Genomic DNA, 144,179 nt, shown 5'->3' with positions numbered 1-144,179 from the left:
GCATTTATCATTCAAACATGCAACTTTTCATGAAAATTCTATAATCCAAGATGGCCGCCACCATATGACGTCATAATATGCAAATTAGATATAAACATTTAATCTCTACATACACTTTGGGTCATCCTTAATATTTCTCTAATTTACAGAAAGTCTCTATCTCTTATCACTTTTAAGATATAGCCTTTTGAAATGAAGATGTCAAAATTGATCGTTTCGGAAAAAAACCTCTGGCGCCTAAAGGGTTAACACACATTTAGCCTTAAAGGCCGTGTTGCAGGGTTCATTTTCCAACGAATTTGCACAATTTGCTTGTTGATAATAAACATTTAAACTGTTATCCATTGTATTTGATGTTGTTGGGTATCACAAAACGGAATATAATACGAAAAAGCAGGTAATATTTCACAGCATTTGAAGTGATTCTCCTTTCCCCCACAATGCATTGCATTACGTCACCTTGGGGAGACTACAGACCAAAGCCCACCTTGAGACCCTTGAGAATAACGAGAGAGGAGTAAAGAGAGACGAGTAAGGTATTGTTCAGCAGTAGATAGCGCAGATTATAGATAAATATATAGGCTATAGATAGCCTAGATATGTATATAGACAGATAGATAGCTAGATAGATCATGTCATTATGCTGGTCACAGGGGAGCTCCTCGACCAGCGGCCAAAATGCACTCGCTTCCCTAGTTACTGCAGCTCTCCACCACAGTTTCCATCGGGACGGCACAGCCCACACAAGCACCTGCAAAACTGCGACTTGCCCATATTATCTCCCTCTTTGGTAAGCCGTACCCTGACGATGTCAATGGCAATCAATCACGAGCAGTAGTTATCGAAAATATTCATGCTGAAGACACGACCAGCCTAATTGGCGGCGGCTAGAAGCTAAGTAACTGGGGTGGCTCACAGGTGGGACTAAAAAGTTAGCCCAGCTAGCTATCATGATGCTTCATATTCTGATCTTCTGACTAAGTTTGCCCAGTAGCCTACTTATCTGAACTAACGACATGATCACTATCACTAGATATAAAGAACATGTTGACTTTCATTCGGTGCTGTTCACTGACAGTAACAAAAAAAGTGTCGTAATGTTATAAGCATAATACATTGAACTGAATAGGTGCATTATAGCCTCATAACGAGGCCTCTCAAATTCAGAAAATTGCATTAAACTAAAATCGGAAGACATTGTTATCTTTGTTAGACCATAGGGTCGTTGTCATATAAATGCTGTAACGAAATTCGAAGTGTAAATATACAAACTTTATGTTGAAAGTGTAACCGCGACCGTTTCCCATAGGAATGAATGTAAAACATATACCCTCCAAAACGAGACCTCCCGAAATTCTGAAAAAATACTAAATTGATATCAGGCACCGTTATTACCATTGGTAGATCATAGGGTAGCTGTGATATAAATGCTGTGACGAAATTCGAAGTGTAAATATACAAACTTTATGTTGAAAGTGTAACCGCGATGTCCATTGAAATGCATTAAAATGAATGAAGCACAGATCAAGTAGTCCCCAAAGTGACGTCATCACCGAATTGCGTACAAAAAACCCGCTAATGCTAAAAACAACAAAAACTGGCATTTAACACCATTTGGAGACATTTTTAAAATGATATACATATATTGAGTGCTTTATGTACCCATTAATCAACAGTGGTGTTTAACCTGCAACACAGGCTTTAACTCAGTTTTTAGGCTTATGTCATTCTGATTTGTAGAAATGTCACATGCAGCCATGCCTAAAATGTATTACACATTTATTAGAGGCCACATTAATTATAGGCTAATATTATACATATTCAGTATTCATTATTGAATGCTTAGCTTGAATGATGTTTTCCCCATCATCCTATTTTTAAAACAGGCATACCTGTGAGCATGTAATTGGGCTACAGGTTTTCAGGAAACAGGCATGTTTGAATGGGAACTGCATTAGTTACCCGAAATACACAATTAAAAACGTGACTTAAATGTTTCCAACTTTCTTTTGCAGGGTTTTGGAAAAGAGCTCTTCAAATATCTACACAACTTCCAAGAAACTAGGCTACTCACCTGACCTTAAGTAGTCACATTAGGAATATGACTCAATTCTGATAAAAATGACAATGGAATGTTAAGTCATAGTGCTTGTCAGTGTAACACAAAGTGTCATTTTGTGGTCATAGACAGTGTCATTTCATGGTGATTGAGAAACCACTACTCACTACACTGGCAGAAGAAAGGCAGACTGCTTTGATTAATTGTTGAAAATGAACCTTGTTAGTGAACTACACATAAGAGGTTAACACTTAATTACGCAATGCTTTAAGGGTCTTGTGAAATGAAAAAGCTGAAATCCAGGATTGTATGACTGCTTTTTATTTATTTAACATACTTGTGTACGTTATGCATGTACATATTTATGTCCAGTACATTTTGTATATTTTTTTTTTACCAAAGTATTAGTTGTACAGGTTTAAGGAAAAAACACCACATATATTTCAAGAGCTAATTGCAGGTGGTGAAGCAGTCTGGTTAAAGATGTCACATTGAAAAGACATCTCCAAATGAATGAATATGAAAATGAAAAGAAAAAAAATCGAAAGAAAAAAACACCACAAAATCACCATAGCACAATGACGTACAAATTCACAGGTTTAGTTCTGTGACCTTTAAATTGATTGTGTATGTTATGGCAAGTTCAACTGACAAGAGGTATTCTTCAATTTGTTGTGAATCATTGAAATCAGTCAGTCCATTTTCCTGTAGAAATTTTTGGAGTGTTGAGTTTGCTATTGTCAGTGTGACCTCACCCTCTCTTTCTATTGTGAGCAGTCCCTTTAATCTGGTGGTGTAATTTGATTTTTTTCTCAGAATCTGGCATCCTTCACATCGGTGAAAGAGTGCCAGATTCTGAGAAAAAATGTCTTGAGTTTTGCCACACTTTGGGCACTGTTTGTTTATTTCTATTTTTGCACCAGTTAGTTCAGATTGAATTGTTATACCCTTTCTTTCTACTGGTTCTTCTTCATCTTGTATGTCAATATTAAAGTTTTGTGTTGGGCGTATGATGGTGTTTCTTGTGGTTGTTAGGGTCTTTGCGGAGTTGAATGTGCGTGTGCTTAATTCGGTGAAAGTGTATGTTTGGCCCAACTCTACTTTACTGGTGCTAGTGTTCCACAGTGCTAATGTAATAGTCCCCGTGTTGTCTGCTAGTTTAACATTTTTCACGTCGCAGTCGAACCCATGGATGGTTACTGTGCTCTCTAGATGAATGACTTTCGCCTCCAGCTGTCTGACCTGTAAGAGAAAATAAAGTTGGAAAAAAGTGGAATTAAACTCATGGCAATTGAAATAAATGGATTCATGGATTTTATCAGGTCCCTTTTGACAGGTGTATTCAATCAAGTACCTAGATTATGAATATGTGTTGAATGTTACATATTGGGCAGGTTAGTTTGAACAAATAACTGGCTGCTATGAATTAATTATACATTTGTTATGGATTACTTCATCAATGCAATGTAATTTGAATAACTCAATTTGATTAGTAACTTAAATGTTGCTTATCTTTTGTCTTTATATTATTAGTAACAAATACAAGTTATGCTAACATTTCTTAGGCAACCTTAGGTGTTGTATTAGAAGCCCTTAAAATGTTAAAGCCTTCTGATGAATAAAGTTAATGTCTTACCATTTGTTTGTTTGGCAAATCTTTAACAGCTGCAATGTGTATGGGCATGGCCTCTGAATGGAGTCTTTTGCTGAAAATCCAGGGTTGTGTCTTCCATGATCGTGGACTTTGAACACTGAACTGTGAAGGTGTTGTCATCCAAGTCTGAGAAGCCAGAAATAGGTTATATTTGTATGGGAGTAAAGTTTGAAAGTTTTCCTATAGAATTGTTGTTTTTACATTGTACTGTGAAATGTATATGTAATTCATGGGTTTCATGAGGTCTTTCCACAGGTGTATAAAATTGAGCATCTAGATTATGAATGCAGACTGCATGGTTTACATTACATTACATTACATTTAGCAGACACTTCTTGACCGAAGTGACTTACATATGTCAGCTATATTACAAGGGATCACATTGTCCCCGGAGCAACTTGGGGTTAAGTGCCTTGCTCAAGGGCACAACGGTGGAAGCCGGGAATTGAACCGACACTTTCAGGCTACTGCACGCTAGCCCAGCTCCTTAACCACTACACTACCACCGCCCCTACACAAACACCGCATGGTGTTTGATTAATACACCTGTGGAAAGGGATGCGAGTGAAAACCATGAATTCAATGGTATTTTCAATAGATTCAAGTCTGGGACCCCGTTTACACGAGCATGTGTATTTTTATAAACGAAGACATTTCCCTACGTTTGAGCCTTTCATTTAGACGCAAACGCAGAAATTGCCCTGTAAAACGGTTATCCAAAAAACTCCGGCCAAAGTGATTTTTTTGGAAAACTTTGTTTATGTGTTTGGTTGTAAACTGTGGTAAACGGAGTTTTGGCCAGCCAACGTCACAGTATGCGACAGAAGTACACCAAATGTGTGACCAATGTTTACATTTACATGTTCTCACGTGCGACTTTTCAGGGTTCTGATTCGTTAATGTGAGCTTGAGCTTATTGTTAGACTGCCACTGTGGTTTGGCGTGCTCATGACAGCATGTACACGGGTTTGTGTAAACACATTTAAAAAAAAAGAAAAATGGTCTTGTGTAAATGCAGTTTTTATTTGCAAACGTAGATGGCCAGATATTCGTTTAGGAAAATACCCTGCTTTGTGTAAACATAGTCTGGATAGGCTTATTACCACAGTGTACAGACTACAAAAATCACTGAAAAGAATAAACATGATTCCTGAAGTAGTGTGTTTGAACTGAAAAAGAAAGCGTATAGTAGAATATAGTATTTACTCAAAACCTCAGTAGCATGCTGTAGATGTACAGCTGTAGAGTTCTTTTCCACAAAGCAAAATTTGTCATATTTTTCAGCATCGAACACCACATCATGATATTCAGTATCCTTAGTTTGTATCATTGCATTGAAATATCTCGTGTTTCCTTTTGAGGTCTTTAGTGGGGTCACCCCGTGGATATACCCTGTGACTGTTTGTTCTGCTTTGAATCTCTTGTTTGCCATTTCTCTTGTGGGCTTGAGAGTGTGTTGAGAACCTTTTTATTCATGGGTTTCATCAGGTGTCTTTCCACAGGTGTATTAATCAAGCACCATGGAGTCTGCATTCCTAATTGAAGTGCTTGACTTTATACACCTGTGGAAAGGGACCTGATGAAACCCATTAATTGTTTTGATTACAATGTGCTTCTTCTAATGTTGTTAACTTTGATGTCATACACAAATAAAGCACTAAGGTTGTGTTTAATGTTATAACAGAAGACTGTTGAGAAGTTATACAATTGTGCAAGTGGCCATCTTACACCAAACAAATCTGATAAGATTTGGGAAAGATTCTTGAAAGATTGTAGTCTTTGAACTATGCCCCCCATTCAAGCTTTACTCAAAAGATTATTTTAAGAATCTTTCCCAAATCTTGTCAAAGTTGGTTGGTGTAAGGACGCTGTAAGACTTAATGAGACCATTGGGGTATACTACAAAGCACGTTAGACATATGTAGGCTATGTAGACCAGGTAGTTTTACCTAATTTACTGCAGATGTGACTCTGATTCAAAGAAATGGTAACATTAATCACACTAACTGTGTTGAGCCAATTGAACCAACTTCTGTGCAATGAAGAAATATGTGTTAGTATGAAAATGCCCCCTTAATTTGTGTCTATGACAAATAAAACTACATAGGCCTAACTAAACCTTTTTTGACTGTCCAAAAAGAACAGACAACATTAGCTTTTGCCAGAAAATACCCCTTTGGATTTGAACTTGTGCTTCACTGACAAATATATGATATTTAGACTGATGTGCTAACCATCTGTGGATCAACTGGTTCTGTGGTTTTCAACTAATTGCAGAAATAAGGTTATTTTTGTAAACTTATTATGGACACCTTAACACTATAAACGTTTGCACAGAACTGTATTCCATAGAAGTAGGCTTAGTATTATGATTGTCAAATCAGAGTGACATCTGCAGTAAATAAGGTAAAATAACTGCTTGTGATGATGTGCTAATTGTTTATCCCCAATTAACATGCATCCCATTGAGATCTGTAACACCTGAATGCCCTTTTGGAACTTTGTTTAGTTAGCATTTACGTAGTCTTGAGTCATTTAAGGACTACACTTCCCTGGATGTTTTGCAACACTGATTGTTGTGCACAGGTGTTCTGTATGAACTGAGTACTGTGGCCATAATTATTGATAGTGATACCTGTGTGAAATTCACAACCTAAGGTACAGCTAACACAATGGGAGATTTTGAGGAATTCACCAACAATAATACAATGCTACCATTGTTACTGCATTTGTATTCCATATTGAGATTTGTTAGATGTTAAGCATCATTCCATTGTTAGGCTAAGAGGTTGTTTCTGGAAGTTTATAGTAAACTAAATTAATTGAAACTTGTCTTCTGAAGTTAGGTTAGGGTTCTTGAACATTTCATTTGTATAAACAAAATCCTTTTTAGTTATTTATAATTTGTCTAAATTATTTCTAAAGATGCCACGAAGGTCAAAACGATCGCAAGCAGCTAGGAAAAGATTTGCTTTTTGCCAAAAGGTTATGCCACCTCTAAAAAGGCTAAGTAATGAGGTTGGGCTTCCTCAAACAAATACAGCTTGTGATGAGGGTTTGTGTCCTCCTGAAAGGCTAGAAAATGAGATTAGGAGCCATGTCACCCAAAGTTCTTTAAGCTTGTTAAACTTATTGCCAAAATTGCCAAAATTGCCCCAACTTGATGTTACTGCTGAAACTGTTGAACCCATTGAATTTGCTGAAAACCCTGAAGATATCCCTAGTGAGCCTGTTGTCAAAACTTTAAGTGGATCTTTTCATCAAGGTAATGCTAAATTTGGGCCTCATGCTGGTAAGCAGTGTGGTGCAATAAGTTTAACTGCTATTACTAAAAGTGCATTTTCTAATATATTTCTTTGGTCAAGGTCTAATTTAGATGATGTTTTGGTTGAAGGAAATGAGTTGTACAGGAAATTAGAGATTGAAGGCAAAATTTCTGATAAACATGGCTATATTGCAGTGCATGAATTACCAAGAAGCCTAAAACAGTGGGATGTTGAATTGTCTGTTGAGTATTCGGATTCCTACATGGGAAATATAGGTGTAGAAACGTATGTATCTGGGCTACAGGGATTCTTTGTTGATATTGATGAAGCACTGAATAAAACTTTTGAAAATTATGATGCTTGTCTCCTGACTATGAAGGAGGCTATTTGTGCTGTTGTTAGACGAAGAGGTTGGTATGCTGTGATTGACTCCCATGCCAGAAGTGTTGATGGCCGCCAATGTCCAGGGAGTAAAAGTGTTGTGGTGTTTTGTTGTGGTTTACATGTGGTCCATGATTAGACATGTGAAGAGACTTGCAAGGTCATTGAATGCATACAATGCCCAATTTGAAGTAACTGGAGTAAAGGTGTTTAAGAAATCATCTGCTTTGAAGCAATCTTCCCCAAGAGCAGGCTGCAGTACTGATGGCCAAATGACTAAGCATGATAAATGTGAGGTGAAGGAAAATGACATACAGGTAACTGAGGTTGCACAGGTTCAAGACAGTCAAGTAAGTGATGATTGTGAAGTTGTTTTGATCAGTGAAATGCAAAACCATTTTACATTTCAGCCTTTGGCAACACACCAGAAAAATAGGCTGTGTTTCATGCTTAACATTGTTCAAGGTTTAGGTGAAAATGTTGAGATGCCTGAGAAATTATTGATGGGCCAGCCATGTCGAATGAAAAGTATTGTGGGAGATGGCAATTGCTTTTTTCCAGCTTTGTCTGAGGTGATGAGTGGGACTGAGATGAATCACCGAAAGATCAGGGTTGCTGTTGTTAAACATATGATATCACATTCTTGTAGGTTTGAGGCATGTCTTAGGTCTGAGTACACTTCTGTTGACCAGTATGTGAAAGGATCACGCATGAGATATGTTGGAACCTGGGCAACAGAACTTGAGATACAGGCAGCAGCTGATCTATGTGGGACACCTGTTTACTTACCTTAGGAATAATTGGTTGAAATATTCACCTACCAAGATAGAGACAAATGAACAAGCAATTTATTTGAATAATAGGAATGAATTTCATTTCGAAGTTGTTACTTGTGTCAGAATAAGAGGTACTGAGGATTGTGCTAGCATTTGCAATAAATTGAGTTGTCATGAAGATGATTGTTCAAAACGCCAAACACGTGGAATGAAAAGAAAAGCATCCAGCAACAATGAGGAATTTTGCACAAAGTGTGCTACCACAAAAAGATATGCTAGTGATAATGAGTTTGAATTTTGCACTAGGCCAAAGTGTGCTGCCACAAAAAGATATGCTAGTGATAATGAGTTTGAATTTGGCACTAGGCCAAAGTGTGCTACCACAAAAAGATATGCTAGTGATAATGAGTTTGAATTTGGCACAAGGCCAAAGTGTGCTACCACAAAAACATATGCTAGTGATAATGAGTTTGCACAAAGTGTGCTACCACAAAAACATATGCTAGTGATAATGAGTTTGCACAAAGTGTGCTACCACAAAAATATATGCTAGTGATAATGAGTTTGAATTTGGCACAAGGCCAAAGTGTGCTACCACAAAAACATATGCTAGTGATAATGAGTTTGAATTTTGCACAAGGCCAAAGTGTGCTACCACAAAAACATATGCTAGTGATAATGAGTTTGAATTTGGCACTAGGCCAAAGTGTGCTACCACACAAACATATGCTAGTGATAATGTTTGAATTTTGCACTAAGTGTGCTACCACAAAAACATATGCTAGTGATAATGTTTGAATTTTGCACTAGGCCAAAGTGTGCTACCACAAAAACATATGCTAGTGATAATGTTTGAATTTGGCTAGCAAAGAGAAGGGTCCAAATGAATCTGTTTTTCAATCTCAGGTTGAAAGTCAAAGCATGGAGAGAAGGGAAAGAAGAAGTAACATGTGTGACTTTAACAATGTGGTTGTTGTCTTTCAAGAAAAAACAAGAACAGGACCTGAATATGTGTGTGCTGTTTGTCATAGGCTTCTTTTCAGAAATCAAGTGGTTCACTGTAAGAAAGATGATTATTTAAAAAAAACATCAGTGGCTGCTTCACTTGCTGTGACTTGCATAATTAAACACTTTTCTTCATGAATGTATTGAAGCATGCACTTTGGATTGTGGTATCAAGAAAGGACCTAAAGGTACCCTTTGGATTTGTCATACTTGTCACAGAAAAAATTCTGTTGGTAAATTACCTGAAGAAAGTGTTGCAAATAATTTACATCTGGAAAGGATTCCACCAGAGCTGAATGTCCTAAACTCACTTGAACAACACTTAATTGCTAGACACATTCCATTCATGAAGTTGCTTGCTTTGCCAAAAGGCTCACAAAATGGTGTGCATGGCCCTGTAGTGTGTGTTGCTTCAAAGTTTGCAGAAAATTCTGACATTCTGCCAAGAACCCATGATCAACTGATCCATGTGAAATTGAAAAGAAACTTAACTTATGAAGGTCATTATGAATATCAATATGTAGACACAAATAAAATCCACAGTGCATTAGCATATTTACAAGTGCATAACAGGTTTTATGAGGATATTTCAATTAATCCAGATTGGTCTAATCCCCTTAGCAGAACTGAAGGAGTACATAGTTGTGAAGCTGAGAACATGTCTACAGATGAGTCATCTGATGTAGTAAGGGATGATGTGGACCAGTCTTTGTATGATCAACAGCAACATGGTATGTTGTTGGATACATGTTTGCAACCTGTTGATGTGGCTCAAGAAGTTCTTGATCAGCATTTCAATGGTGTGTTTTCTATTGCTCCAGCTGAGGGAAACAGTCCTATCAGGGTATTACAGGATGAGACGAATGAAGCTAAGTGTTTTCCAACATTATTTCCAAATGGCAGGGGTACTTTCCATGAAATCAGGAAAGAGAAATTGACATTGTGCAAGTATTTTAATGCACGTATTTTGAATGCAAATGGCAGGTTTGCAAAAAACTTGGACTACATCTTTTATGCACAGTATTTGTCTGAGGTTAACCAAGTTATATCTAATGTGTCCATTGCTTTGCGAAAGGGTTATAATGCAAAACACTGTGCTAATATTGCTCCAGAGATGCTAACTAATCATGATTCTCTTCAGAGGATTCTAAAAGTTGATGAGGGATATAAGTTTTTGAAACCAATTAGAGGAACACCAGCTTTTTGGCAAGGGGTTCAAAAAGATTTGTTTGCAATGGTTAGACAATTGGGAATTCCAACTTGGTTCTGTTCTTTCTCTTCAGCTGATCTAAGATGGAGAGAAGTGATTGAAAGTCTTATGAGACAAGAAGGTATGTGCAGAACTTTTGATGATTTGGATTGGTCTGAGAGATGTGGTCTGTTAAGGAGGAATCCAGTTACAGCTGCTCGGATGTTTGATCGTCGTTTTCATGTATTTCTGAAAGATGTCATAATGTCACCAGCTCAACCTATTGGTAAGGTTATTGATTACTTTTATAGAGTGGAATTTCAGGCTCGTGGTTCTCCTCATACACATGCTCTTTTCTGGGTTGATAATGCTCCTCAGGTTGATAAATGTGAGGATAGCATTGTAGCAGACTTTGTTGATCAATATGTGACTTGTGAAATGCCACCTGTTACTGATGAGATGCATGCTATTGTTTCCAGTGTGCAGCAGCATAGCCGAAAGCATTCTGTCAGTTGCAGAAAGAAGGGGACTGTTTGTCGTTTTAATTTTCCTCGTCCTCCTAGTGGCAGAACTTTTATCACACGAAGCAAGCTGTCCCAAAATCAAGCACTGGTTGGAGTTGAAGTGAATGAAAAAGTTGAGAGAGACAAAAATTATGCTTTGGATGAAATAAAGGAACCGGTCCACTCTATGAAAAAGGAGGAAGCTGAGGCTATTCTTGAAAAGGTAAAGAAAGTACTAAATGATGAATGTCAAACATTTCAATCAGTTGATGGTTTGTTTGATGCAGTAGGTATCACTCAGGAGTTGTTTGAAGAGGCATATAGAAGGATAACTAAGAAAACAAGTGTTATGCTGAAGAGAAGACCTTCTGATATATGGGTGAATCAGTATAATAAGCATCTTCTGATGTGCTGGAATGGAAACATGGACATTCAGTTTGTTGTTGATGCTTACTCATGTATTGTTTATATTGTTTCTTACATTTCAAAATCTGAACGTGAAATGGGTATGTTGCTTCAGCATGCCCAAAAAGAGGCCTCTAATAAGAACATGGAAGCCAAACAGGTGTTAAAGAAGCTTGGGTCAGTGTACTTGTTTAACCGTGAAGTTTCTGCTCAGGAAAGCATTTATCGTCTAACAAATATGAGATTGAGAGAAGGTTCAAGGAAAGTCCAATTTATACCAACAGGTGATGATGTGGTTCGTATGAGTTTTCCTTTACATGTCATTCAGAGGAAAGCTGAATGTGGTGACTCTGGGAGCATTTGGATGACGAGCCTTACAGAGAAATACAGAGATAGGCCTAAAACTGATGAGTTTTATGATATGTGCTTGGCAAGGTTTAGTTCTGAATATCGCATTGTGTCTGCAAGTGATGCATTAAATGCCATAAAGCTAGATACTGATTTGGGCTTTGGGAAGAAAAGGACACGCACAGGTTTTGCTGTTGTAAGGTATGCAAGATTTTCTCCTACTAAAAATCCAGAGAAATATTATCTGAGTATTTTACAACTGTTTTTGCCACATTACTTGGACAGTGAATTAAAGCCATCAATGTTCCCCTCATTTGAGGAATTTTACAGAACAGGATTTGTGACATTGTTTGATAATGAATTAATAGCTGCTAAGCGTGTAGTGGATGTGTTTGAAAAAGATGCAGAAGATTTACAGACTGCTCAACAGCATCTTGAAATACATGGTCCTATGGAAGATGCATGGGCTGAGATTTGCCCTGAAACTGAACGGGAACGGCTTGAGTGTGTTGAGGAAAATGGACTGAGAAATGATTATAGGGTATGTGAAGAGGCTCTTCCAGATTTGCTCTCACCTATAGAGGTTGTGTGCACATTTGAGCCGTTGTCTAATATGATGTCAAAAGAGAATGGTTTCACTTTGTTAAGGTCATTAAATGAGACACAGTGTAACGTGTTGCATAGGATTTCTCAGTGGTGTCTACAGAAAGTACATCGCAAAAACCCAGAGCCATTTCATGTGTTTGTAACAGGAGGAGCTGGAACTGGAAAGTCTCACTTGATAAAGGCAATACAGTATGAAGCTAGTCGTATATTGTCAAAGTTGTCTGACAATCCTGATGAATTGCATGTGCTACTTACTGCCCCAACTGGTGTTGCTGCTTATAATATAAATGCTGCAACAATTCACAACACTTTGTCAATTGGCACAGATATATCCCTACCATATCAGCCACTTGGAGAGAATGAAGTGAACTGTTTAAGAGCTAAATTGGGAAATCTGCAGTTATTAATAATTGACGAGATTTCTATGGTAGACCATAAACTTTTGGCATATATACATGGCAGATTACGTCAAATTAAACAAATTGGTGACTATTCTCTATTTGGTAAAGTGCCTATTATTGCAGTTGGAGATTTTTATCAGCTGCCTCCTGTGAGGGGAACAGCATTATATAAAGATTTTACTTGCATAAACTTATGGGCTCACTTTTCTGTGGTTGAGCTAACAGATATTGTTCGTCAGAAGGATGTCCAATTTGCACAGTTGCTCAACCGTTTAAGGAAGCGCAGAAAAACAGATCCCATGTTAGATGAAGACATTTGTTTGCTGAAAAAGCAAGAGACTGGAGAAGAGCTAAGTGATTATCTTCACATCTATGCAAGAAATAAGGAAGTGGATGATCATAATTTTATGATATTGCATCGGTTGTGTTCTGATGTTGTTGAAATTGGAGCCCAGGACTTTGACAGAATTGCACGATCTGGTCGATTGGAGAGAAAGAGTGGTCATCATGCAACAGTTTTGAAAACTTCCCTTGAGAGAGTTCTTCATCTTGGTCTACATGCTCGTGTCATGCTTTTAAAGAATATTGACGTTTGTGATGGGCTTGTGAATGGGGCTTTTGGCACAGTCTCTAAAATTTGTTATGGAAATGATGACACTTTTCCTTCACTGATATATGTCACATTTGATGATTCCCGAATTGGAAGAACTGCAAGAATGAAGAGGCCTTGTTCAGACCATACCTGTTTAAATGGTACACCAATTAAGCCAGAGGAAGAGAGGGTGACGAATAGTGGTGGTGTGAGGCGTCAGTACCCTTTGAGATTAGCTTGGGCTTCTACTGTTCACAAAGTTCAAGGTTTAACTGTTGATAAGGCTACTGTCTCACTCAAAAAGATATTTGCTCCTGGACAGGCATATGTTGCTCTAAGTCGTCTGACGTCACTTGAGGGACTCATCATTGAAGACTTTGATGAGAAGGTAATTTATGCCAATAAAGACATTGAGAGTTCGATACAAGACATGCCTTTATTCCTTGAACCAGATCTGCATCCTGCTTGTTTTAAGGTTGTTTTACATAATGTGGAAGGGCTAATTTCTCACATTGAAGATTTCAAATGTGATAACAGGTTTATGGGAGCAGATGTAATTTGTGTGACTGAAACACAATACCGTATGAATGTTGTTTAGAGAATTGTGATGTTGAAGGATTCAAATTTTATAGTAAGTGTAGAAATATTGCTTACAATGGAAATGAGAAGTATTTTGCAGATTTGAAAAGGCAAAAACATGGTGGGGTTGGTATGTACCACCAAATACATGTTGAATGTTATGTGATTGATTTGCCAATTCCTAATATTGAATGTTTAACTTTCATGGTACCATTTCTTGATGCAGTTGTTGCTGTTCTATACAGACCACCATCTTACAGCCTTGCCAATTTTAGCTGCAAGTTGATTGAGTTGACTGAATTCTTAGATACTTTTACTGGAGGTAAAATTGTCATGGGTGATTTTAATGAAAATCTTTTTGTTTCCAGTTCAATCCAGCTAGTAATGGAGGAATTGAATTTTATTCAGATTGTTGAAGAAGCAACAACTGAATATGGTACATTGATAGATCATGTTTATGTCAAGAATATGGAAATGTATGATATGGATGTTACAATTCTGCCAACTTATTTTAGCTGCCATCAGGCTTTGTCAATTAATCTATATCCTAAAATTAATCCAAAATAGACATGTGAAGGCACTTTGTAACATTTGTGATGTCAGGCCCAGATTGTTTCCCCCTGTTGAGTGTTGAGAGTCTTTGTGAATCAATTGTCAATTCTGTATATGTCCATTTTTAATGACTCACTAGCTCAGTCAGTGGCCCTTACTTTAAAAAATATGTTATTGTGAACTGTTGTTCATTACCAGAGTAAAGTGCAAGACAATTTGCTGAAAGTATCTGGATCTCCAAGGGCCGAGTTTGTTAAAAAAAAGGCAGGTTAGATCCAGATGAAATGTAATCCCACTATTACTTTTGAGAAACTGGGCTCAGTAACATTTTACTATTGAACAATGTAAATCTTTTAATACAAATGTTTTAAAGGGACACCAGGCAACGTTTTCGTGTTAATTACTCATCTTCGTAAGTCGGTATATGGTTAAATGACTCATTACAGGGTGAATGAAGACTCTTTTGCCCGCCCCTACTGCCTGTAGGAAGAATATCGCGCTTGCAAGTTCAGTGTATCGTACCCGCCGACCGAAGCAGGATCAGTTTATATCCTGCATCCACAGCACAGAGGCAGGCTAACAAAACATAGTTGCAAACGTGTGTATAATGGCAGAGCCAGTGAAGAAGCAGCGAAAACCCTTGACGGAAGATGCAAAGAAAAGGAAAAGAGCTTCAGACTGAGCGAGGGGGGCATCAGGCTTGCTTGGTGTCCCTTTAACTGCAAGGAAATGGTACTGATTATTATGTTTATTAATAGAGTTTGGATTGTTGCTGAAACTTAAAAAATGCAATGCTGAGACTTTGGCAAATGGCTGAGTTCCAAGGGTTAATGTGGAAATTATTTTTTGTAATTTTTGATCTTTTATAAAATGTGTTTAAGTTTAACAGTTGGTTGGAAATGGAGTTACGTGGAGCCATATTGCATTTATAAGTAAGGCAACACCCTTGGAGCATGGACAAGACAGATCAAATTAGTTAACCCTTTAGGAGCCAGAGGTTTTTTTCCGAAACGATCAATTTTAACATCTTCATTTCAAAAGGCTATATCTTAACCCTTTAGGCGCCAGAGTTTTTTTTTCAAAACGTTCGATTTTGACATCTTCATTTCAAAAGGCTATATCTTAAAAGTGATAAGAGATAGAGACTTTCTGTAAATTAGAGAAATATTAAGGATGACCCAAAGTTTATGTAGGGATTAAATGTTTATATCTAATTTGCATATTATGACGTCATATGGTGGCGGCCATCTTGGATTATAGAATTTTCATGAAAAGTCGCATGTTTGAATAATAAAATGCACCACTTCTTTCCCCCCAAAATGTCCCTCACCTTCTGTATGCTATATTGCACAATACTGAATGCTCAGGTAAATACTAAGTAGTAAACAAACTATGTAAATCATTACTAATAAATGGCAGAAACAAACCAAATGCATGTAGCGGTAGGCGCCTTTTGCTGTAGAGATTTTCCATTTACTACATACAGTAGGCACTCTGATTCCATGTATGGGGCACATATATATTATTCAGATGACACACAAACACAAGTAGACAAGACCTGTTTAGTTCAAAAGCTCACTTGCCACGGCAAGGCACAGATCAGGAGTGAGATGACGAGACAAGACAAGAGACAATGTTAGTATTTGATTTCTTTTTGTTGTTTTTGTTGATGTTTTTTGTTGTTGTTTTTTTCTTAGCTGACAAAGACAAACACATCACAAGGACATGAACACACAAAAAAGAACACATATATGTCCTAAATGGTCAGGGAAATAGATAATCAACAGTGTAAATCATTACTAATAAATGGCTGACATTTTTTTTTTATGTAGCAGGCCTTTTGCTGTAGAGATAATGACTATCCATATCCATATCCTATCCATACAGGGCCGGCATTCCCATCATCTTGTGATAGACTATGCATGGCCTAATGGCTCTCCTGCCCCGTGTCACCACCTCTGCTTCTGTTGCGAGCAGCATGGCCAGATCTGCCTCGCACTCGCGTCGAGTGGAGAGAATTTGCACAGCTCGGACTAGGCCTACTGTCATTCTCATTGCGACTCCCCACACTGCCTCTACGTTCCCCCCTAACTGTCCTATGAGCACTTCGACCTCGTCTAACATACCCAGTGGCATTAGACAAAGGCTCCACCACGTTACTGTCGCCGCGACTGCGGAGAGGCACACGTTCAAAAGACAGAAGCTAGCGCTATGGACACTAGGCTACCTCCAGCCTCGTTCGCCACACCACTAACACCCTGCTAACTTCCCGATGAACACTCCGAACCCGTGAAACATTATTCCCACCAGTGACATTGGGCAAACGATTCAACGTTTGTGCTTGGTGTAAGCTAAACTATGGAGTAAACTCTCACTTTGTCCAGCTGCATCATTGCAAGGCAGGGACGCATCTGAAGCCTCACTAAACAAATCACCGTAATTTTCTGAAGGCAGATATTCCCCTTCAGAATCAGGGTCCGCGAATAGAAGACCCAACACTTCATTTCGGGTAAACTTTTTTGATGCCATTAGACGATAATCTAATGCAAATACTCGCTGACGTTGACAATAGCGCTCTGACAAAGTGGCTCACACGCACACTAGCTCCGGTATTTCACGCACTGATTCAATGCGCTGTAGCTAGAAAGTTTTGTTTAAAGCCTGCCTATTTTTCGACTCGGGGATGACGTATGACATGTCTGCCATCTAGTGGAGTGGAGGTCGAACGAAATATGACACCCTATTTGACTAAATCGGCCGTTTTATTCAGTACCGCATCTTGTCGACTAAAGTCGACAGTGGCGCCTAGAGGGTTAAAAGTGATAAGAGTTAGAGACTTTCTGTAAATTAGAGAAATATTAAGGATGACCCATCCTTTATGTAGAGATTAAATGTTTATATCTAATTTGCATATTATGACGTCATATGGTGGCGGCCATCTTGGATTATAGAATTTTCATGAAAAGTCGCACGTTTGAATGTTAAAATGCACCACTTCTTTCCCCCCAAAATGTCCCTCACCTTCTGTATGCTATATTGCACAATACTGAATGCTCAGGTAAATAGTAAGTAGTGAACAAACTGTGTAAATCATTACTAATAAATGGCAGAAACAAACCAAATGCATGTAGCGGTAGACTGGCCTTTTGCTGTAGAGATTTTCCATTTACTACATACAGTAGGCACTCTGATTCCATGTATGGGGCACATATATATTATTCAGATGACACACAAACACAAGTAGACGAGGACCTGTTTAGTTCAAAAGCTCATTTGCCACGGCAAGGCACAGATCAGGAGTGAGATGACGAGACAAGACAAGAGACAATGTTAGTATTTTTTTTCTTTTTGTTGTTTTTGTTGATGTTTTTTTTCTTAGCTGACAAAGACACACACATCACAAGGACATGAACACACAAAAAGGAACACATAGTGTATGTCCTAAATGATCAGGGAAATAGATAGCAAATCAACAGTGTAAATCATTACTAATAAATGGCTGACATTTTTTTTTTTTATGTAGCATTATGCTACATGCTTATATAGCCTTTTGCTGTAGAGATAATGACTCCCTATCCCTATACATACAGGGCCGGCATTCCCATCATCTTGTGATAGACTATGCATGACCTAATGTGTGTGTGTGTGAGAGAGGGAGAGAGCGTGTCACCACCTCCACCATGCGAGCAGCATGGCCAGATCTGCCTCACGCGCGCCGAGTGGAGAGAATTTGCGCAGCTCGGACTAGGCCTACTGTCATTCTCATTGCGACTCCCCACACTGCCACTACGTTCCCCCCTAACTGTCCTATGAGCACTTCGACCTCGTCTAACATACCCAGTGGCATTAGACAAAGGCTCCACCACGTTACTGTCGCCGCGATTGTGGAGAGGCACAAGACAGAAGCTAGCGCTATGGACATTAGGCTACCTCCAGCCTCGTTCGCCACACCACTAACACCCTGCTAACTTCCCGATGAACACTCCGAACCCGTGAAACATTATTCCCACCAGTGACATTGGGCAAACGATTCAACGTTTGTGCTTGGTGTACGCTAAACTACGGAGTAAACTCACTTTGTCCAGCTGCATCATTGCAAGGCAGGGACGCATCTGAAGCCTCACTAAACGAATCACCGTCATTTCCTGAAGGCATATATTCCCCTTCAGAATCAGGGTCCGCGAATAGAAGACCCAACACTTCATTTCAGGTAAACTTTTTTGATGCCATTAGACGATAATCTAATGCAAATACTTGCTGACGTTGACAATATCGCTCTGACAAAGTGGCTCACACGCACACTAGCTCCGGTATTGCACACACTGATTCAATGCGCTGTAGCTCAAAAGTTTTGTTTAAACCATGACCTTTTTCGGACTCGGGGATGACGTATGACATGTCTGCCATCTAGTGGAGTGGATGTCGAACGAAATATGACACCCTATTTGACTAAATCGGCCGTTTTATTCAGTACCGCATCTTGTCGAGTAAACTCGACAGTGGCGCCTAGAGGGTTAATGTACATATGTTTATTGTTATTCAAGTGTTTTTGTCATCAAGGCTGTAAACTTCACTTGCCGGATCTCCAGAGTATTATGAGTCTGTCATGGCTAGCAGCATGTACCATCATCAGAACATGATGCTTTGATTGATATTTGAATCCACAATCTCATGATCATCCGACCATGGCATTAACCCACTGCCTCTAAAATGTTTTCAGGCTGTCCTGACATTGACACATGGTCAATCATATGTAATTCAAAATATATATATATATATAGTGGTTTTGGCTTTTCTGTGAAATTGTGGATAAATGAAACATTTGCAGACAACACAAATAATGTACAAAATATTCATGTGACATCAGTGTCTAATATGATGGAAGAATGGATAATGGCAAAGTTCCCCTTAATAACATGTACTACAATGGTTGCTTTTGCATTCAGACTTTGGTAAAATGATGACATGTTTTACAATACTTAGAATTTCCTAAATGTGAAGTGCAGAGCAATGCCAGAATGTCATCAGTAGCATGGAGGATGTTGATAATGGCATGTTTGGGTTGGCAAGGCAAGTACAAGGCATTATTACACTGAGCCACTGTCTTTCCTTCCTTTTGCAATGTTACATTCACATAATCAAAAGCCTACTGATATTTTCTCATTCCTGTAAGCACATTTCATAATGTGATCAAAATATTTGTCAGAAGAGTACACCTGAAAAGAACCTAATGTGCAGGTTGATTTCTATGCTGTAATTGGGATTTGAGCCCACAACCTAAAGATCACCAGCACAAGTCATTATCCCATTGAGCCACTGACAATTGTGTAATCCATTATGTCACATTCACATTGTGAAAATATCTATTGATAAGCAAACAACATTAATGTTTCAAGCATACATTTCACAATAGAAAACTGTTTTAAATTCTGGGGCAATTAGACATTTGAAGAACACTAATGGAAGAAATATAAATATGACAGTTCATAATGCATGTGCAGCTTGATCATAATGCTCTGGATGGGATTTGAACTATCAACCTAAGAAACAGCAACACAAGGCATTATCCCACTGAGCCACTGACAATCCTACAAGATAGCCAGTCACATTCACATGGTGAAAATGTGTTTTGGTAAACACACAACAAAGAAAAACTCCAAGCATACATTTGACAATAAAAAGAAGGGCTTTCCTAAAAGATTACACCTGAAAACTGTTTTAAATTCTGGGGCAATTAGACATTTGAAGAACACTAATGGAAGAAATATAAATATGACAGTTCATAATGCATGTGCAGCTTGATCATAATGCTCTTGATGGGATTTGAACTCTCAACCTAAGAAACAGCAACACAAGGCATTATCCCACTGAGCCACTGACAATCCTACAAGTTAGCCAGTCACATTCACATGGTGAAAATGTGTTTTGGTAAACACACAACATCAAGAAAAACTCCAAGCATACATTTGACAATAAAATGAAGGGCTTTCCTAAAAGAGTGCACCTGAAAACTTTTTGCAAGTCTGGGGCAATTAGACATTTGTAAAGAACAACACTAATGGATGACATATAAAAGAGTTAATGATGAAGGGAAAAAAGTAAACAAAGAAGTTCCCCTTTATGCCATAGAGTGTCTTGCCATTCTGATTCTTGGAAACTGATGAGTGTGAATGTTGATTGCCTGATGTCATTCAGGTGCTGTTCAATGTGAATCTTAAATGACCAATAGTATGTGCAGCTTAATCCTAAAACTCCAGCGGGGATTTGAACTCTCAACCTATGAAACTGCAGTACAAGGCATTACCCCACTGAGCCACTGACAATCCTACATATTGGGCAGTCACAGTCACATTGTAAAAATATGTGTTGGCAAACATGCAACATCAAGAAAACTTCTAGTATACATTTGACAATAGAATTAAGGGCTTTATAAAAAGAGTACAGATCTGAAAATGTGCACTGTTAATGGTATCCACCTAATAATGGTTGTATGGTTGTTATCCAAGAAAAAGAAATTACTCATATAGGAATATAGGTGATATAGGAGAAATGGGCTGAGTGGTGGAACTTTATTGGCCTATATCTTTGAAATGGAACAACATATCCAAATTATTTTAATAACTTGTGTGAGGCTTGGTCTAAACATTGTCTGTGAGAATTTTGGTGAAGATTTGATAATTTTTGAAGCCTGTGAAACTTTTTATGATGTTTGGCTTTTCTCTGAAATTGTGGCAAAAGTAAACATTTTTAGAGCATAAGACCAGGGTGAAAAAGATGCATCTGAATGTAGAGATTAATATGATGAAAGAATTTTGAGTCTAGGTCAATCTGGTAAGGAGAAATAAGCATTTTTGACAAGAGCGCCACCTTTAGGTGCAGTACCCCAAATTTTGGGTTATGGGTAGTGGGGGGTACTGGTAACAATACTTGAAAATGTGAAGTTTCTAGGACTTACGGTTTATAGGAATATATGTGATCTAGGAAAAATGGCCTAAGTGGTCTAACTTTATTGGCCTATATCTCTGAAATGGAACAAAATATCAAAATTCTGATCAATAACTTTTGTGAGGCTTGGTCTAAACATTGTCTGTGAGAATTTTGGTGAAGATTTGATTATTTTTGAAGTATGTGAAACTTTTTATGATGTTTGGCTTTTCTCTGAAATTGTGGCAAAAGTAAACATTTTTAGAGCATAAGACCAGGGTGAAAAAGATGCATCTGAATGTAGAGATTAATATTATGAAAGAATTTTGAGTCTAGGTCAATCTGGTAAGGAGAAATTAGCATAATTAACTTTTTTTTCCAACAGCGCCACCTTTGGGTGCAGTACCCCAAATTTTGGGTTATTGGCAGAGGGGGGTACTGGTAACCATACCTGAAAATTTGAAGAGTTTTGGAGTTACGGTTTAGGCTGCAGTATGACTTTTACAGAATTTTGGCCAAAAATTAACGGTACAGAAACAATAGGGGTCCTGCAGCTACGCTGCTCGGACCCCTAATAAATAATAATAAAACTTAAGAAGAACAATAAGTGTGCTGCTTTGCAGCAAGCACACTTAATAACATTTGGGGTTGCTCACAGTATACCCACCACTACAACTAACTAACTAGACTACACCACTGGTTAAATGGCGCATTGCAATTTACAATTTGTAAATGAGTTCAGGGGCATACAGAAAGTTGAAGTTTGGGTGACATCAATAAAGAAAATAGAAACAAAGGGATGTGTACAGCCTCAAGTATGAATGATGTCACATTAAACAGAAGGTTCAGAGCAGCGGCAGACCTTTCTTGGTGCCACGCAAGTTATTGAAAGTCATGTATTTTCAGAACGTAGTGGTTCTGTGCCATGTCCCATGTATAAGGGGCTTCAGGTTGATCCAGTGACGGTGGGTGATGGTCAGGGAGATGGATGTCAGAGGACTTGGAGAAAGGGGGAGGACATGCCACCTCAGACCACCCCAGCCAAACCACTTCACGTAGGCATTCCCTTGCTTGCAGACTAATGTAGACCATGGAGACCACCTTGCTGCCACCTCCTCAAAAAGGAAAGCCTTACCTGCAAAAAGGAAAGTTACAATAAAGTTAGTCAGACAATTTTACAACATTACAAAGCATCTAATAAGGCACTCAACACCACTAGTAATACCAATTAATTAAATATATGTGTGCAATAAACTTCACAGCCTACCTAATGTTAACTACACATATATACGGTGTGAATGTTATTAACTTGCGTCAGCTTGAAAAATAACGTTATCAGTATGACTGATCATGGACGTTAGATGACAAACTAAGGTCTTTCTCAAATGTTCACCGATATCCCTGGGAAGTGACTGGTTCTTGGCGTAGTGTTTAATGCAGGCGTTTCATTTATCGATCATTCACTTATGCGGTCTACAACTACCGACCTATTTTTTACAGTCTATGCTACCGACCTACCATCACAGAAGTAGCTCTAACAGAGGTGTCTGTCATTAACGTTAGAAAAAATGCAACGCTGGCAAACTGGCTAGTAGTTAACGTTACATTAACATGACGGGTTGATGAGGTCCATGCTTCACATTACGTTAACGTTAACTTGCGTTGCTTTATCACATCATACCGTTGCTTTATCACATCATATACTGTACTGACTGTCTAGTGTTATTAATCCCCATGTACAGTCAATGGTTACTCCATGTTGAGATGGCATACATTAAGATTGAGATATTTGAAAACAGCAACAACTAATAAAAGTATATCATGCATCGACTGTTATGGGAGCTGTGTGCTAATCTTCACTTCAACGACTAACTTAGCCTCCCGTTGACGGTAACGTTAATGTAGCTGCTAACGTTAGCATGTAATTCGCTGTCCGTATTTCTGTTGTTAGCTCATTAGTATTCACCATACTAAATTGTCACAGTCTATAATCAACATAATACGCTCTCTTAGACGTATTTAAGAACAGCAATAGACAAAAAAAACTTTTCAGTTGATACGTAACACTTACCAGACAAGAACAAACCGATTGTTGTTTGTACTGTTTAGCTAGCTAAAATTCATCCAGCCAGCTAGCCTTCGGCGCCGAGTCGACCTGTGTTGTGGAAAGGAGAAGGGGGCGGGTTTCACTTGACAAGGGGCGTGTTTAACTCGCTGAGTGGCAACTGAGTGGGTGTGCCTGACCGCGACTCCTCTTCACTGCGCATGCTTCAACTTCTGCTGCGCAGCCGCACTTCAAATTGGTTGCAAATTTTCCAAGATGGCGTCGCCTCGGCGGCTTCAATTCCATAGAACACTGCAGAATGCAGCCACACTGTCGAGTTCTATATTATACAGTCTATGGGACAGAGAAATGTGCAATAATGACATCACAAATGGGGAAATTGAATGTGCTTTGGGGGGTATGAAAAATGACAAGAGCCCTGGCCTTGATGGCTTACCGTGTGAATTTTATAAGGCTTTTAAAACAGTCTTAATCCCTGTTTTAAATATTATTTATCAAGAAGTATGGTCAAAGAGAATCTTAAGTCCATCAATGACGAAGGGGGTTAATAAAATAATTTATAAGAGAAAAGGTGATAGGGAGAAACTGGAAAATTTTAGACCTATCAGTCTTTTAAACTAAAAGATTTTAGCAAAGGTATTGGCAAATAGACTGAAGCAGGTTTTGCCCAGTCATTCAGACCAACCAAGCGTATGCTGTACTGGGTAGGGACATCTCAGACACAATTAATAGCATAAGAGATAAGGTATGGTACATGGATAAAGAAAATAAGAAGGGTTTCATTGTAAATACAGATTTGGAAAAGGCGTTTGACAGGGTGGAACATGATTTTCTTTTTGGTGTTTTAAATAAGTTTAATTTTGGAAACAATTTTATTGGGTGTCTGAGGTGTCTCTACTCAGATGCCAAGAGTTGTGTTAAGGTAAATGGCTTTTTAACTGATTTTATCTATTTAACTAGATCGATCAGGCAGGGATGTCCACTGTCTGCATTACTTTACACTCTGGTTGCTGAGCCTCTTGGCTTAGCAATTAATGCGGACAGTGGAATCAAAGGTGTCCCAGTTGGAAATTTTAGTGGTTTTAATTCTGAGACGAAAATCTACCAGTATGCCGATGACACAACTCTTGTGCAGATGAAAAAAGTATAGACATTAGCATGAAAATTCTAGACATTTATTGTAAAGGTTCTGGGGCCAGAATGAATGTGGGCAAAACCGATTTCATGAGGTTAGGTAGAGGAGGAGCTTTGTCAAGGGCGCTACCCTTCAAGGAAGTTCAAAATTGCATGAAAATTCTGGGGGTTAGCGTAGGGCCTGATGAGATTTTGACAACTAAGGAAATGTGGGAGGAGACAATAGGCAAAGCAAAACAAAGATTGGCATTCTGGGGGAGGAGGAGTCTCACGCTCAGGGGCAAAATTTTTTGTGTTGAATTCACTGTTTTTGTCTAAAATATGGTACGTCCTTGGTTCAGTCTGTATGCCAAAACCTGTCGCAAATGTTTTTAAACGTTTAGTGATGGATTTTATCTGGCACGGTAAGCCATCTAAGATAAAATATGACACTCTGATCGGGGCAGTGGAGGAGGGAGGCCTGGGACTGCTGGACCCCATCCTAAGGCTGAGGATGAGAGTGAAAATGGTAAAGAGCTTTCTAGGTGATGAAAATAAAGAATGGAAATCAACAATGAAATACTTTTTAAATAAAGTTTGTGGTAGGGGCTCTTCAGCCTTATGGATGGGGTTGAAGGACAACATGACTGTTGGCATCCCAGAGTTTTATAGGGAAGTTTTAAGGGCGTGGGTAAAATTTAGGGAGAGTTTAAAAATAACTCCAATTGGGAGGGAAGCGATTTTAAATCAGCCACTGTTTTTAAATCCAAATTTAAATATTGGATGGGGATTTTATTGGAAGATTTGGTATGAAGCTGGTTTTAAAACGATCAGAGATCTCTTTTATGAGATAAGGCCAGGGCTCTTGCCATTCCAAGCTTTTGTGGATGATCTGAAACAAATAAAGGAGGACTATGAGGAAGATAAAATTAAAAAGGATCTAGGAAAAATCATAAGTGCAATACCAAAAGAATGGATAGAACAAATAGAAATGAATGAGGAAAAACAGGAAGAGAAATTTGAAATTGTTTTTAAAGAAGGTAACGGTGTGTTTGAGCTTTGTGTTTTAAAACAGTTTTATTTATTTTTTAGAAGCCTTGCTTTTGTGGAGCCAGTTTCAAATTCATATTGGGGAAGAGTGCTTGAAAACATAAAGGAAGATATATGGCGAAACATGAGACACGGTTTAAAATGTCCAATTTTAGAAAACTTTGATTTTATGCTGGGCCACAATTGTGTTTTTAATGAAATGAGATTATTTAAGATGGGGTTTGTGAACAGTGATGTATGTAAAATATGTGGAAAAGAAAAAGAAGGAGTGAAGCTAGTTGCTGCTACTGGAAGAAACTGGAATTTCCACTTAATTATTTTGTATGATGTTTTTCCTTTGTGAGAAACTAAAGTGTTTTGTGAGAAAACTGAAAGAAATAGTGATTGGTTTTAGTGAAGAAACAGAATACGTAAATAATAACTGGGAAAAACTGTTTATGTTTGGGGTTTTTGAAACATATAAGAAAAACAGACAAGCAATCCAGGTGACGTTGGCAGTTGCAAGGCATACAGTGTGGGTAAGGAGAGCTATGGTGAGACAAAAGGGGGTTGAAATTGATATATGCATCCTCTTCAAAGCTAAATTGTTGAGATTATTGGAAACGCTGGATGTCTACTTCAGTGAAAAGGGGGATTTGGAAGTATTTAATAAAATATTTGTTTATACTAATCCTTTTATTCAAGTGACATGGAAAGGTATAGAGCTAAATTTACCAACTTGTTCTTAAATCATGTTGCTGGTTTGTTTATTCTGTTTTTATGAAGCTTGCAAATTTACGGGTTTATTTATTTATTGCTTTTATTTATTTGTTGAAAGCATAAAGTCCAACATTTCTGTAACATTTTGCACATGTTTTTTATGGCCTTCTGGAAGTGTTACATATGTGGGCCCTTGCGTATTTTGCACATATGCGATTTTTGCACAACTGCATTTTTTCACAGATGTTGTCTATAGATAATTTGTTGTATTTTATGTATGGGTCTAATTTATGCTTAAGCACATGCACTTTGAACTGTATGCTCTTCTGCACTGTTTGCATATGTGGAAAAGAATTGATATGGATTTATGGATATTTTGTTGGAAGTGAAATAGAAGTCGATCAGTAAATGATTTCTTGTGAAATGTAATATTTTGAATGTTGTATCAATAAAAGAGACAAAAAAAAACCTCTCGTCTGATCTCGGAAGCTAAGCAGCGTCGGGCCTGGTTAGTACTTGGATGGGAGACCGCCTGGGAATACCAGGTGCTGTAAGCGTTTTGCTTGTGCAGGCAGAGCGGTTGAGGTTGATGAACGTGTCCGAGTGGTTGCGTAATCGCTTACGGCCATACCACGCTGAGCACGCCCGCTCTCGTCTGATCTCGTAAGCTAAGCAGCGTCGGGACTGGTTAGTACTTGGATGGGAGCCCAGCAGTGTTTTTCCTACTGCTGGGCGGGCAAGTTTGCGTAGGTCCACATGGACCAAACATTTCAACACCGGTGTTTGACGCCACAAAAAGGATTATTGGAAATGAATGAAACAAAGGACATTGCAGGAAATAATTCAAGAAAAATCACTAACGATATACATAAAATTATAAAAATTCGAGCAAGGAAACAATGACTGAACGAAACGGAATGACTAAGACTGGAACAATAGAACATGTGAGTAAAGAGAAACAATGACTGAACAAAATGGAATGACTAAGACTGGAACAATAGAACATGTGAGTAAAGAGAAACATACAGAAGCTACAAACAACATGAATAATGAAATAGATAGATAGATACTTTATTGATCCCCAGGGGAAATTCAAATGGTTGATGGACTAATGAGAGGTGATGGATTTACAATGGTGGAAAGAGGAAAAAAGAAGTCTAAGCAAGAGATGAAAATGAACCAGTTTTGAATGATAATGAAGATAAACAGATGGATAATATGGTGGAAAGTGAAAGCAGTTTTACAAAGGCTAAAACTGTTGTTGGAAAGAAGGTGAATGAAATGAGAGAAAGACATAAAGTGGAATACAAACGTGAATGGACTGTTTTAATGGACTGCTGAACGTCAGCAAGACCAAAGAGATTGTTGTTGACTTCCGGAGAGGTCACACCCAACACCTGCCACTGACCATCGACGGTGCTGTGGTGGAGAGAGCGAGCAGCACCAAATTGCTGGGGGTGCACATCAGTGAAGACCTCTCCTGGACCACCAACACTGCATCACTGGCGAAGAGAGCTCGGCGCCGCCTGTACTTCCTGCGGAAACTCAGGCGAGCAAGTGCTCCACCAGCCATCATGACCACATTCTACCGAGGCACCATCGAGAGCATCCTCTCCAGCTGTATCGCTGTGTGGGGCGGAAGCTGCACTGAATACAACAGGAAAGCCCTGCAGCGCATAGTGAACACAGCTGGAAGGATCATTGGTGCTTCACTCCCCTCCCTGAAGGACATTTACACCACCCACCTCACCCGCAAGGCGACCAAAATTGTGAGTGATGCAAGTCACCCCGCTCACAATCTGTTTGATCTACTGCCCTCTGGGAAGAGGTACAGAAGCCTGCGCTCCCGCACTACCAGACTCACCGACAGCTTCATACACCAAGCTGTAAGGATGCTGAACTCTCTCCCTCCTCTCCCCCCTCCACCCTCAGCTACATAACATCCTGGACATTGGACCCACAATGGCCGCCTGCACTACTCCACTTGCACACTTGCACACTTGTACACTTTACAACTTGGTGTTGTTGTCCTGAAAACACAACACTTCTGCTGCTCTTACATAACTTGCACCACTATGCCACTTTCTTTATTACTTAGGTCAAACAGAACTACCCAAGCCTTTTATTGGCCTGACTTTGCACTAGTATTTTATTGACTGTCTATGCACAATTTCAACCAAATTTTGCTGCTCTTATTTTGTTCATTATTATATGTGCCCTCTTATTTACTTATTTACTTACTTTTTTGTTTACTTGAATGTTATGTTTGTCTGTGGACTTAAATTGGAAAAATATGTCTTGTCTTAACCGTGGGATAGTGAGAAACGTAATTTCGATCTCTTTGTATGTCTGGAACATGTGAAGAAATTGACAATAAAGCTGACTTTGACTTTGACTATAATGATATAGAGAGCAGATATACCCAGTATGATATAGAGATCAGATATAATGATATAGAGATCAGACATACCCAGTATAATGATATAGAGAGCAGATATACCCAGTATGATATAGAGATCAGATATAATGGTATAGAGATCAGACATACCCAGTATAATGTAGAGATCAGATATAATGATATAGAGATCAGACATACCCAGTATAATGTAGACATCAGATATAATGATATAGAGATGAGATATACCCAGTATAATGATGACGGTCACCAAGTGTTTTCCATTCCTCTCCACTGAGGATAATGATGTTTGGCCTGTAAAAATAGATAACCTGTATACCTATAGTAGAATTAATGTGCACATTTTACTCTCTGTCCACCATGACACAGGGAGCAGGCCGGGTCAGGTACAGGTCCCCCTGCTGTAAAAATATAAACTTTGGCCTACAGTTTTTCTCAGTCGCTTTAGTGCATTTCTCAAATCATCATTAACATTTGCATAACAGTTAGTGCATTTCTCAATACAATTAGTGCAAAACACCTGCAAAAGTGTGTATCTTGCTCAAAATGCTTAGTCTATGTTTCAAAGGCAAGTATTTAAACCAATTAAACTGTCAGTGTAATCAAAATGACAAGCCCTTATGCCATTGTTTATGTCAAAATAGTCAAACTGCTTTGTCTTGTTGTCAATATGACAGTTTACTCTGCAAGTATTTTCTAATGAACAATGCAGCACTAATTATATGTGGCATAGCTATTTCAAAACTAGTTACACATTCTTGTGTGTGGAGGGGATTGATTGCAAGAGGGCGGATATGATAACCCTATTGACAGACATTATACTGTGACTTTACTGTGAAGAAAACAAAGGCTTTTACATACAGCCTTATGACCAGTATGACCAGTGAAACCTCATTATGACCAGTATGACCAAATGACCAGTAAAACCATAGACTACAGTCTATGAGTAATCACCCCTAAATCACAGAGTTTCCGCATGGGAAAGCATTTATTCTCTTCATTCTGATGAAAGCATGATCTGAACCTGATTTGGTAATACATAGGTGCAGTCAATACATGTTTCTTTTCATGCATACAGCAGTGACATGTGGTTTATAAACTACACGGTTAATAGCCAGGAATATAACTGTGCTCATTCCACTCTGGCCTGTGTGTCTAAGATGTGTTCAATTATGACCACTTTAGCCTGTGTGTCTGAGATGTGTTTCTGAATGACCACTCTAGCCATTAAACAAAAGCAGTTGTCTTTATTTCTGGGTGATGGGGAAAGAGTTTTGGTCCATCAGTTCTCCGACCCGTTCTTGTAAAATCTGCACTACTTCAGCCAAGATGAAGACATGGGTGTCGTCCAGATCTTGAATAATGAACTTTTTCCCAAGCGCTGATGTTTCATCTAGATACAGGAGAAACTGCTTCATGGCTGGGTCACTGTTGGAGAAAGAAACATAAGTGAACAATACTATAAAAAAAACAGACCGAAACCCCCCAACAGCTAGGCCAGTCAGTGCATTTCTTGATTAGAATTGCAGTTAGTGTGAGGTGCTAGCCTGGGAAATCCAGATTAACCTGTTAGCGAATTTGAATTCACAATAGCGATAGATAGATAGATAGATAGATAGATAGATAATTGATCCCCAAGGGGAAATTCAAGAAGCTAGGGTTAGGTTAGGGAGCTAATCCAGTATGGGGCGGGCTTAACATGATGAGACAGAGCAGTGCATCCAATGGCTGCGCTGATGGCGACAGGGTTAAACAGATATGGACGTGCATTTTCTTTGGAATTGAGTAAACAACTGCATTTAGAACCTTTGTTTACAAGATGTGATTGCTGCACTTCTGAAAAAACGATTTGGAAAAAGTTTGCGTTTATTAAAGTTTCATTTTACTGCTTTAGTTACACCCCAGTACATTTTATGTTAATAAAGCCTTTCCAGACCCTCTCAATCCCACCTGTGATGTGGTCTGGGGGTCAACAAGGCTCAAAATTTCACGTGGGGCAATGCCTCGAACGTTGCCTATTTACATCTCCTTATTTGGCCATGTGGCTAGTTAGCAGTATTTCCTTTAACGATGTATCTTAATGACGTATGGACACTTTATAATAACTACACACAATTCATCATTTATTAAGCATTTGTAAACTATTAGTTAATGGTTTGTTCATCATTTGTAAATTGTGTTCATCATTTGTTAAACCCATCTCAATAAATATGTTTGCATATAGATGTTTTATACTTAATAAATAATGCAACAACCATTTAGACATGAAATAAATTTCCCATTAGGCATCCTCCTTCATATGACACCACCCGTGAAAAAATCCGTCAAAAAAAATATTCAATTTAAAAGTCTGTAGCCTATAATGCAGAATATGCATTAACAATTCCATGGGAGAAAATGGGCCAAAGTAGTCATTCACTTTAGGCCTATTTTCAGCACTGAAATTGTTCCCTCTCGCTCAAACCTACTTTGGCATGGGATCAATAAAGTATCTATCTATCTATCTATCTATCTATCTATCTATCTATCTATCTATCTATCTAAACTAATTTGGCATGGGATCAATAAAGTATCTATCTATCTATCTATACTAATTTGGCATGGTATCAATAAACTAATTTGGCATGGGATCAATAAAGTATCTATCTATCTATCTATCTATCTATCTATCTATCTAAACTAATTTGGCATGGGATCAATAAAGTATCTATCTATCTATCTATCTATCTATCTATACTAATTTGGCATGGGATCAATAAAGTATCTATCTATCCATCTAAACTAATTTGGCATGGGATCAATAAAGTATCTATCTATCTATCTATCTATCTATCTATCTATACTAATTTGGCATGGTATCAATAAACTAATTTGGCATGGGGTCAATAAAGTATCTATCTATCTATCTATCTAAACTAATTTGGCATGGGATCAACAAAGTATCTATCTATACTAATTTGGCATGGGATCAATAAAGTATCTATCTATCTATCTATCTATCTATCTATCTATCTATCTATACTAATTTGGCATGGGATCAATAAAGTATCTATCTATCCATCTAAACTAATTTGGCATGGGATCAATAAAGTATCGATCTATCTAAACTAATTTGGCATGGGATCAATAATCTATCTATCTATCCTAATTTGGCATGGGATCAATAATCTATCTATCTATCTATCTATCTAAATTAATTTGGGACGTTTCACCACCAATTTCCAGGACCAATCTCAGTGCTGAAAGGCGGCCTAATCTGCAATAGAGTATTAAGTGTATTTTTTGGGCTTTTTTTTATGCCTTTAATCAGATAGGATAGTGGAGATTGACAGGAAGTGAGTGGGAGAGAGAGTCGGGGTGGGACGGTGCGGGAATCGAACCCGGGTCGCCGGCGTACGGTGCAGGTGCCCCAGCCAGTCGCGCCACTGCTGGGACCAAGAGTATTAAGACTTTTGTATGGTATTAAGACTATGGACTTTTGTATGGTATAAGACTATGGACTTTTAAATTGAAATGTTTGCCCATTTTCTCCAATGAATCCATGGGTGGCGTCATATGAAAGACGAGTCTCTAATATGTGAAATTTCCCACGCCAAATTAGTTTTGAGCCATCGGATGCAGTTTGAAATCATGCGTCAAAGACAAGTTGCCAGCCCCCCTCAAACAAGTGCAATATCTACTGATTTATTTCATAAAAGGCATCATTTATCAAAGGATTCAACAATGGAGTCACTAGAAAAAAAATATCTAAAGGTATAAGTGTCTGCTACTGCTTGGCTGGCGAATGACACAGCCCCCTGGTGGTAAATAATTGCAATATTTAAGGTGGAATCTAAACTTAAAGCAACACCAAAAGAACTTTTCCTCTGTCGCACGCACGCTATTTGTTTATCCAACAGCTTTGTAAATAACGATGTCCATAGACAAGGTAGAATATGTTGCATGATATTATGAAAGTAGGCTACGATGTATTGCGACATCATGCAAGTCAAATTTGTAGTTTCTCATGTCTCATTCTCATTCGAACTACTGATCCGCTACCCGATCTGGCAAACTTACATAGTGCGGTTATAGCCGATAGAGGGCCGCGAAGTGAATGCAGAAGTGCCGTTCACCCTGTTACGAGTTGATGAACCACGGAAACAATTTTGGAAACATTATTTTAAGGTACAAAAAAACTCTTTGGTGTTGCTTTAAAGGGGTGGTTCAGGATTTTGGACATAGGACCTCATATCCAAGTTAGCAAGTCTGATATTTATCAGTGGAGACCGTTTTTAACAAGTTTCCTCCCGTCCTTCAAGTTGCTGAGTTCGCAGGTGCTAGGCTAGCACAAGTCATCAGTATGTGTTACCCTGCCACTAAAAACAGTCTTACCCACTCCACAGTACACACGAGGCAAATAAATTATAACTCCACTGCACACAAGGCCCTTTCAGAAAACCGCCATTTACCGATGTATGGCTCTAATTGACTTCCATTCAACACATGTAAACAAAACGTCAATTATGTGCTCAAACTAATGCCGCGGACTTATGCCAGTAACCATTTCACTTTGATAATAAACTACATTTTGGTACAACATATACAGCAAGAATAACAAAATTTGGCTCAAGCTACGTGGAGAAGTCTTGAGAGTAAGAAAATGGCCACTGCGCCATTCCCCCTTGTCCATGTGTCACGTATAACAGGTCACCTTGGCGGCCGTTATCCTTTACATGTCAGAGTAATTACATTCAAAAATGTACCTTCATATTACACCACAATTTATAAAGGAACGGATTTATCAGATGGATTACACAAATAATTAGTAAGAAAAAACAAGATTTCTACCATAATTTCTTGTAAAATTAAACATTCCATGGCGCTATTGCGCTGCACAGCCACCAGATGACGCCATTTCACTGCTTACTTTTACATCCAAAAAAGGCCCGAAGTGCAGTATGCCGTAGTGATGGGACATTTGACACTGAGGCACTGAAGCTTGTATCAATCCCGTGAAGCAAATTGTTTGGACACAGTGTGTTGAAGCTTGTATCAAACTGGCATAAGCACGTGACTGGTGACGTCCGAAGCTTCAAACGTCACTGAAGGGTTTTGCTGGATTCGAATGTTTGCTGCTGCCCTGACACCCAACAGGAGCAACACTGCGGTGTTCTCTATAGCCTACTGCTCTAATTTAACAAAACCTGTGTCTTAGTTACTCAGCAATCATTGTTGCTAAAGAACTTTTCAAAGTTTTTAAGTAAAATTTCAAATATGTTTTGTTGTTGCATAAGCCTAATAAAAATCCCTCATAAAGTGCCATATGCATGTGTCCATTCTGTCTTTCATGTTCATGTTGTAAGCTTCGTTCGGCTGTGTCGAATTCATAGCCGCTGTCATTTCTGCTGACCACCAGATGTCCCTGTGTTGTCTTTGATGCTTTGGATCATTTTGCAATACAATCAGGAAGAAGCTTCAAAAGAGTCACAAGGCTTTGTTCGACCATCACTAGTGGGCAGCCGTGGCCTACTGGTTAGCGCTTCGGACTTGTAACCGGAGGATTGCCGGTTCGAACCCCGACCAGTAGGCACGGCTGAAGTGCCCTTGAGCAAGGCACCTAACCCCTCACTGCTCCCCGAGCGCCGCTGTTGATGCAGGCAGCTCACTGCGCCGGGATTAGTGTGTGCTTCACCTCACTGTGTGCTGAGTGTGTTTCACTAATTCACAGATTCACTTATACTTATACACTACCAGGCTGTACTAAGCGATTGTATATGCTCATATAGACGCCAAGAGTTCATGGGGCACTAACCTTGTTTTGAGATAAATGCCTTTTATTCGCGATCTCTTGGATAAGTACTTCATTACCAACAATCCTGAACAATCCCACAGTGATGCCTCTGATTGGTGGAAAGGCCATTATGGTCATAGCAGAGAATGGTCATAGTTTGAAACTTTCTCAGCGAAAATTATTGACAAAGATGGCGGAGTATTTTACTGCCTATGGCGAAAATCTTAATGTGATTAAAAACTTTCTTGACGAATATTGGTACTTGTATCAACAAGGATTGTGGTTTATACATCACACGAACTTAGTCAGGGCCAATACACTATCAAATAGACCACTGTAAATGTTAGTTCAAACACTCAAACTTTTCAGGTAGCCGACAGGCTAACCTTTAGCATTTCCAACATTGTATGTCATTACATAATGCAGCTAACATTAGCCTACATGGTGCAACACAGGTATGAAATATATTATGTTTTAGTCAGTGTCCAAAGGGGTGAAAGCCACTTTAAATCAGGTCACATTATTGACTGTTGTGTGTCCGAGCATGTGGGTTCAGCTTGTGGGTTTTGTAAGGGCCAGCATGAGGGACAAGACCTACAAAGTTGTAGTGAGTTAAGCAGGGAGGTTGGCAACGTTAATGCTGCTAGTTAACATTAGCTAGGCTACTGTAGCCTTCATACTGTATGATTCATATCAATCATTAACCTAGGAATACTTCTTTGTGCATTTAATGAACATTTTGTGTAATAATTCACAGCAAATTAATAAACTGAATAGTAGTCCAAGAGCAGACCATGCACCGGTCCATGCATCAGCCCGACTGAGCAGTGGGGACAGCATAGGATGACAGTCAGGTACGAAGCACTGCACCATGTTTCTAACGTTAACCGCTTCACACACACACACGATTCTCTTCGTTTTTTCACTCGAGATGATATGTTGTATGCTTATGAGTTATGCCGTAGCTGGTTAGCCTAAGACATGCTGTAAAACTCTTTAAATACGGATTTTTCCAAATGTCAATGGGACAAATGAATGGGAATCTTACATCCGGCACCTAACCGCATTCTGGCTGTGAGCGGGACTGTGCAGCTCTATTCACCCGGTGGCCAGAACGAGGCTACAGGGTACACTTGCCATTACACCTCAGTCCAGCAGATGGTGGTAATGGACTCAGTGTTCTTCTTCAGTGAGTTTTTTGGCAGTTTGCAAACAGAGTGCATTACCACCATCTGCTGGACTGAGGTGTAATGGCAAGTGTACCCTGTAGCCTCGTTCTGGCCGCTGGGTGAATAAGGCAAATTATTTGTGTAATCCATCTGATATTGTTTTTCTTTTAAAACTTTATAAATTGTGGTGTATCATTACTTTGGCCAGCAGCCTTGTCTTAGCTGAATTACTGAAGCTAAGCAGTGGGGTATACTACGGATACCTTGTCTTATACTACGAAGCATGTTAGACATATCTAGGCTATGTAGACATATTGTGGCTTCACAAAGCCTTGACTCAGGAGTATACATTAAGTGATACTACGATAGCAGTTATGTGATATATTTGTCAAACTAGGCTTTCAGCTCAGATCTGTGTGTGTTCTCGGTGTTGGGATGACGTTGGCCAATCGTGAAACGTGGAGACGCACAAGACCGCCTCTTTTTAAAAACAATTACTTCCGCATTCATGAACGATAGCTTAATCTACACTGCGGTCATTTTTTGTGTCTAACCTATAACATCAAATAAATCAATTGTCATCAGTTGTTGTATGGTATGCACGTCCATAGTGGGATATTTGCACGCACAGCGCGATTAAAGCGCATTCGAGATCCAAAATGTTACTAGATGCGGAGCTCCACCTGTAAGATATATGACAGAATCCTACACGTGAGATAACTTCGTTTTTAAGACAATTGATTGGTCAGTGGGCGGTAGATTACACGATTTGAGCTATAACTTAGCACATAACCTCCTCCCGACCAGGTTTGGTTGACAGCATAAGATACCATGGTGATATAGCGACACTAAAACAGATCCACTTTCGTGTCACAGCATACCCTGGCTTTGAGCGCAACATACCTCGCTAAGAAGTAGATTAGTTTTGGAATGTAATTACTCTGACATTTGACATTGAACAAAAAATTGTGTCATTATTCTTACTGTACTCTACCGTTTTTTAAATTGTCCTGAAATTGTTGAGAATTCCTTTAAAAAAACTGTTGTTAGTCGCTTTGGCTAAAAATGCTAACCTGACCCTAGCCAGATGAATTTCGCTCCGCCTAGCTCCACTCATCCATCTGGAACCGATCCATTGAAGTGTTGCTTCAGAAGGCTGGGCCTAATCAAAAAATGCTTGCATATGATTGAATAAGCCACTTGTCCGTCATCTATTGACGTGCTACTTCAACCACTCACATCGAAGCCAACCCATGACGCTAATAACAGTGTCACAGTCGCTTCTACGCTATGTCACATCTATGAAACTCCCACCCTGCGTCCTGATTGACTGAACCATAAAGTCGGTTGCAGAAATCACTCTCAATGGAAGAGGTCCCAGATGGATGTGAGTGAAGCTAGGCAGAGCTAAGCGGAACGAAATTCATCTGGCTAGGGTCAGGTTATAAAAATGCGTCAGCCAAATGTAATGTAATGTAATAAATTTAAACAATGGGCAGTCTTAGGGGCTGACACTTTGCATACAATTTCAACCTTCAAAGTGAAATGGTTGCTGGCATAACTCAGCGGCTAGTTTAAGTACATAATTGACGTTTTGTTTACATGTGTTGAATGGAAGTCAATGTGAGCCGTAAATCGGTAAATACCGGTGACCAAATAATATTTTGCCAGATAGCGAGACGGCACTTAATTCTGAACGATGCACTAACATTTTTACTCAGATTTTATCACTTAATGCCACGGATATATTATTAAATGTATGGCTGGTTGTAATAACGTTAACGTTGATGTGAAACCACGTAAAATCGCCATTAGAAAGGATTTCATACGCAACCTTGCATCTCAAAAAACCCAGCAATGTCTCCTACAGTTCTTAATGAGGTAACGTTACCATTCCACAAGAACTCCTTTCAACACATTGACCATTTTCACCACGATGTTCTCTCTGAAAAGTGTGGTTACCTGAAGGGAAAAATGTTTTAAAAAATTAGGAAATGCTATCTCGTAATATTCAAGAGAATCCGGGTGCGTAATGTGGCTAAAGCAATTGCAATAACGTCAGCTAAATCACCATACGAACACCGAATTTCATGGTGCGTAGATAATTCGTAGCAAAAATATTTTAAAAACATCATGATCGTGACCTTTTTTCCATACACAGTTTTTCATTGGCAGTGTAACATTTTTGATGATTAGATGACCAACTCACAGTGCAGGCGAAACAGTCGAGTAGAGGCAGAGACGCTCTGGTAGAGTAGTGCAGTACCGGGGTAAACAGCAGGGTGTTCAGAGAAAGGGTCGTGTAAAACATACGACCGAATAGCATTGGTTCCTACAAGAGTGAGCAAGCTCCCGACGAAAGCAAGGGCGTAGGTTTGCATAATATATCCATCCATACCAATAGCTCATTCATATTATGTTGAACCAGAAGTGTTTAGTACCCAAAAGTTTTATTGCAGAAATTTAATTTATAGGCCTAGTGAATGGAATTCAACTTGGTTGCTAAAAGTTGCACTTTGGGCAATTTGCATAGTTTGCATGATAAGATCATTAAGACGAAACACTACAGGTGAATAGTGTAAATATTTTAAATTATAGCTATCACCATGAAACTTTCTCAGTTGATTACTTTGTATTGCATGTTTTTCTATTTTAATGTTTAAATATGCAAATTAGGCCCTCTCATTAAATATGCACTCATTTGCAAATATTTTAAAAACAAAAATCAGATCATGTCACTTTTAAATATTAGTTTAAAAGTGACATGGTCTTATAGGCCTGGGCGATATGGCTGAGAAGTAGATCACGATATTACTTGATCATATTGATTGATATCGATAACTATTGATAATTTGATGACATAAAAAAAATAAGAAAAAACATGCTGAATTAAAACATTTCTGTTAATCACTTAATATAACATTCCACTGTTCTTCAATTATCTATAAAGGAGAAAACTCCAGTGTCGACACAACAATGAAAAACACACAAATACTGCAAATAAGTACAGAGCCGCGTTTGTCCAAATCCCGTTGCTAGATTCGGTGGTGCAGTCTCTTATCAATATACATGTTTATATATATATATATAAAGTTATTGTTTGATTGACCAGGCTATGGTATTAGATATTTAGCTTTTACTTTGCATTTCACTGTCACTTGCTATACTCTCCACTTGATCACTTTACTTTTCCACTGTGAAGTACAATACAATTACATGTTGGCCAGACTATATTAAGGAGAATAGCAATAATAAATAATAAACAACAATGTCAATTCAATCAATAATATAAAAACAATCCCTGCTGAAAAAAACAGCCTGACCAGCTAAAGGTGGTTTGCTGGTTGACCAGCTTGTTTGACCACCCTATGATGGTTGACCTGCTAGACCAGCAAAACTCTTGCATACCTTCAGCTGGTTTTCCCAGCTTATGATGGTAATTCAACTGGTTTTGCTTGTCGTACCACCTCAAGCTGGTCATTTTAGCTGGTGTTGCTGGTCTATAGTGCTGGTTTAACTGGCCATGCCAGCTTATGTTGGTCATTCTAGCAAACCAGCATGACCATCTTACACCAACAATGTCAAGCTTGACAGACTGGTCACCAGCATGACCAGCTTCCTCAGATGGTCACGCCAGCATATCCAGCTGGTGGCCTAACCAGCTACACCAGCAAAGACCAGCTAAAACCAGCTAGCTAGCTAGTTATTTCAGCAGGGATGGTAAGATGTTGCATGTTGAACAGATATGCCTTTAGACCAGTGTTTCCCAAAGACTGGGTCGCGACCAGTGTTGTATAAAGTACTAGAAAGCAATACTTGAGTAAAAGTACAAGTATCGTACTAGAAAAAGACTTTGGTAGAAGTGAAAGTTACCTTTTAGAATATTATGTTAGTAAAAGTCTTAAAGTATCTGATATATACTGTACTTAAGTATCAAAAGTAATTTTCTGATATTTAATGTACTTAAGTATTTGAAGTAAAAGTAAAAAGTAAAAAGCAAGCGGTTTTATTTTGAACTTTTATTGTGAACTTTATTTTGGCTTTCTTATAGTAAAGCATAAAGTATATTCATATTCCCATATCTTCTTAATCTCACTCATCAAACCAAAATCACATTCTTTTCTAGGAATTTTCAGGCACAATTCTCTTAAGTTCAAAGAACAAACAGCATATTTTTAGAGCTGACATCAAAGAAAAAAACTAACAGAAATTTCACTTTCGTATGAACTAACTAGTTTCAAGTAAAAATGAAAAATAAATAACTTATTTCTTTAAAAAAAAAAGACCTGCTGGTAGGGAGACCATTTTGGTCATGTGGTATGAGCATTTCTAGGGCTTACTCCCCAGGTCACCATCTCACTCTCACACACACACACACACAGGCCACCTATGTCCAGCAGCTACTAATATGCCAGTCATTAGTTGAAACTGAAAAGATGTCTGTTCATCTTCAAAAGAAGCTGGTTTTCAAAGTTGCCAGAATTCAGTGCCCGGGAGTTTCAGGCCCAAGACCGGCCCACCTTTTCCATAGTGGTGGAAATTGGATAAATGAAGCAACATTTCAGCTCTTACTATCCTGTAGTTTTTATTAGTACCATGGTTCAACAAATGTGTAAAGGTTAATAATTCACTTCAACTGAGAAGTTAACAAAAAATGTCCCACTATTCCACAAGTTAACAAAAACAGAAAGAAAGAAAGAAAGAAAGCCTTTGAAATGTAGCCTATCCCACTTCCACAAAGGGGCATATTGAACTAATGTTTAGGCTACATGTTTTTTGCATGGGTAGGCTATACTGTATACTATATTATTGTTGTTTGGTGATTTAGCCTACTCCTTTACTACACCCTCTTCTGAGCAAACAAGGCATATAGGTTTATCATGTAGGCTCTTTCTTACATTAAATAACTTTAATTTATCCTCTCTACTTGTCCCCGTATTTGAGAAAACTTTTTGGAAAAGACGGGCTATATGGACCCAACCAACTCTTTTTGGGAGGGGAGAACTCCCTCACGTAGGCTACAACCCATGCAGAGGCATTGCATTGGTGTCATGCACAGAATGCGGAACGTGTCCTACTTACTAAGATAGACTAATGTGACCAATGTCAATATTTTTTTCCTTGACGGGCCCAAAAGTGAAGCGGCCCACCGGGAACTCTCCCGATTACTCCCCGATTACTTACAGGCCTGATTCAGTCTTACTCTTCTTGGACTGAAGACAAGTCCTGCGATGCACTATTATTTATAGTTATTTTTATTTGCACTATCACCATGACCACTATCACCATGACACTCACTCACAGAGCACCTTACCTTACCTTTCTATGCACAGAGGCTCAGTCCCTGCCTCAGTCATGGCAAGCACCTCTTGATTAATCACCACTATGTGGATACTGCTTTTTAGAATTGATTTAGATCAAGTGTTAGTTAGTATAATTTGTATTTTAGTATATTTAGTATATTCTTTATCGTATACTGTCCTTATTGCTTAGTTGTGTTTTTATATTATATACTTTTAATTACTTTTTCTGCTGTTAGTAAATGTGTGTGTGTTGTCTGTATGCTACTGAGACCTTGAATTTCCCCTGGGGATCAATAAAGTATCTATCTATCTATCGATGCTAAATAGCCTTTCACAGGCCGCTGAGGCAGGTAGCGGGGTGTTCAGCTTCACAGAAGCTGCCAATGTACAGAAACATTTCTTGCAAATAGGTCACGGGTGTATGACGTTATCTTCACCACTACCCTGTTCACCTCTATCGTCGGGGTGGTCGTCTATGATAACGGGAGGTCCTCCAGTAGATGCTTGTTGTGCTCATGGCGGTTTCAGTTGTGCGTCCTCCTCATTTAGCAACAAACACGCGCTGAAATAGAGCGCGCAGCGTGCGGATCATGCCTAATGCAATCTACTGTAGGAGCAGTGATTCGCCAAACCTCTCTTATTGCAGTCGCACACATTTCTTCTAATTTTATGTTTTAGTAACGAGTAACGAAGATGCTTAGTGGAAATATAACGGAGTAAAAGTATCAAAGTCAAAGTCAAAGTCAAAGTCAGCTTTATTGTCAATTTCTTCACATGTTCCAGACATACAAAGAGATCGAAATTACGTTTCTCACTATCCCACGGTGAAGACAAGACATATTTTACCAATTTAGGTCCACAGACAAACATAACATTCAAGTAAACAAAAAAGTAAGTAAATAAGTAAATAAGAGGGCACATATAATAATGAAAAAATAAGAGCAGCAAAATGTGGTTGAAATTGTGCATAGACAGTCAATAAAAATACTAGTGCAAATTCAGGCCAATAAAAGGCTTGGGTAGTTCTGTTTGACCTAAGTAAGAAGAAAGTGGCATAGTGGTGCAAGTTATGTAAGAGCAGCAGAAGTGTTGTGTTTTCAGGACAACAACACCAGTTGTAAAGTGTACAAGTGTGCAAGTGTGCAAGTGTGCAAGTGGAGTAGTGCAGGCGGCCATTTTGGGTCCAATGTCCAGGATGTTATGTAGCTGAGGGTGGAGGGGGGAGAGGAGGGAGAGAGTTCAGCATCCTTACGGCTTGGTGTATGAAGCTGTTGGTGAGTCTGGTAGTGCGGGAGTGCAGGCTTCTGTACCTCTTCCCAGAGGGCAGTAGATCAAACAGATTGTGAGCGGGGTGACTTGCATCACTCACAATTTTGGTCGCCTTGCGGGTGAGGTGGGTGGTGTAAATGTCCTTCAGGGAGGGGAGTGAAGCACCAATAATCCTTCCAGCTGTGTTCACTATGCGCTGCAGGGCTTTCCTGTTGTATTCAGTGCAGCTTCCGCCCCACACAGCGATACAGCTGGAGAGGATGCTCTCGATGGTGCCTCGGTAGAATGTGGTCATGATGGCTGGTGGAGCACTTGCTCGCCTGAGTTTCCGCAGGAAGTACAGGCGGCGCTGAGCTCTCTTCGCCAGTGATGCAGTGTTGGTGGTCCAGGAGAGGTCTTCACTGATGTGCACCCCCAGGAATTTGGTGCTGCTCGCTCTCTCCACCACAGCACCGTCGATGGTCAGTGGCAGGTGTTGGGTGTGACCTCTCCGGAAGTCAACAACAATCTCTTTGGTCTTGCTGACGTTCAGCAGGAGGTTGTTGTCCCTGCACCACGTGGTCAGATGGTCGACCTCCAACCTGTATTGAGTCTCGTCGCCCTTGGTGATGAGACCCACCAGAGTTGTGTCGTCAGCAAATTTCACTATGTGATTGTTGCTGTAGGTTGCAGTGCAGTCATGCGTCAGCAGGGTGAAGAGCAGCGGACTGAGCACGCAGCCTTGGGGGGCCCCTGTGCTCAGTGTGATGCTGCTTGAGGTATTGTTGCCAACACGTACTACTTGGGGCCTCTGACAGAGGAAGTCCAGTAGCCAGTTGCAGAGGTAGGTACTGAGTCCCAGTTTGTCAAGTTTGCAGATGAGTTGTTGTGGTATTATGGTGTTGAATGCAGAACTGAAGTCTATAAAGTATACATTTTATCTAAACTTGTTTAAACTTGTGATATCCATAACTAGTGAATTAGCCCAACATTGTGTGCTGATAACCATATATAGATAGCCGAGTAAAAGAAAACAAGTAGCCTAGTTGTGCCTGCGTGCGTATTCTGTCTTTAAAGTTTAATAATGTTCTGCACCTTTTACTAAAGAATAAAGAAAATTAAGAAGACATCTGAGCTGCACCGGCGTCTCTCCTTCTCACTTTTTGGCTTTGGCTAAATATTTCTAAAATCATTTGAGTTTCACTAGTCACGTTTTAACAAGCAACACTTCTTATTGAACTAATAACAGACGTGTGTCGAAAATTGACTTTATTTTCCCTACGGAGAAATAACATATGCAGAGTCTACCAACGTCAATCTTGCCAAAAAAGCCCTCAAACCTGAAAACACATGAGGCAAAAGTACAAAACATCACAAAACTAACTAAACTAACACGCGCATATTTTTGTATTGCAATCATTGTAGCCTACAGTTGTAACAGCGCGTAACAGTCGTTTTACTCCCCGTATGCGCTCATTATAAAGAACGTTAACATGTCCCAAAAACAGCTATCAATTAATCACCAAATGTCTTATAAACAAGTATTGCCAGGAGCAACACCTTGCAAAAAATGATAACAATAGGCCTTTATATGGCTCTGCTCCTGCCTAGATTCGAACTCAGAACTGCCTGAAAGTTGCAGACCTGTTCTGGATATACGTGCATTAACCCACTCGACCGTCAGACAACGCTATCTGCTTCGAGTAGGCCTATTGGGTAGGACTGTAGCCTACACTGGTTGATGTGGCACAGTCTTGAGTGACCGAATTCGTTTTCCTTTGTCATATGAATGCTGTCATTTTGTTAACATTACTGTTAAGGAGATGCTGTAGGCAAAGGCTATATTTCAACCTCGTTAGTGTAGTAAAAAAAAATCAGAACTATTCACAAGGTTTCTGGGCAGCATATTTATGTTCTGTTAGCAAGCAAACTTCTCATGACTACCGACAAAGTAGCCTACTGCCAGCTGACGAAGCTCTCATTTTAAAACATTACTGAGAGACAGGCACTGTACAATCAAGAAATCTTGCCACTGCAAAACTATGTTAAACATTATGTACAAAGCTTAGGCTACAGTGGACTAGCATGTTGCAGGGGCTGCTAAAAACACAGAGAAACGCACTGAAAACTCGGCCAATCACAGCCCTTGCTGTCGAATGCGCCGTCCGGTTCGACTGTGGAACGCCACAGCAGACTATGCTGCCCCCAAGCGGCTGCAGTTGTACTTACATTTCACCCAGCTGCGTGAATCACCTTGATCGTGAATGAAGTGTCAATTTTTAACTGGGACCCACTGTAGGAGCAGTGATTCGCCAAACCTCTCTTATTGCAGTCGCACACATTTCTTCTAATTTTATGTTTTAGTAACGAGTAACGAAGATGCTTAGTGGAAATATAACGGAGTAAAAGTATACATTTTATCTAGGAAATGTAGTAGAGTAAAAGTGAAAGTTGCCATAAATTGAAATAGCGAAGTAAAGTACAGATACGTGAAATTTCTACTTAAGTACAGTAACAAAGTATTTGTACTCCGTTACATTACAACACTGGTCGCAACCCACGGGTGGGTCGCAGGAGATTTTATTTGGGTCGTCAGCAAAATGTATGTTGTCTAATAGGCCTAACTTATACCATTTAGCCAGGAAAGCTATCAGTTTTCTAGTAGGATATAGTTTGTTTACCACAGTCACGTCCCTCTGTGCAATTTTGCATTTAAAATAGCTCTGAAACTGGGGGGCGAACGCGTTGCAGAGGGGACAGTGTGGACATCTCACTCGCAAAATTAAACATTTCTGTGGGGCGCCTGCCATGGACAATGCAGTTGCAAAATGCAAGGGACATGAATCAGCCTATTTGCACGAACATTAACGGACTCCAGCTCTTCAACTTGACCAATTTAAATCTAGTCAACTTAAGCAGACATCCGTATACCAGACATGGCTATTCAATTTGCGTCATAGGTTGTAGATACACTGTAGTTTCAATTGTAGATGCACTCTTTAAAGTTAATAGCAACCTCCTCACATTCCTTATTATAAAACGCTCAACAGTGCATTATATTAGCCTACTATTTAAATGGACATTTTAAACACTTTCCTCTCGTTTTCCACCTCTCAAACTCTACTAGGCTACAATAAAGGCACATTATCTTTTGACTATTGCGCAAAAGCCTCTTGTTCTGATATTTATTCATTTCACATTTTTACAACAAAGCTGGTCACAGCCTTGGTATACGGCCTACAAACGCTTAACTCCAGAGGAAAATGTGCATTCAACTTTCCAAAATAAAGAAACCTCCACGAATAGGCTACAATATAACGACTTGATGTTTACATAGGAATTGACAGTGTTATGGATCCGTTTGTCTGCAACGTAGCCTACAACATCTCTCTTTAGAAATATAGGATAAGCTTACTATGCTGAAGAGTGACGACTGCGTAGCATGCAAGAATACCCCCAAGAAAAGTTTAAGAACCTGTGGCCTTAAACAATATGATTACATGCAGGTTGCATGTTAGATCTGAAGTGAGATGGGTCGCGATGGTCTGTCCTCTTAAACGACCCAAAACTATCACAGGAACGGAGAGCACTGGCCAACTCATTCCACCAACATGGAACCACTGAGGAAAAGAGCCATGAATTAGACCTAGCGTTTATGACTGGTCGACACAACAGACGCTCAGTTCTTGTATATATAGGTCTTGCATATACAGTAGTTATTTTTTCTCATCTTAACATAAGTAATCAACTGAGAAAGTTTCAAGGTGGTATCTATTATTCAACATTTTTACACTATTCACCTTTAGTGTCTCACCTTAATTATCTTACAGTATTATGCTAATTATGCAAATTGCCCAAAGTGCAACTTTTAGCAACCAAGTTGAATTCCATCCACTAGGCCTATAGATGACATTTCTAACAACATTTCAACTAGACTGAGACCAAACATACACCCTTGATTGACAGCAAGAGCCAGAGTTTTCTAGGAACAGTAGTTAGAGTGTTTACTTACTGAGATTACACATATGGGATAGAATAAAGCCACTTTATTAAAATAGGCCATACTTATTTTTCAAGATAAAGGGCATTGAATATGTGACAATAAGTTTTGACAGTACTGACGTCATATCTTGTAGGGACTAAGCCATACGTCAATTCATTTAAGCATGATCTTGCAGGCTCTATCATGACAAAAAATACCATAAAACAATAAAATAATCAAATAAATAGCTGTAAATGCATTGAGGTGTGCCTGAGGTAGAGGGGAGAGGCTGCTGGCAACATTTCAAAAGGCAGTTTCAAGTCTGGTATTGATGCTTTTAACAGTGGAAACAAGTATTTAAAAGTCTGAATAAACAGCTCTGCATAAGAATCTCTGGACAAGGAAAGTGCGAATGATCAACAATATAAAAGTGCTCAGAGGGAGATGGAACACAGAGGAAGAAGTATGTGTGATGCAGAAAGGTCCGCACATTTAAAAGGGCTCCATGTCCTGGAGTTACACACACGTTAAAAGGGCTCTCTATATGTTCTTGAGTTACACACACGTGTGATCCACACATTTAAAAGGGCTCTCTATATGTCCTGGAGAGTTTTATGTTTCTGTAAAAATGAGGGGGAAACTAAACTCTGGAAAATGATACGATTCTGTCTCAAGACAACCAGGAGCACATGATCAGAGTGCTAGTAAAGGGATCCCACAGCAGCTGCAGGCTTGGAGTTGTGATCAACACTAGGGTTAGGGTCAAGGGTCAATATTAGGGTTAGGGTCAATACTAGTTAGGAAATTAGAATTAAAATTTGTTTTGGTGAGTGGTTGTTTGGACCATTATGCACTGGCCAGTTGTCCCCGCCCCACTAATCCCATCTAAAAGTCAATGCGCATCTCACTCGGTCACGCTAAGCAACACAGCACTGATCTTATACGGTCATTAGGCTGTTACTACAGGGAGCACTGATTTTATACGGTCATTAGGCTGTTACTACAGGGAGCACTGATCTTATACGGTCATTAGGCTGTTACTACAGGGAGCACTGATCTTATACGGTCATTAGGCTGTTACTACAGGGAGCTCGCAGCATCCAACCACTGCAGTCTCATATATCACCACTGCAGTGTCACATCGACACATCACTGGTGTGTCATATCACCACATCACTGCAGTCTCATATCACCACATCACTGCAGTCTCATATCACCCCTGCTGCAGTGTTATTGCATCTGAAATGTGTTGTCTAGTGGGCAGTGTGACTCCACTGTGGAGTTTCCATTCAGTCCTGGAGCGTCCTTATTGTGTGATGGGTCCTGTCCTTATTGTGTGATGTGTCCTATGGAGTGTCCTTATTGTGTGATGTGCCCTATGGAGTGTCCTTATTGTGTGATGTGCCCTCTTATTGATCCTTATTGGGTATTGTGTATTGCAAGTGCATCCTGGATGAACTGTAAACTCCGCTTGTAGAGAAAAGAATCCCTCTTGTCTGGTTTGCAGATGTTCAGGTGATCCACATCCACTTGGATAATTTCTCCAATGCCGAGATCTGCCAGGAGAGGAGCACAAAGCCCAGTGTCACTTAGGGATGGGAATTAACAGGCATTCAGGGGATTATCAAACTAGACTGCTGACAAGGTGACAAGGTAGTCATAGCTGTCAGGTTAGTTCCCTCATATTAATTTGGAGCATATTCTGTGGATATTAATCTACAAGGGCAACATAAAACACAGAAATCACATATGAAACACACATAAATATCAAAGAGTTTGGGAAGTGGAAAATAACATAAAATGATACACTGGACTACATACACTGGACACTGGATAGTGGCATAGTGGCAGTAGTAGTGACAAAGTGGCTGTAGTAGTGACATAGTAGCTGTAGTAGTGGCTGTAGTAGTGACATAGTGGCTGTAGTAGTGACATAGTGGCTGTGGTAGTGGCTGTAGTAGTGACATAGTGGCTGTAGTAGTGGCTGTAGTAGTGGCATAGTGGCTGTAGTAGTGGCTGTAGTAGTGACATAGTGGCTGTAGTAGTGACATACTGGCTGTAGTAGTGACTGTGGTAGTGACATAGTGGCTGTAGTAGTGACATAGTGGCTGTAGTAGTGACATAGTGGCTGTAGTAGTGACTGTAGTAGTGACATAGTGGCTGTAGTAGTGGCTGTAGTAGTGACATAGTGGCTGTAGTAGTGACATAGTGGCTGTAGTAGTGGCTGTAGTAGTGACATAGTGGCTGTAGTAGTGACTGTGGTAGTGACATAGTGGCTGTAGTAGTGACATAGTGGCTGTAGTAGTGGCTGTAGTAGTGACATAGTGGCTGTAGTAGTGACATAGTGGCTGTAGTAGTGGCTGTAGTAGTGACATAGTGGCTGTAGTAGTGACATAGTGGCTGTAGTAGTGACTGTGGTAGTGACATAGTGGCTGTAGTAGTGACATAGTGGCTGTAGTAGTGGCTGTAGTAGTGACATAGTGGCTGTAGTAGTGACATAGTGGCTGTAGTAGTGACTGTGGTAGTGGCATAGTGGCTGTAGTAGTGGCATAGTGGCTGTAGTAGTGGCTGTAGTAGTGACATAGTGGCTGTAGTAGTGACATAGTGGCTGTAGTAGTGACTGTGGTAGTGACATAGTGGCTGTAGTAGTGACATAGTGGCTGTAGTAGTGACATAGTGGCTGTAGTAGTGACTGTGGTAGTGACATAGTGGCTGTAGTAGTGACATAGTGGCTGTAGTAGTGACATAGTGGCTGTAGTAGTGGCTGTAGTAGTGACATAGTGGCTGTAGTAGTGACATAGTGGCTGTAGTAGTGGCATAGTGGCTGTAGTAGTGGCTGTAGTAGTGGCTGTAGTAGTGACATAGTGGCTGTAGTAGTGACATAGTGGCTGTAGTAGTGGCATAGTGGCTGTAGTAGTGGCTGTAGTAGTGGCATAGTGGCTGTAGTCGTGGCTGTAGTAGTGACATAGTGGCTGTAGTAGTGGCATAGTGGCTGTAGTAGTGGCTGTAGTAGTGACGTAGTGGCTGTAGTAGTGACATAGTGGCTGTAGTAGTGGCTGTAGTAGTGACATAGTGGCTGTAGTAGTGACATAGTGGCTGTAGTAGTGACTGTGGTAGTGACATAGTGGCTGTAGTAGTGACATAGTGGCTGTAGTAGTGACATAGTGGCTGTAGTAGTGACTGTGGTAGTGACATAGTGGCTGTAGTAGTGACATAGTGGCTGTAGTAGTGACATAGTGGCTGTAGTAGTGGCTGTAGTAGTGACATAGTGGCTGTAGTAGTGACATAGTGGCTGTAGTAGTGGCTGTAGTAGTGGCTGTAGTAGTGACATAGTGGCTGTAGTAGTGACATAGTGGCTGTAGTAGTGGCATAGTGGCTGTAGTAGTGGCTGTAGTAGTGGCATAGTGGCTGTAGTCGTGGCTGTAGTAGTGACATAGTGGCTGTAGTAGTGGCTGTAGTAGTGACGTAGTGGCTGTAGTAGTGACATAGTGGCTGTAGTAGTGGCTGTAGTAGTGGCTGTAGTAGTGGCATAGTGGCTGTAGTAGTGGCTGTAGTAGTGACATAGTGGCTGTAGTAGTGGCATAGTGGCTGTAGTAGTGACATAGTGGCTGTAGTAGTGGCTGTAGTAGTGACATAGTGGCTGTAGTACTGACATAGTTGTCTTAGAGAGTTTGCTAAACGTCCATTTAATGAGATGACCACCATAGGTCGTAGATCAGTGGTTTTAGAAGAGATCTCGCACACTGTCCATTCCGTGTGCAAATATTTATTAGAATATAACATAACGTTTCAGTCTCAGACCTTCATCAGATAAATAATGGAATTGCTGAAACTGGAATGTACCTGATGAAGGTGTAAAACCGAAACGTTGTGTTATATTCTATTAAATATTTGCATGTGGAATAGACAGTGTGCTGGATCTCTTCTAAAACCACTGATCTACGACATATGGTCATCTCCGAAGCACCTATCCCCAAAAAAGAGGTGTGCTTTGCCACTTTGAACATTTAAAGAGTTAAAAATGTGTGAAACCCGGTGATAACAGGGACAGAGTTTAAAACGTGTGAAACCCGGTGATAACTGGGACAGACCTGCAGTCTGCTCTGGCACCACCAGTATCTTGATCATAGGGCCGATGGTTGTGGGGAGAGTTTCTGCGAAGCTCAGCACTTTGATCTCTCGCTCTTTGGCAATGTTCAAGAAATTGTCATTCAATTCTTTAAGTGCAGGCGAATCTGTGGGAAACACAAAGCCTTAAACAGACTGCCATGTGACAGAAACATCAAAACAAACCATTAATTAAGTGGCTTCATGGTATTTAAGGTGCTTTCAGACCTGCCAACCTTGAATTTTTTTTTTGGTTAGCACCTCGAGCCAAGAAACAAGAATTGCTCATGTCGGCCTTCATGCATGCAGCCAAAATCAGACATAGCCATACACGCAAGATACATTTTGGATAGCGACTAGGGGTGTAACGGTTCATGTATTCATATTGAACCGAAACGGTACAGGCGTCACGGTTCGGTGCATGAATTTACACGGAGAATACACGGTATAAAAATACATAAAACGAAGTGTGCGGATTAATTAATGTCATGCGCAATTACTGTTAAGTAGCCTACCGTACGAGAGTTACGGGAGTTCTTTAACGACACCTAACGCTAATATGGAGGAGCATCTCGCTGCAGCCTGCGGGAAGACGGGGCTTGACATCAAGCCCAGCCCACATCCAAGTCAGCCATGTTTTTTTGTATTATGTCACGCAATTTAAAATTGCTGGCGGCGAGAGGGAGGCAGTCAGCAGAGAGAGCCAGGACTCGCAACGAGACTGAGCGAGCTGCTAGTGCTACATTCTACAAACCAGCAACTTACTGCAAAACACGTTTTATGGTGCAATTCAACACGTAAACTGTGGATTCAAACCAGTGCAACAACTCGCAACAGCACCAACATTTCCATAAGAACGCCGTTGTCACTAGTGCTGGGCGGTATGACCAAAAATGTATATCACGGTATTTTTCAAAATTCTTACGGTTTCACGGTATATGACGGTATTTTTTTTTCATGCATAATCAGATGTTCACAGCATTTTCTACAGGTTGAGAGAGGAATTGCTGCAGTACATTGACTAAGGATGGTCTATTTTACTGTCATGATGTAGAATAACTCCACACTAGTGGTAATGCAGTTTTGCATGGCCCCAGAAAATGATGCTGTTTACAAAGAGCCACTCATGATTCATGAATGAAGAATCTAATCAGAATGCAAAGACAATAGCAGTCAAAATACAGAACTTTTACTGTGCAAATTTCACAAACATCTTGTATAAAACCAATACAAAAAGTAGTGCAACTTGCAATAATTATACTTTTTTGAAAATTATACAATTTAAAATAAAACCTCTCTGCTAATATGTTTACTCTGTCAAATAGGCCTATCAGAAACATGCCTTAATGTTATTGTGTGGTTTACATGACGTTAGTGGTAGGCTAACGTTAACTTCATGTGGATGTGGATGTGGATGTCTTGTTAGCCTGCCATGAGCTTCGGTTCGGTTTGCTAGGCAAAACATTAACAAAAAAAGTTCGTGTTGGTGCACTGATGACAGTCAGGATCATTTCTAACTAGCCAGCTAGTATTGCTCAGTGCATGTCTATAACATGCTTTACTTGCTATCTGGATAATTTCAGCGAATATTCTTAAGGTGAGATGAATGATAAGAACATTAAACTTCACTGTGTTCGGTGGGTTGCTAACTAACGACATCACCTCCTACTAGCCAGCTAGTTACAGCTGTTGAACAATCTCAATAGAATTTTCATGACGGTAAATCCCTTTCAATGCAGTATCCCTTAACGTTTTTCCTTAACTAAAGAAACAATTTAAACACCCTTAAATAAACCCCCTACCTAAAGAGAAATTAAGCCTTAAGGGTCATACTTCAGGGGAAAAATGTAGATGTTTTGTGTTTACCCTCACTATGCCTCGCAGTGGCACCATGCGGTGCGTGTGAAAAAAGTCCCGTCTGAAACACTGTCGCGCGGCGCAGCGTTCCAAACGTTGTGTAATAACATACACCGGTATGGCGGTATATTAAAAATTAATATCATAACGAAAATATACACCGGTATACGGTGTGAACCGGTATACCGCCCAGCACTAGTTGTCACATTACTCGTTCGTCAGATAGGAACTAGCTAGCTGGCTAGCTAGCCAGCAAAGTTAACCACCCAGATGGGAAGAGGCTGGCGGAGGCCCACCGGTTTCGCTGCCGCTGGCGGACCGCTGAGTTTTTCCACATCGGTTCTACCGCGGTCTGCTGGGCTAACGAGCCGCAGCTTTGACCACCTTTTCTTTATTCATTTATACAGCGGACTGCCGGTGGCCTAACGTTACCATCGCGGGTAGCTGACAAGTAGCCTATCTACCGGTGGTCCAATAGCTGCTTGCATGTCTAGCTTGATCTAACCGGTTAACGTTACACAATGCATGCTTCTGGATCACCTGTTGTTAATAAAGCAAAATCGCCCCATTTGTAGGCTACATTTGGTTGTAATGGAGAATTCTTGCTGTTAAACTGATAGTCCGTGATAATGAAACAACACACCGTTCTACTTTTGAGGGCTAAATTAAATGAAATATGGCTCGTTTTCCATTTGAACACATTGTCATCAATATTTAAAATTACCATTTTTTTGAAAGTGCATGTTATCGTTTCAAAACCGGAAATCAAATGAACGAAAAAGTACACGAACCCAATTACAATAACTAGCCTAGGCCTACATGAAAAATTCACTGTGGTTGCGTGAAATGTCATTTGTGTTTAGCCTACATCATCAGTTTCTATCATCTAATATGAAACAATATACTATATAATTTGCTACCGGGCTGTCGGTAGTAAAGCCAAAGCGTATGGGGAGTGACGTAGGCAAATAAAACATGGCTGAGTTGGAGGTGGGCGGGGCTTGATGTCAAGCCTCGTCTTCCCGCAGGCTGCAGCGAGCAAGGGGGCAGGCGAATTCCCGGAAGTAGAAGAATCGACGTAGGCTGGAGGGACCACCTCTCTGCTAACTCCCATAGAAGTCCATTCATTCTAGGATTTTTTTGAAATACCATAACTTCATATAACATATATCCTGTGCTGATATTGTAGCTTTTGTGTAATCAACATAAACACTACAAAGGCAAAACAGACTCCACTACCTCGTCCGTAATGTTGGTTACCCGTAAGAAGAATGGTTAGCTTGTTAGGTTGGAGGGAAGCTAGCTTTGACGTAATCTCTCTTTCGCGCCGTAGGGAGATCACCGTATTGTTTGGATAAGAAGCTCTGTCCACCTTACTGTCTATGACGGTAACTCGTAAGCAAAACCTAGCATACACGACCGTATGTTAAGGTAAAGCATTACACAGAGGCAACCTAATTTAAAAAAAAAAAAAAAACCGGCAGTAATCATTTCAGAGGTTTTCGATGGATTGACCGTAGGTCGGAAAAGTGGAAAGAAAATAGCTTCAAGGCTATAACTTTTTTGTTTTGTTTTAGCATGACTGTTTTTGAAGATGATCATGTATGGTAGCTTCAACATTAACACGACTTGGTGAGGATGATATTAATAATAATACATAAATAAATGTTTAACTTTGATGACTTTGAAGGCGAAGGAAATGTGAGAAGAATTTCTGTGTGTCTATCATATGAGTTACAAGATTCAGTTCTATGGCTATCGTCACGAAGTTAAGTGTGAGGCTGCGCAGTACTGGGGGGACCAACTGAAAAATCGTTCTATTTGACTCAGTGCCCTCCCATTGAAAACGACGGAGTCTGTTCGTCCATTTCTTTTACTGTCTATGGCAGCGAGGTGTACTTGCTAATCTGTAGCCTCGCCTTAGCTCTGAAGCTCTGATTTGCGCCTATGTTTTTTTTTTTTGTCAGGTAGTCGGTCGAGTCAGTCAGTCAGAGATCAGGCAGCACTAAGGTGGCGACCCACAAGAGTTAGAGGATCCGCTGGTCTCTTTAAGATCGCAAGTTTGAGAACTTCAGTTACAGTTACAGGCGAGCGAGAGAGTGGTGGATAAGATGAAACTGTGTGTCGGCGTTGTTCAGCAGTTGTTGGGTATGTGAGTGGAAATATAACATGCTACACATATTCAAAGCCAACACCCAGATGATAGGCTACCAATCACTGAAATGAGAAAAAAAAAAACTTCCCCTGCGCTTCACAAGCCTTTGTATACACATACAAATAGGGCCAAAACCTATGGCTTAAATTAAATGATTTCGTAATGACAGAAAGTTATGTAAATCGCTTGGTAATTACCTTTATGTTGGGGTAACTTGTAACTTCTCACATGAGGAGCTGGTAGTGTTAAGTGCATTGACAGTAACAGAAAGTGTCAACGCTAACCAGGCTAATAAACAAACCATGCTACTGTGAGTTAACGTCGAAGGGCAAAGTCACGTGACTTCTAGTTGTAGTCTGTTTATGAAATGAAATAAGCAATTTCGTTTTTTACAAGAAGGCAAAATAGTGTGATATTTTCACAGTTAGTAGATTATTACTGTACACACACTGAAAAATATTGAGGCAAATTTTAGACCCTTCCATATACAACTAAACACGGATGTTGAAGCTCTTGCTTAAGTGGATTTTTAAAAATCATTATTCTATTCTATCTAATTTGCACTTTCAGAAATAAGAGATGCTGTTGGCCTATTTTCAGTTTTATAGCTGATTGTCTTATTTTGTTTACAAGTTACACGAGTCTGGGTACTTATTGTACTGTTTAGCCTACATCTTACACACTTCAGGCTGTTGCAGATAGCTCAGGGAAGAGACTGTATGACACTAGGTGGTACAGCCTGAGACATGTACAATAAAAAAAAATTGCTTTCTGCATTTTTGTTTTGCTTTTCCCTCCATTGTACCGAACTCGTACCGAACCGTGATGTCTGAACTGAGGTATGAACCCAACCGTGACTTCTGTGTACCGTTACACCCCTAATAGCGACCCATCTTTAATGTCGGATATCTAAATTTGATACAATGTGTTCCTGAAAGTGCACACTGAATCTTTTACAGTAGCTCTATAATGTTGACAATCTGTTTTAGAGCCTAATAATCCTAACTTATGAAAAACACTTGTGGTGATAGGGACTGATGTGGATATTCTTATATGTGGTTTCTATTCAATCATGTCTGGCCTATTATTACCTCTTTCCAATCCATTATTACTTTTGTAAATAAATACATCAATCCCTCATGTTATGCATATTTAATTCATCTGAACATAGGCTACAGTAGAGTACAGTAGTTTTTTTTTTAAATACATTCAATGTATAATTAGTACCTGCTGACTAATGCAAACCTCATTGAAATAATATGCATTTTCCACATGGGGTTTTAGAAGCCATCTGTCTCCTTCTAGCCACAGTGTTTTTGTTGCAAACATAATCAACCTAAGCATGCTCAGATGACGTGATAAACGAGGCGCTGTTGCTCACCTGTCCATCATCGTAAAGCCTGATTTGATTGGTCTGCACAGCTCTGGTACGAGCATAGTTGCTCCACAACGGAGCAATGCCAGACCGAGCTTCCCGACCTCAAATGTTGTGGGCGGGACTAAGTTCGGCTGGCACCCTAGGCTAGGCCTAGTTGAAGATTTGAAAACCTGCACTGATTATAGGCTAGGCCTACTACACACACACACTGCACTGATTATAGGCTAGGCCTACTACACACACACACACACACAAACTGCACTGATTATAGGCTAGGCCTAGTTGAAGATGGAGGATCATACCTATTCTCGAGCACATGAGAAGGAGTCGTCAAAGAAGCGAAAATGACAAAAAGAGAATGTGATAAGAAAAACAACAAAATGAGACGCTATAAGAAAAACAACAAAATGAGACGCTATAAGAAAAACAACAAAACGAGACGCTATAAGACAACAAAACGAGAATTAAAAAGAGAACGCGATAACAAAAACAACAACGAGGGTGAACATTGGAGTGGCTTTTCCCAGAAGTTTTATAGTTGATTGGCAAACTATAGCATGGTTATGCATAACGCTAGAATGAGCTGAACAAAGTCCAGAATATTTTTTTCCTTGCATCAAAGATGAAAAAGACAGCCTAGATGTAAGGATTGTCTACCTAGTAAAATCAATCCGTGTGCTGCCACGGATGACAGGAGAGGAATATTTTGTATATCGAAGGGCACTGTAAGTTATAGTTATTTTTCATTACTTTGCACACAAAGTATCCTAAACTGACTAAATAACTAAATGTAATTTGTAATTGTTTTCTAAAGTAACCTCATCACTAGAAGGAACGCTGGAAGAAGTCGTACTGGAAGCCATGTTAATCCTGGCTACCATAGGAGTAACATCGCACTCGGAATGGGAGTGGCTAGAAAGTAATATTCAATTGGTTGTCATCTACAATTTCACCGCTTGATGGGAGAAAATTCTTATACAATGTAGCTGTAAGCTCACCTCATCAAGTCCTTCATTTAACCCACCGTTGGCTGAATAAAAAATAGCATAAAGAGTGGCCACTATACTTTGCCTGTCACTCTCACTCGTGCTATATTGCTTAAGCATAAAGAGTGGCCACTATGCTTTGCCTGTCACTCTCACTCGTGCTATATTGCTTAAGCATAAAGAGTGGCCACTATGCTTTGCCTGTCACTCTCACTCGTGCTATATTGCTTAAGCATAAAGAGTGGCCACTATGCTTTGCCTGTCATGTGAGTGGCCACTATGCTTCGTCTGTCATTCTCACTCGTCACTTTCTCTCTGTATCTCACCCTCGCATGACATTTATTTGAGGATGATTTCCGGAGTAGTTGGATGTCTGCTCGTTTTTGTGTAGTTGGATGTCTGCTTGTTTTTGCGTAGTTGGATGTCTGCTAATTTTTGCGTAGTTGGATGTCTGCTAATTTTTGCGTAGTTGGATGTCTGCTCGTTTTTGCGTAGTTGGATCTGCTCGTTTTAAGTATAAGTATAAGTATATATACTCTTTTGATCCTGTGAGGGAAATTGGTCTCTGCATTTATCCCAATCCGTGAATTAGTGAAACACACACAGCACACAGTGTACACACAGTGAGGTGAAGCACACACTAATCCCGGCGCAGTGAGCTGCCTGCATCAACAGCGTCGCTCGGGGAGCAGTGAGGGGTTAGGTGCCTTGCTCAAGGGCATTTCAGCCGTGCCTACTGGTCGGGGTTCGATCCTGCAACCCTCCTGTTACAGGTCCGAAGTGCTAACCAGTAGGCCACGGCGTAGTTTTAATTTAAAAATCGTACCCGCATACTTTGATGTGAAAATGCATGGTTGCTACGCAAAGTGCGTACAGGTTGGCAGGTCTGGGCTTTATGGAAATTAAGGTTTCAGGCTTCGGGTTTGAGATTCAGGAACTTTGGTGGGTGTGACCAACAGGCACTTAAAAAGCTTAATTAATTCAATAAAACAATCTCCATTCTGAAGGTCAGCAACGTTCAGGAGTACCTCTACAGAGTTCTCTCACTTCTATGGAGGGGAAGAGCAGGAACCGCACGTTGACCGAGTACTCAGCCATGAAGGTGCCGTGGTGGGGAACGCTGTAGAACAGGATTCCCTTGGTGTTCTTCAGAAGCGGCTGCAGATCGGGGTCCCTTGAGGCATCTAAGAGCATCTTCTTCACCAACAAACCTGAAGAAAAAACAAAAGAATGTTGCACAACTTTTAGCTTTTTAATCAGTCACAATCTCATGAAAACACCATCAAGCTCTTGGTAAATGGACTGCATGTATATAGCGCTGTTCTACTCCTCACACATTCATAGACCAGTGACAAAGGCTTGCCATGCAAGGCCCCAGCCACCACAACTGGAGCAGTTTGGGGTTCAGTGCCTTCCTGTATCAAGGAATTCTTGAATGAAAAGACAATTAAATTCTCGATACATATGGCAGACTGGAACACGACAACCTTTTAGAAAATCAGCTTATTGGCTATTTACCCCAGAGTTAGATAAGAGGATATATACAGGTTGGTGTATTCCTTTCATACTAAATACATTCATATGATTGTCTTCAATAAAAAAGGTGAGGTGTGTACCTCCCATGCTGTGTGCCACCCAGACCACCGGTCTGTCTCCAATACCCGCTGCCTTCAGCTTCTTCAGCAGCTCACCGCTCCGATACGCCAGAGACTTCCTGCACAGCACAAGCACTCTGGATCACACACAACCCAGTCATTGGGTGTGTAAGTGTGTGTGTGTGTGCGCTGTCTTCACGGAGAAAGTATCTCGAGGGAGAAAAGTATCTCACACAACTCAGTCTTAAAGGAGAAAGTATCTCGAGGGAGAAAAGCGCACCGTTCCCTAGGTGCACAGTGGAGTGGGAGAAAAGAAGGGCTTCAGGATGCATTGTTACGTTGCCCTGCAAATATAAAAGTAATGACTGGCCTATGTAGATTAGCCCATGTTATACAGAAGTAGATGTTCTATAGATCTAACAGGTCAGCTAACGCAAGGACGTCCAGCCAGCTGCTGCAACTTCTAGTGAGATTAGCCACACACATACACAACCCACACACACACACACACAACCCACACACTCACCGCTCCGATACACCTACTGCCAGAGTAGCAACGAGGCCAGAGGTATGACATGACACAGAAACTTTCACCTGTATTAATTTCTGGCAAGCATCGTTCAACATCACATTGGAGAAAGGAAAGTACCACTTAATTCACAAGCAAAGCAAATGCACTGCTCAGAGCTCATTCTGGCTATGACAAGACACAGTATAGAAGTGTGTCAAATAATATTGAAGTATATTAAATATTTGAATTGGGCTGTTAAAATATTGTTGCATGTATGAGTAGCCAACTGAGGAGGAAAAAAGCAAACAGGGTTCTGTATCCCTTTAAAGGGCCATCAAAAATTTAGTAATTTATTAACAAGACATTTTTACTTTTACTTCTTTACTACTTAGATGGGAATATTTACTTTTACTTTTACTTAATTATACTTGAGTATGGATTTTCAGTACTCTACCCACCACTGTGCCACCCACCCTGTCTTACACCACCCCGTCTTGGTGTGTTGGGGTGAGTGTTGGGGTTAGTGTTGGTGTTGGTGTGTTGGGGTTAGTGTTGGTGTGTTGGGGTTAGTGCTGGTGTGTTGGGGTTGGAGCTGGGGTTAGTGCTGGTGTGTTGGGGTTAGTGCTGGTGTGTTGGGGTTGGTGTTGGTGTGTTGGGGTTAGTGCTGGTGTGTTGGGGTTGGTGTTCGTGTTGGTGTGTTGGGGTTAGTGCTGGTGTGTTGGGGTTGGTGTTGGTGTGTTGGGGTTGGTGTGTTCCTGATAGTGTTGGTGTGTTCCTGATAGTGTTGGCGTGTTCCTGATAGTGTTGGCGTGTTCCTGATAGTGTTGGTGTGTTGGGGTTAGTGCTGGTGTTGGTATGTTGGGGTTAGTGCTGGTGTGTTGGGGTTGGTGCTGGTGTGTTGGGGTTGGTGTTGGTGTGTTCCTGATAGTGTTGGTGTGTTGGGGTTAGTGTTGGGGTTAGTGCTGGTGTGTTGGGGTTGGTGCTGGTGTGTTGGTGTTCGTGTTGGTGTGTTGGGATTGGTGTTGGTGTGCTCCTGACAGTGTTGGGCTTGGTGTTGGTGTGTTCCTGATAGTGTTGGTGTGTTCCTGATAGTGTTGGTGTGTTGGTGTTGGTGTGTTCCTGATAGTGTTGGGCCTGGTGTTGGTGTGTTCCTGATAGTGTTGGTGTGTTCCTGATAGTGTTGGTGTTGGTGTGTTCCTGATAGTGTTGGGCTTGGTGCTACTGTGCTGGTGATAAGTGCCAGTGTGTTGGGGTTAGTGTTGGTGTGTTGGGGTTAGTGCTGGTGTTGGTGTGTTCCTGATAGTGTTGGGCTTGGTGCTACTGTGCTGGTGATAGTGTTGGTGTTGGTGTGTTGGGGTTGGTGTGTTCCTGATAGTGTTGGGCTTGGTGCTACTGTGCTACTGTGCGGGGTCCTGATAGTGTTGGGCTTGGTGCTACTGTGCTGGTGATAGTGTTGGGCTTGGTGCTACTGTGCTGGGGCACCTCTGGTTTTCAGCAGGACATTTGGCTCTCCAGTCACTCAGGTGCGTGTCGTACTCGACCGAGAGAATACGCAGGGAGGGGCAGTCGCTGGCCAGCCATGACTGTAGGAGAGTAAACAACCAATCAGATGGACAGTGCCTGGAAATTGCATAATAATGAACCAGTCAGAAAGCAGAGGGGGCGGGAGATACAGCACCTTTGGCCAACACTCGGTGTAGTCCTCCCGCCCTCTTGGGCCAGTGCCGTCTTCTGATTGGTCCAGGTCCTTCTGCCTCCAGGTCTTAAAGGCCGCCCCCAGGAGGCCATGCACGAAGAGCACGTCTGCTTTCACTGGCTGACTGGGGCTGCCATGGCAACACAGGAAACAAAAATGACAAATGTGTACAGTGTTAAGCACCTGACATGGACCTCCGTCTGCGTCCTGCGCACACGGCACTGGTGATCGCGTGACAAGAATTGCGTCATCTAGGGATGTAACGATTACCGGTATAATGGTAAACCGCGATAAAAATGTTGACGATAACAATTGATGGTTTTAACTACGATTCGGATTAGGCTACACCTGATTTTAAAAGGCGGAACATTTCCCCCGCAAAACGTGCACTGTATCATGTAGCCGCTCTGCGTCTTTTTATGTTTTTAACGCTTACTTTGGTCTCACTCATTGGATCCAAACAACAGAAATAAACATGAAGACAGGACACTATTTCAGCTTGTGTAGGCCTATCAGTGCTTTCTGAACATATTGAACACACTTTTAGAAATAACGTGATAATTTTGGTCACTATAACCGTGAGGTTAAATTTTCATACTTACATCCCTAGCGTCATCTTTGCGGCATGCGTGAGGTGTTTTAAGTCTCGAGAAATTTGTGACTGCGTGTCAAAACGGCGCGTAGACTGCGCATGAGCAAAACTGAACTGCTGTACACATGCCCCTCCAGTAGGTGGAGCACACAGAAGAACACTTAAACTGCAGCAAACCAATGAAGAAGACTTGTTTTTACGGTTACCATAGCGACGATATTCACATGGATGCGAAGCAGAAAGACTTGTGGAGGCAATTCCCTACGCAGACTAAACAATTTCAGCCTGATTTTGCCACGATTTTGTCGCTCAGGTAGCATCTTATTTAATAGGCTAATTTATGGCTAATTAGGGTCAGGGTTAGGTTCTGATGGGCTCACCTGGTGCGGCCCTGCGGATGCAGCACGTACACCCCGTCCTGGTACTTCTCCTCCACGGCGTCCCGGTCCAGGTTGGCCAGCGCACGGGCAGCATGTGACGCCTGCATGATGTGGGGGGACTGGGCCATCTCAGCCAGAACAGTCAACCAACCTGGGTTTACAACAAAACAACAACAACAACAACAACAACAACAACCTGGGTTTACAACACAACAACAACAACCTGGGTTTACAACACAACAACAACAACAACAACAACCTGGATTTACAACACAACAACAACCTAAATTTACAACACAACAACAACAACAACATCCTGCATGATGTGGGGGGACTGGACATTGAATCAGATTAGACCGTTAGCATTTCTGCTATAAGCTAACGGTCTAATCTGATTCAATGAGCTGGAGCTAAAAGTGTTACTGTCAGACTCAGAGAACGGCTGGATGAACTGGGGAAAGGTACAACTCAACAGTTTAACTCAAGGGGAGGTGGAAAATGAGTAATTCCCCAAATGGTGGAATATCCCTTTAAGGTTCAAAATCACTGCTGACAGCAAAGTGTGCATAGCTGTACAGAGCTTGTGGTGGGCTCAGGGGGGCATGGTTTCACAGGGTCTGGAGTGGGCTCAGGCCTAGAGTTAGAAATACAGGGTCTGGGGTGGGCTCAGGCCTAGAGTTAGACATACAGGGTCTGGGGTGGGCTCAGGCCTAGAGTTAGATATACAGGGTCTGGGGTGGGCTCAGGGAGTCATGGTTTCAGGCCTAGAGTTCACGCCATTGTACAGTAATGGAGCAGTTTTAATTTATGTTGAATACAATGGCACTGGCACTGTTTATGAAATGTGTATTATTGTTATTATTATTATTATTTATGTTGAATACAATGGCACTGGCACTGTTTATGAAATGTGTATTATTGTCCTGCTCCTTTGTGAACATTCTGAACAGGAGAAATAAACCACCTTTGCAAGAACGGCTAAGCCATCCACTTGCTGGGAATGGTGGATTGAATTTGACCGGCATGCATCCCGGAAAATATATTAACAGCTGAACTGTTTTAAATATTAACAGCTGAACTGTTTTAGTAGAGGGAGAGAGACAGTATGCGATATTAACAGCTGAACTGTTTTAGTAGAGGGAGAGAGACAGTATGCGATGCGATATTAACAGCTGAACTGTTTTAGTAGAGGGAGAGAGACAGTATGCGATGCGATATTAACAGCTGAACTGTTTTAGTAGAGGTAGAGAGACAGTATGCGATATTAACAGCTGAACTGTTTTAGTAGAGGGAGAGAGACAGTATGCGATATTAACAGCTGAACTGTTTTAGTAGAGTGGATTGAATTTGACCGGCATGCATCCCGGAAAATATATTAACAGCTGAACTGTTTTAAATATTAACAGCTGAACTGTTTTAGTAGAGGGAGAGAGACAGTATGCGATATTAACAGCTGAACTGTTTTAGTAGTGGGAGAGAGACAGTATGCGATATTAACAGCTGAACTGTTTTAGTAGAGGGAGAGAGACAGTATGCGATGCGATATTAACAGCTGAACTGTTTTAGTAGAGGGAGAGAGACAGTATGCGATGCGATATTAACAGCTGAACTGTTTTAGTAGAGGTAGAGAGACAGTATGCGATATTAACAGCTGAACTGTTTTAGTAGAGGGAGAGAGACAGTATGCGATATTAACAGCTGAACTGTTTTAGTAGAGTGGATTGAATTTGACCGGCATGCATCCCGGAAAATATATTAACAGCTGAACTGTTTTAAATATTAACAGCTGAACTGTTTTAAATATTAACAGCTTAACTGTTTTAGTAGAGGGAGAGAGACAGTATGCGATTGGCATCAGCGTTTTGCCAATAATAAACATGCGCACACACACACGCAAATACAGACACACACGCGCACGCAAATAAAGACACACCCACACGCACGCACACACGCACGCAAATACAGACACACCCACACGCACGCAAATACAGACACACCCACACGCACGCACACCTGACTGCACTATATCAGCATGGTTGTTGTTGTTGAAGGGCCAGATACACACACACACACACACACACACACACACACACACACACACACACACACCTGACTGCACTATGGCGGCATGGTTGTTGTTGTTGAGCGCCAGGTTCCCGATGATGCGTACGATGTTCCTCTGGATCTTCTGGGAGTCGGAGCGGAACTGGAACACTCTCTGCAGCAGCTGGAGCCCCCCATTGGCCACAATGTGCTCACAGTGACTGGGGACCTGCAGGGAACACACACACACACACACACACTCTCACTATAGTGTGTTAGCATGAGTATGTTAGTGTAGGTGTAATCCTGATGGTGTGTGTGTTAGCATGAGTATGTTAGTGTAGGTGTAATCCTGATGGTGTGAGTGTTAGCATGAGTGTGTTAGTTTAAGTGTAATCCTGATGGTGTGCGTGTTAGCATGAGTATGTTAGTGTAGGTGTAATCCTGATGGTGTGAGTGTGTTAGCATGAGTATGCTAGTGTAGGCGTTCCTGATGGTGTGAGTGTGTTAGTGTAGGTGTTCCTGATGGTGTGAGTGCGTTAGCATGAGTATGTTAGTGTAGGTGTAATCCTGATGGTGTGAGTGTGTTAGTGTAGGCGTTCCTGATGGTGTGTGTGTTAGCATGAGTATGCTAGTGTAGAGGTGTTCCTGATGGTGTGAATATGTTAGTGTAGGTGTAATCCTGATGGTGTGAGTGTTAGCATGAGTATGTTAGTGTAGGCGTTCCTGATGGTGTGTGTGTTAGCATGAGTATGTTAGCATGAGTATGTAAGTGTAGGCGTTCCTGATGGTGTGAGTGTTAGCATGAGTATGTTAGTGTAGGTGTTCCTGATGGTGTGAGTGTTAGCATGAGTATGCTAGTGTAGGTGTTCCTGATGGTGTGAGTGTGTTTTTGTGCCCATCAGTGTAATAGGAGTCCTCACCTTTGAGTGCATCACCAGAGCCTGCAGGCAGAAGGACTCCACCTTCTCGGAGGGGATGGAGGTGAGACTCTGGGCGTAGGGCAGCCCGTTCCCCCCAAAGCACCACAGACCTCCCTGCAGGAGGACACACACAGCACGTAGAGCCGTCAACCCAGCCCAGCCCAGCCCAGCCCAACACAAACCAGCCCAACACCGCTCAAACCAACCCAACCCAGCCCAGCCCAGCCCAACCCAACCCAGCACCTCTACACAGATCTGACTCTACACGCATCTCACTAACTGTACACACATTTCACCAACTGTACACACACACACACACACACACACTCACTCACTCACTCACTCACTCACCCTCTGTGCGGCGAGGGCTTGGCTGCTCTCTCTCAAGGCCAGAGACGTGAAGTACTGCACACACACATCCACCTCCGACTGGGGCAAGGAGGCCAGCAGGAGCCTCAGGCCGTCCTCCAACGAGAAGCCCTGCAGGAGGTGCCACACACACACACACACACACTATCACATGAGAACCCTCACAATTTAGATCTGATGTGATGAGAACCCTCACAATTTAGATCTGATGTGGATACAAGCTGCTAACATGAGAACCCTCACAAATTAGATCTGATGTGGATACAAGCTGCTAACATGAGAACCCTCACAATTTAGATCTGATGTGGATACAAGCTGCTAACATGAGAACCCTCACAAATTAGATCTGATGTGGATACAAGCTGCTAACATGAGAACCCTCACAAATTAGATCTGATGTGGATACAAGCTGCTTTCGTCAGACGAGACGAGAGGAAATATGTTTATCAACGACCTTTTTTTTCATGACTAAGACGAGACGATGACGAGACGGCAGTAATGTCCTGAAACACTGACTAAGACTATCTTAAGATGCATTATTGTTGACGAAAAAAGACGAGACTAAAATGTTTTGCATGAAATAAAAACTAAGATAAAATCTCTCTTCATTTTCGTCTACAAAATGATAAAACAGAATATCTAACTGTTGTGTTTTCAAAATATTCTCTCATACAAATTAACATCCCCCAGAATGTCCATACGAAAATGTTCATCATGTAATGTCAACTATTTAACTAGTTAGACTGATGATGCAAAGTTTGCTAGCAAGTAAGCTAATATGGAAAGTTCGCTAGCAAGTTAGCTATGGCTAAGATGGAGAGTCTGTTTGGGGAATGTGTTGTGTTTGGGCACATATCGCCATCTAGCGAGGCAGAGTAAAACATTAATACTTTGGCCTATGACAATGTTTCTCAAACTTTTTCAGTTTCAGCACCACTTAACTAACCCTAGCTAAAAAAAAAAAGATTAGACCTACTTCAACAATAGCCTATAATTAGTCTACACAATAGGCCTACTCACTGAACCACCTTGCTTATTGTCTTTGCACTTTGCTTATTGTGTGGATTCATACTGTATGATTTAAACTGGCATATCTTACATAGACAGTGTTGCAGAACTGTTTTTACATACAAGTTGGTTCAATATTGCAAACAACTCATCTATATTATATTTTACCACGTCTGCTCGCGGACTACTTGGGATAGCTTGCGGACCACCAGTGATCCCTGGACCACACTTTGAGAAACACTAGTCTACGAATATGACAGTGGTCCAGTCAAATCTTTTACTGTCTATGGTCAAATCCCAGCCGAGCCATAACTGTAGCTCGACTTACCTGTGCATGTAAACATATTGACTGACAAAAAATCTGAATGAGTAATTATAACAGACGAGTAGCCCTGTGGACACACAATATTGTTTGAAAATTGAGATGTGTGAAACACTATTTGACTCAAATGGTAATCAGAAATAATTTGTTATAAAAAAAAAAAGACTAAAATGTTTTGACTAAAACTGACTAAGACTAAGATACCTTTAGTTTTCTTTTGACTAAAACTAGACTAAAATGACGAGACTTTTAGTCGACCAAAACTTGACTAACAAAAATGATATTTGAATGACTAAATATGACAAAGACTAAAAAGGACATTTCGTCACAAGACTAAGACTAAATTAAAAATGGGTGACAAAATTAACACTAGAACCCTCACAATTTAGATCTGAGGTGGATAAAAGCTGCTAACATGAGAACCCTCACTATTTAAATCTGATGTGGATACAAGCTGCTAACATGAGAACCCTCACTATTTAGATATGATGTGGATGATCACATGAGAACCCTCACAATTTAGATCTGATGTGATGAGAACCCTCACTATCACATGAGAACCCTCATAATTTAGATCTGATGTGATGAGAACCCCCACTATCACACGAGAACCCTCACAATTTAGATCTGATGTGGATACAAGCTGCTAACATGAGAACCCTCACTATTTAGATCTGATGTGGATACAAGCTGATAACATGAGAACTCTCACAATTTAGATCTGATGTGGATACAAGCTGCTAACATGAGAACCCTCACTATTTAGATCTGATGTGGATACAAGCTGATAACATGAGAGAATCCTCACTATTTAGATCTGATGTGCATGATAACATGAGAATCCTCACTATTTAGATGATTTTGATGTGAAATAACAGTACCTGCCTCTATAATTTGTTACAAATTGAATATATTTTATTACAAATGCGCACACACACACACACACACACACACACACAATCAGGCACATGGGCATACACAGAAACACACACACACACACACATGCACACACACAAACACACACACACACACACACACACTGTTCTGGGACTCACGTCGTCCACCTGGGGGAGTTGAGGGGGCGGGAGGAAGAAGCGCAGATCCACGTGAGGCGTCCGGGCCAATCCCACCACCGTGCGCTGATCCAAGGCCTGCGCTGCCGTCTGGTACTGGTACTCTGAGACCCGCACGCACGCGCACGCACACACACGCGCACGCACACAGATAACAGAGCATGGGTTCTTCACCTTGCCCGTGTGTGTTGTATGCCAGGTCTCGGACTTTGTGTGCTTGTGTGTGTGTGTGTGTGTGTGTTTGTGTGTGTGTGTAGGTGTGTGTGTGCTTGTGTAAGTGAGTGTGTGTGTGTGTGTGTGTGTCTCACCTTGTCAGTGTGTGTTGTGTGCCAGAGGCCTGTTGCACAAAAGTAGGATCAAGACATCCAGGATAAGTGACTGAGCTGAGCTCAATGAATCCAAAACAAGAGCGTACAGGCTTATTTGGTTGCACAAAGACCAAGCCAGGATGAGCAAACACGGATTCATCAAGCCAGGTGAAACCGATCCTGGATAAGTGCGCGCTCACAGCTCCTTCAAATAGACCCCACCACCGATCACAGATTCACTGATTCACCATGGCAACTAGAGCGGCCTAATTGCTTCTTCTGGTACGAAAAGCAAAACCAGCTGAATTACCATCATAAGCTGGGTAAACCAGCTAAAGGTATGTTTTCGCAAGAGTTTTGCTGGTCTAGCAGGTCAACCATCATAGGGTGGTTTTGCTGGTTAACAAGCTGGTCAACCAGCAAACCACCTTAAGGCTGGCCAGGCTGTTTTTTTCAGCTTTTTTTATCCCTCTGTGGCCCTAATATTGCGGCATTTTATATATAGCCTTATAGTCTATGGGAAACTGTAAATTATCTAATGATTGCAACATCATCTAAAAATCATCATTTATCCAAAATGATTGAAGTTAATGATCACAAATGTTTAAATAATGACAGTGGGTCTAGTTATATGTGATAACAATGTGTAGTGGGCAGTGGAATAACTATTGGTCTTGAATTTTCCCTTGGGGATCAATAAAGTATCTATCTATCTATCTGGTTTCCGTTTGTGGTGACTGCTGACTGAGATAAGGGATGAGATTAATAGATCCTGGAACTTAGCCTGGTCTGGAGCAGGCTAGCTCCACAGAATAAATCGCCATGGTAACTTATACGATAACATATCCTGCTGCCCCCTATCCAGCTTTTGTGCAACCAGATCACGGATAAATTAAGCCAGGATAACCAAGATATCCCGGCTTAATCCCTTATTCTAGTTTTGTGCAATGGGCCCCAGGTCTCGGACTTTATGTGTTTGTGTGTGTGTGTGTGTGTGTGTGTGTGTGTGTGTCTATCCTTGCCAGTGTGTGTTGTGTGCCAGGTCTCTGACTTTGTGTGTTTGTGTGTGTGTGTGTGTGTGTGTGTGTGTCTCACCTTGCCAGTGTGTGTTGTGTGCCAGGTCTTGGACGGCCTGGAGTCTCTCTGTTCGACTGGCTGACCGTGTCCTCTTCAGCAGGACCCATAACGCACACTCATGAGGGTCCGCATCCTTATGGCTCAGGTGTTCTAACACACACACACACAAACACAGACACACACACTTATGAGTTTCCGCATCCTTATGGCTCAGGTGTTCTAACACACACACACACACTCATGAGTTTCCGCATCCTTATGGCTCAGGTGTTCTAACACACACACACACACACACACACACACACACACGCACACACACACACACACACACACACACAAACACACACACACACTCATGAGTTTCCGCATCCTTATGGCTCAAGTTTACAAACTCAAACACACACACCTGGTTGTTACTCCAACATGTTTAGCTGCTACTGCTACTCCAACATGTTTAGCTGCTACTGCTACTGCTACTCCAACATGTTTAGCTGCTACTGCTACTCCAACATGTTTAGCTGCTACTGCTACTCCAACACGTTTAGCTGCTACTGCTACTCCAACATGTTTAGCTGCTACTCCAAAACGTTTGGCTGCTACTTAAATGTTTGGCTCATGATGTCAAACCTGCTCTCCTCAGTCGCTTTGCTGCAAAGGGGCAGAAGAGGTGAAGAACTCAGTTACACGGACCATTTCCTTAGCCTTCACCCTAACTCATCATTACTTATAGGGACTGGTGATGATGATGAAGATGAGCACTATAGGGACTGGTGATGAAGATGAGCACTGTAGGGACTGGTGATGAAGATGATGATGATGAAGATGAACACTATAGGGACTGGTGATGAAGATGAGCACTATAGGGACTGGTGATGAAGATGATGATGATGAAGATGAACACTATAGGGACTGGTGATGAAGATGAGCACTATAGGGACTGGTGATGAAGATGAGCACTATAGGGACTGGTGATGAAGATGATGATGATGAAGATGAACACTATAGGGACTGGTGATGAAGATGAGCACTATAGGGACTGGTGATGAAGATGAGCACTATAGGGACTGGTGATGAAGATGAGCACTGTAGGGACTGGTGATGAAGATGAGCACTATAGGGACTGGTGATGATGATGATGAAGATGAACACTATAGGGACTGGTGATGAAGATGAGCACTATAGGGACTGGTGATGAAGATGATGATGATGATGAAGATGAACACTATAGGGACTGGTGATGAAGATGAGCACTATAGGGACTGGTGATGATGATGATGATGATGAAGATGAACACTATAGGGACTGGTGATGAAGATGAGCACTATAGGGACTGGTGATGAAGATGATGATGATGAAGATGAACACACACTGACCTCAACACACACTGACCTCAACAGCTCCATACTGGAAATTAATTCCAACAAATGAGCTGCAGCTCCACACTGTTCTGCCATTCCAACAAGTTCTGGCGGTTTTACCTCTGACTGGGCTGGAGGTGGGGGGGGGGGGGGACCATACTGGAGTTTAGAGGGGGGGTGTAGAGTGTGTAGAGGGTGTTGAGGGTGTAGAGGGTGTAGAGTGTGTAGAGGGTGTAGAGTGTGTAGGGGGGGGGGGGGGGGGGGTTAGAGGGTGTAGAGGGTGTAGAGGGGGGGTGTTGAGGGTGTGCTCACCATCTAGTGGCCGCAAGAAGACTTTTGAGGAGATCTCCAGGAACCTCCTGGCAGCCTTATGCAGCTCCCTCCGAGCTCGGTGAGTCAGCCCTGAAACACAGGTAACAGGACAGGTGAGAGAGCCCTGAAACACAGGTAACAGGACAGGTGAGTCAGCCCTGAAACACAGGTAACAGGACAGGTGAGAGAGCCCTGAAACACAGGTAACAGGACAGGTGAGTCAGCTCTGAAACACAGGTAACAGGACAGCCCTGAAACACAGGTATCAGGACAGTCCTGAAACACAGGTATCAGGACAGCCCTGAAACACAGGTAACAGGACAGGTGACAGCCCTGAAAGTAACAGGACAGGTGAGTCAGCTCTGAAACACAGGTAACAGGACAGCCCTGAAACACAGGTATCAGGAGAGTCCTGAAACACAAGTAACAGGACAGCCCTGAAACACAGGTAACAGGACAGGTGGCAGCCCTGAAACACAGGTAACAGGACAGGTGAGAGAGCCCTGAAACACAGATAACAGGACAGGTGAGTCAGCCCTGAAACACAGGTAACAGGACAGGTGAGTCAGCTCTGAAACACAGGTAACAGGACAGCCCTGAAACACAGGTATCAGGACAGTCCTGAAACACGGGTAACAGGACAGCCCTGAAACACAGGTAACAGGACAGGTGACAGCCCTGAAACACAGGTAACAGGACAGGTGAGACACCTCTGTCTTTATTTTTCATACTGAATACCCGCATTTATTCTGTTTTTTTATTTTATATTCTGTAAATACACTGCGTCTATCTATACTATTCTTACTACTATTATAATGTTACTGCTACTACATAGCACATATCTGTACATGTTGTTCATACATTGTTTATATTACATAGCTATATTTATTCTGCTCTTAAGGTAACTGTTAATACACTGCACATATTTATATTAGAGATGCACCGATATGGAATTTTAGCGCCGATAATGATAACTGATATTTATTGGTTTGTTGATGCCGATACCGATACGATAACCGATAATATTACTCTTGAAAAAAAATTGTGAAAAGTGATTTGGGGAAAGCATTTAATAAGCATAATTTTATTGCAGTAATTTTACCTACCACCAAATGATGGACAGAACTCATAATAGTCCTCAATAGTACGGCAGTCAACAACATAACAGTAGCCTAGCCCTACAGTATGTGTGGCTCCTTTAAGTGAACCTGACGTCAGTGAATTGCGAGTGAGTGGCTAGAGAGTTTGAATTGTTTTCATTTAGGACTAAACGCTCATAAACGGTGTTGCACTACCACTACTGAGAAGGGAGATCCATTTAAGCAGTCTTATGTCTCCCGAGAATTTACGAATGCCAATTGTCCTGTGTCCGTAGCTTCTGTGATCTCTACCTATTCTCCTGTGGAGGATTTGTTCTCACGTGCTAAGGATGTACAGAGGTTGTCTCTTTTCCAGATGGTTCCTCTCGTACTGATGTCCTTTGTCACGAGGTTACTGGTGGTGGGTGATCATCTCCCCATGAAACATGACTGGAGAGTCAGTTTCTGTCTGCCTCCATCAATTCATTCATCTTGATCAACATTAGATGTTGATTTTTGGTGGTGGGGGTGTTACGTCCCTGTGTGTGTTTATTTTTGTGTCTGCTTGTTTCTCTCCGTGTCTTGTGTTTTGTTAATTTCAGACTATCCAGCAGGGGGCTTAATTGCTGGGCCAGCACTATAAAAGGTGCTGGCTGACGTCATTCGGGAGGGTCTCTTGGTTTTGGGGCGTTCTTGGATTCTGGGTTGGCCGCTACTACGCCACACTACTTTGCTCCGCTGCTTCGCTCTGCTGCGCAAACCACGCGCTCTGGTTTTTTGGCCGTCGCTGTTGCTCCTGCCTGTTCCCCGAGTGAGAGTCGAGGAAAAGGCTGGGGATTACCTGGGCCTACTTTTGAGGCCTTTCGTCTGGGAAGCCTTGTTTTTCGTTCGTCAATATTTTTCTTATTGTTATTTTTGTAAATAAATGTTTTTGAATTATACTTCCATTTTTGGCCGTCTCTTTGTCTATGTCCCACAACACCCCTAGACAGTGGGACGTGACACTGTATCTTATGTCCGTCTACTCTGTTGCGCACAACCTGCTGCAGCAGAAATGAAAGGCGTTAGCCCCGAAGGTTTTAATAACTTATTATGATGACCTGTCTGGAACTGAAGCACGAATGGTTAGCATATTTCTAGGTAATAATACAAAACCCAAGCTAAAGTAATGCAAATATAATACTAAAACATAACTTAGAACTAGACCTACTTATGTACTCGTCCCACTAACGAGTTTGTTTATTTGTTTCCCCGACCAGCGCGGTAAAGTGCAAACACACCAGCACAAGACAGCTCTAGATAGGGCTGAGCTCCGCTCTGTTAAGGTTAAATGGCGGATCATTCACGAGAGGATTTTGAGATGCACAGATTCCCAAATGAACGCATATCCACAGATTTTGTTAGAGTGGTGAAATACATTCACACCGCTGACATTATATTGAGGGAAAAGTATAGCCAACCAAGCTCAAGTAGCTCAGTGTAGCCAGACGGACCTTACGTAGGCCTAAATTAGGACTTTAAAAAATATCGGCGCAAATTATCGGCCATACTTGTTCGGATCCGATAATAATATTTTCATTTTTTCACTTATCGGCTAATAATATATCGGCCACCGATATATTGTGCATCCCTAATTTATATTTAATCTATACTACTCTAAACCACCTTCTGCAAACCAACTGTATAATACTGTCTACACTGCACTATATATTTCTTGTCCTGTCTATGCACCACCTGCCTATACTGTGTATATCACATTGCACTTTTGCTTTTTTGCAGTTCTTGTAATTTGTTAACTCATTAGTTGCATTGCATATAAATGCAATGGACTATTATCGCTGTTCTTCTTATTATTATTATTCTTCCGACCAACTTTGACGTTCAAAGGCTCTAAAACCACTGAACCGTTTGACGTCATTCAAACACTCCTACAAAGGTCTTGTAACGGAGATTTGTCCAATGTATTTTTCACATTTGTGAACTTTATACTTTTTGAGATATTTACGATAAAAGAGCAATAAATTCCCATTGACTTAATATTGACCGCCGTGACGGCAACTTTTAGCATTATGACCTGACCTGCAGCTGAAAGCAATCAACAGTTGAGCTACCGCTGGCCCTGGAGCTGTGAATCTTCTGAACGTCTTCGCCTGCTGTGCCTTGGTCACTTTATTTGCTCGTAAAACTCTTCTTCAGAGGCACATTTCTCTAATTACAGACAAGGTAAGTGTTCCGGTTTTTGGTATTTGAGTCATTTATGTCGTCAAACATTATGTAATGTAAGCGTGTATGAAATGATGGGTCACAAATAACTAAACTTAGGTAACGTTAACGTTAGTGAAATAGTTGACGTTAGCACCTTGCTACGTTGATATGTATTATGTAAGGAAACCCACTGTTAATCAACGTTAATATGTCGTCAACTTTACAGTGACCGATTAGCTGTAGGTTTCGATAGCTAACAAAAACGTAATGCACTAACGTTACATTTGTTCATTAGGCCTACCTACCAGGAGCGTTTTAACTAGAACGTTAACGTAAACCAGAGAAGTAGGCCTACAGATACTAGGCTGTGGTTCTATTCAACATCAGGTCACTTTCCCTAGAATAGATTATGAATGCAGACTTCGTGGTGCTTGATTGTAGCCTTTTGATTGTATTATTTTAACAAATGTTTAACGTTGTACACCGCTTGTTTGTGTATCAAATAGGCCAGGTTACGTTTCATTCTACACTACTGATTCTTACGTAGCCTACAATAAGTAAACACTATCACGGTATACCATAGTTTGTCTATTAATGGGTTTCATCAGGTCCCTTTCAACAGACAATTAAGCACCTAGATTATGAATGCATTGGTGCTTTATTAATACTCCTGTGGAAAGGGACCGTATGAAAGCCATGAATAGGCTACTGCTAGGAAATGGACAATACGACTAAAGTCTTGTTAAAACACACAACAGAAGTTGAGCTATAATGTTTGTGTTGTCAACATAGGCTACAATGTTTACTTGGCCTACTCATTTCTGCATTGTTCTGGTCTATAAATTAAAGTGTAGCCTGGCACGTGAATCAAACTTTCCAGTTGTAGTACATTGTAATCTGTAGGAAAAAATGTGGCTGACAGACCTAGCAAGCTGTTTAAGTTATAGCAGTTGGTTATCAAGATACTTAGTATCAGAATGATCCGTCCTTACTCATATGATTATCAACAGCAACAACAGACCCTTTGCCTGCAAAGTTTTCTAAGCTGTTTACGTTTTATATTTTAAAAAATATGATTAGCTATCACCTATACTAAAACTGAAAACAATAAAACACAGAATTCTGCTTTGTTTGTAATTTAATATTATAGGCTAGTATTTAACTACCAGTAGCTTGATGGTGCAACAATTGTATTGTAGGCCTACTCTACCTTTTTTTTTTTATTGTTGAGAGAATTGTTTAAAAAGCTTAAACTGTTTACCATGTTAGTCGTATAATGTGTCAGCCGAATGTAATGTAACAACTTCACTTAAATACCTTAGTTGTATTGAACAATTGTGCAGACATTCCTTGTTTTGGTATAACTGTTAAACTTGTTTGCTTTTGCCTTTTAGGTTCCAGACCAGTAGTGATGACCATGTATGACATTACGTGTGTGCCTGTCTGTGTGCACACCTGTCAACCATACATCTATGACAATGTTGCTAGCAACATACCTACTAACATACATTCTTACAAACATGTGACCATATCTCAACATATCTGCACATACCATTTAACCATACTGAGACTTATCTGAGATCTACACTGAGACATTCTGAGAAATATATTGTTGTGTGAGGACTATACTCACTAACTATATGGAACATATATACCTGTGAATCATATTTGTCAACCATTCATACCTTTAATCATACCTGTGCTGTAACATCTGTGAAACATAGCTGTGCTGTTAGACCTCTCTTTTTAGACCTGAGCTATGCTGTGTGAAAAAAAAGATTCTAACCTAAGTTCTGTCTAAAACTGATCATCTGAAGGGCTGACTCTTTTATTCTTCAGTGTATATATCACCATCAAATTTGACCTAATACCATTAACTGAGGCCTCTAGCTGTTGCTGCCAGTTCAGAGTTACCACTGATAAATAGATCTGTCTTAGGACAATATGATTGGCATGATCAAGTTCTGTATATATAATATACACAACTGTGATTTTTACTTCAAGCTTACATTGGTAAGTGTTCATTAGTGTATTCTGAGTATTATTCTGCTGTATTAAAACAAAGAATGTTGATCAATATTGAATTGACAATTTATTTTTACTGACTGTCATATACTCTAAGCTAACATCTAACCAAGTAAGTGGTTTTCAAGAATACTGTAAGAATATGTAATCTGAATAATCATACTGTAAGTAATATGTTATACACAGCAGCTTTTTTGCATTTACATGCAATGGTAATTCCCTGGAATTGCATTTTCTAGTTATGTCTTGTAATTTGTTAACTCATTAGTTATGTCTTCTCATTTGTTAACTCATTAGTTATGTCTTGTGTTTTGGCACATTGAAATACACATGTAATGACTAGGGCTTCAAATAATGATTATGTTGGTAGTTGACAAATCTGTCAATTCATTTTTTTGATTAGTCAATGATTATTTCTGTCATGCCCACCATCCCTGCTTCCTTTAGGCTGTCATGCCCACCCTCCCTGCTTCCTATAGGCTGTCATGCCCACCATCCCTGCTTCCTATAGGCCGTCATGCCCACCATCCCTGCTTCCATGCCCACCATCCCTGCTTCCTATAGGCGCCCTCCTGACAGGTCTCCTAGCCTGCACAGTGAAAACCCTTCAGATGATCCAGAACGCGGCGGTGCGCCTGGTCTACAACCAACCCAAAGCTCTGCCACCGGTACACTCAGGCCAATCCAAACTTTTCTCATCTGTTGTTTCTCGTTGGTGGAACGCAGTGCCAGTTCCAACTAGGGCAGGGACATCCCTCTCCATCTTCAAAAAACTCCTGAAGACCCAGCTCTTCAGAGAACATCTCCTCTCATAGCACAACATACTTACAACTAGTCTTGCTGATCCAAGCACTTACCACCCGTCTAGAACTGACACTCAACTGTTTAAAATCAGCACTCACTGATGCACTTATTCTTACTGTACTCTACCTTTTTTTAAATTGTCCTATAATTGTTGAGAGAGAATTGCTTTAAAACTTAAACTGTTTACCATGTTGGTAGTCGCTTTGGTTAAAAATTCCTCATCTGAATGTAATGTAATGAAATGTAATGTAATGTAATCTATTGCGCTTAACAAATGTAATGTAATGTAATCTATTGCGCTTAACAAATGTAATGTAATGTAATGTAATGTAATCAATTGCGCTTAACAAATGTAATGTAAAGTAATGTAATCTATTGCGCTTAACAAATGTAATGTAATGTCATCTATTGCGCTTAACAAATGTAATGTAATGAAATGTCTATTGCGCTTAACAAATGTAATGTAATGTAATGTAATCTATTGCGCTTAACAAATGTAATAATGTAATGTAATGTAATCTATTGCGCTTAACAAATGTAATGTAATGTAATCAATTGTGCTTAACAAATGTAATGTAATGTCATCTATTGCGCTTAACAAATGTAATGTAATGTAATCTATTGCGCTTAACAAATGTAATGTAATGTCATCTATTGTGCTTAACAAATGTAATGTAATCTATTGCGCTTAACAAATGTAATGTAATGTAATCACACGGTAGCTGTTGAATGCTGTGAAATGACATCTTTGCTTTACAGAGTTTGAATTCTAGCGGTTTTGTTACTTTAATTCACTAAAATGTTCCCACACGTTTAAAAGTTTTTATTTCACTAAAATGTTCCCACATGTTTAAAAGTTGAAAATGTTTTAGCTTTTCACTTCACCATCACCATCACTTCACCATCATCACTTCACCATCACTTCAGCATCATCATCACCATCACTTCACCATCACCATCACTTCACCATCATCATCACTTCACCATCACCATCACATCACCATCACCATCACTTCACCATCACCATCATCACTTCACCATCACTATCACCATCACCATCACTTCACCATCACGTCACCATCACATCACCATCACCATCACTTCACCATCATCACTTCATCATCACTATCACTATCACCATCACCATCACCATCACTTCATCATCACCATCACGTTACCATCACCATCACCATCACATCACCATCACCATCACTTCACCATCACCATCATCACTTCACCATCACTATCACCATCACCATCACTTCACCATCACGTCACCATCACATCACCATCACCATCACTTCATCATCACTTCACCATCACTATCACTATCACCATCACCATCACTTCACCATCACTTCATCATCACCATCACTTCATCATCACCATCACTTCATCATCACCATCACTTCATCATCACTTCATCATCACCATCACTATCACTTCACCATCACCATCACTTCATCATCACCATCACTTCACCATCACGTTACCATCACCATCACCATCACTTCACCATCACTTCACCATCACTATCACTTCACCATCACGTTACCATCACCATCACCATCACTTCACCATCACTATCACTTCACCATCACTTCACCATCACTATCACTTCACCATCACCATCACGTCACCATCACATCACCATCACTTCACCATCACCATCATCACTTCACCATCACTATCACCATCACCATCACTTCACCATCACTTCATCATCATCACTATCACCATCACCATCACTTCACCATCACTTCATCATCACCATCACTTCACCATCACTTCATCATCACTATCACCATCACCATCACTTCACCATCACCATCACTTCATCATCACCATCACTATCACCATCACCATCACTTCACCATCACTTCACCATCACTTCATCATCACCATCACTTCATCATCACCATCACTTCATCATCACCATCACTTCATCATCACTTCATCATCACCATCACTATCACTTCACCATCACCATCACTTCATCATCACCATCACTTCACCATCACGTTACCATCACCATCACCATCACTTCACCATCACTTCACCATCACTTCACCATCACTTCACCATCACTTCACCATCACTTCACCATCACTTCATCATCACTTCATCATCACTATCACCATCACCATCACCATCACTTCACCATCACTTCACCATCACCATCACTTCACCATCACTTCATCATCACTATCACTATCACCATCACCATCACTTCACCATCACTTCAGCATCATCATCACCATCACTTCACCATCACCATCACTTCACCATCATCATCACTTCACCATCACCATCACATCACCATCACCATCACTTCACCATCACCATCATCACTTCACCATCACTATCACCATCACCATCACTTCACCATCACGTCACCATCACATCACCATCACCATCACTTCACCATCATCACTTCATCATCACTATCACTATCACCATCACCATCACCATCACTTCATCATCACCATCACGTTACCATCACCATCACCATCACTATCACCATCACCATCACTTCACCATCACGTCACCATCACATCACCATCACCATCACTTCATCATCACTTCACCATCACTATCACTATCACCATCACCATCACTTCACCATCACTTCATCATCACCATCACTTCATCATCACCATCACTTCATCATCACCATCACTTCATCATCACTTCATCATCACCATCACTATCACTTCACCATCACCATCACTTCATCATCACCATCACTTCACCATCACGTTACCATCACCATCACCATCACTTCACCATCACTTCACCATCACTATCACTTCACCATCACGTTACCATCACCATCACCATCACTTCACCATCACTATCACTTCACCATCACTTCACCATCACTATCACTTCACCATCACCATCACGTCACCATCACATCACCATCACTTCACCATCACCATCATCACTTCACCATCACTATCACCATCACCATCACTTCACCATCACTTCATCATCATCACTATCACCATCACCATCACTTCACCATCACTTCATCATCACCATCACTTCACCATCACTTCATCATCACTATCACCATCACCATCACTTCACCATCACCATCACTTCATCATCACCATCACTATCACCATCACCATCACTTCACCATCACTTCATCATCACCATCACTTCATCATCACTTCATCATCACTTCACCATCACTATCACTATCACCATCACCATCACTTCACCATCACTTCACCATCACTATCACTTCACCATCACTTCATCATCACCATCACTTCATCATCACTTCACCATCACTATCACTATCACCATCACTTCATCATCACTTCACCATCACTATCACCATCACCATCACTTCACCATCACCATCACTTCACCATCACTTCATCATCATCATCACTTCACCATCATCACTTCACTATCACTTCACCATCATCACTTCACCATCACTTCACCATCACTATCACCATCACTATCACCATCACTTCATCACCATCACTTCACCATCACCATCACCATCACTTCACCATCACCATCACTTCACCATCACCATCACTTCATCATCACTTCACCATCATCATCACTTCACCATCACATCACTTCACAATCATCATCACTTCACCATCACATCACCATCACTTCACCATCACTTCACCATCACTTCACCATCACTTCACCATCACCATCACTTCACCATCACTTCATCATCACTTCATCATCACTATCACCATCACCATCACCATCACTTCACCATCACCATCATCACTTCACCATCACTATCACCATCACCATCACTTCACCATCACGTCACCATCACATCACCATCACCATCACTTCACCATCATCACTTCATCATCACTATCACTATCACCATCACCATCACCATCACTTCATCATCACCATCACGTTACCATCACCATCACCATCACTTCATCATCACTTCACCATCACTATCACTATCACCATCACCATCACTTCACCATCACTTCATCATCACCATCACTTCATCATCACCATCACTTCATCATCACCATCACTTCATCATCACTTCATCATCACCATCACTATCACTTCACCATCACCATCACTTCATCATCACCATCACTTCACCATCACGTTACCATCACCATCACCATCACTTCACCATCACTTCACCATCACTATCACTTCACCATCACGTTACCATCACCATCACCATCACTTCACCATCACTATCACTTCACCATCACTTCACCATCACTATCACTTCACCATCACCATCACGTCACCATCACATCACCATCACTTCACCATCACCATCATCACTTCACCATCACTATCACCATCACCATCACTTCACCATCACTTCATCATCATCACTATCACCATCACCATCACTTCACCATCACTTCATCATCACCATCACTTCACCATCACTTCATCATCACTATCACCATCACCATCACTTCACCATCACCATCACTTCATCATCACCATCACTATCACCATCACCATCACTTCACCATCACTTCATCATCACCATCACTTCATCATCACTTCATCATCACTTCACCATCACTATCACTATCACCATCACCATCACTTCACCATCACTTCACCATCACTATCACTTCACCATCACTTCATCATCACCATCACTTCATCATCACTTCACCATCACTATCACTATCACCATCACTTCATCATCACTTCACCATCACTATCACCATCACCATCACTTCACCATCACCATCACTTCACCATCACTTCATCATCATCATCACTTCACCATCATCACTTCACTATCACTTCACCATCATCACTTCACCATCACTTCACCATCACTATCACCATCACTATCACCATCACTTCATCACCATCACTTCACCATCACCATCACCATCACTTCACCATCACCATCACTTCACCATCACCATCACTTCATCATCACTTCACCATCATCATCACTTCACCATCACATCACTTCACAATCATCATCACTTCACCATCACATCACCATCACTTCACCATCACTTCACCATCACTTCACCATCACCATCACTTCACCATCACTTCATCATCACTTCATCATCACTATCACCATCACCATCACCATCACTTCACCATCACCATCATCACTTCACCATCACTATCACCATCACCATCACTTCACCATCACGTCACCATCACATCACCATCACCATCACTTCACCATCATCACTTCATCATCACTATCACTATCACCATCACCATCACCATCACTTCATCATCACCATCACGTTACCATCACCATCACCATCACATCACCATCACCATCACTTCACCATCACCATCATCACTTCACCATCACTATCACCATCACCATCACTTCACCATCACGTCACCATCACATCACCATCACCATCACTTCATCATCACTTCACCATCACTATCACTATCACCATCACCATCACTTCACCATCACTTCATCATCACCATCACTTCATCATCACCATCACTTCATCATCACCATCACTTCATCATCACTTCATCATCACCATCACTATCACTTCACCATCACCATCACTTCATCATCACCATCACTTCACCATCACGTTACCATCACCATCACCATCACTTCACCATCACTTCACCATCACTATCACTTCACCATCACGTTACCATCACCATCACCATCACTTCACCATCACTATCACTTCACCATCACTTCACCATCACTATCACTTCACCATCACCATCACGTCACCATCACATCACCATCACTTCACCATCACCATCATCACTTCACCATCACTATCACCATCACCATCACTTCACCATCACTTCATCATCATCACTATCACCATCACCATCACTTCACCATCACTTCATCATCACCATCACTTCACCATCACTTCATCATCACTATCACCATCACCATCACTTCACCATCACCATCACTTCATCATCACCATCACTATCACCATCACCATCACTTCACCATCACTTCACCATCACTTCATCATCACCATCACTTCATCATCACCATCACTTCATCATCACCATCACTTCATCATCACTTCATCATCACCATCACTATCACTTCACCATCACCATCACTTCATCATCACCATCACTTCACCATCACGTTACCATCACCATCACCATCACTTCACCATCACTTCACCATCACTTCACCATCACTTCACCATCACTTCACCATCACTTCACCATCACTTCATCATCACTTCATCATCACTATCACCATCACCATCACCATCACTTCACCATCACTTCACCATCACCATCACTTCACCATCACTTCATCATCACTATCACTATCACCATCACCATCACTTCACCATCACTTCAGCATCATCATCACCATCACTTCACCATCACCATCACTTCACCATCATCATCACTTCACCATCACCATCACATCACCATCACCATCACTTCACCATCACCATCATCACTTCACCATCACTATCACCATCACCATCACTTCACCATCACGTCACCATCACATCACCATCACCATCACTTCACCATCATCACTTCATCATCACTATCACTATCACCATCACCATCACCATCACTTCATCATCACCATCACGTTACCATCACCATCACCATCACTATCACCATCACCATCACTTCACCATCACGTCACCATCACATCACCATCACCATCACTTCATCATCACTTCACCATCACTATCACTATCACCATCACCATCACTTCACCATCACTTCATCATCACCATCACTTCATCATCACCATCACTTCATCATCACCATCACTTCATCATCACTTCATCATCACCATCACTATCACTTCACCATCACCATCACTTCATCATCACCATCACTTCACCATCACGTTACCATCACCATCACCATCACTTCACCATCACTTCACCATCACTATCACTTCACCATCACGTTACCATCACCATCACCATCACTTCACCATCACTATCACTTCACCATCACTTCACCATCACTATCACTTCACCATCACCATCACGTCACCATCACATCACCATCACTTCACCATCACCATCATCACTTCACCATCACTATCACCATCACCATCACTTCACCATCACTTCATCATCATCACTATCACCATCACCATCACTTCACCATCACTTCATCATCACCATCACTTCACCATCACTTCATCATCACTATCACCATCACCATCACTTCACCATCACCATCACTTCATCATCACCATCACTATCACCATCACCATCACTTCACCATCACTTCATCATCACCATCACTTCATCATCACTTCATCATCACTTCACCATCACTATCACTATCACCATCACCATCACTTCACCATCACTTCACCATCACTATCACTTCACCATCACTTCATCATCACCATCACTTCATCATCACTTCACCATCACTATCACTATCACCATCACTTCATCATCACTTCACCATCACTATCACCATCACCATCACTTCACCATCACCATCACTTCACCATCACTTCATCATCATCATCACTTCACCATCATCACTTCACTATCACTTCACCATCATCACTTCACCATCACTTCACCATCACTATCACCATCACTATCACCATCACTTCATCACCATCACTTCACCATCACCATCACCATCACTTCACCATCACCATCACTTCACCATCACCATCACTTCATCATCACTTCACCATCATCATCACTTCACCATCACATCACTTCACAATCATCATCACTTCACCATCACATCACCATCACTTCACCATCACTTCACCATCACTTCACCATCACTTCACCATCACCATCACTTCACCATCACTTCATCATCACTTCATCATCACTATCACCATCACCATCACCATCACTTCACCATCACCATCATCACTTCACCATCACTATCACCATCACCATCACTTCACCATCACGTCACCATCACATCACCATCACCATCACTTCACCATCATCACTTCATCATCACTATCACTATCACCATCACCATCACCATCACTTCATCATCACCATCACGTTACCATCACCATCACCATCACTTCATCATCACTTCACCATCACTATCACTATCACCATCACCATCACTTCACCATCACTTCATCATCACCATCACTTCATCATCACCATCACTTCATCATCACCATCACTTCATCATCACTTCATCATCACCATCACTATCACTTCACCATCACCATCACTTCATCATCACCATCACTTCACCATCACGTTACCATCACCATCACCATCACTTCACCATCACTTCACCATCACTATCACTTCACCATCACGTTACCATCACCATCACCATCACTTCACCATCACTATCACTTCACCATCACTTCACCATCACTATCACTTCACCATCACCATCACGTCACCATCACATCACCATCACTTCACCATCACCATCATCACTTCACCATCACTATCACCATCACCATCACTTCACCATCACTTCATCATCATCACTATCACCATCACCATCACTTCACCATCACTTCATCATCACCATCACTTCACCATCACTTCATCATCACTATCACCATCACCATCACTTCACCATCACCATCACTTCATCATCACCATCACTATCACCATCACCATCACTTCACCATCACTTCATCATCACCATCACTTCATCATCACTTCATCATCACTTCACCATCACTATCACTATCACCATCACCATCACTTCACCATCACTTCACCATCACTATCACTTCACCATCACTTCATCATCACCATCACTTCATCATCACTTCACCATCACTATCACTATCACCATCACTTCATCATCACTTCACCATCACTATCACCATCACCATCACTTCACCATCACCATCACTTCACCATCACTTCATCATCATCATCACTTCACCATCATCACTTCACTATCACTTCACCATCATCACTTCACCATCACTTCACCATCACTATCACCATCACTATCACCATCACTTCATCACCATCACTTCACCATCACCATCACCATCACTTCACCATCACCATCACTTCACCATCACCATCACTTCATCATCACTTCACCATCATCATCACTTCACCATCACATCACTTCACAATCATCATCACTTCACCATCACATCACCATCACTTCACCATCACTTCACCATCACTTCACCATCACCATCACTTCACCATCACTTCATCATCACTTCATCATCACTATCACCATCACCATCACCATCACTTCACCATCACCATCATCACTTCACCATCACTATCACCATCACCATCACTTCACCATCACGTCACCATCACATCACCATCACCATCACTTCACCATCATCACTTCATCATCACTATCACTATCACCATCACCATCACCATCACTTCATCATCACCATCACGTTACCATCACCATCACCATCACTTCATCATCACTTCACCATCACTATCACTATCACCATCACCATCACTTCACCATCACTTCATCATCACCATCACTTCATCATCACCATCACTTCATCATCACCATCACTTCATCATCACTTCATCATCACCATCACTATCACTTCACCATCACCATCACTTCATCATCACCATCACTTCACCATCACGTTACCATCACCATCACCATCACTTCACCATCACTTCACCATCACTATCACTTCACCATCACGTTACCATCACCATCACCATCACTTCACCATCACTATCACTTCACCATCACTTCACCATCACTATCACTTCACCATCACCATCACGTCACCATCACATCACCATCACTTCACCATCACCATCATCACTTCACCATCACTATCACCATCACCATCACTTCACCATCACTTCATCATCATCACTATCACCATCACCATCACTTCACCATCACTTCATCATCACCATCACTTCACCATCACTTCATCATCACTATCACCATCACCATCACTTCACCATCACCATCACTTCATCATCACCATCACTATCACCATCACCATCACTTCACCATCACTTCATCATCACCATCACTTCATCATCACTTCATCATCACTTCACCATCACTATCACTATCACCATCACCATCACTTCACCATCACTATCACCATCACCATCACTTCACCATCACTATCACTTCACCATCACTTCATCATCACCATCACTTCATCATCACTTCACCATCACTATCACTATCACCATCACTTCACCATCACTATCACTTCACCATCACTTCACCATCACCATCACTTCATCATCACTTCACCATCACTATCACTATCACCATCACTTCATCATCACTTCACCATCACTATCACTTCACCATCACTTCATCATCACCATCACTTCATCATCACTTCACCATCACTATCACTTCACCATCACTTCATCATCACCATCACTTCACCATCACTTCATCATCACTTCACCATCACTATCACCATCACCATCACTTCACCATCACCATCACTTCACCATCACTTCATCATCATCATCACTTCACCATCATCACTTCACCATCACTTCACCATCATCACTTCACCATCACTTCACCATCACTATCACCATCACTATCACCATCACTTCATCACCATCACTTCACCATCACCATCACCATCACTTCACCATCACCATCACTTCACCATCACCATCACTTCATCATCACTTCACCATCATCATCACTTCACCATCACATCACTTCACAATCATCATCACTTCACCATCACATCACCATCACTTCACCATCACTTCACCATCACTTCACCATCACTTCACCATCACCATCACTTCACCATCACTTCATCATCACTTCACCATCATCATCACTTCACCATCACTTCACCATCATTTCACCATCATCATCACTTCACCATCATTTCACCATCATCATCACTTCACCATCATTTCACCATCATCATCACTTCACCATCACTTCACCATCACCATCACCATCACTTCACCATCACCATCACTTCACCATCACCATCACTTCATCATCACTTCACCATCATCATCACTTCACCATCACATCACTTCACCATCATCATCACTTCACCATCACCATCACTTCATCATCACTTCATCATCACTTCACCATCATCATCACTTCACCATCACTTCACCATCATTTCACCATCACCATCACCATCACTTCACCATCACCATCACGATCACTTCACCATCACTTCACCATCACCATCACTTCCATCACTTCACCATCATCATCACTTCACCATCATCATCACTTCACCATCACTTCACCATCACTTCATCATCACTTCACCATCATCACTTCATCATCACCATCACCATCATCATCACTTCACCATCATCACCATCATCATCACTTCACCATCATCATCACTTCACCATCACCATCACTTCACCATCATCATCACTTCACCATCACCATCACTTCACCATCACTTCACCATCACCATCACTTCACCATCATCATCACTTCACCATCACTATCACCATCACTTCACCATCATCATCACTTCACCATCACTTCACCATCATCACTTCACCATCACCATCACTTCATCATCACTTCACCATCACATCACCATCACTTCACCATCATCATCATCACATCGACGTTCTCGACTAATCGTTGCAGCCCTAGTAATGACGTGGAGATTACAGCCCTATTACAGCCCTAGCATCGTCCAGCATTTTTTGTATTTGTTATTTTTTAAATGTATTTGTCATGTCTTGATGTCATGGGCACGCTGGCGACTACGCCGCTCCATCCGGCATCGTTTGTCTTGTTATGTGTCTTGTTTGTTGGAGCGCTTTGGGTTGCACTATGTGCATGTTAAATGCGCTTTAAAAATAAAACTGACTTGACTTGACTTGACTAGTAATGACGAGATTACAGCCCTAGTAATGACGTGGAGATTACAGCCCTAGTAATGACGTGGAGATTACAGCCCTAGTAATGACGTGGAGATTACAGCCCTAGTAATGACGTGGAGATTACAGCCCTAGTAATGACGAGATTACAGCCCTAGTAATGACGAGATTACAGCCCTAGTAATGACGAGATTACAGCCCTAGTAATGACGTGGAGAGTTTGTAACCACAGCTGTGCAAAAGCGTAACATGGATAACACAGGATAGTTACAGGGGCTAAATTATCTCTACATCATCATGTGTATTATAAGTGAGAAAGATAAAGAAAGAACACTGTACCAGTGGCAAGGGTCTCGGGCTCCGTTAGGGACGAGGAGTTGAGATAGATGTAGGATTTGTGTTTCTCTTGAAGGATGGCCTGGGTGTCGATGGTCACAGCTTTGCTCAGGGATGTTACTTCATAGGTGATGAAAATGCAGCCTCTGCAGACACAAGCACATCACATGACATCAACAGACACAAGCACATCACATGAGATCAACAGACACACGAACATCACATGAGATCAACAGACACAAGAACATCACATGAGATCAACAGACACAAGCACATCACATGACATCAACAGACACAAGCACATCGCAGGAGATCAACAGACACAAGCACATCACAGGATCAACGCGCTGCCTCTCCACGAGCAGAGGAGGGGGCTGTGTGTGTGTGTGGAGGAGAGAACAGGGTGTGTGTGTGTGGAAGAGAGAACAGGGTGTGTGTGTGTGTGTGTGTGTGTGTGTGTGGAGGAGAAAACAGGGTGTGTGTGTGTGTGTGTGTGTGTGTGTGTGTGTGGAGAGAACAGGTTGTGTGTGTGTGGTTGTGTGTGTGTGTGTGTGTGGAGGAGAGAACAGGGTGTGTGTGCTCTTCAGCTTTCAGTTACACAGGTGCAACCACACAGCAGTTTCTACAAGCTTTGAGTAACTACTAGCACACACACAAAACTACAACTAGCACACACACAAAACTACAGCTAGCGCATACACACAAAACTATAACTACTCAACAGCTAGCGCACACACAAAACTACAACTAGCGCGGACACAAAACTACAACTAGCGCGCACACAAAACTACAACTACTCAACAACTAGCGCACACACAAAACTACAACTAGCGCGCACACAAAACTACAACTACTCAACAACTAGCGCACACACAAAACTACAACTACTCAACAGCTAGCGCACACACAACTACAACTAGCGCACACACAAAACTACAACTAGCGCACACACAAAACTACAACTACTCAACAGCTAGCGCACACACACACAACTACAGCTAGCGCACACAAAACTACAACTACTCAACAGCTAGCGCACACACAAAACTACAACTACTCAACAGCTAGCGCACACACAAAACTACAACTAGCGCACACACAAAACTACAACTACTCAACAGCTAGCGCACACACAACTACAACTAGCGCACACACAAAACTACAACTACTCAACAACTAGCGCACATACAAAACTACAACTAGCGCACGCACACACAAAACTACAACTAGTGCACACACAAAACTACAACTACTCAACAGCTAGCACACACACAAAACTACAACTACTCAACAGCTAGCACACACACAAAACTACAACTAGCGCACACACAAAACTACAACTACTCAACAGCTAGCGCACACACAAAACTACAACTACTCAACAGCTAGCACACACACAAAACTAACGTCAGCACACACAAAACTAATGCCAGTGTACACACAAGACTAACGTGAGAACACACACAAAACTAACATCAGTGCAACGTATACACAAGTCTAACTTAAAACACATACAAAACTAATGTCAGCGTACACAACACCAAAGTGAGAACACACACAAAACTAACGTCAGCGCACAAACAAGCGTGTGTAAGAAGTGAGTTAGTGTGAAGTTACCTCACACAAAAGAAAGCAGAAGCTGATGCTCACTCACCCAAAGACAACAGCTCCAGTGACCTTTGCGATCTTCCCTGATTGATAAAGAAAGGAGACAGTAGGAAAAAGGCAGAATATTTGTATTTAACATTTTTTTTAGATGGAAAAGCAAATAAAGAATATGATGTACGGATATCTGTACTGTAAGCACTGAATTCAACAAATGCGTTTTCCATTATCATGTAACCATTGTTTTGGCGCTGCCCTTTTAAGTTTTCAAAGTCAATCCCCTTTTTGCATCTCTATTGTCCCATCGATTTAGGTTGAAATCAGCCTTGATATTGGGAAAGCACACAATGACCTCAAATAAAAAATTATTGATAACTCGCCTCAAATGCATTAACATAAAAGTAACAGGACTTTTGAAATGCATTAACACAAAAGTAACATGACTTTTGCTGACCACTGTTGGTTCATTGGGGGCATAGCTGGCGGTCCGTTGGGGGCATAGCTGGCGGACCACTGGCGGTCCATTGGGGGCATAGCTGGCGTCCGCTGGCATTTTGCTCATCGGTTCTCCGGTGGTCCACTGGCTGGGTTGCAGACAAATTGCCCAATATTTTGCCACTATTGGTCTAAAATCTTTTTCATTTCTTCAGTTATACTCCATATATCATTTTATTAACTTTTCTTAATATTCATGACAAGTTAAATTTAAAGCTGCAGTTGGCAAGTCTGACAGATTGAGGGGACAGCCAAAATTTTGAATGTTTACAATTCTCATGCCCCTCCCCCACTACCACTGAGCACCCTCTCATCGAGTTTGTGACTGTGATTGACAGTCAGATCTCACACAGCCCTGCTCTGATTGGACCAGAAGAACCGGGAGCTGTGGATTTTTGCAAAACAAATAACAGGTGGAGGTAGAAGAGCAGGGTTTTTTCTAAAACCGGCTGATTTATGTTGTTCTGTCGGAGCATAGTGTCAGTTTCAGTGAATATGATCAAAAAAATCTTGCCAACTGCAGCCAGTGTTGCCAATTTAGCGACTTTGTCGCTAGATTTAGCGACTTTTGGCCGTCTCTGGCAACTGAAAAGTATATCTAGCGACTGACAACAAATCTGGCGACTTTTTCGTGTGTCTGGCGACTTTTGTTTTCTCTGCGTTATCCTTCGGTTTGCCCAGGCTGACTGCAGCAGCAGCTTAAAGCGTGAGAAAAATCTTCTCGCAAAGATGCCAAACTCTGTTTCGTTGTTGAAACGTCAGAAAATCTCCCCTCTCATGCCTGTTTCGTTAGTGAATTACATCGCGACTTTGCCCAAAGCGTTGCATCATGATTATAAAAGGAATGACTGGCCTATATAGTATCAGCCCATTTTATTACAAGGAAGTAGATGTTCTATAGATCTAAGCTCAGACAACGCTCATTGGAAGGCGCAGCAACTTCGGCTGAAATTACAACAGTCAACGAGACGAGAGCAATGACATGATGACAGGGAAACAGGGACATGCTTGCCAGCATTGTTCAACAATTGAACAAAGGAAGTAGGCTAGCCTACAACTTCATTCACAAGCAAAGCAGTGAATGGTAGAAAAACCTATAGCATTCGTTTAGGCTATGTAGGCCTAGCTTCAATGTTGTCAATGCAAGTTGATGCAGGACTGTCGGCTGAGTAAAAAAAAAAAAATTCTATCGCTCTGTCCGAGTGACATTTAAGCCTATATTATGTAGCCTAACTATATCCAAAATATAGCCATTGCCGTAAGGGTAGATTGCGTGTAGGCTACCCTATGGTCACATTATAATCAGACTTCAAGCAGTGCAAAGCAGATGCAGCAGTGAATAGGTTGGAAATGACTGCTTTTCAGCCACCTGATGCTAGTGTAGTCTAGATGATAGGCTACAGAAAGTGAAGTGTAGCCTATCAATAAATATACAAGTATATTAAATCAAATATATTTAAACTAGGCTCTTAAAGCTGCCTATATGAGTAGGAGAAAAGCAAACAGGAGTAAAAGGGAATTGAAGGGCCATTACCGTTTTTTTTTGGGGGGGGGGGGGGGGTACGACGTGCTGACGTAATTAATATGCAAATTAGCGCGTGGCGTCATCTAGCGACATTTAGCGACTTTTGGAGCTGGCTTTAGCTACTTTTCATTCGAAATAGTTGGCCACACTGACTGCAGCTTTAAAGAGATGGTGGGCCACCGGCGGCATGCTATCTGCCAATTTGATTTTGCTATCTGGGTAGTACGCTGCACAACTGTTGTACAGGAATTCATAATTCTCCAGTTCGAGGGAGAGTGAAGTTAGCTGGTTCACAGTAAACGGGTAGGGTATGAGAATACGTGCCACTCTCCCTTACATGTTAGTTTTAAGGTAAAAAAAAAAAGAAAACTTGCTTAGGATACCTTTAATGGAACATCAACAGGTCACTCAATATAGGTTATCGGAGTTGTGCACATTTGTGTGTAGTTCGTTTTTATTATTAAGAAACCTCTATAAAATACAACACAAAACTGACTGCTCTGAAATATAGGGAAGTAAGATATATTCGCTGCCGGGCGCCGTTTCAAAAACTTACTGAGATCCTTCCAGGGAACGGCTCTCTTTACTCCTGGCCCAGCCGTTGTCAACCTCCTACATCGGATCATACGCAAGGCAGCAACAGACATCTACGAATACAAGCAATTATACTGTACCGTTAGTGTAACTGTTATGCCTTAACCGGTACCGCACATGTTGCATGACATAACGGATGACCTATGAGCAGTAACGTAGCCTAGCTGGCTGTAGTGTCAGTGTGGGGTACCATGGTACACAGCTAAAAGATTTCTGTTTAATGGCTTCATAACAACCCTTGGTAGCATTTCAAGATAGGTTATCAGTTTGGATTTGGATGTTAAAGAGAAACAAATACGTAAATCACAAATGACAATCTGCTGCTGATGGCATTAGGATAACTGTTAGCCTAGAAACTCGATCGGCAATCTGAACCAGTCAGAGCTTTCTGCAACTCTACTGCCAGCGTCCGGCTTAGGCACAGCCTTGTGTGTTGTCTTTACCTTGTTTGGATGGGTTTCTAAACCACTTTATTCTGGAAGGAAAACGAGACTTTCCACATCTAACCTTCTATTCGCCGCACTCTGCATAGGTGTAAATAAACACCAGTCTCACAAATTACACGTCATACTTACCGTGATGTATGGAATATTTGGGCAAAAGAAAACATGTCGCTACAGCTTTCCTCATTTATAGTGTGCTTAAAGCAGGTTATTCTTAAATTCCCTGATCTTATTTTCCCGTCATCCTACTTTTTTGGCCAGCTCTTGCTCGTAGACCAACTCTGGAACGTTCGGCCGGTGTAGTCAGGGATGTAGTGGTGAAATAAGAGCCTACTGCAATAGGCTACCTTGTGTTATCTTATATTAAGATTAAAAATCTAGGTAGTATAGGGATACTTACTCTGACCTTTCTTGTAATATTATTTGACTTAAGATAAGTCCAAATCTTCTTAAATTAAAGCTGCAGTTGGCAAGATTGTTTTGATCATATTTACTGAAACTGACTATCTCTGACAGAATAACATAAATCAGCCGGTTTTAGAAAGAAAAAAAAAAACACCTCTACCTCCACCTAGAGCCTGTTATTTGTTTTGCAAAAATCCACAGTTCTCAGTTCTTCTAGTCCAATCAGAGCAGGGCTGTGTGAGGACTGTCAATCACAGTCTGGGCACTGACGACCACAAACTCGATGAGAGGGTGCTCGGTGGTAGTGGGGGAGGGGCATGAGAGTTGTAAACATGAATTTTAGCTAAGTCCCCTCAATCTGTCAGACTTGCCAACTTTAACAGAATATGAAGTCACGTAATGTTAAGGTTATCAAATTAATGATTGTGTTCATAAACTCACACAAACCAGGTAGCAGGAGGCTGGTGGACCACTAGCCTACTGGGGGCAGATCTGGCAGTTCAGTTGTGCGTTGCTCATTTCCAGTGTTAACCCTAGCTAACCCACCCGCTAGGGTTCAGTAGTGCGTTGCTCATGGGTTTCCCAGTGTTAACCCTAGCTAACCCACCCGCTAGGGTTCAGTAGTGCTTTGCTCATTTCCAGTGTTGACCCTAGCTAACCCACCCGCTGCACACAAACATCACCATTTTTCAGTTGTGCTCTAAACACGTTTTTATTTATTCAGTTAGACTTCTTCCTTCATTTTATTAACATTTTACATTATTAATATTTGCAACAAGTGAAATGAAAGGTAATGGTGGTGGTCCAACAGCAGACCACTGTGGCACACCACTGGTATGACATCTGATTTGTCTGGATATTATCATCATACTGTAGCAATGTTACTATAGCAACATCCCTTTATTCCATATCCAAGTCATTCCTTTATCACAATAAATTAAAAACAATTCAAGTCAGAATGAACTATTTTATGTAAAGTACAGTTTTACAAAACTATGTAAAATACAAAACTATAAATGTAATCATATTTATTGTTATGTGTATATCTCCAATCTTTCACCATCTTTCTCTAGACTTGCATACTTCATCCCTCACATCAACACGCACACACACACGTGTATATATACTAACTAGAGTTAAAGACTTGCATACTTTACCCCTCACATCAACACGTGTACACTAACTAGAGTTAAAGACTTGCATACTTTACCCCTCACATCAACACGCACACACACGTGTATATATACTTATACACACTAGATTTAAAGGCACCGGTACACTCACACACTAGAGCTATGTAGAATAGACTCACACACTTACACACTACAGCTATTCTATAGCAGGATACTCACACACTTACACACTATTCTACAGCAGGCTACTCACACACTTACACACTAGAGCTAAGGCACCCATACAGCAGACTACTCACACACTTACACACACACTATTCTACAGCAGGCTACTCACACACTTACACACACACTATTCTACAGCAGGATACTCACACACTTACACACTAGAGCTAAGGCACCCATACAGCAGGCTACTCACACACTTACACACACACTATTCTACAGCAGGATACTCACACACTTACACACTAGAGCTAAGGCACCCATACAGCAGACTCATGCACACACACTAGAGCTAAGGCACCTATACAGCAGACTCATGCACACACACTAGAGCTAAGGCACCCATACAGCAGACTCATGCACACACACTCCAGAGGGTTAGGGTTAGGGCAGAGGGGCTGTTGGAAGCCTCTGAATGAAGCGGTCTGATTGGTCCAGCATGGCCTGGCTGCATCAGTGTGCTGGCCCTTCAGGTATGACGCTCTTGGAGGGTCAGGTGCAGGCCTCCCGGTATGCGCGTTTGATGGTCTAGTAGACGGGAGGTGCGTTTGACAATGTCGGGGGGTGTCAGGTACAGGTCTTCTGCCTATGACAGTCGCATAGGTGGGAGGCGCATATGACGTGTGGCAGAGAGGTGTGTCAGGTGCAGGTCTCCTGGTAGGCACGTATGACACTCTCGTAGGCGGGAGGGGGGGGTGGGGGAGGTGGGGGCGCCTCTGAGGCTGCTGTTTCCCCAGAATGAGTCTGGGCGGGGCTTGCTGGCGTTGGGCGGGGTGGACGTGGTGCTAGCAGGGGTGGGGGTGGTCTGGCTGACCCCCTCCGCCTCGCGGGCGATCTGGCTCACCTGCAGCAGCGGGTGGAAGGTGGAAGCGCGGAAGCTGGGCTTGTGGCCGAGAGGGTCTACCTCGGGGGAGGAGCCTTGCCGGTGGAAGCTGAAAGCAGCACTGGCCAGGCTGTTGTTGCTACGGCGATCGTAGCCGCTGCTGCTGCGGTGGAACCCCTGACGAGAGCGGGGTGACGCCGACCGGGTCGTGGAGCGGCTGGGACGAGTGTGGCGGCACGTGATCCTTGCTGAGGCTCGCCGGCGGGCCTTCCAGGTCAGCAGCATGTAGACCAGCGCCCCCAGGAGCAGCCCCACCACCATGGACATGCAGAACGCCACAATCAGGTCTCCTGCGGAGGCAAGGTCACATACTACAGGGGTCAAAAGGTCACATACTACAGGGGTCAAATTAGTAACCAGATACCACCACGGAATGTTAATTTCTTACATTAATATATATAACATGTAGCCTGGGTGTTCCCATGCTGCCTTGCGCGCGATTTGATTCAGCTGCTAAGGCAGCCTGGAGACCATGGAGCAAATTTTCGCCTGAGATAGGGGACCAATCACAGAACAAGGGGGAAAGCAAGACGATGATGAGCTATGCACAGACGCATTTGATAGACATCCGTGGCACCCAATAAACGGATCTGGGCATTTTTTTCAAATACGAGAAAATTAACGTTTGGTTCCCAGACCACGTCTCATTGAGAAGTGGTGGCGCTAGCCAGGCTATATAACATGTAACTTAATGTATAAATTAGGGCTGTCAAAATAACGTGTTATTTTCGATTAATTAATTACAGAAATAATAACGCGTTAAAAAATGTAACGTTGATTAATGGCATCGTGACTGAAGGAGGCAGACGAGAAAGCACTGCTTTGAATGAAACATTTAGCCTAGGCCTACGTTTTAAAAAGAACGCCCAGACCAATACTGTTGACAGGAGCATCAATCTGCTATTTCCGCAGTAAGGAATTTCCGTTGCTCCCATAAGAGTTTGTCAAGTCTGGAGTAGCACCTCAATGCAAAACAATCCGGAGTTAGGCCTATGAGATAGCACACTGATGATAATAATGCTAGTTAACTTTGCTAACGCTTTGCTGATCCTACCCTATGACCGACTAACTAACCGACAAACTCCCTTAATAAATTGACTACATTTGTTGCACACTTGAAAGAAAAAAAATGTCTTCAAAGGTATGTAGAAGGTGGTTACATTTATTTCCATATATGTGTATTACTATAATATGTCTGATAAAGAGCGTGTAGCTCGAAAACGTTCACTTGGTGAAATTAAAGAAAAAGCAAAACGGGAGCAAGTGTGCGGACATTCAATTTTGTTTTTTACATTTATTTCCATCCCAATAACTTCATACATTACATTTCCGTTTGCACTTGTATTCTATGCAGTGTTGCCAACTTAGCGACTTTGTCGCCATATTTAGCGAGATTTCAGACCCCCCAAGCGACTTTTTTTGTAAAAAGCGACTAGCGACAAATCTAGCTACTTTTTCTAGCGTTCTTGGAGACTTTTTGAGACTCTGATGTGATGGCATGTAATGTCCCTTTTTACTCGTATGAGTAAGCAGTGAGTTCGGCTGTGCTGTGTAAGAGTCTCATGCCTGTTTCGCCCCAAAGTGTTGCTCCATGATTATAAAAGTAATGACTGGCCTAGTATCAGCCCATGTTATCCACGGAAGTAGATGTTCTATAGATCTAACAGCTCAGACAACGTTATTGGAAGGTGCAGCAACTTCGGGTGGGATTACAACCAGAGTCAATGAGACGAGAGCAATGACATGATGACAGGGAAACAGGGACACGCTTTCCAGCACCGTTCAACAAAGGAAAGTAGGCTACAACTTCATTCACAAGCAGATAGTTCAAAATCGAGCATACAAGTTAGAAAAACCTAAAGCATTCGTTTAGGCTATGTCGCGTAAGGTTAAATTGTGTGTAGCCTATGGTGAAGTTATAATCAGACTTCAAGCTGTGCCAAGCAAATGCAGCAGTTGGGAATAGGTTGGAAATTACTGATTTTCAGCCACTTAATGCTCATTCTGGTGTATACTATGACAAGATGTACAGAAGTGTAAAGTGTATCAATTACCCTAATATACAAGTATGTTAAATTAAATATTTAAATTAGGCTCTTAAAGTTGCCTATTTCAGTAGGCCTAGGAGAAAAGCAAACAGGTGTAAAGGGGAATTAAAGGGCCACCACGGGGGGGGGGGGGGGGGGGGGGTTCACGACCTGGTGACATAATTGATATGCAAATTAGTGTGTGACGTCATCTAGCGACATTTAGCGACTTTTGGAGCTGGCTTTAGCTACTTTCCATTTGAAATAGTTGGCAACACTGATTCTATGTTGCTTTAATTTCTTTGTTCCTACTATTTAGTTTATTTTCTTGAACTGCTATTTCTTATCCTGGACTCCCACCTACTGGATAGAAAAGGCAACAACTATCAGCGCTACACTTTGGGCGCTAGCGCAGCCAGGCAGCTACAACGCTACACTTTGGGGGCTAGCGCAGCCAGGTAGCTACAGCGCTACACATATTATCTGATGCAGGATTATTGTCTGGTGCAGGTATGTTATCTGGTACAGGTATGTTATCTGGTACAGGTATATTGTCTGGTGAGGGTATATAATCTACAGGTATATTATCTGGTGCAGGTATGTTGTCTGGCGCAGCAGGAAGGCTGTTCTTTTTAATGGTAATGACTACAGGAAAGCTGCTTTCTACTTATAGTGTTGTAAAACTGACATCACACTCTATTTACTATGAGAACATCACACACTATGAGAACATCACACTCTATGAGAACATCATACACTATGAGAACATCACACTCTATTTACTATGAGAACATCACACTCTATGAGAGCATCACACACTATGAGAACATCACACTCTATTTACTATGAGAACATCACACTCTATGAGAACATCACACACTATGAGAACATTACACTCTATTTACTATGAGAACATCACACACTATGAGAACATCACACTCTATGAGAACATCATACACTATGAGAACATCACACTCTGAGAACATCACACTCTATTTACTATGAGAACATCACACACTATGAGAACATTACACTCTATTTACTATGAGAACATCACACACTATGAGAACATCACACTCTATGAGAGCATCACACACTATGAGAACATCACACTCTATTTACTATGAGAACATCACACACTATGAGAACATCACATGGCACACCACCATGATATTAACCATACAAAAGCCTCACCATAAGTTTGTTGCTGTTTATTGTGACTGGCCATCGAGAATCTTTATGTGAACTCATAGTTCAAGCATTGCCCTAGCCTACCACTTCTCTGTTGCCCTAGCCTACCACCTCTCTGTTGCCCTAGCCTACCACCTCTCTGTTGCCCTAGCCTACCATCGCTCTGTTGCCCTGTTACCCTAGCCTACCATCGCTCTGTTGCCCTGTTGCCCTAGCCTACCATCGCTCTGTTGCCCTGTTACCCTAGCCTACCATCGCTCTGTTGCCCTAGCCTACCATCGCTCTGTTGCCCTGTTACCCTAGCCTACCATCGCTCTGTTGCCCTGTTGCCCTAGCCTACCATCGCTCTGTTGCCCTGTTACCCTAGCCTACCATCGCTCTGTTGCCCTAGCCTACCATCGCTCTGTTGCCCTAGCCTACCATCGCTCTGTTGCCCTGTTGCCCTAGCCTACCATCGCTCTGTTGCCCTGTTGCCCTAGCCTACCATCGCTCTGTTGCCCTGTTGCCCTAGCCTACCATCGCTCTGTTGCCCTGTTACCCTAGCCTACCATCGCTCTGTTGCCCTGTTGCCCTAGCCCAGCGTTTCTCAAACTGTGGGTCACGAACGTGAGACATTCCAGGTGGGGCGCGAACTGACGTGAAAAACAGGAGGTTTTTTTTATTTTTTAATCTGTAGCCTGGGCCCAGGTAGCACCCGATGCGCAATGGACGCACTGTGTTATTCACAGGGAAGCGCTCGTGTCAAGGCAGCTTAGTTAGTCCCGACCTACATGAGATTTTGAACGTTGTTGTGAGAGTGGTGAATTTCATCAAAACCCGGCCCTTAAAAGCGCGTCTATTCTCCGCACTTTGTGAAGAGATGGTAGCTGACCAAAAGGCTGTACTGTTTCACAGCGAAGCAAGCTGGCTTTCCCGAGGTAAAGTGCTGTCGCGCGTGTTTGAGCTCCCAGTCGCCTCTTCTTGGAGGAAGAGCGCATGTTTGAATCTGCAAGCACGTTCACTAATGAACATTTCTTGACAAAGCTGGCCTGTCTTAGCGATATATTTTATATATCTTAGCGATACATTTGAGTTAAATGTCCAGTTACAAGGCAAAGACAAGCACCTACCTCACCTAGCAAATAAGATTACTGCATTCACCAAAAAAACTTGAGTATGGGACAAGCGCCTCGATCGCGACAGTATTATGCCTTTGAGATTTCTGAGCGAAATCGCTGAAACGTCTGATTGGGAGGCACTCTTGTGATCCCATGTATTGAACAGTAGGCCTACATCACATCCCTGCAAAGTTTATTTCAAAAATATTTCCCAACCAGCAGTACTCAGTATGACTGGATTATGGATCCATTTAATGCAGCATGTTGGTATTTCATTGAATATATTGTACAATGCTGTAAAATGGCCTATGCTTCCTAATATGTTGCTGGAAAACAGAAATATGTGTGTTATGTATTTATTCATTATTATATCTGCAGCACCAGCTGATTTTAACTCTGTTGAAGAGGATATATTTAGAACTTGTCATTATTTCAATAAATTTGACAATTTTAAGCTTGACCTACCACTTTCTTAGAGCAATGAGGGACAGATGGGGCTCGAGAATGCCCCCTTGATCAAAGTGGGGAATGAAAGAAAAAGTTTGAGAACCACTGATCTAGTTTGTTAAATACCACAGTCACGAGTTGGGTCGCGATAGTCTGTCATTTTTAAAAAGTGGGTCCCCAGAAAAAAAGTTTGAGAAACACTGCCCTAGCCTACCATCTCTCTGTTGCCCTAGCCTACCATCTCTCTGTTGCCCTGTTGCCTACCATTTCTCTGTTGCCCTGTTGCCCTAGCCTACCATCTCTCTGTTGCCCTAGCCTACCACCTCTCTGTTGCCCTAGCCTACCATCTCTCTGTTGCCCTAGCCTACCATCTCTCTGTTGCCCTGTTGCCTACCATTTCTCTGTTGCCCTGTTGCCCTAGCCTACCATCTCTCTGTTGCCCTAGCCTACCACCTCTCTGTTGCCCTAGCCTACCATCTCTCTGTTGCCCTGTTGCCCTAGCCTACCATCTCTCTGTTGCCCTAGCCTACCACCTCTCTGTTGCCCTAGCCTACCATCTCTCTGTTGCCCTGTTGCCCTAGCCTACCATCTCTCTGTTGCCCCACTTTCTTTTTCTGTTCAACATGATGGTGGTGGGTCTGGCTCATGGTCAGGCATTATTTTCTAAGTATTTGTACAGTTGTTGTCAATGCTTTCAGCTACAACATGATGTAGCAGACAACTCTTTACTACTGAATGCAGCTAGCCTGGGTTTTCCCATGCTCTGTTGCCCTGTTACCCTAGCCTACCATCTCTCTGTTGCCCTGTTGCCTTAGCCTACCATTTCTCTGTTGCCCTAGCCTACCATTTCTCTGTTGCCCCACTTTCTTTTTCTGATAAAAAACAGTTTTATGATGTGATGTCAATAACCTACAATTTCAGGCAAATTGTTAATGATTATAAAGGGCAAATTGTTAATGATTATAAAGGGCAAAAATAAACTTCAATATGGATGCTGTGGCACACAGTTTGGGAAAACAACATGGATTAGGGTTCTGTCCTCCGTCGGTTTGGGTTAGGGTTAGGCTCCGACCTCTCAATGATCTTTCCTTCATTGGTTTGGGGAAACACTGCTCTAACCTCTCGAAGATCTGCCATTCATCCAAAACAGTCAGCTTTCTTTTGGAATCTTTCAGAATTACTGGAACAATAATTTTCACGAATAACAACATAACAAATTCTGTAGGCTTCGTGGTGACATGGCAAAACTAAAAAACAAAAGGTTTGCTCTGCCAATTCTACATTTTTGCTAAAACAAGATACAAAAAATAAAATGGTGAATTCATCAACGTGACCAAATCCAGCGTAACTGCAGTATAACGGAGGGCTATCTGCTCTGCTGCTGCAGATCGACAGAGGAGGCTGGGAGAGCCTGCGGTCATCTGGAAATGACATTTGGAAACACTGGGAAGGACACAAAAACAACTGCAGAGAGTTTTCCAGAAATCTTATTCAAATGTGTTTCTCTGTCCTCAAACAGCAGCTGCTGCCAGAGCTATGCAGTTAGTTTCACACAAAGTACAACAGTTAGTGGTGTGGTCATAAGATATCACATGTCGATGTAATGCTACGTGTGTGTGTGTGTGTGAGGGGGAGAGTGAAGAGGGAGGAAAGTATCTCACGTAGATCGAACGCATGCAGAAAGTCCATGATGGGATGTGTGCTGTTGTCAGTCATGGTGTGCTGCGGAAGTCTCAAAGGCAAGACGGAATCTCAGGCCTCCACCGTTCCGTCTGCAGGCACGTCTTCACACACTCTTCATCAATCTCACACTCTGCTCTTCATCAATCTCACACTCTTCATCAATCTCACACTCTGCTTCTCACTCTCTCGGCTTCTTCTGTGAATAAGTTTCTCCACCGTTCCCTCTCTCTCCCGCTCCCTCTCTCTCCCGCTCCCTCTCTCTGGATTCCCTCCCTTCCTTCTTTCTCTTTCCTTTTCCTCTCTCTCTCCCTCTCTCTCCCTCTCTCTCTCTCTCTCTCTCCCTCTCCCTCCCTCTCTCTCTCCCTCTCCCTCTCTCTCTCTCTCTCTCTCTCCCTCTCTCTCTCCCTCTCTCTCTCTCTGTCTGTCTGCCCATGTCCGTCCCCGCGGCCCACAGGATTCTCTCCAAGGCTGCACTCCAGCCTTAACCAGCCCCTGTGCTCTGCTTCACTTGTTTGTGGAAGAGGAAAGCTGCACTGTCCCATTTCCCATTTCCTGCCTTTCTGTGTAAAATTAGCAACCACTCTTATCTTCCCTGGGCAGTTTTCCGCAAAGGGGTGATTCAGGGCTGTGTGTGTGTGTTTTGTGTGTGTGTGTGTGTGAGTAATTTCCTCCTCTCAGTCTTAATTAGTGATTGAGAAAGCCAGTCCCCTCCAAAAAGGGATTTATAAATGGAATGTTAGAAAGTTCCTGCCGGAGTGTCTTTACTCCTTAATCCACAACAAAAGTGTCTTTTTACAAGAGTTGGACAAGCTTGGATAAAAGTCTATCAATAAAAAGGATTTATGAAATGAACGATTTGAAGGACTCATTTTGGCCGGCTACCAAAAGTATTTGCTGATGTCTCAAATTCTCTCTCTCTCTCTCTCTCTCTCACACACACACACACCTCAGGTTTCCTGCCCCGATGCCAATGGCGGTCCTTGGTTCCTGTGTTCTCTAGAGCCGCTGTTGCTCAGACAGGAGAGCAAACCCTGAGCTCTGGCACGGCCTCTGAAGCCCCTGAGCCAATCAGTGAGGCCTGATTCAGCCCCTGGCCAATCACTGAGCTCTGATTCGGCTCTTGAGCCAATCACTGAGGCTTCATTTGACTCCTGAGCCAAACACTGAGGCCTAATACCCCTGTTGTAACACCTCAAACTGGTCATTTTAGTTGGTGTTGCTGGTCTACATTGCTGGTTTAACTGGCCTTGCCAGCTTATGTTGGTCATTCTAGCAAACCAGCATGACCATCTTACACCAACAATGTCAAGCTTGACAGGCTGGTCACCAGCATGACCAATTTACACCAGCTGTATCCCACACGACAGGCTGGTCAAACCAGCATGACCAGCTTCCTCAGATGATCACGCCAGCATATCCAGCTGGTGGTCCAACCAGCGACACCAACAAAGACCAGTAAGAGCTGGAAGAAAACCAGCTAAAACCAGCAAAGACCAGCTAAAACCAGCTACCAGCTAAGACCAGCTAAACCAGCTACCAGCAAAGACCAGCTACCAGCATCAGCTAAGACCAGCATAAGACCAGCTACCAGCATCAGCTAAGACCAGCATAAGACCAGCTCCCAGCATCAGCTGCTTTCTAGCTGTTTTGTCAGCAGCGACGGCGCCTCAGCCAATCGTTATCGTTAGACATTTTCTGACCTAACAGTTTAACGAACTGCTAACTGGAGAGGCTACCCCTTGGCGGCCTGTAGGCGACCTCTAGCCTCATGTTGGTGTGGGGCCAGTGAGCGACCAGTGAGCGACCAGTGAGCGACCTCTAGCCTCATGTTGGTGTGGGGCCAGTGAGCGACCAGTGAGCGACCTCTAGCCTCATGTTGGTGTGGGGCCGGTGAGTGACCTCTAGCCTCATGTTGGTGTGGGGGCAGTGAGTGACCTCTAGCCTCATGTTGGTGTGGGGCCAGTGAGCGACCTTTAGCCTCATGTGGGGCCAGTGAGCGACCTCTAGCCTCATGTCCACAAAGGGAGTGATGTCCTCCCAAATGTATTTTTGCATTGTGGAAGACTACATTTGCCCCTTGTGGCTGATCTAGTTAACTACATTCGCCCTCTTGTGGCTGATCTAGTTAACTACATATGCCCCTTGTGGCTGATCTAGTTAGCTACATTCGCCCTCTTGTGGCTGATCTAGTTAGCTACATTCGCCCTCTTGTGGCTGATCTAGTTTACTACATATGCCCCTTGTGGCTGATCTAGTTAACTGCATTCGCCCCCTTGTGGCTGATCTAGTTAACTACATATGCCCCTTGTGGCTGATCTAGTTACCCGTATTGTTTTTCAGAGCAGAGTGTAACAAATCTTTTCAGAGGAGGAGCAGAAGAAAAATTAAGCAAACATTTGAGTGAAATATAAAATGTTCAAGATTTCGTCATATTTAGAGAGAATATGACAGCGATGGTAATGACGTGGCTTTTTGTCATGTATCTTGAGGGCACTTTTAGATAATGATTTAAGTGGCCTTAGGGCGGTTTCACATGCCTGAGACCAACTTAAAATACAATGTAAAAATGTGGAATAACCATTGCATATGTAAAAATGTGGAATAATCATTGCATATAGGTATGTAAAAATGTGGAATAATCATTGCATATAGGTATGTAAAAATGTGGAATAACCATTGCATATAGGTATGTAAAAATGTGGAATAATCATTGCATATAGGTATGTAAAAATGTGGAATAATCATTGCATATAGGTATGTACTTGATGCCTCAACAGTCAACATTTCTTATCCCTGCTAAAAAAACCCAGCTAGAAACCGGCTTATGCTGGTAGCTGGTTTTAGCTGGTCTTTGCTGGTTTTCTTCCAGCTCTTGCTGGGCTTTGCTGGTGTAGCTGGTTGGGCCACCAGCTGGATATGCTGGTGTGACCATCTGAGGAAGCTGGTCATGCTGGTGTGACCAGCCTGTTATGTGGGATACAGCTGGTGCAAGATGGTCATGCTGGTAACCAGCCTGTCAAGCTGGTCATGCTGGTTTGCCAGCACTATAGACCAGCAACACCAGCTAAAATGACCAGCTTGAGGTGGTACAACAAGCAAAACCAGCTGAATTACCATCATAAGCTGGGAAAACCAGCTGAAGGTATGTTTTCGCAAGAGTTTTGCTGGTCTACCAGGTCAACCATAATAGGGTGGTCAAACAAGCTGGTTAACAAGCTGGTCAACCAGCAAACCACCTTTAGCTGGTCAGGCTGTTTTTTTCAGCAGGGATGTTTCTGTAGTTTGATAGATTACATTTCAGTGTGTTGCCCAGCTTTTGTTATGTTTTTTAAAGCTGAGAGATCAAGGGAGACACCCAGATATTTGACTGGCCTGTAGGCGACCTCTCGCCTCATGCTGGTGTGTGGCACCGTCCCACCGGTTTGATGGGTAGATGAGCCACCAGGGCTTCCCACTGACTGAAAACACAGTACAGGGGCCACTAAACCTGACTTCCTGTGATTGTGTCTTCCAGGGCGTTTTCGAAAATCCCATCAACACTCCCTCTTTGGCATGGAGTCTCACTTGCAGTTACACAGGGCACGCTTACAGCAGACAGAATGGAAAACATTTTACGTTGGCTTTGTTAAATAAGGAGAATTTGGTGCACAGCCACAAAGCTACCGTGTAAGCACGGTCATTTCCTTCTTCACATGAAAATCTCAGACTTTTTGGAAATTACCACTAAAAACCAGTGTGGCACCAACCTGTTGTGAGCAGTCATTGAGCATAAAGTTCACTTAATTCTTCATGTCGGTGCAGAATAAGCATAAGGAGGTGCTACATATCTGCTAAAATGGACCATTTTATTTCCCATTCCAATTATAGAGTTGTAAACATGGTTGAAGAATAGCCTATGAGCATGTTTTGGACGGACCAAGTGGCTGGGGGCAGCCGTGGCCTACTGGTTAGCATTTCGGACTTGTAACCGGAGGGTTGCCGGTTTGAACCCGACCAGTAGGAACGGCTGAAGTGCCCTTGAGCAAGGCACCTAACCCCTCACTGCTCCCTGAGTGCCGCTGTAGCAGGCAGCACACTGTGTCGGGATTAGTGTGTGCTTCACCTCACTGTGTGTTCACTGTGTGCTGTTTGTGTTTCACTAGTTCACGGATTGGGATAAATGCAGAGACCAAATTTCCCTCACGGGATAAAGAAGAGTATATATACTTCTAGTTATACTTGCATGCCTCCTATGTCAACCTCAGAGAACAAGGCAAAATACTCATCCATTCTATGTCATCTTTAATGCAGGAATAGTGCGTAATACACACTCATGGCTGCAGAGGGCGCTCTTAAAGAAAGGATAGTGTGTAATACACACTAATGGCTGCAGAGGGCGCTCTTAAAGAAAGGATAGTGTGTAATACACACTAATGGCTGCAGAGGGCGCTGCTATTGAAGGGATAGTGCGTAATACACACTCATGGCTGCAGAGGGCGCTCTTAAAGAAGGGATAGTTAGTAATTCATGTTTGGAACTGCAGAGAGTGCTCTTAAAGAAGGAATAGTGTGGGGACAGTATAATTGTTACCAAGTTTTAGATGTAAGAAGTTCTTTTACATTTTGCAAAATGTATCATCTTTTGTTTCAATCACTGTGTTCATCTTAGGCACTGGACACAGACACAGCTCTATATGGCAGCGTTGAGCAGAATTAGGTTGAGCTCACCGCTCTCATCAGACCTCTGTCTCTGGCTCTGTGGAAATCACACCTGTTAAACTCTCGCGGGGACGACAAAATCGGAAATGCAGATGTTTTGCTCTACACGCTTTTGTCCTCTGCCTTCGAGTGGATACTGTGATCTAACTATGTTTACTATGTGAAGGCGGCAGCACACTTTGATTTTTTCTATCCCAGAGCTAACTTGCAATGCAACTTGCCATTAAGTTAGTTATAGTAAGTTAGCTCTGGAGTAGCAAAAAAAAAAAAAAGCAAAGTTTGCCATCTTAACATACCGAAGATCACAAAAGGGCAAAAGTGTGTTCAGGAAAATGTCTGCATTTCAGACTTTTTCGTCCCTGCAAGAGTTTAACAGGTGTGATAGATACGGTGGTACGGATCTCAATGGGATGCATGTTAACTGGGAATAAACAATTAGCACGTCATCACGAGTAGCACGTCATCACGAGTAGGCGTTTTACCTTATTTACTGCAGTCGTGACTGATTAGACAAATACTCAATCATAATACTAGGCCTACTTCTGTGCAATAAGTTGCTCCTTAGATCTAAGTTCATGTTAATTTGGGAGCATGCAGCCTGCAGCTCATGCTAACTTGGGAAGTGGAGAGAGTTGTTTAGGAAGAGTTTAAATTACATTAAACAGTTGTACTGAAAAAACATGAACAATATCAGCTGGGTTTGAACCCACGCCACACAGAACACAGACATGGAACCCACGCCACACAGAACACAGACATGGAACCCACAGCCACACAGAACCCAGACATGGAACCCACGCCACACAGACATGGAACCCATGGCCACACAGAACACAGGCATGGAACCCACGCCACACAGACATGGAACCCACGCCACACAGAACACAGACATGGAACCCACAGCCACACAGAACACAGGCATGGAACCCACGGCCACACAGAACCCAGACATGGAACCCACGCCACACAGACATGGAACCCACGCCACACAGAACACAGACATGGAACCCACGGCCACACAGAACACAGGCATGGAACCCACGCCACACAGAACACAGACATGAACCCACGGCCACACAGAACACAGACATGGTTTGCGGCACGTTATCAGGAGCAGCATTGTTGCGTTTTCTGAAAACGTTTTGTATCTCTGTGAAATGGCTTCTATCCCAAATTAAAATGGCAACTTTGCCTATGCCTAAAAGGTGGAAGTAATCTTGTTGTCTCATGACATTGCAAATGTTTGATAGCGTGTTGGTTAGCACGTCAGTCTCTCAATCTTGTATGTCAGTGAATCCCAAGATAGCAGGGGTATTTTTTGCAAAGGCTCATGTTTGTTGTTTTTTGGACAGTCAAAAAAGGTTTAGTTAGGCCCATGTCGTTTTATTTGTCATGGACACAAATTAAGGGGGACATTTTCTTACTAACCCATATTTCTTCAGTGCTGTTAAATTGGCTTTTGTAGGGAAGAAGGAGCCCTTATTTACGGTGAATTACACTGTAAAATGACTTCATGTGTTTTTACACCAAAGGGGCTCTTTTTCCAGTATTAATGTATAAGGTAGGGTTTAGTAGTTATTCAAACAAAGAGAAATACTTTACAATTCATTTACTTTATTATTACTTTTTATCTTTGATGTTAACAGGCAGGTTGAGCCTTTCTTTAGGGCTCCATACGTCACTTCTGGGTTTACATCTTCAATCTCTACCGCCCCCCAAAAACATCTTCCAGGGTCCACTTCATCATTATAGATCAGGGCCCGGTTTCCTGATAACGATGGATACACGCACTTACGAGGGTTTTCTACGAATCATCTTAAGATCGTTCGTTTGTTTTTTCCGACTGTTTCCCGAACATGCTTATAGCGTGAACGCGCGTATACTGCTCTTACGACACTCGTACAGGGAGCTGTCCACATTAATAGTTCTAAAATATCCTCTAATTTGATGGTGATGTCAGGTGACTGCACGTCATAGCTAGGCCTACACATTAATTCACTCAGAGATGTGATCATCAATACGAAAATAAAAAAACTTTGACATTTGCATGTAAGCATCCCAAGTAGGCTACATACCACTGATAGTATATTTTTACTACCATATTTCTCTTAAGACTCAATCAGGACGATGCAAGATCAGGATCCAGGCTTTATTCTTTTCAATGAGGGGCCAGTGGCCCTCAAGGGAGAGAAGTACATGTTTGTTTCACCCCATTCTGGATTTCACCAGATTCTCAGTATTCTCTGACTTCTCTCACTACACAGAAACAGTCTACCAAATTTAAGTTACACACAAAGAGGAGTGACCTACTAGTATGAATATGCAAGGTAAATGTGTGGTGTGTGGGGGATGTGGCCTTTTGGCCAGCTTCTATTGTCTTTTAATTAAAACAACCCCCTTTCCTGGGAAGTCCTTCAGAGGCCTGGACACATGCTGTTCTACAAACATTAACATTTCACACCTGGTGATAGGCAAAAGGCCTCTAGACAAGCTTTCATTGAATTCAAGGATAAAAAAAGGATGCTTGCATACAGACCAAAGACACACACAGGGTACACATGGGTACAAAAAATCACAGATGACCATAAGAAATACGCAGTATGTACATATACAGAAATGAGGCTGATTCACAACACTTTCACCACACACAGACATAAATAATTGTAATTATTTAAGATTAGGGGCCCTATCATGACATTCTAAAGTGCATCGTCACTCGTCAAAAGTCTACCCTGCTGAAAAAAACAGCTAGAAACCAGCTTATGCTGGTAGCTGGTTTTAGCTGGTCTTTGCTGGTTTTCTTCCAGCTCTTGCTGGTCTTTGCTGGTGTACAGTGGGCATCGCTTTCAAATGACCACTTCATTCGCGCATTACGCGGCGTGAAGCTGCGTGAAGCTTTAGTACCACTTTCAGCCACTGTGCGTCGCTCTACCACTGCACATCGCTCTGCCTGCGGTCCCTTCTGAAAAAGCAGGATCTACCATTAAACATAATTGTTGCCGAGAGTAATCCCAGCCTACGAATTCAATAACAAAATAAATCATGCATAATTAAACATTACCTCGATTTAGGCTACTTGGGTATGTCTTAAGGCTTGACTACACGGTGGTAACGAAAATCAAAATCGAAATTTGCTGTCTACATTATTGTCAGTGTTAACGCAACTACGCAAATCAAAACAGTGGTGTGATAATTGAGCCAGTAGAGAAATAACTGTTCAGAATTAATCTGTAGCCTTGGGTAGGCTTCTGCAGAAAACAATGTTGTTGCCGATTTAATACTATCTGGCGACGTTTTTAACAGGCTACGCAATAGAGGCTTAGACAACTATGACCCACGTTTTGGTTTCGTAAATTAATTTGCCCTACTTCTTGACTGCAATGTAGTCAATTGACTGCTTGACATGTCATTTTTATTTTTCTGTACAATAAACAAATACATCTGCTTTATGCCGCAGAATTACATTCATATTTGGAACTTACATAGTCCAATGCATCGTTCCACTACGTTAGTGTTTCCCAAAACCATAGTAGCAACGAACGTTCACAACCACTATCGTAAAGTTGTGTAGTTACAACTACACCTCTCGACCTGTGGTAGAATGCTAGAAGCATAGTTCCAGGGATCTTCATGTCAAAGACGTCACTGACGCCAGTTATTTGTTTGCAAATTAATAATTATAAATATATTTAGGTTTCTAATTGATATTTACACTTCTAACCACCATACATCCATATTTTAAAATGCCCAAGGCAGAAAATACATAAACTAGATGTACCGCATAGCGGTACAAAATATGACCGCCGCTCAGTCCTGTACATCCGTTCCGCGAAAATAAATCACACTTCAATTTGTCTCCATATTTTACTCCATCCCCCACTCTTGAAACTTTTGTGTATGCTTGTTTGGCATGCCTGAGTGTGTGTGTGCGGCTGCACAGAAAGTACCCTACTGGTGCTGAAAAGGTGAATAGATTGTAGAATAGCCAAAGAAGATGTAGAATTGTTATAAAACCTTTAAAATCTCTAAACAATCACAAGTAGGGCAGTTCATCACAGTTCATCCATTGCAACTGGATTGATGAAAGGTCACTTACACCTGTAGTCTACATTGTATTTGGGAAAAGCAAAAGGTATCAGCATAATGTTATTTATTTATTTATTTATTTATTTATTTTTTTATGTATTTTCAAACAAAAACATCTCTGTCAGTTCCATGCCGTTTTCAACAGCTAGCCTAGTCTGAAACGAAATGCTGTTTTACATCTAACCAGTGGTGCAAATAACTGACATGTCCAAATGGGCCTTGATGAAATGCGTCGCTAGACTGTTCATACACATTTTAACGGGCCAAAGTTGAAGAGCTTTTGTCCGTTATTGTTAGTGCAAATATAGGCTGATTCATGTTCCCTTGCATTGTTTAACTGAGGTCCATGGTTAATCTGGCTTTCATCAGACCAAGCTCAATCTTTTAAGAAATCAAAAAATAAATAGCGGGCAGATCAGGCTGGGTTCACCCAGCCTAGTCCATAGGTACCCGATATTGTTTAATTTTCCGATTGAGATATACACGCTCTGGCTATTCTAAATGCAAAAATGCATCAGGGAGTTATGACAAAACAGTAACTAACAAACTAGATCCTAATAGAAAGCTGTTAGCTTCCCTAAGCTACAGGTAGGATTATAAGGTAGGCCTATTTACAACATAAATTGTCAATAGGCTATGCTGGCGACACAAATAAAATCTCCTTTGGAAACCAATGGCTTACGCCTTACAGTATCAAGCGGACTTAAACTGTCATATCGTGGCGAAAAGTTGTAATAACATTCACGCAGCTCCATGAGTCAAGGAAAGCGCGAATGAAGTAGCCACTTCTAAATGGGACCCACTACACAGTAGCTTAAGGTGTTTTGCTAAAGCAGCCATAATGAAATGAAGGTGTCATTGTTTGGATACTTCACACACACGTGCTTTTTAATTTCACAGACTACAACTACCAAGCTGTAATCAAAGCACATCGACTCCCCTCTCACACCCTGCACGCACTTAAAACAAAATAAACAGGCGTCTCAGTCTCACGCATGTATAGGCAAAACTGTATCAGACCGGTGTAATGTTGGTAAATCTTCCATTGCACAGAATGATTTTTGTAGCACGTGCAACAAATGACAGTCGAAAGATACAAACAGTGCTGCTATACATTTGCTTGGTATAACCGCATTTATAGTTTTCTACAAATGCAATCAATCAAATGGGCCTCCATCACTCAACCAACGCTAACGGTAACATTACCTAGGTCCTTATTGATATTACAAGATTAACGTACCTGCAGTAAAAACCAAGCATGTCCGATAAACATCCTCAGATTTATTTCGGCTTCAAGAAGAAATGGGAATTACACTTCATGTGAACATCGTCCTATCCTTATTAGATGTTCGCTGCGGTAAATTACAGTCCTTGTATGAAGCGTCCATTGTTTTTTCCAACCCACTTTTAACTTCCAACAAAATTACGTCTCACTGCAACGATGCGCCATCTAGTGGACAAACGACTACTTCTCGCCAATACTGAAAATGCAGCCATGATGATGATGATGATGAATATTTATTTTGGCTTTCTTTTAATCCTACTGATTTTCATTTTTTACCGGGGGGGGGGGGGGGGGGCAAATCACAGATGAGTGATTATGAGCCAGGTTGATGTGGGCCCTTGAGACCAACATACCATAAAAGATTCACAGAGAACCGTGTCTGCCCTACCCTCCTTTCGGGGGGTCCAGTCCAGCGGGGGGGCTGCAGATGAAAACGAAAAATGACGGTTCCATGCTATCCATGTGGGGGTACATGCCCACCAAGTTTTGTGTACCCCGGTCTTTCAGTGTCCCGGGAATCCTTGTTGGTGTACGTCACTAAATGTACACATAAATTATTTTATTGTAAGGCCCCCCATGAACGAAAGTACACAAAACTTGGCATGCATTCAGAGGGTGTCATAATGATCCTACACTTTTAATTTTGTGCAGTTTTGACCTTGTCAGCCAGAGATATTGAGATGAAAACACCTAATTTTTTGCTTTTTAATTTTTAACTAGGTGGCGCTATACATGAAATAAGTGGTAATGGGATGGGTTGACATGCCCCCTTAAGACCAACATACATAAAAAAGGTGGACCTCCTAGGCCCTACGGTTCTCGAGATATTCACAGAAAACTGTCTCCGGCCACCTACTGGCCAGTTGGTGTATAGTAACATAAATTAATTTATTGTGTGGCCCCCCATGAACGGAATTCCACAAAACTTGGCGTGCATACAGAGGGTGTCATAATGATCCTACACTCCCAATTTCGTGCAGTTTTGACTATGTTAGGTCACAGATACCTTCAATTACACCACCTCATTTTTACTTTTTTGTGTTTAACTAGGTGGCGCTATACATGAAATGAGTGGTTATGGAATGGGTTGACATGGCCCCTTGAGATCAACATACAAAAAAAAAATGGTCCTCCTAAACCCTACGGTTTTCGAGATATTCACAGAAAACTGTGTCTGCCCTACCCTCCTTTCGGGGGGTCCAATTCAGCGGGGGGGCTACAGATCAAAACGAAAAACGATGGTTCCATGCTATCCATGTGGGGTTACATGTCCACCAAGTTTCGTGTACCCCGGTCTTTCAGTGTCCCGGGAATCATTGACGGAAATTTGGGCATGCGAAAAAAATAAAATAAAAATTAAAACAAAAATAAAAATCTGACTAAACCTATAGTTTCGCTGCGCGGCGGTCATAATTAAAAGTCAATTTGCAGCCATGTGCACGTAAGTAAAAGTCACACACCTGCAGATAATAATAAGGTGGTGCGCACTTTTTGACGAGTCAGCTGAGAATATGTAGCCTTTGATTTTCATGGAGGGGGGGGGGTCCTTGTTAGTTTACGCAAACCAAGCTGTTGGAGCCAAATTTAGTTTGAATTTGCTTTTTGGTTTAGACTCTTACTTTGCTTGAGATTTGCTGGCCTTCAGCTGGGAACTTTTATTTTGACATAGTTTTAAGTTACCTGTGCAGGTAAAGATGGCGTCTTCCACATGGTGAGCAGTCTCAGTTAGACAATGGAAGATGCCGTATTGAAATAGTTTTTTACCGCTTTAAGTTGGAACTATTAGCCTATTTGATTTGAAGTTTTTTGGAACTTGTATTGGAGTTTATATTTTGAATGAACTATCCTTCGTGGAATACAATTTGGAATACCACTGTGTACCACCTGCTTGCCTGTCTGCCTGCCACCTACCTCTCTCCCTCCCTGCCTGCCTGCTTGTCCTCTGCTCGCCTGCTTGCTACCTGCTTGCCTGCCTGTTATCCATCTCCTTGCTGCTTACCTGACTGTGTGCCCTCTCCCTACCCGCCTGCTTCTTCTACAATCCTTGAACACAGGTATGAGCAACAGCCGGACACAGTGCGTTAAGATAAGCGTGTAATAACATACAGCATCTACACTTTGGATTTAACCCTCACATAGTAAAAAACTATTTCAAGTGCTTAAAATCTGGAAACTCAAACTTGAAAGTGGGATTTGTTTGTTTGAATGGACTGTGGACCTGTTTGGACTGTGTATATTGTCTGCACCCTTTTGGATTTATTGGATTTTGGAGCAAGGCATTGAACTTATAGTAAACTTGTTCTGTGTCACATTCAACTTGTTTGAAACAAATTGCTGAAATTGTTTGAAAATGTCTCATTCAGTAGCCCCTGAAACTGAGCCTGCTGATTCTGACACTGAGGTTACTGATACAGCTTTTCCGGTGAAACCAGTAGAAGCTGAGGCTGCTGATTCTCCTACGGAGGACACTGATTTAATGGCCATGATGGAAAAGAAATTAAGTCAGCTCATTGCAACCCGTAGAGGGAAACTGGGTGTTTGTACACGGAAACAAAATGAATTAAAGGAGTTTATGGATAAAGGCAATATTGCTGATGTGGACAAAGGCTTTCAAGGTCTTATTGATGCATTGAATGAATTTGACAAAGCTCATTTTGTTTGTGCAAGATATGTTGACTGGTGATGAAAGAGAACAGGACCATGCAAACTGGTACGAACCAAAAAAGAACTCCTTCTTATCATTTTTAGATGATGTGCAGGCATGGAAAGGCAGTCTTTCACAGCCATTACCCATTGTTACTCCCTTGGACAGCATTTCTAACTTGTCAAGGAAGTCAAAGAAATCTGGTCACTCTTCTAAATCTGGCACATCTTCAGTGTCATCAGCACGTGCCAAGGCTGAAGCGGAAAAGGCAGCTCTTCTTGAACGTGCTGCTGGACTTAAGAAAAGGCACGCTCTTGAACTGCAAAGGATGCAACTGCAAAGTGCAATAGAACAGAGTGCCCTGGAAACTGACATTGCTGCTGCAAATGCAAAGGTGAGAGTCCTGGAGAGTTATGAAAAACAGCTGGAAGGAAGCAAATCAAAATCTGTCTCGCAGTCAGAGCCACCCATGGACGGCATGAATTCTTATATGAAAGCACAAGGAAAAACCATAACGGAATCTTTGGATCCAGAGCCTTCTATTGAATATGCAAATATAAATGTGGTCCCCAAAACCCCTCTTCAGATACTTACCGCCCATGAGCGAAACCAACTGTCCTTTCAACTGCCAGTGACAGAAGAAAACGCTCGTCAGCCAATAGCAGCTGCCACCTCCACTCCCACCATAGTAGCAGCTGTCTCTGCCCCTACAACAGTAGCAGCCAATTCCATCCCTACAGCACCAGCCACCTCTGTCCTCATGGGTGCAGCAGCCACTGCAGCTACTCATACACCAGCATTGCAGCCATTGCACGCCAACACAAGTAGTGGCCTAAACGACATAGCAAGCCTCCTTCTTCAGCAACAAAGATTATCATTGCTTCCCACTAGGGATATACCTGTGTTTGAAGGAGAGCCTTTGAACTTTAGACCTTTCATGCAGGCATTCATACATGGAATAGAAAACAAGGCCATTAGTAATCGAGACCGCTTGTATTACTTGGAGCAGTACACTTCAGGCCAACCAAGAGAACTGGTAAGGAGCTGTTTATACATGAGTTCAGATGAGGGATATGCAGAGGCTAAAAGATTGTTGGAGTATAACTTTGGTGACAAAATAAAGCTAACTAATGCATACATGGAGAAAGCTTTGAGTTGGAGTAACATTAAGCCTGAAGATGGAAAAGCATTGTCCAGTTACGCACTTTTTCTTCGAGCATGCTGTAATCTGTCACAAACTCTGCAAGATATGGAAGAGCTTAGTCTACCTTCTAACCTGAGACTTCTTGTTTTAAAGCTTCCTTTTAAGTTAAGGGAAAGATGGCGGTCAATCGCTTTTGACATTCTGGAGCATAAGCAAACAAGGGCGACTTTCTCTGATCTTGTTAACTTCATTGAGAAGCAAGCTAGAATCATGGAAGATCCACTTTTTGGTGACCTACAACAGCCATCTTCCACAAAGAAGGTTCTTCAGTCAAAACCTCTGTCAGATTCCAAACTTTCCTTTAAAAGCAAAGGTAGCTTTGTCACCACTGTGACCGATGCACCTACACATCCTAAGAGTGAAGTTCCCAAGCAAGATGGGTTAAAGAAACTATCTATACATGACGGGTCGATTAGTTCAATCCCTTGTCGAATTTGTAATGGAACACACGCCTTAGATGCATGTGAAGAGTTGCTATCTAAGTCTCATAATGAACGTGTTGAATTGTTGAAGAGGAAAGGTATTTGTTTTGGCTGTTTGGTAAAGGGCCATATGAGCAAAGATTGTAAAAGACGTCTCACCTGTGCTGTGTGCTCTAAGAAACATCCAAGCATCCTGCACATTCAAAGGCCTGATGGGGTCACAAACAGCCAAAGGAGCTCCTGTGGGTCTGAGAAGTCCATTAATAGTGGATTGGTCTCACTGGAAAAAACAAGCATTGGATCCAGTGATGATCATTGTACATTGGCTATTGTGCCTGTTCAAGTTAAGCTAAGTAATTCAAATCAAATTGTCAAGACTTACGCATTCCTTGATCCAGGTAGTTCTGCCACATTTTGCACGGAGAGTCTCCGAAGACGGCTGAACGCAAAGGGAAGGCACCACAGGATCCTTTTACGTACTTTGGGTCAGGAGAAACCCACTGACAGCTTCGTCATCAGAGGCTTAGAAGTAGGCAGTTTAGATGGTGGAGATTTTGTTGGACTGCCAGATGTCTACACACAGAAAGAAATCCCAGTCAGCAAAGACCATATCCCTAAGCAAAAGGATTTGGAGAAATGGCAACACTTGAAAGATGTATTCTTGCCAAGCATTGATGCTGATATTGATTTGTTGATTGGAATAAATGTGCCCAAACTTATGGAGCCATGGAAGGTGGTAAATAGCAAGGGCAATGGGCCTTTTGCTATCAAAACCCTGTTGGGCTGGGTTGTTAGTGGTCTTCTCAATGATGAGCACACTTGTCTCGACAAGCAAGGCAAACCTTATGTCTACAGCCACCGGATTTCTGTAGAAAGAGTGAGTGAGCTTCTGGTTCAACAATTCAATCATGACTTCCCTGAGGGTGCATATGAGAAGGTGGAAATGTCTCAAGAAGATTTGAGATTCTTGGAAATAATGAACACCTCTGCAAAACTACAACATGGACACTATCAGTTGCCGCTGCCATTTAAAAGGGATCCCAAAATGCCAAACAACCGGCTGATGACAGAGCAAAGGGCAGTGTCTTTAAAGAGGAAGTTTTGTAGAAACAAGACCTTTCAAGAGGAATACAAGTTGTTCATGGACACCATTCTAAAATGTGGACATGCTGAAGTTGTGCCCAGGGAGGATTTGACATTGCAGAATGGTAAAAGCTGGTATATACCCCATCATGGGGTACGTCACCCCAAAAAAGGAAATTTGCGGGTGGTTTTTGACTGCTCTGCATCTTATCAAGGAACATCTCTCAATAGTGAACTTTTGCAGGGTCCAAATCTTACAAACTCCTTGATTGGAGTCTTACTGCGTTTCCGCCTTGAAAATGTGGTCATCCTGGCAGATGTGGAGAAGATGTATCATCAGGTCAAGATACCACCAGAGCATGTTGACTTTCTCCGTTTCTTGTGGTGGAATGATGGCGACATCTCTCAGCCTCTCTTGGAGCACAGGATGACCGTTCACATCTTTGGAGCGACGTCGTCAGCTAGTTGTGCCAGTTACGCATTGAGAAGAGCTGCTGAGGACCATAAAAGCAATTTCTCAGCTGAAGCAGTCAACACTGTTTTGAATAACTTTTATGTGGATGACTTGCTGAAGTCCGTGGATACAGAGGCCCATGCCATTCACCTCTATCAAGAATTGAAAACCCTATGTGCAACGGGAGGTTTCAATCTTACCAAATGGTCAAGTAACAGCCGAGCGGTCTTGGCTCACATTCCTGATCTTGAAAAGGCAAAGGGAGTGAAAGACTTAGACCTAGACCTTGAAGACTTACCTCTGGAACGAGCTCTTGGTGTGCATTGGTGTGCTGAAGAAGACGTCTTTAAGTTCCATGTGTCTCTCAAAGAACAACCATGCACTAGACGAGGAATTCTGTCAATGGTCAGTTCAATATATGACCCGCTAGGATTTCTTGCCCCTGTAACCTTTCCAGCAAAACACCTCTTGCAGGAACTGTGCAGGCTGAACCTTACCTGGGATCAAGAAATTCCTAATATTCATGCACAATCCTGGAAGCATTGGATGCGTGGCCTTGGGACTCTCACAGACTTTAACATCACCCGCTGCTTCAAACCAAAGAATTTTGGAAAAGTAGAGTGTGCACAATTGCATCACTTTTGTGACGCAAGTGAAGCTGGATATGGCACAGTGACCTATGTAAGGTTAGTCAATAGTCAGGATCAAGTGCACTTAGCCTTTGTCATAGGAAAATGTAGAGTGGCTCCATTGAAACTAATGACCACTCCGCGTCTTGAGCTGACCGCTGCAGTTTTAGCAGTTCGTATAGACCGGATGCTTACAACGGAGTTACAGTTGCAACTGGAACCATCTGTATTTTGGACAGACAGTACAACTGTACTGAAGTACATAAGAAATGACAGCAGACGATTCCACACCTTTGTCGTGAACCGTGTTAACACAATCAGGGGTGTGTCTGATGCGTCCCAGTGGAAACACATCCCTGGAAAAATGAATCCAGCGGATCATGCATCACGTGGGCTGAATACTAAGACATTTCTGAAGAACAACATCTGGATCAACGGTCCTAAGTTTTTGACAGACTTACCTAAACACTGGCCCAATCCACCAATCGGACTCATACTCTCTCCAGAGGACCCAGAGTTGAAGAGAGAAGTACTTGAAGTCCATGTCATTGCTGCAGGTCACTATGATGCCACCAGTGCGCTACTGAATTACTTTTCAACTTGGAATAAGCTCAGAACTGCAGTTGCCTGGATATTGAAGCTGAAGAGCTTGCTTACCCAACGTGTCCTGAAAAGGAAAGGGTCCTTAAAGACCTCAAAGGCTGGTCCTATGTCACTCTCTGCTCAGGACCTAGAAGAAGCAGAAGAAGCCATTGTGAAGTTTTGTCAAGGTAAAGGATTCCCACAGGAAATGGCAAGCCTACACAATGGAAAGAGCATAGGTCGGAAAAGTTCCATCTTCCGGCTGGATCCAGTACTCGACCATGGCATATTAAGGGTTGGTGGCCGCCTGAGCAAGATGGCTATGCCAGAAGAGCAGAAACATCCTGCCATCTTGCCTAAGGGACATCACATTTCGAAGCTTCTGTTACATCATATCCACCAGCAGATAGGGCACAGTGGAAGAAATCACATATTGTCAAACCTACGGAAAAAATATTGGATTCCTTGTGCAAATTCCCTTGCAAGGAAAATTGTGAATAGTTGCGTGCCCTGCAGGCGGAAATATGCATGTGCAGGTGAGCAAAAGATGGCTGATCTGCCAATTGATCGTTTGACCCCTGACCTTCCTCCATTCTCACATGTAGGAGTGGATTATTTTGGACCTATAGAGGTGAGAAGAGGGCGTGGCATGGTAAAGCGATATGGTGTGATCTTTACTTGTCTCACTAGCAGAGCAGTACATTTGGAAGTGGCGCACACTATGGATACAGACTCCTGTGTGAACGCATTCAGGCGCTTCATATCCAGAAGAGGTCAAGTCAGGGAATTAAGGTCAGACAATGGAACCAGCTGCTAAGACCCATCAACAAGATCTACCTTCTGGTAAAAGCCGATAGCCAAGATTGAGCTGAGACTCACGGAATGCGCACGTGCTTCCTTTTGCATTACATTCATATACTGATATTTGCACTCATTTAGATTCAAATTAGAATTGCCAATTTTTTAGTTTTGGTAATATAAAGTATAAATTGGCTCCCTTTTTTTGAGTATATTTTGTTATAGCCACACGTAGTTGCTATAAGGGGCCGGATATGTTGGAGCCAAATTTAGTTTGAATTTGCTTTTTGGTTTAGACTCTTACTTTGCTTGAGATTTGCTGGCCTTCAGCTGGGAACTTTTATTTTGACATAGTTTTAAGTTACCTGTGCAGGTAAAGATGGCGTCTTCCACATGGTGAGCAGTCTCAGTTAGACAATGGAAGATGCCGTATTGAAATAGTTTTTTACCGCTTTAAGTTGGAACTATTAGCCTATTTGATTTGAAGTTTTTTGGAACTTGTATTGGAGTTTATATTTTGAATGAACTATCCTTCGTGGAATACAATTTGGAATACCACTGTGTACCACCTGCTTGCCTGTCTGCCTGCCACCTACCTCTCTCCCTCCCTGCCTGCCTGCTTGTCCTCTGCTCGCCTGCTTGCTACCTGCTTGCCTGCCTGTTATCCATCTCCTTGCTGCTTACCTGACTGTGTGCCCTCTCCCTACCCGCCTGCTTCTTCTACAATCCTTGAACACAGGTATGAGCAACAGCCGGACACAGTGCGTTAAGATAAGCGTGTAATAACATACAGCATCTACACTTTGGATTTAACCCTCACACAAGCCAAGAAGGCTGATTCTGATTTTGATAATATGATCTGCACAAAAGATAAACTTAGGTAAACAACAATGTCAATATTGTTGTCAACGTCTTAACCCAGATTCGAACTCTTGGACAGGGGACTGGTAACTGCTGTGCAACGGCGGCTGTCATCTGCCGGCCTTAACGCAATGCGCCACAGAAGTATGTGCAGGTGCCCGTTCACGTGCTACTAAACGTCATTAACCACCTTAGTCCAGACTACTGAAGTTTGGAAACTATCATGGTCCAAACTTACAGTACTATGTAAGTACGACAGTTTTGGGAAACGGTTAGTTGAACGATGCATCCTGTTAGTAAAAAGCTAACCTCCGTAGTTGTACGGGAAACGCCCCCCAGATCAGCTAGGCCATTAGCAATCTGTTTATTTTATTTTATGAAGCCTACACAGTATATCACATGCCACATTCTCACTTTCAATAGACAGGTGCAATAGCCATTGGTCAAGTATTGAGTATAAAGCAATTAAGATAGTACCCTATACAAAAAGTACTTCATACTATCATAAAAATTCGTTAAAACGAATAGCATTTTGCGACAAAACACTGGATTAAATATAGTAGGCACAGGAGAAAACTTGTACATCCATTGGCCCGTGGGGAGATCACATGCCAGTTGCCTCTCCCTTCAGTATGACTTGTTCGGCCGTGAGCTTGTTTCGCCAAAAAAAAAAACTATTGCAGATATCAATGCGTCTTTGTTCATGGGTTTGGCCTCACAGCAGAGGCTTAGACAACTATGACCCACGTTTTGGTTTCATAATTTCCACTACTTATTGTCTGCAATATAGTCAATTGACTGCTTGACAGGTTATTTTTATTTTTCTGTACAATACACAAATACATCTGCTTTATGCCGCAGAATTATGCACTTGGATAGCCTATAAACGGGCACATTTTGGAGAGAATGCACGCAAGAATCTGTAGGCTATTTGTGGCTGGTTACCAGCAAACAATGTTTAATGCATTAACTCAAGACGTCAAACATTTTCTAAACAATACAAACAGAAAGGATGCTGCAGGCAGCAAATGTAGAAGAGTCATTTCCAGTGGAAGAACAAAATGCTGAATGAAGGGATATTCGAACGTCATTTTTGAGCAATTTTGACAGCCCTAGTCCACTGTAGGCTACGCCAATCGTCTATTAACACCTTCCACCTAACCCCGGTGAGTGGGGGTCGCTATAATGCATGTGAAATAGCACCATTGAGTAGCCTATGCGAAATAGCCTTAAAATCGTTCCGGTGTTGTGTGCCTTCTGGTTTCTCCACCTACTGGTTTCCTTGCGCGTGCATGCGCTGCAGCAGTTGTCAGACATTCACAAACAAGTTGTTTTAGGCGGTTTGAAGTCGCTTTTCATACGCCATGAGCGCTCGGCTACATTACAGCCATTCGGACAAAGGCATGTAAAAAAGATATGTTTTGAAAACTAGCATTAAACTGGATTCGATCCCGCAAAAGCAACACACGGGTGACTCTCTCCATCCTGATTCCCTACTCTTTGAGCCAACTAATATGTTACGCGAATCAATTAACTATTGTAGGCTACCATTAATTAATAATGTAGGCAACACCCAGGTAACATGTTGTCCAGGCTATCTGAAACAAGGGGTTGCCTCTCATCTACAACAACTGGTTACGTTGGGCTGCTACAGTCGTCAGTGCACTGTGCACAGTAGGCCTATGCTACTCTTTGTGGTTGATCAAAAAATAAAAATAAAAGATGTATTTGGTGATGACGTTATTGTAGGCCTAGTAGACCTAAATTCTGAGAAATTAAATGGTACGAGAAACGATCTACATAGCGCACCAGACCGCGATGTCTTCAAGGGTTGAATGAAGGGAGTTTGCAAAAATTAGTGTATTTTTCAAGTCAATAAACATTCTTAATTTTCGAATGTCTTTGTCAGGGAACATCTGACTTTTAAAAACCATAGGCCTGGTAGTCGCTCAGACAAGGAGTTATAAGATAAAGGCAATACCATTTGTGTCACCCAATGCAGTTCAGTGAATTAGCAAGATACCATCAGAAGGCAACAATCATAAAGCACAGTGCGCGCGCGCGCTCTCTCCCCTGCGTATAAAGCTGTCTGCGTGTTGTAGGCTAGATTTGCGTGAGTTCTTTCTATCTGCTTACTTTTGTGAGTTGCGACCACCTAGGCTATGTTATAGACGTTCTATGAGGTACCAGTGTTTAGCTGTGTCACAAAACAATAAGCTTTGTCAGACTACTTTTAAAATGATATTCAGGGCTATATACATTTTAAACATTCGGGGCTGAAGACCCGACAAAGCCTTGCGTTAATTCTTCAGGTGGGAAGTGTCAGGAATTTTCATACGAGAGACACTCTCATTGGTGGTTAGTATATGAAGTAGGGAATTGACAGCAACATATCCAATCACATTATGAGAGATGCTGAATTTAACATAAACTGCGATGTTTGATTTTAAATGAATGTAAATTTAGCCGGGACTGTAAGCTGGCACACGTGGGTGCTCGATGTTTTCAGTGGGTGCCCGAGAGACGGAGCACCCACGGTATCGGCGCCTATGACAAGCGTATCTCGCGGTTGCATCCATTACAAACAAACATGCAATGTGAATGTCTGGGATTGGGAAGAGCACTAAATGCTCTACTGAATAAGCACGAAGTCAAACCTTTAAATGAAAAACACTCTTTAATAATCAAAAAAATAAACCGCTAATGAAGTAAACCATCAAAAATCGTGTATCGCCTGTAACTCCGTGATAACAGGACGTAACAGGAAGGCATTTGGCTGAGCAACGGAGGTTAATATGCTCTATATTTTGTCCAAATGATGTCTGTCTATCATCGTTGCACTCGGAGAAAACCAGAATGTTTAATTTGTCCTGCGTTTCTTCTACGGCTGCAAGCGGGATTCACTCGCAGTTAACCAAATATTTCTTTATTAGGGCAGGGCAGGCATATTTCTGGCTATTAAATTATTTCTAAACCAGTCTGCTAAAGTTTGTAGTGAAGTCTGTGTAGGGTTTTCCAGGCTCCATTTCTTTTTACGAGACACCCTGCCATCTACCGGTTGTTTGGGTTGTTGCAGCGTCACACTGGGAAAATACAAATTAAAGTCGCGTGATACCGCGTGATCGCACGCGCGGACCGCGAGTGAAGCTGGCCAAGTCGAAGCACTGCCCACTGTAGCTGGTTGGACCACCAGCTGGATATGCTGGCGTGACCATCTGAGGAAGCTGGTCATGCTGGTGACCAGCCTGTCAAGCTTGACATTGTTGGTGTAAGATGGTCATGCTGGTTTGACCAGCCTGTCGTGTGGGTTACAGCTGGTGCAAGATGGTCATGCTGGTGACCAGCCTGCCAAGCTTGACATTGTTGTTGTAAGATGGTCATGCTGGTTTGACCAACATAAGATGGCACGACCAGTTAAACCAGCAGTGTAGACCAGCAACACCAGCTAAAATGACCTGCTTGAGGTGGTACGACAAGCAAAACCAGCTTGTCAACCATCATAGGGTGGTCAAACAAGCTGGTCAACCAGCAAACCACCTTTAGCTGGTCAGGCTGTTTTTTTCAGCAGGGTATTCAAATTTAGTAGGATGTCCAGTTCACATTGGGAGGGGTTTCGTTATCAAACGTGGAGCGCATGGCGCAACAAGGTGTTCCTAGGTTTTTATAATCAGTCATATGGGTGTGTTTGGGGCGTAACATCATTTTAAACCAATGAGAATGACATCTGTCATTCCCTCTAACGGTGCAACGCGCAATATGTCAAATAAATGCATCGGTATTTTGGCATTCAACGCCGCATTTGAAGGAGGCTGCTTGCGAGACCGTATGGAATAGTCATTCTTAAACCATGCTTTACTGAAACCTAGCATAGCCTTCACGCATTTGCACTCATCTATTATTTGAACTCATTGGCAAAGTGAAACTAACTTCACCAAGGAGTCAGTCAACGACAAGACAGTTATATGCAGTTACTTTTACTATTGACTGACAATGGGAAAAAGCAACACTTACCCTATTGCTCAAATGACTGAATAAAAGAACATTTATCCTGCAGAGGAGTTGCTTATATCTCGTGGCTGTGCTCCATACGTGTCTCTCGCCTCTCCCCTAATCACTTTTAACCATCATTACCAATTTGCAAATGATGGTGAATACTCATCATGAGATGTACAGTATTTCGTAATATCTTTATTCTAATTATGTTTCCCAATCGTGCAATTTGTAATGCTTTGCATGGACGTGCGCTGGTGTGCGTTCATGAATGATAGAAGGATGGTGCGTGCACCTGCCAATATGACTGTTGACATGCGCTCTTAAAATAGCATATGAACAACTCGCCATTGACTTCTGACCAGGTTAGCGATAGCGATTTTTAGACAACGCGCCAGGCCCCTCCCTAGGTTGTTAATTGCCACACCCCTGGGCGCAATGTTTAAAAAATAAACGTGCAAAATACCGAATTAAACTTGAAAAACGAGTTTTACGCCATGCGCTGGTGTCCAAAATACAGCCCTAGATTGTTTCACTGTACAATAATGTTTTGCGGTGTCACTTAACAACACGTTTGAATATAAGAAAGAAGTCGAGTAAGAAAGTGAGGAAATGTGTAGGCTTAAATAACATAGTATAAGCCTAGGCTTAGATTTTGACACAGCACAGACTAAGCCACTTATTCCTTTCTCTGCTTTTACTCATAGGCCTAATAAAAGAGAAACCTACACTTATCCAAAGATAATGGCAAACTATTCTGGCAACGTCTCGTTTCATAACTTGATTGCATTTTTATCTGCTTTTAATCACATTATTATGACCATTAAATGTACGCTATTTTGCACGCTAAAATCTGATTCATCACAAGTAAATACCTGTTAAAACGTGGACCACTCGTAGATCTACGAGTGTTTTCACAACACTCTTAAGCTACGATGGTTTCGGGAAACAGTCAGCAAATCTTGAGATGTTCTGAAGCCAGGGGCGTCATTAGATGTAGAGCTGCACTGGGGCACAAGCCCCCCTAAGAGAGTCTGGGGGCGTAAGAACGTTTTGTATATTTTAAAGTATAAATGCATCAATCTGGTGCACTTTGAAAAGAAATTCAGAGGTTAGATGTACTTATGTTTATGTATGGATGGAAATATTTGTGCTGTAGCCTAAACTATTTTGCGCTTCAAAATTGTAACCATGCACACACAGGTGGAATAGCTATGATGATACAGCAGTAAGTTCACAACTACAAAGCATATTTACTGAGTTTCACAGTTCAGAAATGGTCAAAAATAGTGTACATTTCTAGCCTGGCGAGCCAGACCCACATTAAAATGTAGGGTCTGGGCACTCACCGTTCGCAGTGCTCAGTCCGAGGGGCGGGATAATCAGTTGTCTTTCAAATTCCCTCTGCACGCAATAGGACAGTGGCAGCGCTATAAGTCCCATGCATTTCCCACCAGCGGAGCTAGTTGGCTAGTTCAAACGTTTGCCAACATAATAAAAGCTTAACTCGTGTCACACTGTTCGCCAGCAGCAACATCCATCTTATTTGTTTTCAAGTAGCAGGGAATTCAAGCCAAACCGTTGCAACTCTGCCATCAATCATTATGTTAAGCCCACCAAACAACTCTATACACGATTTCATTGGCCTGATTAAGTTTCGATTTCTGGAGCTCACAAGCCAACGGAGAGTTGCTAGACTAGCCCTGGCAGCAAATTAATTTGCTGCCGCTAGGGGCGCGTCTAGATTTCTAGGCTAGTACATTTCAGCTCTTCATGAAATTATGCGGTAGCCTAGTGGTCACCTGTGTTGTTCAGCTAGTTAATCTAAGATAAGCTAGTTATATTGGTCATTGTAATGGGCATCTATACATACTATATCTTCCTTTGTCAGGACAGTCTAGGCTGCCCATATCTGGGAAATGTGATAATATTTGTCTTATGTAATATGTCTTATGTCAGCCTTTATATCAAGAAAAATGTATTTGCGTCTCATTATCCCTCCCTATTTTTAAGTCTAGACTTAAAAAATACCTCTTTAGTGCCTCTCATAGTTAGGTATGGTGCAGTGTGGAACTTCAACCACCTCCTGCTGAGTCCTCGTGTGACTGGCACCCCAGTCATGCATGGGATGGTGGTCACTGACCATACCTGACCCACTACTAACCCACTCTACATCTCTCCAGTTGATCAAGCTCTTCTATTACAAAGCAGAAGAACTTGATCAGCTGGAGACTTTGCTCACTGTCATGCACAACTGACAGACTGAGGAAGTCATTTGTCCCCAGTGCCATTGAACTGTTCAATGCTTCACTAAAGGGAAGAGGAGAGATAGACCTAATACTTAATACTTAATACTTTATACTTTATACTTAATACTTAACACTTAACACTTTATACTTAATACTTTATACTTTATACTTTATACTTAACACTTTATACTTAATAATTTATACTTAATACTTCATACTTTATACTTAATACTTAATACCTGACCAATGGCAGTAACCCTATTACTTCAACATATTAGTGCACTGCTATAGTTTTTATTATATTACTTTGTCTACATTATTCTCGTATTTGTCCATATTTATTTGATGCTGGTCTCTAGACTTTATTATTGCACTGCTATAGTTTTTATTATATTACTTTGTCTACATTATTCTCGTATTTGTCCATATTTATTTGATGCTGGTCTCCAGACTTTATTCTTGCACTGTTGGACTTACTTATTTGCACCATCACCATGACACTCACTCTCATAGAGCTGTACTGACCCTAGGTAGATGGCAGTGGTGGTTGGTGGTCAACATTTTTGGTGAAGCAAACCCCGTCGACCGACGCCCCGAAATGCGCGCGCACCTGACCCCCCACCTCTGGGTCGCCTAACACACCTTTTATTCACAGAAAAGTCAGTGAGGTTGATTGTATAACACATATGTTGACATAGTATGGTCTAAATGACACACACACACACATAAACAAAAGCTGTAAGATTAATTAGAGCTACACAGGTTATTTAACTGAGAAAGCAAGACCTGTTTTGTTGAAAGCCCACTCACCACGTCAAGGTACAGGCCACAAGCGGGGTGTTAGACAGGAGTAGACAAGAGACAAGGTTAGTGGCTTTTTTTTTTTTTGCATACTTTTGTTAGACATATTGTTGACAAAGACATACAAACATCACAAGGACATACACAGAAAAATAAATGCTAGGCTAATGAAAAATCTTAACTCTAACTCCATTTTAACCTACACAAGAGCCCACCACACCACCAAGCTTCAGCTAATGTCCTCTTAGGCCAGACTCATTGGACACAATTCTTCATTGCTGTGGCCTTTTATGATCCTATCAGCAACATGTCTTCTATGCCACTGCTCATGCCCTGTAAATGCAGGCTCTAAGCAATGGCAAATGACACTCCCCTTCATGCTGCCAGCATATAACCACATTGAAATATCCAAGATACTCTTAACCAGCCTAGGCATGGTCTAGGTCGGTTAGGTTGGTCCGTCCCGTTGATGCGGACTGAACCAATAACCATAACAACTCTAACCAACCACCATGGACCTGCACTGAACACTGAACTACAATACCAAAAGGCAGAGGGAGAAAAATCCACTTTTTTCAGGAGGGCAGATAATAACTTCTGAGCTCGAAAACATAACTGGAAAGGAAAGACATCCAGCATACCATTTTTCTTTCCCTAAACTGTTCACCTCGAATTCCTGCTGTACTGCATTCTGTGTATCCTCTCTCTCCTGTTCTTCCCTCCAGACAGTTAGGGTTAAATCACTACAAAATATGAAAATACATAAGTTATTGTAAAGATGTTACATAGAGGTTATTAAGTTGGTGAAGCAGTCTGATTCACTGTAATTCTCTGTTCCGCCGCGGGTGTCGTGGCGCTAAAATGGGATTATTGGAAGAATTTTTTTTATTTTATTTTTTTACTTTTTTTTGGTGAAGCACTGCTTCACCTGTAGTCTTATAGAAGCCTCCTCTGGTAGATGGGACAGGCCCTTGAGTCGTGGACCTGCTAAAGGTTTCTTCCTATATGTATCTCCAAAAGGGAGTTTTTCCTCGCCCCTGTTACCCATGAGCCTTCTCTTCTTTTCTCTGATTGTCTAACATTCTGTAAAGCGCCATAGACATGTGTAATGTTTTGGCACTCTATAAGTGAAATTAAATTGAAATTTTATTTGAAAAATTATTTGTGCATTAATGTCACTAGGGAGCAATATATTATTATATTATATTATATTATATTATATTATATTATATTATGACATCTGGCGATATAAGAACCATGATGGTGGGATTCTCTGGTTAAGCAATTCACAAAACTGTTTGTACTGACATACTGTAGGCTAAATAGTTTAGATGAGAATACATTATAATTTTGGCCCACAGTTGGAGACCATGGAGAAATGTGTTGCAATTAATTGCGATTAGGCCTACAGATGCATGCGTTATATCCTCGTATTCGGTAAGGTCTGCTGTTTATTGTGATATACGGTTTGCCTTGTGTTGAGTGAAGAGTTTGTATGCAGAGATATGTGCAGAATTCATTTCATGTAAATTCAATGTTAGGTTTCTCGCGAACCATTTATCACATTATCGCGTTAATATCATTGGACAGCTTAGATTGCGCAAATTCACGTGATATCTGTATGTTATCCGTCAAGTCAAGTCAGATTTATTTTTAAAGCGCATTTATCATGCACATAGTGCAACCGAAAGCGCTCCACAAACAAGACACAGAACAAGACCAGATCTGTGTGACGAGTACCCCGAGAGAAATTTAGTTGAATTTGGACTTGACATTTTACTGGGGCACAGCAGTTCAATATCAGTTCAAGGCTAGTCTTGCTAATTATTCAGTCTCATATGTCATGTAGTTGCTTAATTCTAGTGGAATAACAATATTTGGTGCTGAAGGAGACGGAGCTCCGGCAGGGTCTGTTGTGGACCTCCAAATGAGTCTAATATGTTAACCTATTAATCGTCTTTGCAGAGTAGACACCAAGCATTTCCTTCAGATATCCCCATGGGATAAACGTTTTCTATTTGCTTTAGATAGAGTAGCTTGCTATGCGCGTGAGAACAATGAAGAGGTTGGTAATGGGATTTCAAAGTAGTGCTGACTCGGACAGAAATGCTTAAATCGCTGGTGGAATAGAGGCTTTGTGTGTGTGTGTGTGTGAAAGAGTTTACCGCGAGTACTGATTTGATAAGGGAGGGTGTTTCGTCCTATCCCAAAGGGTGTTGGCCCTGTGCGTATTCTACTGCGCGAGTCTGCGGGTTGGGTAGAGGTGACTGCTGGGTACCGCTGCAGGGGTATACCCACGTCAGTAGTCTGGTTACCACGTCGTGACCGCTGAACAACTCATGCACAGAGTGACAGGCTGCAGCATTCTTCACAGAGCTTTACTATCATAGGTATGAAATAGAATCCACTCCTGGATGGATATAGGTAGGCTACTTTCAGCGCAAGCGATCGTATTTAACACGCGAAAAAGTTACATGTGTTCTCCATTGAGATTACACCATTGCAGGATGACATGGGTATTCCCACGCACTCAAGTTTCCCTTTTTACTCTAGAAACGCAACGATGTTGATTCGCATAGTCTAACAGGGTTCATATATTAAGTTCGATCTATCTATCTATCTATCTATCTATCTATCTAATTCTCTAGTGAACTCATCATCAGAGTGTGGTTTCAATATAAACTTCTTGATTAATACCTTAATAATATACATCTGAACAATTTCAGATATGGCTGCTTTTAATATTGAGTGTTTCAACACTCTTCAAGATAAATCAGAAAAATAAATGACGTAGGCTACACATACTCCCGACCATGAATGGTGAATTTAAGTCATCCCTATTGGCCACAGAGGAGCTAAATATTCACTGGAGCTATTCTCTGATTGGTCAGACGAGAGCTTCTAAAGATCTTAAATCCTAGAGAGTGAGAGAGAGAGAGAGAGATTGTGGGTGAGAGAGGGAGTAAGGGAGAGAGAGATTGGTGGAGAGAGAGAGAGGAGTGAGAGGGAGAGAGAGAGATTGCGGGGCAGAGAGAGTGAGAGAGAACGAGGGGAGGCATACATCGCAGTTTGCAGCAGTATCTTGTGTGAGTTTTGCCTGAAGAAGAATGCAGTGTGTGGTATTCAGACTCAACCCAGCTGGAGTACCTGCGCGCTGATCCCAGACTGGAGGTGTGAGCGGCTGAGGAATGCAGGGGCTTCGTCACCAGAGACAAAGCTGATCCCAGCGCGCGGGGATGGCGTCCCCTCGGCTCAGGGGCATTGCTGGGGAGGTGCAGAGGCTGCAAGGTAAGAGCTTACTCCCCCCCTCCCCTCACTGAGATGTGACCTACCTACAACAGTGAAGACAGAGACAGGATGATGCAGCAGAAACAGAGATATGATGAGTCAGCAGAAACAGAGATAGGATGATGCAGCAGAAACAGTCTGCCGCTCCAGCAATAACTCCCTATAACAAGCAGGTGTTCAGAAGCACTGGAACAGTCAGCAGCTGCATGGGTTTCCTCCTAATTCAGCTTCCTAATGCAGCTTCCTAATGCATACTTTGACATCTTGACTGGATACTACGTCTGCACAATTTTGATTCCTAATTGAAAACTAAAGTAATTAAACATTTTTTAACTAAAGCAATTGCAAATGCTGCAATTATCGTGCAGCTCGCGGCTTTGTGCCAGTGGTTAATCTTGTCACATCTACGCTAGGCATGCTCACAAATTAAAGGAATTATCCGGAGTAAAATGCACTTTAGATCGATTTACGGATGATTGGGAGTACATACGTTGAGTTGACATCCAAATCATGTCATTCGGATGTGTTTTGAGAAAGTTCGATGTAGGGCTGTCACTTTTGTGAAAAAATCCTGTTCGATTTTTGAGACATAAGTGTTCATTGAATCGATTGTAAAATCGATTTTTTATGTCTAAGGACATTTCCATTTTCAACGCCAAATATAGGCCAATCCACAAACAACTGCATTAGGATGAACGTAAAGAGGGCGCTTGCAGACGCAAGCCAGCAATATTTCTGATGATTTATTGGCGTGAAGTTTTGTGCACAATGACAAACAGAAGTGCAACATTCTCGAAAACCAGTAAGCCGAGTGGACTGCCATTACATCAGTGACATGACTGCAGGCTTCAACGTAGCTGTGTCTGTGTTTACGATTAGAAATGTCAAACAAATTTCGCCTACGTAGAACTCAATTGCACAGTTTGCGTAGCCTACCGCTTTGTTCTTCTCCATAGTTTGATATACCAAAAATCTGAAGTACTTCCACATCGAACTCCTCAAGTTATTAGGGCCTATCACTCGTCTCTCTACATGTCGCACAGGTTGATCGCGTTGTCCTCCATTTTTTGGCAAAACACGAGCAGCACAGCAGCTGATTAAAACAGCTGTTCCCGGTGCGTAAAATTGGTGGGAATTTTCTTTTTAGCTTTCGCAATGCTTACTGCACTTCGGAATTCTTTTATATTCTTATATTCTTGTTTGTGAATTTTGTTACATCTATCTTTTTTTTTTTTTTTTATTTCGTTTAAAATGAATAGTGTAAATATTTGGTTAAAATCGATTCCCTATTTTAGTTTTCGAAACTTGTGTTGTTTGGTCCAATCGATTGTGCAATCGATTTTCGAACGTAAAGTGACAGCCCTAGTTCGATGTTAGCGTTTTTAGTCAAAGCTCATTAGCGTGGAAGTGAGAAGGGCATATTATTTCGCCGCTACAAAACGCTATTTTTATACTTCTTCTACAGTTCCAAACAACATTGCACTTACGTGGTAGTGAGTAGAGGGTCCCTAAAGCCAAACCGAAGTATCCCGAGGTCTTTATGTGGTCTGATAGAGAGTCCAGAATGAATTTCATCAAGCCAGTACCTTTCCGGAAATGTTGCCATCTTTGCTGCCATCTTTGCTGCCATCTTCAGGGGAAAGTCCGTAGGAGTCGATTGCCAATTGTGCTCTGGAAATTCACAATTTCGTCGCCGTTTAAAAAAAAAAAAAAAAACATAGTCCAGTATTTCTTTTGAAATTGAAATGAAGTTGTATGGACTGGACATTTGTGAATTTGTTGAAATTGAACTGTAGAAGAGGTATAAAAATAGCTTTTTGTAGCGGCGAAATAATATGCCCTTCTCACTTCCACGCTAACGAGTTTTGACTAAAAACGGTAACATCGAATGGATGTCAACTCAACGTATGTACTCCCAATTACCCGTAAATTGATCTAAAGTGCATTTTACTCCGGATAATTCCTTTAAGTGGCCCAACTTAAAGTGAAGTTTAGAAAACTGAACTGAAGCTTGACTTTCACCACACAAATTGCTGTTTGCAAGAATGCTGGGTTGCTAGAATGACCAACATAAGCTGACATGGCCAGTTAAACCAGCAGTGTAGACCAGCAACACCAGCTAAAATGAGATGAGAAAAAAGAGCTTTGCTCAAACATCATATCACAGCAAACCACCTTAAGCTGGTCAGGCTCTTTTTTCAGCAGGGAGCAAGAGCTGGAAGAAAACCAGCAAAGACTATTTAAAAACAGCTACCAGCATAAGCTGGTTTTTAGCTGTTTTTTTATCAGCAGGAAACACTCTCCCTCCAGTTTAACGTGTTCCCTCTGGTTTAAGAAGTTCCTTCCAGTTGCCTCTGATATGTTTTCTTTGATATCTCTCCAGGGCTGCCAACTTTTCAAAAAACCTTGGAGTGAGATTTGGTGGGGCCAACCAAAATTTTGCTGCGGAAATTTTTGTTTGGCTCATTCAGCATTATACCGTACAGTAAAAAAAAAACGTACATCAGTGGTTCTCAGGTGTAGGGACCAGGCATGGACAGATTATGAACTTTCGGGCCCCTGGGCCCACATGTATTAAGGGCTCCCCACTAATTGTCGCACATGTGGAAGGGGGGTTTGGGGGTTCTCCCCCAGAATTTTCTTCATTTGTTTGATATGATTTCCTGTATTCTGGTGCATTTTGGTAGCTTAGAAATCTAGACACACCCTAGCGGCAGCAAATTACATTTGCTTCCAGGGCTAGTCTAGCAACTCTCCGTTGGCTTGTGAGCTCGAAAAATTAAACTTCTATCAGGCCAATCAAACCGTCTATAGAGTCGTTAGGGGGGCATAACATAATGATTGATGGCAGAGTTGCAACGGTTTGGCTTAAATTCCCTGCTACTCGTGGCCAACAGTGTGACACGAGTTACGCTTGTTTTGAGATGGCAAAAGTTTGAACTAGCCAACTAGCTCCGTTGGTGGGAAAACGCATGGGACTCAGTGCTGTCCTTTTGCGTGCAGAGGGAATTTGAAAGACAACCGATTATCCCACCCCTCGGACTGAGCACTGCGAACGGTGAGTGCCCAGACCCTACATTTTAATGTGGGTCTGGCTCGTCAGGCTAGCATTTTGGGGATGGCCAATACTAAATTCAATCAGATTCATAGCCTACATCCTGATGTGTTGATATTGAGGCAATGATTCCATGCAAAGGCTTGGGCTTCAGGGCACCCTGACACCTTGGGCCTCTGGGTCTGGGCCTAGAATGCCCGTGCAGTAATCCATCCCTGGGACCAGGGTCCCAGAGTTAAATGAACATTGGTATCAAAAGGATCTAGCCTACTACTAGGACCATGGGCGTCGGAGGCATTGTAAAAGTGGGTGGGACATTTCAGAGGGGGGGGGGGGGGGGGGCTATGGGGGTCCTCCCCCAGAAAAAATTTTTTGGACTAGATGCAATTTCCTGAATTCTGGTACATTTTAACAGGTTATTTAGATACTTCTATATAACAAAATAAAGCCAGCCTACGAAATTAATTAAATGGGGGTCCAAACTAACAATTTTAAAGAGTGGGTGGGTGTTTTGTAAGAATTTAAGAAATGTTTGTATATTTTAACTTTTAAATGCATCAATCAGGTGCACTTTCAAAATAAATTCAGAGGTCAAACTTGCTTATTTTTATGGAAATATTTGTGCTGTAGCCTAAGCTATTTTGCACTTCAGAATTATAACCATGCACACACAGGTGGAATAGTTATGGTGATATTGCAATAAGTTCACAACCACAAAAACATATGCTACATTTCACAGTTCAGAAATGTTCAAAAATGTGTGTACATTTCAGCACTCAATGAAATTATGCAGAAGTGGTCACCTGTGTTATTCAGCTGGTTTATTTAAGATAATATATTGGTCATTGTAATGGCCATAGCCTATAACCTACATGCTATTTTTGCATTAATGTCACTAGGAAGCATGCCAATATAAATATATTCATTTATCTGTAATGGGATTGGCTGGAACCTGACAATATAAGAACCATGATGGTGGGATAATCTATGGCTGAGCAATTTACAAAAATGTATGTAGGCCTACTGACAAATAGTTTACATTAGAATACATTATAATTTCGCCCCAATGAGGCTATGTAGAAATGTGTTGCAATTTCAAAACCGGATTACTCAGGAACCACTTATTGCACAGAGGCATGCTTTATATCCTCGTATTCGGTACGGTTTGCTGTTTATTGTGATATTGGGTTTGCCACGTGTTGTGTGAAGGGTTAGTGAAATATTAAACCGAGAGTAATGGGTGTGCACTGTGTGCAAAATCCAAATATGATTAGCCTAAATTGCACCTCGGTTCAATGTTAATTTTCTCACGAACCATTTATCACAGCAACTTGGCGCTAATATCATTGGAAAGCTTAGATTCCGCACGTTCACCTGATGTGTGATATCATATGTATAGGTTTAGTTTAGTTGAACCTCATCTGCCAGGTATTTGACCTACCAGGTTGACACTTCAGCGTGAAAAATACTCAATAATATAAAAGCATACCTGAAGCCGGGGAAATGCGGGGGAAATGCGCCTGGGACGGCTTCTGAAGTATATCGCAAATGAGAGAAAATTTAGAAAATTCCACAGACAGGGGGTGCTCTTGAACCCTCTCACCGTCTCTGATAGCATAACCGTGGCTCAACAGGTAGATCTATAGATAGGCTAAACTCATTTTTCAGGCATCTGACCAACCGGGTTGACACTTCAGCGTGAGAAATCGGGGGTGTGGCGTGTGAGTGTGTGAAACTAATCAAATGCGTGTGTCTCACGGCCAATGCGTGAGAGTTGGCACCTATGTCTCTCTCTGATCCCTGCTGAAAAAAACAGCTTGACCAGCTAAAGGTGGTTTGCTGGTTGACCAGCTTGATAACCAGCTTGTTTGACCACCCGATGATGGTTGGCCTGCTAGACCAGCAAAACTCTTGCGAAAACATACCTCCAGCTGGTTTACCCAGCTTATGATGGTAATTCAGCTGGTTTTGCTTGTCGTACCACCTCAAGCTGGTCATTTTAGCTGGTGTTGCTAGCTCATGTTGATCATTCTAGTAAACCAGCATGACCAGCTTGACAGGATGGTGACCATCTTGCACCAGCTGTATCCTCAGATGGTCATGCCAGCATGTCCAGCTGGTGGCCTAACCAGCTACAACAGCAAAGACCAGCAAGAGCTGGATGAAAACCAGCAAAGACCAGCTAAAACCAGCTACCAGCATAAGCTGGTTTCTAGCTGTTTTTTTTCAGCAGGGGTCTATCTGATGTCTCTCTCTCTGAAGTTTCTCTGATGTCTCTCTCTCTGAAGTCTCTCTGATGTCTCTCTCTCTGAAGTCTCTCTGATGTCTCTCTCTCTAATTTCTCTCTGATGTCTCTCTGATGTTTCTCTGATGTCTCTCTCTCTCTGATGTGTTCCAGATGAGCAGGAGGCTGTCCAGAAGCGGACTTTCACTAAGTGGATTAATTCACACTTGGCCAAGGTAGGACCGGTGAAGTTTGTGTTTTTGTTGTGCCTCTGTGCTTCTGCCTTCTGTTGTGAGTGGGCTGTGTCACTGGTCATGGGGAAGCTTGGTTGTTGTGAGTGGGCTGTGTCCGCTGGTCATGGGGAAGCTTGGTTGTTGTGAGTGGGCTGTGTCACTGGTCATGGGGAAGCTTGGTTGTTGTGAGTGGGCTGTGTCACTGGTCATGGGGAAGCTTGGTTGTTGTTAGTGGGCTGTGTCCGCTGGTCATTGTTGCAGAGCAGCTCAGACACTTAGGGCCAATCTCAATTCGCTGTCTTACCCCTTCCCCTTCCCCTATCCCTTCATCTTACCCCTAGCCCTTGTCCCTCGAAACCGAGTGGCAAGACATAGGGGTGAAGAATATTCCCCTTGGAAATGAGATACCACTAGCCAACCATAAGGGAGAGCGGGATGATTGAAACACTTGAATTAACGTAATTTACAGAGATCGTACCACACTGAAAGCTAATATTTTGTCACTAGCAACCTGTCTTCTGTCAAATAGGCTATAATTGCATTTTCAGCTCGGAATAAAACCGTTCAGGAATTATTTCAACAACAGCTGAACGTGCCTATGTTCGTTCGCAGCCTACCTTGGTCCGGGTGAATGAAACAGGGATGGGGGACAAAATAAACATGCAGTTTGCTATGTAAACATCCCACAACTCCTTTGATATTTTACAATAATATCCAAATGGTCGTTACTTGACATCAGAAGCAATTGCTACCTGTAATAGCCTATGCGAGGAGTCAGCAGCAGTAGGCCTAAGCAGCATTCATATCAGACGAGCGGTAAAAAAGTTCAGCGAATTTAGCTGCTGTTGGACTTTACATTTCTGACATGGTACCAATTCGCGGGGTAGACATGGAAATATGTAAAATGCGAGACATTCGCGCAAATAATTAATAAATAACATTCACAAAACAGCGATTTTTTTTAAAACTTCCTCGTGAAGAACAGGACCTTCAATATATGGTCACAAGATTGAATGCAACATAAAACAATTACCATTTTAATTTTATAATCCTTATTAATGCCAACATTTCATGTCAATGAATCTCTCGGTGTGCTTATTTTTCCGGTGTGAGCGGTGTATGTTGGGTACTTCTCTTACCCCTCGGTTTCAAGTAAGCTCCCGATCTTACTTGGTTTTAAGGGGTATCTACCCCTTGCCCTTATCCCTACCCCTCGATCGAAATGAGAATTGAGATAGCCCTTCGTCTCACGTGCACGCGCAAAACTAAGGGGAAGGGGTAAAATAGAGAATTGAGATTGGCCCTTAAGCAGATTTAATCACACTGGACACAATGAGACCCCCCCATCTGTTATGCTAAGCCTGTGCTGTATGTTATGCTAAATGATAGTGCTAAGCTTTTGATGTATGTAATGCTAAGCCTGTGCTGTCTGTGATGCTAAGCTTGTGCTATCTGTAATGCTAAGCCTGTGCTATCTGTGGTGCTAAGCCTTTGTTGTCTGTAATGCTAAGCCTGTGCTGTCTGTGATGCTAAGCTTGTGCTATCTGTGATGCTAAGCCTATGCTATCTGTGGTGCTAAGCCTGTGATGCTAAGCCTATGCTATCTGTGGTGCTAAGCCTGTGCTATCTGTGGTGCTAAGCATGAGCTATCTGAGCTTTGTGTGGTGCTACACCTGAGCTGTCTGAGTTATTTGTGATTCTAAGCTTGTGCTATATGTGGTGCTAAGCACTATTGCCTTTGACTGCTAGTGCCTATTGTCTGATGTAATTAAACTAAACAAGTTTTATTATCCATTGGGAATGGAGATGATAAATGAATAGAAACTATCAGTGAGGCATTAGAGTGCATTAGAGTTATGGTCTGCACTTACTTTGCCAGGCTGGCTGACACCATGGATGGCATATGTACTCTCAGTTGCATATGTGCAATATGCATATGTGCATATGGGCAGCCTGTCTTCCTAACAAAAACACAACTTTGCGTGTAATTTATGGAGGGCAAGTCAAGTCAAGTCACGTTTATTTATAAAGCACTTTAAAAACAACAACAGCTGACCAAAGTGCTGGACAGGCAAGTTAATACGACTTGATAGACAACAAAAAAGACAACAAAAAGTGAGGATAACAATATTTACAAGCAAACAAACAAACAAACAAATAAATAAAATAAGACAATCAGGCTGTGTTAAACGCCAGGGCATAAAAATGGGATTTTAGGTGAGATTTAAAAACACTCAAGGAGGGACCCAGGCGTATATGTAGGGGCAGCTCGTTCCAGAGCTTCGGTGCAATCACCGCAAAAGCCCGGTCCACTCTGCTCTTTAACCTAGAACGAGGCACAACCAGCCGGAGTTGGTCAGCAGACCTAGAAGCCCTAGAGGATGTCTGCACCTTCAGGAGATCTGGGGCCGTATTCACAAAGCCTTTTATCTTACCACTAGGAGTACTCCTAAATCGCACTAAAAGATTTTAGCTAGGAGTTTTCTCTTAAAAGTTATTCACAAAGCCTTTCAGACCTACTTTTAGTATGGAAAAATGAAAACTCCTAAACTAAGAGTGAGTCTTCGTTGCTATGGATAACGTCATTACTCATGGACGAGCTTGACTGAAGTGACCACCTTGATTGACTGATGATTGTAACGCGGGAATGATTCCAAACACCTCCCTTACGATGATGAGTGACAGGTGACAGGTCGAAGGACGGAAGATGATGAATAACTGAATAAAAAGGCCTAGCCTAAATGAATAAAGAGTAAGGCAGAACAAATAGCCTAGTAGCCTAATGAAATATACGGATTGATGCAGTATCTTTGCAACAATTGATTAATCTGTCACCATATGCCTACGTTTGCAAAGAGGAGAACATTTTAATTTGATTCACAATGAAACGTTACATTTAATTTACATGTTAACAATGAGTAGTTTTGGTTGTTGTTGGTGGCGTTATTGCGTCTCTTTTATGCCTACAATGCAAAATTGTTTGTTGTTTCAAAACATCGCAACGTGAAATGCCACAAAAAGCGGTTTGTGAATAGGCGACTTGCTGTAAAATCGCTGACTGCACCTTTAAGTTGGTACATTAAACATTATTACCAAATCCTTTTGGAAGTACAGCAAATTAAAATAAATTAAATAGATCTTTTTTGTAAACAAAGATTTTAAATGCAGTTGTTATTTCAAAGAAAATACATGTATGTTTCATTTATTTCTGACAAAGCCCTCCGCTGTCTGTTTTTTGTATGAAGCCCACCCCATAACAGACAAGTGCCCAGACAGCAAAATCATATTGGCAGATAGCGGACCGCTGGTGGTATGCCACCGGTGGCGTGCCACTTGTGGTCCGCCGTTGGACATAAAATGATAAATGGAGTAAACTGTAACTGAACAAATGAAAAAGATTTTAGACCAATAGTGGCAAAATAATGGGCAATTTGTCTGTAACCCGCCAGCGGACCGCCAGAGAACCGATGAGCAAAATGCCAGCGGACCACCAGCTATGCCCCCAATGGACCGACAGTGGTCCGCCAGCCTCTTGCTATCTGGGTGGTTATGATTAGTCACCCCATAACAGACAAGTGGTTATGATAGTCACCATAACAGACAAGTGGTTTTGATTAGTCACCATACAGACAAGTGGTTTTGATTAGTCACCATAACAGACAAGTGGTTTTGATTAGTTCCAGGGATTTTGATGACTTTGGAAATCATTGGTAATGTGCAGAGCAAAATCAAATGCGCTCTGGTATTCATCTGGGCCCCAGGCTGAGCTTTTGCTGTGTGTGTGGTATGTTTGTGTGTGTGTGTGTGTGTGTGTGTGTGAGGTTTTACTTCAGGTTATTTCAGACGTCATGGGATGTAAAAATGTGTTCAAGCAGTTTAAAGAAACGGAGAAGGACACACAGCTTGGAGTGCAGCTCAGTGTGCCTCTTTCAGCCTTAAGCCTCGGCCTTCAGCTGCCTCATGTGATGTGTGTGTGTGTGTGTGTGTGTGTGTCTGTGTGTGTGTGTGTGAAGTACCAACCCGGACAAAACTATGTGACCTAGGCTATCAATGCAAGCTAGTAGTGTTGATCTGTAGAGCTTGGGGCATGTCCACAATCTTGTTTCCAGTGGGTTAAGGCAGAAAAATAAAACAGCTAGCAAACGTTTTGCTCCATATCTGCAGTTATAGGCAGCCTTGCAGTATGGCGCAGGAGATGATTTTTGTACCCCTGAACACCATTGAGTGACAAAGCCCTATCTTATCTCTTGAAATATTAGAATCCTGTCTGTTGTAATATGATTTGTGGATTTAAATAAAGAATTAAAATGTGTGTGTGTGTGTGTCTACAGCACACTCCCCCGCTGGTGATGACAGACCTGTTTGAGGACATCAGAGATGGCGTGAGGCTGCTGGCCCTGCTGGAAGTGCTGTCTGGACAGAAGCTGGTCAGTCACACACACACACACACACGCACGCACACATACATGCACACACACACACACACATGCATGCACACACACTCACACACACACGCATGCATGCATGCACACACACATGCATGCACACACACTCACATATGCACACACACACACACGCATGTACACACACACACACACACGCATGCATGTACACACACACACACACGCATGCACACACGCACACACACACACATGTATGCAGACACGCACATACACATGCATGCATGCACACACACACGTATGCACGCACACACACAAGCATGCACGCACACACACACAAGCATGCACACACACACACACACGCATGCACACACACACACACATGCATGCACACACATGCACGCACACACACACGCATGCATGCACACACACACGCATGCACACACATGCATACAGACACACACACACGCATGCACACACACACAAACACACACACATGCACATACACACACACACATGCACGCACGCACACACACGCACATGCATGCACACACACACACGCATGCACACGCATGCACACACACACACACGCATGCATGCACGCGCATGCACACACACATGCACGTACACACACACACACAGCCAAAACAGATTAAACTGATAAAACAGATAAAACACAATAAATCTGTTTTGACTAGTTACCAAAGTTCTTTACCCGGTTGTTTACCTTGGTTACCTGGGAAGAAGCGTCGCCTTGGTTACCTGGGAAGAAGCGTCGCCAGGAGGAAAAGAGGGAAAAGAGCCGGGATCTTGGTCAGATCTTGGTCATGGTCAGATCTTGGTCAGATCTTGGTCATGGTCAGAGCAACAGAGTAGGTGGTGTGTGTATTCTGGTTAACAAATGGCTGGTGTGTGGATGTACAAACGACATCCACAGGATGCTCTCCTGACCTCGAACATCTCATGGTCAAATGCAGGCCTGTCCAGCCAATCACATCACTCTTCAGTCTTGCTACTGGCAGCCTATAGGCAGATGCAGAACCCTGCATGTTTCTGCACAACAAACTGGGGAGTTTTTCGGGCTGCTGCTGATAATGTTCGCTTAGGCGTTCGCTTTGGACAAAAACGTCTGCAAAGTTCCATAACCATAACAACAATGATTACACAGAGTATGTAACGGGCTACATATGCAAATGACATTGATGACATTGTACCGACAGTGATTACCAAGAGAGTACAGTAAAGCGCGTTATGAACTGAGGAAATCAATTAAAAGGGCTAAGAGACAGTACAGGGAAAAGGTGGAATTAATGTCCCTCTCTCTCCCTCTCCTCCTCCCTCTCCCTCTCCTCCTCCCTCTCCCTCTCTCTCCCTTTCCTCTCCTCTCTCTCTCCCTCTCCTCCCTCTCCCTCTCCTCCCTCTCACTCTCCTCCCTCTCTCCCTCCTCCTCTCCTCTCTCTCTCCTGCTCTCCTCCTCCCTCTCTCTCTTCTCGTTTCTCTCTCTCTCTCCTTTGTTTTTTTTTTGTATTTGGGTTGGTTGGGCTGAGGTTTTAACCCTTTAGCCGCCAGGGTTTAAAAAATATAAATTGGATTTTTACATCAAAATTTCAAAAGGCCATGGCTTGCAAGTGGTCAGAGATAAAGTCCTACTGTAAATGTGAAAATCATTGAGTATGACCAGAAGTTTATGAAGGGGGTAAATTTACTCATCTAATTTGCATATTATGACGTCACTGGATGGTAACCACCGTGAATTATGTACATTTCAGTAAATACTAGATGTTGAACATATTTGAGCAGATTTACTTTCTTTTTTTGTCATTTCACCGACATAACAAATGAACAGGAAAACAGTCACATGTAAATCAACAATAGTAAACTATTACTATAATCACAAACCCTATGCTACTATACAATAAAGTAGCCTGGTCAAATCAGTTCCATATCGCGGGTGACTTTGAAGTTCTTCAGAGCCCTATTTTTACAACCCCTGCTGTCTATACCACGTCCATTACGGACACTATCATCACTATTGTCACTGGCACCTCCAGCTATGTTGGGCAGAGGGTCGAAATAAGCATGGTATGCTTAGTGGACACTGTCGAAAAAGACGCACCTCCATTCACAGACGCTCCGTGACTATCAGTCAATAGACGATCGATCATATTCTCCAAAAGGCAGATATTCTCCTTCAGAATCAGAATAGGTGAATAACAGACCCAAGACTTCATCACACGTGAATTTTTTTTTCAACATTTGGTGTATTTCTGCTTCAATTTGTGCAAAACTAAGGCCCGCATCGCTTCCGCGTTATGGAGGAAATGCACGTCTTCTTCGTGTGTTTCTCGCGTGTTTTTCGAATGCTTCCTGAAAACTTAAAAAAAAAAAGGTTGAGCTTGAATCGAAGCTCTGGGTGTCAAGAGTACAAATGAGATTTTACACTGTACTCGCGTCTATCGTCTGTTTTATTCAGTAATGACGCTTGTCGCAATATTGCGACATGGGCGGTTAGAGGGTTAATATGGGTCGGTTTTATTGTTACTTGGTTTCCTTTTGACTGTAAATAAAGGAACCTTAAAAGTCTCTCTCTCCCCCTCTCTCTCTCTCTCCCCCTCTCTCTCAGCGATGTGAACAGGGCCGGCGCCTGCAGAGGATCCACTGGGTTGCTAATGTCCGCACAGCGCTCAACTTCCTGGAGGGCAGATGGGTAAGCAGACTCCCATGATGCTTTGCTCAGGTGCAGTGCTCCAGGTCAGAGCTGCAGACATGACCTCTGTATGACCTCTGTAGACCTCTACTGACCCCTGCTGACCTCTGTATGACCCCTACTGACTCCTCCCTCTCCGCCGCTATTCCCCACCAGACCTCCACTGGCACAGAAGCAGCACAACTCTCCAGACACACACACACACACACACACAGACAGACAGACACACAGACAGATAGGCAGAGAGGGTCCCCCTCCAGTCGGCTGTGTCTGTCTGCTTAGGTCTGTTCTGGAGTGTGTGTGAGTGTGTGTGTGTGTGTGTGTGTGTGTCTGTCTGCTTAGGTCTGGTCTGGAGTGAGTGTGTGTGTGTGTGTCCGTC

The 144,179-nt window shown here is 41.9% G+C and overlaps 4 protein-coding genes across 5 annotated transcripts in view; 1 reads left to right on the top strand and 3 right to left on the bottom strand.

Annotated features, from left to right (window-relative positions):
- Positions 1 to 29,810: 29,810 nt before the first annotated feature.
- Positions 29,811 to 37,876, bottom strand: gtf2h5 (general transcription factor IIH, polypeptide 5). Its single transcript, XM_042096302.1, has 3 exons — positions 37,735 to 37,876; positions 37,417 to 37,487; positions 29,811 to 30,011 (listed from the first exon to the last, which is right to left on the bottom strand). The coding sequence occupies exons 1-3, from the start codon at positions 37,849 to 37,851 to the stop codon at positions 29,831 to 29,833; spliced, it is 369 nt and encodes a 122-aa protein (XP_041952236.1). The 5' UTR covers positions 37,852 to 37,876; the 3' UTR covers positions 29,811 to 29,830.
- An 8,231-nt stretch (positions 37,877 to 46,107) lies between these two features.
- serac1 (serine active site containing 1) lies at positions 46,108 to 93,228 on the bottom strand. 2 transcript variants are annotated; one of them, XM_042095651.1, is made up of 17 exons: positions 93,018 to 93,220; positions 92,537 to 92,627; positions 90,010 to 90,046; positions 88,359 to 88,501; positions 70,109 to 70,198; positions 68,457 to 68,588; positions 67,036 to 67,157; positions 64,633 to 64,761; positions 64,282 to 64,395; positions 63,425 to 63,587; positions 61,316 to 61,466; positions 60,326 to 60,473; positions 60,130 to 60,230; positions 58,158 to 58,255; positions 57,570 to 57,752; positions 50,150 to 50,293; positions 46,108 to 47,614 (listed from the first exon to the last, which is right to left on the bottom strand). In XM_042095651.1, exons 2-17 carry the CDS (start codon positions 92,625 to 92,627, stop codon positions 47,478 to 47,480), a joined length of 1,983 nt encoding a protein of 660 aa, XP_041951585.1. In that variant the 5' UTR covers positions 93,018 to 93,220; the 3' UTR covers positions 46,108 to 47,477. The 2 variants fall into 2 exon arrangements, with proteins under 2 accessions (XP_041951585.1, XP_041951586.1); XM_042095652.1 differs by lacking the exon at positions 46,108 to 47,614 and having other exon boundaries at positions 50,152 to 50,293; positions 57,589 to 57,752; positions 93,018 to 93,228.
- Positions 93,229 to 94,857: 1,629 nt separating this feature from the next.
- On the bottom strand, positions 94,858 to 102,406 carry myct1a (myc target 1a). Its single transcript, XM_042094954.1, is given in 3 exon segments — positions 94,858 to 95,473; positions 95,475 to 95,953; positions 102,087 to 102,406. Coding segments are annotated over 3 exon segments (588 nt in total). The 5' UTR covers positions 102,142 to 102,406; the 3' UTR covers positions 94,858 to 95,419.
- Positions 102,407 to 130,934: 28,528 nt separating this feature from the next.
- The window catches only part of syne1a (spectrin repeat containing, nuclear envelope 1a), a 322,712-nt gene continuing 309,467 nt past the window's right edge, over positions 130,935 to 144,179 (top strand). The window contains exons 1-4 of the mRNA XM_042094571.1: positions 130,935 to 131,181; positions 136,635 to 136,696; positions 141,025 to 141,120; positions 143,717 to 143,800. Coding sequence (XP_041950505.1) covers positions 131,130 to 131,181; positions 136,635 to 136,696; positions 141,025 to 141,120; positions 143,717 to 143,800 — 294 coding nt within the window. The 5' untranslated portion in view covers positions 130,935 to 131,129. The remainder of the gene's footprint in view (positions 131,182 to 136,634; positions 136,697 to 141,024; positions 141,121 to 143,716; positions 143,801 to 144,179) is intronic.

This window comes from Alosa sapidissima, chromosome 6, assembly GCF_018492685.1.
Source record: "Alosa sapidissima isolate fAloSap1 chromosome 6, fAloSap1.pri, whole genome shotgun sequence".
In the NCBI taxonomy this organism is placed as follows: domain Eukaryota; kingdom Metazoa; phylum Chordata; class Actinopteri; order Clupeiformes; family Clupeidae; genus Alosa; species Alosa sapidissima.
The sequence above is the reverse complement of the archived record's forward strand: the minus strand, read 5'-3'. Positions and strand labels throughout refer to the sequence as shown.

Coding starts and splice junctions, on each gene's coding strand:
- serac1 (XM_042095651.1), bottom strand. CDS start 92,627: ATGTCTGTTGCTGCCTTGCGTATGATCCGATGTAGGAGGTTGACAACG. Junction 88,502..90,009: donor ACTGGAGCTGTTGTCTTTGG/GTGAGTGAGCAT, acceptor TTGTGTCTGCAG/AGGCTGCATTTTCATCACCT. Junction 58,256..60,129: donor TGTCCTGCTGAAAACCAGAG/GTGCCCCAGCAC, acceptor TGTGCTGTGCAG/GAAGTCTCTGGCGTATCGGA.
- gtf2h5 (XM_042096302.1), bottom strand. CDS start 37,851: ATGCTATTCGGTCGTATGTTTTACACGACCCTTTCTCTGAACACCCTG. Junction 37,488..37,734: donor TCGACTGTTTCGCCTGCACT/GTGAGTTGGTCA, acceptor TTTTCCCTTCAG/GTAACCACACTTTTCAGAGA. Junction 30,012..37,416: donor AAAGGAGTTCTTGTGGAATG/GTAACGTTACCT, acceptor TTTCTCCAACAG/TGACCCAGCCATGAAGCAGT.